A 117,019-nucleotide genomic window follows, 5' to 3' on the forward strand; every position below is an offset into this window, starting at 1 on the left:
GGACATCTTACTTTTTCCTCCCATTTTTCAGGTGTTTTCCAGTACTGAAAAACTGGTCAACTGTTTTCCATGTTTTCCAGGATGCGTGGGAACCCTGCAAACTCTGACTACCAAGGCTTAGAGCTGCCAATCAGCCAATAGCTGGGAAGCTTTGCACTTAGTCAAAAGACAAAATTGTCTTATGGAAGTAGGCACCAGTCAAATAAGAAAGCATGTCAAATAACTGTTACTGCATCTCCTCTAAAGCAGGGTAATGAGAGGAAGGCAGGGAAGGGGCAGAACAAATGCTTGCATTTCCTCCATTATATTGATGTTTGATTGATGTAGTTTTCTTTTTCATGGTTTGTGTTCTTTCTGAGCTGCATAATGCACAGTAGTTTCAAGGATAATATTCCATGTGACCCAGCAACTACCCACCTCAATAGAAATAAACCACCAGGTTAGAAAAATAAAATGGTAAATGGTAAAGAAATAATTTATTAGCATAAAATTGCACAGTTAAAAATATGACAATAAAAGAACATTAAAAAGGTAGTGTAGTGTTCATAAGCAGCTCATTGTAAAGGTTTTAACAGGCAGAATGAAAAAAACAGTTCAATTTTACAAAGTTTTACAGAGAAGGACCTCTAGCAAAGAACAATCAGACATGAAGGTAAGTGTTTCAGGATTGCACATATGAGGTGAGCCCCCCTTCGTGGACTCTGCAGTACTCCAGTCCAGGTACGGCTCTCTTCTTACAGGCCTTCCCTGTTTTTGTGATGCCATTGCACAGCTGACGCCCTGACAGAGAGCTGCAGTAGGAAAAAGTGGAGAAACAACACCATGATTAACCATCAAGTTTTATGTTTAAAGCACAGAGACGTGATCATAGTGATAAACCCTGACCTGTTGCTGACAATAGACGGTGCAGGACTTGCACATCTAGAGTCATTCCCCAGATCATGTGAGTCGTTTACTGCATCAAATACTCCTCCCAGGTTCCTCAGAGGGATATCGTCAATCAGAGCCTGGAAGTAAAACCACAAATTAATTATTAATTCTAACAACACATCCCCGTTCATCCTTCAAGCACTTTTCTCACAGCTGTTAGTGGTTGTGGGATGAGCCTCGGAGTCGAGTGATTGGGTGTGCCGTTAATTGGCACAAATCTGGATTCTGGCAACGGCTTCCTGAGAGGAGGAGACACTGCTGATATGCCGAAGTCTCCTGTGTTCAAAGACATAAGTTAAAAGCAAATGAGAGCAACTGAAGCTAGTATGGCATTCATTTTCTTTGAGGGAATCAATGTTAAAACAAGGCAGTGTGTTCATCAAACCTGAGACGAAGCTGTCCTGATTCAGCAGGTCATCATGCGCCATGAAGCCGTCCATTTCATCCCTGGAAAACAAACAAACAAGAGTGTGTACTCAAAATATCACCTCTCATGCAGTGCAAGCACAATTGTATGAAATTAGTTGGCTACAAATGAACTGTAATGACATTTCCATGCATGCTCTGTTTTAAATGCACAATCAGGAGATAAATGTTTTAGGTTTCAGGTTAATGTGTCGAGAATATAAAAACTAAAAAGGACTGCATTGGCTTCTGTTGTAAAGTTGACATCCTCAAAGTCAATAAGTCACTAACACCAAAAACTGCAATAACACTGATAATGAGTAGAAAGGCTTTTTTCACACACGTGACAAATAACTAACTGAGGATAACTGAAGGATTGATCAAAGAAAATAACCCTTGGTTGCAGCTTCTGTTGGAATTTATACTCTTTCACAATTTAAAGACATCTCATGGACACACTAAACTTAATAATACACATCTTGAAATAAATAATCAAGGCCTATTCAAGTATAAGACTCACTTGTGTGGAGTAGAGGATGGAGGATATGTGGATGAAACAGTCTGCTTTTGAGGTTTCACGATTTCACATGGAGCAAGGCGCAGAGGAGCGACAGGCTTTCCTCTGAATTGGAAACAGGCCAACAGCTGATTCACAAACCAGTGTCCTGCATGTATGAGAAGAAAAACATTGAAGCAACAAATTCAGGACCATGCTGGAGGTATTTGATTCATCATGTGGGTAGTGATAAGCTTGTACCAAGAGAGAGTGTGAGCATTAGCAGGCTGAGGCCCGTGAGATCCAGCGCCGGCTGCTGGTTGATCTCTGCCACTGCGTTGAGAGGGACGGTGAGCAGTAGCAAGGCTCGGGTGAAACCTGGACAACGCAGGAACGTCAGCAGGACCGCACACAGAACAAAGTATCCTGTGTGCGAAACGCACGTCCACATGGCTGTCAGGCTCAAACCTGTGATCACAAGAAGAAGAAGAGAAGCAGTCAGAGGAATGAAAATGTAAGGAGGAGGCTGGTGTTAGAGGAAGAATTCAAAGACTACAGATGATTTTTGGATGATTTGATTGTCCTTGTGGTTGACTGTGTGGCTTCTTGCCTCAACACTTTACACAGAATAACCAACATTTTTGAGGAACTTTTTTTGTACAGTTTAGAGATCTAACAGATGCCTTATTGCACCAGATCAGTCCACTGACCTTTATTTATATGATGTTTGTCTGCATTTAAAGAAAAAAAAACATATCTTTGTGTAGAAAATAGGGCATGTGCATCATTTTTCCAAGGTGGTTAAAGGATTGAAGATTGTAAGATCAAGTTTTTCACAATTTATAAAAATACTGGGATACCTGGTCTCACCAAAAGTTCACCAATGTGCCTCCCTCAGGTCTGATGTCTCACCTGCCGAGCCCAGGTAGCCCTGGATCATGTGAAGTCTCTCCTCGATGCTGCCCTGCATGTTATCCAGGTAGTGCAGCAGGAAGCCCAGTGTGCTGTTCATGCGCTCCAATTTGTTCATCAGGTCAGAGTAGTACTGAGACGTCTGGTCCTGGTACTGCAGGAACTCGATCATGCTGTGGTCTGCTCAGACATGGACATGGGAGGGAGGGATGAGATGTTAAAACTTATTTGAACATGTGTGACACATGAAGATTGTGATGCTCTGTTTTGTTTACCAATTTTGTGGTAGATGTCCTGAGCCTGGTGTCTGACGTCTGCGAGGTCTTTCACGATGGCGTTGTGGCTGTCTTGCACCTCCGAGCCCTGGACCTGCAGATGTTCACTCACATTCTCTAAAAAGGAGGACGAGGTAAAAAGCAGCATATGAACTATATTTCAAACTATAAGATGTGACACTAAGGGAAATGCTAATTCAATTTTAAGAGGAAATTTTCCACGAAACCTAAACTTGATTGAAGAATACTCATAGGGGCAGGGTGTGGCTTTAATGGTTAAGTTGCACGCCTGTGTAGTGGGCGGCCCAGGTTCGAATCCAGCCTCTGTGGCCTCTCTCCCAGTTTCCTACACTATCCACTGCCTTCTCCTCTATAAATAAAAAGGTGTTAAACCCCCAAAAATATAACTTAAAAAAATAATAAAGAGTACTCATAGGTGCAGACATTTTTTAGAAGAAACCTGATACTATGCAATCAAACTTAGGGTTTCATGAGATTGCCGACACCCAAAAAGAAAAATTAAGAGGGAAAAAAGGGTTGATTTTGGCCGTTTCATTATGAAGCTGAGCGCAGCATTATGTGAGAGACACCGCAGAAGACAGTGCATGTAATGTTGAAGATAGAGGACAAGTGAGATGAGGAGGTGAATTTGAAGGCGACTTTACGGTAACTGCTCGTCAATGCCAACCGAGAGAGGAAGAGTCTGCTGCAAAGTAAAACTGTCCCTGTATGATTAACAGTAGCAGGGCCTTACCTTACATCTAGTGTAGGAAATCCATAGAAATGATGACAATAGCAAATCAGATAAGCCCAACATGTCTTAATTTTAAAGAATCTCTCAAGGTGCTTCATAGATACATGTTCTCAAAGAATAGGATGGACTTACAACCTTTCCATAAGACCTCCATGCGCAACTTGTTTTGTCTTTGTAATGAAAAGATGGCTAACTGTTTAAAAATGCAGAAGTAAGAAGAATCATGATGTTTGTGTGCTTTTGTTGAATGCAGCTGCAAGCACGCAAGAATCCATGACAGGAGCAAATATTAAGAGAGATCAAATTTCACTAACAACATCAGCTTTATCACTGTGCAGATAACCCAAAGGCTCATTGTTCTTGCGCTTTGTGTCCACATGAAGCTCTTACCCATTTTCTTCGTGATGCCCTGGATGAGCTGGGCCACCAGTTCCTGTCCGGATGCGATGAGGGCTTTCTCCTCGCCCAACCGCTCCAGATTGTCCCTCAGTGAGCTCTCCATATGCTCCTGACCCTTGGACAGCATCCCCTGTTGCTCCTGCAGAGTGCTGTGACCATCCAGCAGTTTCTCCAAGGATGCTGCTGTCAGATCCTTCAGCTCCTTCTGGCCCTCCTATTACAAAACATCAGATCATCAGAGCGACACAGGACCTGGTTCTTTGCTGCACACTGAGCAGGAAAATTGAACTCTACCTTCAGGTCCTTCATTGCATCTAGTTGGCTTGTGGCTGTGGAGATAAGAGCGTTGACTGTGTGCTCCGCTCTGCGCCTGAAGAGCTGCTGGCGAGTCGCGTAGCAAACTGAGCGAGCTCTGTTGCTCACTATATGGTAGGCGTTCCACGTGTCCGAGTCCATGTCTGCTGTGCACTCTTTTATAGACTGAAACAACAACAGGCAATCTTAAAAATGTCCATATAAAAGACCTTAAAACAGAGATCTCTGTGTTATTATTATTTCTTACCATTTCCTCTGTACACGGGTAGGTTGGCCGCCCCTCACTCTCAGCCTGGCAGTTAAACAAAATGACTCCAAGCTTCGCAAGCTGCTCCTCTGAGAGGCTGTCACAGCTCGACTTCAACCGGGCAACCACCTGCAAAGAAACAAGATGCTCAACCAAAAGTTCAAGAAAAAATGATGGTAGTGAGCTAACGCTACCCTAACCCTGCAAAGAGCGCTGTTGCAATTTAAATAAAGTGTCCAATGATGGAAAGAGCTTTGCAGCATCGTTACTAGAGTTTTCTAAGACTTGATTTTCTTGTTTAGGCACAAAACATCTCCTTACAGATCTAACAAGATGTCATATTAAGTTGAGACCGCTACAGTTTTGGCAAAAGTTACAAATATGACAGTGTACTCTCATTATAAAAATCACCGTAAACCAATAGTTCAGATATTTGGACTCCCAAAACTGACACTTTGAAGGCTTTTCCTAAAACTAAAGTAAACTGTATTGAGATTATGACAATATTGTCTCACATTTTGACCATCAGGAACATACTTTTGAGAAATCAATGAGAGCCTTTCAAGTAGCTTTGGTAGATTTTCCTATTTCTGCCCATGTTAGACATAAAGAAAGATCTCATCTAAGGCTGTAAAGATTTATGTTACCCTATAATGGCAGCTGTCTAACGGGCTGATCTCCATGTCTTTTGCCTCAGACAGAAACTTTTCATCAGCTGTGGCCATTTCAAACTGAGCATCCTTTGCGAGGAGTGCTGGTGATACCGGAGGAAGAGCTGGGGCTGGTGCTGGAGCTGCGGGCGGAGCTTCTTTCTGTCTCATCCACTCAAACAGCCCGCTGACCCCCGGACACAGACAGAGCAGTACGCTGGGCAGCAGGACACACAGGTGACGGATCAGGAGATGACCCATGTCTGAGGAGAAGATACACAGGAAATAAAAATTCATCAACAACTAGTGTTTATTAATATGGAGAAATACATTCCAAATTGAGACATGGTGTTTTGAGGTTTTGCACAGAAGTACTTATATTCTTTTCTTTGTACATTTAGTTTTCTCATTTTTGTATTAGATTTAAGGTTTCTATATTAATTGTCCTTACTGTCTTATTGTCAAGTACCTCTGTTCCAATCACCAAGTCAAATTGTGTGTGAGAGCTCACTTGGCAATAAAGCTTTCTTGATCCTTGATTCTTGATAGTGTCAACATACATGCAATTGCAAAGTATATCACTAGAGGGCGACAATAACTAACAAAATGTTTGAATGATTGATTGAAAACGATGCAACATTATGCATTTGATTTATAAATATGCACTGGAGGTGTCTCGCAATCGCAGGTAGATTATGAATAACTGTGTGCATGAAACCATGATTTAGAAACTCGATTCATTAATTCATCATTATGTTTGAATGGAAATCCACACGGAGACTTGCCCAGGCATGTCTGTGCTGCAGCGCAAGCGCTTCTTCTTGGTATCTGCAGCTCTTCGCACTGTTAAGTTACACGTATGTACTTCATTCTGATCGAACAAGGACAACAATGTCTCCGGGTATCCAGACAATATAAAAAGATTGGTTTACATTTATTTTTTGGTCTGTTTTGAGAGCCCCTTCACTTAATCAACAAAAGGTAGGTCTGCTTTCATCAGCAAAGTGCGAAAGCTAAAACACAAAAGCCATATAAAAAGGTCTTAACAGACTTTATCATATCCAAAACAACCTGTTAGTTTGTGAGGTTAACAGAAGTGTATGTGACTAACATTTGAATGCACGCTGAATTAAATGCATAAAAGCGTATACCTGTAAATGTCGTACCTGTTGTTTAATTCGTAGGGGGGCTCCTGAGTTCACAGCTGGTTTGAATGAAAACTAAATTTGGTCTACCATCTCTCCGCCCCAAATCCTGAGGACGCAGCCAATCCACATACTCGCATTTTTGGTGATGACGTGACTTAGGTGTGTTGCATTTACACCACTGCTTAAACAGATGTTCGACATGCGGGGACAATCCATGTAATGTGAAGAGGAGGCTGCTGAAGGCGCCGCCCGGCTGGCACAGCAGCGAACATGCAAAACACGTACCCAGCCACAGCTCATTGGACTAGTGATGGGAAGATCGGCTCTTTTCAGAGAGCCGACTCTTTTGACCGGGCTCCCAAAGAAGAGTCGGCTCTTTCGACTCCCGAACGGCTCTTAATTTAGGATCTTTTGTAGACGAATATTTTACCTTAACTTTGAAAAAAATAATGGTTTGTGTGTTGAGAACCCTTTTACATACAGTGGTTTTATGAGAAGCCTTATAACTGCCCAATTTTGTGGATTTATTCTGTTACAAAAACATTCTTATTTTTGATTAGTAGTTATATATATTAAAACTGTTTTATTAACAAAAACTGCAAACATATCCACAGAACAGAAACAGAACCAAACTGAAGCAAACAGAACCAGAACCAAACTGAAGCAAACAGAACCAGAATTAAACTCAAGCAAACAGAACCAGAACCAAACTCAAGCAAACATAACCAGAACCAAACTCAAGCAAACAGAACCAGAACCAAACTCAAGCAAACAGAACCAGGATCAACTCAAGCAAACAGAACCAGAACCCAACTCAAGCAAACAGAACCAGAACCCAACTCAAGCAAACGGAACCAGAACCAAACCGAAGCGAACAGAACTGGAACCAAACTCAAGCAAACAAAACCAGAACCAACTCAAGCAAACATTATTAATGTCCTCAGTGCAAGTTGGCATGGTTGGCATTGAGAAAAATCAGAAGCCTCAGCTTGGATGGGCTGCAGCGAAAGGAAAAAATGGGAGCCGGCTCTCTCTTGATTCGAGCCGGCTCTTCTGATTCATTATAAAGCATCGGCTCTCAAAACCGCAGTTTATGATCATGACACATCACTACACTGGACCTCGGTTGGTTGGTTTGTGTGTGTTCTCCGGGTGTACCCAATCTAATTGACAGATTAAATTAAACTACAGTCTGGGTTTTTGGACGTCTGCAAATCTGGAGAACCACCAGGTGATTAAATATCCAGCGTTAGCCGGTGTTATTCACAGCATCGTCTGACACCGTGTTTATGTCACTCCGTGTTATTTTATGGTTGTCCAGACACACGTGCATTGTATTTCTAATCTAATCTGTGGTGGATTATTTTCTAGCTATCCCTAGCTAGATGCGGCATCAAGGCTGAAATTCTGTTGCCATAAATAGAGGATTTCGTCATTTTGTATCCTCGTTTCTTCTCTTCGGTTCAACACGTTTTCAGCCAAAGCAAACATGGTAGCTTCGAGTTAGCAGCCCAGCCTGTGGACGCTGAACCTTTTCCACAACAATGGAGGATCTCGGTATGAAGAAGCAGAACTGGGACGTGAAGGAGACAGAGCTGTTTCTGGAAATCCTCAAGGAGCTGGATATGGAGAAGTGCTTGGACGGTAGGAAAGTGAGGAATACTAAAATCTTCAAAGTCGCGCACAGGAGGATGACAGCGGCCGGTTATCATAGATCTGTGGACCAGTTAAAGTTTCGCTGGAAACTTCTCAAAAGCGCGTACTACAAGGGCAAAAGAGAACCAAACTCCAGCGCCCCGGCTAAAATACAAGGCTGGTGGAGGTATGAAAAGACAATGGTTGCTATAATGGAGTGCAGACACCCCCTGGTTGGAGCTGGAGTCCACCCTGACAGGAATGATGAAGTGACAGAAGACTCGGAGGGAGATGGAGATGCGTCAATGCTGCACTGGCCACAGACCTGCCCGCAGCCCTGTCCGGACAATACACCTCAGAACCTGAACCTGGATTTAATTGTAGGGGTGAAACCGTGGGTGCGATGTAGTCTGTCTTCAGATTATAACTGTGGTTGCTTTTCTTGTATGTGTTGTCCAGATGCATGCATTCATTACAAGGGGTGGGAATCGCAGGGTAACTCCTGATACTATACGATAAGGTACCTGATACTCATGCAATAACTGAAATATCACGATACAGCGATTCTAGGATAATTGATGTAATGTGTGCGGTGCAATCAAGTAAAAAGCTGCACCAGTTTCCCCTTCAGATTTTATAAAGAAGCTTCTAAATCAGAACTGCTCCCGTTCTGTCTGTATCTGGATGTCTTTATTTTGTTTCCTCCCTCCTGTGATTTGTTGATTGTGTTCCTATATATCTGTAAAATGACTCAACAGATAAAAAGGGCCAGTCACAAGTTATTCATTCTCAAAGTAAGTTGCACCTTAAATGTATCAACCATTAGTTTAAAGCCCAAAGATATTCTCTGTAAAATTGTACAAAATAGTTTTGAAAAATGGCATGACAGGGATTTCTTCACGTTTTTGTAAATGCATGTGAATCCGAAATCTGATCACCCCAGGCTTAAGCAGGAACCTCCCTGCTGAAACCTAATCAGGTTGCAAGCTCTGCAGATAAATCTGATTAAGTCCCTCGGCTGCAGAAACATGCTTTTTGGCCCTATAAACTCTTTCAGGATTAAGCCTGCAGTTGCTTTGGGGAAAAAAAGACCCAGGATGGGGACGCTAAACTGTGGCAGCAGCTATGTGTGTGGGGGGAGGATGGGGGAGAAATCTGATTACTAACCAACTGTCGACCAGGATTTTATATACGATCTGATTTCCTGCCTTAACCTGCTTTCTCATAGTAATCCGTTTTCTTGTCTGCATGTTTACATAGCCGGCAGTCATGATACAGCTCTTTGTAGCCAAATGCATTGGTGTTAATGCAGCAGCATAATCGATCACACAGCATAAAAGGTCTCAAAGCTTTATAATTCACTGAAGGCGATAGAGCTCAGAAGCACTAAATCAAAAGTTATTTTCAAAGGGATTTATTTTTATGTTTGCAGCAGTGTTGTAAGTGTATGGATAATTGATTGGACATAGTAAGCTCCTACACTTCATAAATTAATCTGCAGAGATGTTGAGATACAGAAAAAAAGCTATAAAATAAACCAATGTGAAGTGGTTTGAGATAGTTGTCTGAGTTTGTCTGGGAGAAATTAGAGCATCGATCTGGAGAGTATGTTGTAAATAATCCCATATGTTGGGACCACAAAACTTACTGGACCAATGGATCATCACGTTCATATTTAACTTGAGGCCTTAGACGGAGCAAGTTTGGTTTAGCGGTCTAGTTCAGCATGAATGTTTCATAAAGTGGCAAACGTCCACTAAGTGATGAAAAGATAAGTGTTTATCAGGCCTCTGTGCTGGAGAAAACTAATCAACTCTGCTCCACAGATTACAGTGATGAGTGTAACAGGGATGTTTTGAATCTAAGAGCAGAGAGATAGACTGAGTGCAGGGAGATGAAGCAGAATGCATGTAGAAAATATCACCATATTCTAAGACTAGAGATTTCTTCAACTATCCTTTTTCCTACAATTAAGCGAGAAGTTAGATCTGATTCTGAACAGGGACTCAAGTTTCTACTAAAGTTTTTTCTTTGCTCTCCGAGGCTCGGTCAGTATCGCTATCATGGATTGTGGATGCCTGTAGAGTTTAAGTTTAAGGCTGATCTATGCATTCTGGAGTGAGTCGTGTCTTCTTTGCCTTTGCTCACAGTTTGCATGTTGCTGCTTTACAGTAAAAGCTTAAAGGGTGCGCTCACAAATTTAGTCTTGATCAGTAAAACTCTGCCAAACCAGAAGAGCCTGAATTAGATAGATAGATAGAACAGCTCTCGATTTAAAGATGATTGTTGCTTCAGTTAAAACTTGATTTTGATCATCTTCTTCTGCAGGTTAATTCTTTTTTCTGTTAAGTGTCAAATAGTAAAAAGTGCTAACTAGTCCAAAAACCCAGACATCCACATCACTTCCATAAGTAATGTGATAAAGAAAAGCAACAAATCCTTACATTTGAGAAGTTACATTGTTATTTTTGTTGACCTCCTTGCTTATAAACTCAAAACTGTGCGGCTAAAACCTTCATGAAGCAGTCTTTCTGATGAAAGCAGGTGTACTAGTTTGATCTTCTGTTTATAACAGTGTTGTGGTGTATGTGTGATAACGTGATAGTTGCTGTGGGAGATGTGTTCTGAGCAGTAACGTGGTGTTGTGCTGTGTTTCTCACTCCTCGCCTTTCAGGTAAATGTTAAACTATCAGTTTGTGACCGGTTGATGTTTAACTCTCAGATCTGCTCTCTCCAGATCAAAATGGACCCTGAGATGGACACACAGCTGAAGATCGGTTTCATCGGGGCTGGGAACATGGCCTTCGGCATCGCAAAAGGCATCTTATCAGGTGAGTCAGGAGAAAGTTGATGAAGCAGCGACGATGTTTTTAGTAAAGAAGTTAGAATAATCTTCTTGTGTGTTCTGTTAAAGGAAATGTTCTTCCTGCAAACGTCAGAGTGAGTGCACCCTCATCTAGAAGCCTGGGACGCTTTCAGGTATATTGATTTCCTTGTAGACGTGTTTGTCTGTCTCAGTGTGACGGGCTTGATAGCAGGACCGTGAGCAGTTATGTAGAGGATCACAGTTACAGATTGTAAGCTCAGGTTCCTTTGAATGGATAGTTGTACTGCCATCTTATCCTTTGTAATACTCACCTTGTTCTGAATTCCCCAGTCCTGCAGGTTTTTTTCAATGCTTGGACATTTGACTGTAAGTTTAAGGCACAAACTAGTCACCTTTTCTGTGCATTCTGTAAATTGACTTGAGCGGTATAAAGGATGAAAACATGACAAGGGGAGGAAAGCTCATCAGTTCCATTTTACAGTCAAGGTGCTGAATGCAAAGTTTTGTTTAGAGAAATAGTTCAAACCCCAAATATTTCTATTTAATCATCATCACAGTCTGCCTCAGTTTCTGTAGAAGCCAAAGGGAAGTTTTAAAGGTCTTTGATTTGCCTGACCAGCCACATATAATCCCATCATGATGGCTTTGAAATGATGGCAAGCAGAAAATCCTCTTCATGGTTGAGCTAGAACTAAAGATATTTGATGAGTTATGTTATCCAAATACTGAGAGTTTTATTCTTACATTTTCAGTTTATTTTTCTGTATCTGTGGACATTGATACATTTTTTGTACACGTCTACCCTCAGGCTGGCATGTGGGTCACTAAACTTTCTTCTGTTGTCTTCCAGGAGCTCGGGATACCCGTCACTCACTCCAACATAGAGGTGGTCTGTGGGTCAGACGTGGTTTTTGTAGCAGTCAAACCTCACCTGGTTCCTCTAGTTCTCAGTGAAGTCTCACAATACATCACAGACCGACACATTGTCGTGTCTGTTGCAGCAGGAGTAACTCTGGCAACACTAGAGGAGGTGAGTTTATGTGACCTCATAAAAGCTGTAGTTTACAAACGTACAGGTGGCTCTTTGGAGATCTGAAGACGAGTCAAACTCTTCTGTTTTTCATTTCCCAGATCCTGCCAGAGAACACGGTTGCCATCAGACTGATGCCAAACCTCCCCTGTTTGGTCCAGGAGGGAGCTATTCTCTTTGCACGAGGATCCCGTGCAAAACCTGAAGACGGAGCTCTGCTTCGCTCTTTGCTGCACCGCTGCGGTTTGGTGGAGGAGGGACCGGAGGCCTGGATCGACATCCACACAGGACTGAGCGGGAGCGGCGTCGCCTTTGTGAGTGTCCCAGGAATGTTTAATTTGTTTTGCAGGGAGGCTTTAATACTGCTGGGAGGCTGTAATAAGACTTTACCAAAACAAAGGAGTTAATGCTGAGTGGTAACGAGATTCAGGTTAGTCACTTGTTGTAGGGGAATGCTATTAGCACCCTGGTGTCAGTTTTAGTCAAACACAATCTGCTGCATGAAGCATGTTGTTCATTTAAACTGACCTTTTTTAGTGACCTAATTCCAACAAACTGATCTTTCACTATATAAGTCAATGAGGGATCAGTTTCACCTAAGTTCTGATATGGAGATTAATTTCTGAACATGTCAATGATCCTCACAAACAATATCACCTTCAATCCAAAACAAAAATTGAAACGTATGAACTGAAAATGCAGACAGTGTAAAACCTCCCTGCTTCCTTTCTCCTGGCTACAGTCACCCGAAGTCTGGGCTTTGTGCTCGCTACAAGATGAGACTTCATCTGTTTTCAGTGTTTGCAGTACATATAAACACACACAGCCCTTTGTTACAGACAAAAAGCAATAACAAATAAAACGCAAATTTTGGCACCAACACATCCTTCCATGTTTGAATTGATTTTACTTCAAATCAGCAAAACAATCCGTTTTATGTGAATATTCATAAGCCACACTCTTTATTTCAGTGTTTGTGTCGAAACGGTACACACAGTTTATAAAATCACTAATTTAAAGAACACAAACTTCATGCTAGGCTGGGGAATTTGTTTTTTAAAGATTTTTGGTTATATTTGTTACAAGTCTGTTTACTTTACACAACAATCAATGAAAGGATCTGACAAAAATGTAATATTTGTTGTCACAGGTTTGTATTATTTGGTTTCTGAAAGGGTTAGATGATTTCCCTTCCTGCACACAAACACTTCTTTCTGCCCTCATGTGCATGACTAGAGTATTCTCAAGCTAGAGCTAGTAAAATGATCCCACAAGATTGCGCTCCCCTCCCAAAATTTTCCAAAATCCATCTTTACTCAACGACTCTACTGGGCCGAGGATGATAGCTTTTTTTAATCAATGGCATCTCAATACTTCTCCATTTTAAATGACACACACTGAGGATTTAATCAAGAGAAAAACAAAACGGGATTACTGATCTAATCTGGTTTCAAAATCCCTTTTAGTTTGAATAACCCATTTTTAAGATTTGCTGTAATCTGATCAGATTACTTTCAAACAACAGGGCCTCTGTGATTGTGAACCTTGTGATCTCTCTCTGCAGGTTTATCTATTTGCTGAAGCGCTGGCAGAAGGCGCTGTTAAAATGGGGATGCCGAGCGCTCTAGCTCACAGCATAGCATCTCAAACTGTTCTGGTAAGTTTGACTGTGTGTTTGTGTGCTTCTGTTTCACTGAAGCAACAGAAGACCATTTATTGAGAACACTTGGCCTCATTCACTGATATCATCATGCTTTTTTCAGTTTTGAAGAATTCTACTGAAAAGCAAAGACACATTAATGACCCTGTTTTTTTTTCTTTAAGTTAAATTATTTGGACATTTTCACTTTTTTATTGGTAGGACAGCTGACTGTAGCCTCTGTATATTTATTATGTCCCAGGCTGTAAACACATTAAAGGAGACTCCTTGGCTTTTAGGACCAGCCTCAAGTGGAAACTCGAGGAACTGTAGTCGTTGCACTTGGCCTCGTTTTTCAACAGTGGTAGTGTTCGTTGACTGTTACTGTTGTTCTTAGTAGGCATAGGTAAACACACTACCTGGCCACACATGGGTGCAGCCAGCAGGATGTGCACACGTAGAAATCAAAAGAGGAGCTGAAAGAAGTTGCAAACGTTGATTTGATTGGAATAGAAATCGACTTCCTGTCATGTTTCGATAATAGCTGGTGATTGAGGCTAAATGTTTAGTCTTTCAAATCAGTAAAACATCTGAGCCCTCTATGATTAATTTGGGATGCGTCCATCTTTTTTCAGGGTGCGGGGAGATTATTACGTGACTCTGGGAAGCATCCGGCTCAGCTCCGCTCTGAGGTCTGCACCCCGGGGGGAACAACCATCTATGGGCTTCACACTCTGGAGAAGGGTGGCCTGAGGGCGACGACCATGAGTGCCGTAGAGTCGGCCACAGAGAGAGCCAGGGAGTTTGGCAGAAAGTCGGGGTGCAAGAAATGATGCTCGCCTTTTCATCCTCCTCTCAATGAACTGAACTCGCGCCTCACAACTAACTTCTTTTTGGACTCAGTTAATTACCCTGAAACACAAGGACAAAACAGGACTTATCACTTCTTTTTAAATAATTTTTTCCCTTCAGACAGAGTAGCTTATACTTATGTTTCATGTGTTTGCCCACAGTCATTTGTTGTGAGCAGAAAAGAAATGGTGGCTTAGTCCTGACATTGACACTAATTTATTTAATGATAACTGTTATTTATCTGAATAAATGGTGACTTTTAAATGCAGGCTAACATCCCTATCACTTCATTTAAGACAGACATGCAAATAAGCTGTCACGCAACTATGGTAAACTCATAGTTGTGGCTATCTAAATTACAATACCACATGCACACTGCTTTTATTTCTATTCTGGAGTATGGAAGGAAACTAATTCAACAGAAGAATGACACCACTCATCTGTCAAATCAAAAAGCACCTACATAGATCTGGTTTGATGCCTTATTAGACAAAACTGGATTATGGTTTGCATGTAATGTGAAGAAAAGAATGAAAGGTAAAAGGTGTGGATGTTTCTAGTTACATATGCTGGAAAAGAGTATTTAATATTTGTTTGGATTAAAAGTCAAACTTTTAATTTGGATGATGTATGACTGCTCTTGTCTGCGCAACTGCTCTAACAGGTGTTTTCTACATCTGCATCACGTCGTCTGAATCTACCATGCCAAATGTGCAGAATGAGGTCACATAAAGTGTCATTTTTAAACCGACCCCCTTGGATTGTTTATTAACTTTTGTTTGAGTGAGACTGAGGTTTTTTAAATCCGACATGAGCAGGAGCAATAAGGGGATGTAGAGGATAAAAATAGATGTGTGTAACAGAATCATTAACAACCTTGAGCTTTCAACTGGAAGAATGTTCAGATATTCTGATATTATTTCACAAGCCAAACAAATGGAGGTTCTGCGTTCTTAGCTGTATCAGTAGGCTTGCTTCTCCTCTCTGAGTTTTTTTTATCATTCTTTTATGGTTTTGGTCGAGCAATGTCAAGGAACTTTGACATGTCTTTATTATTTATTGACCAAAAGTTGTATCTGTTTACATAAAATTACACGACTACTCATACTGAAGACAGCTCTCCACCAAGAGATTTGTTGCAGAAATGCCACTCTAGTAATTGTCAAGCAGCCTTTGCAGTACACGTAAGCAACAAAGCACACAGGTTTTATCATACTACCTTTGGAAAAATGAAGCAAAACTAAATTGAACATATCTAGAATTAAATTGGGAGCATACATATTTCTCCTGGTCTTGAGTTTGCCTTCTTTAATTCCTCTATAAATGAAACGTACTTTTCAAAGAGTTTTCTGTCGTCAGCAGCGTTTTCCTGCAAGGACAAACTAACAATTTTTGACAAGGCTTGTTCAAACAGGACCCTCAGAAATTATGGGTCAAAAGTCTTTATTACATCACAGGTATGAGACAATATTTACAGTTGTAAAGCAACTTAGAAAGCACTATTCTACTGATATCAATGACCCCTAGAGAGCATAGCTTACAAAACTGATTTCATAACATAACCAGGTGTCAACAGTACATGAGGTTTAACATGGGGCATCCAGGTCCAGAGGGAGGCTAGGGATGGCATGCCCCCCATCCCCTTGAAATATGATTGGAAACCCCAGGGGCCCACCCAAAATCCTAAACTACGATTGGCTATTTACCTTGTCAGATAAAGGAATTATGTTAAAATAAGCTATTTGAACTGTGTTCCAACATGATGCATACACAATAGTATATCACTATTTTCTTTAAATGCAATATTTGGACTTAATGAGGGAGTAAAGAGTTAAAGGGGTGCTGCTGGATCAGTCCACGGAATACCTTTCTCTGCATTTCACACTGGTATGTTGTTTGCACTGGTGGATAGGATGCACTTCGGACAAGCAACTTCCTCTTTAGCTAGAAGAGTTACATGTTTCTACTCTATTATGCCACTTCTTCAAGGAAAAAGTTCATGGAAATAGTATTTTTCATGGAGACAGAAATAAATAAAAAAAGTATTCATTCATTCATTTTTGCACACATAATACATGACACCCCTGCATAAATCAATGCCAAAGTAGGGGTACCCTGTTCATAACAGTCTGGACATGCCCCTGACAGGATGCTTAGAAATGATGGGCCAATAGTCTTTCTTCTATCTCAGGTGTACAAGTTCAGGAAAAATAGTTTTACAGTAACTCAGAAAGTGTCATAAACAGTGAAAGCTTACACTAGGACAAAGGTTGAACATACAGAGATAAACCATATTAAATTATTTATATGATACAATATGACCCTTAGAGGTCGTAGCCTTCAAAACAGATTTTACCACTTAACATGGAATCATCAGTACGTGAGGTTCTAAATACAGTCTATATGTTTAACATGGGGCCCCAGGAAGCATTAATGATTCATAACTTCCCCTCCCCCATCCCCTCTGAAGATCTCACCACCACCTCTACTCCTTCTTCCCCCTCCTCCTCCTCCTCTTCCTCCTTCCCGTTGTCACTCACGGCTGGAGAAGCACGTTTCATCCACCGGCCTGGTTCCTCACCGACAAGACCAATTTAAAAGCAGTAAGTAGCGTTAACGCTGGCTGACAGCCGGGGTTTCATTGATGGGGTTATGTTTGGGATTTATTTAGACGACATATGTGGAAAATAATGAAGTAATTAGTGTTGTACAGCTTGTGTTAGCTGGGGCTAGCAAACGGCTAGCTATGAATGGGGCTTGCTAGTGCTAATGCTAACGCTGCTGTCACGGAGGTGTTCTGTCGAGATAAGCTGCCGTTTCGAAAAATGCTACTTTATGGGTTACCATTTCCAGCTGTGCAATATCGTACAAATGTGTAACTCTCACTGAATTGTGAAATATTTATTTGGGCTTTTTGGTTATGAATAGGGATATGTCAAACATTGATTTTATACAATATTTAAGATTTCAGGAGAAGCTGAAAAAGTCCTCAACCAAATAATACTCTATATTTGCTCAAGTATCTGCAGGCATTCATTTTCAGCTAATTTTTCGATCTCACTGGACAAACAAACGTGTACATACAAGTATCTACATGTGTACATGTGTACAGGTCAAACGCGCTATTTTTAAAGGATTTTAAAACATGTTTTAGTAAGGTTTATCGCCACGGCTTGCGGCTTTGGGCATGCGCAGACTTGCCTAAGGCCGCTTTGGGCACTTTTTGATGAGTAGCATTATTCGATAGAACACCGGACTGGGAACCGGCTTCGGTGGTCGCTCTTACACCCAAATAGCCATCTTTACATAAAGTCAATATTAAGATTGATGCTGTAATGTCACGTTTTTAAGACAGCCAGTGTTATTGAAGTGTCCTATTTAATTCTGCCCACCCTCTGACATCACTTCATCCTTGTTTCCTCTTAGATGAAACATGGCTGTGAGGTTAGCATGGCACACCTTTTGAAGATGACAGCTATGTTGAGGCTTTGAACTTGCTTTTCTTTTTATTGTATAACATCTTGCACGACTGGATTTTCTGGATACGTATAACACATGTATGACTCTGAAGTGAAAGTGTCGTTTCAAGTGTACAAGCCCTTCAAAGCAGGACATGAAGCTTAACTGATAAATTCAGATTTGTTTTTTAAGATGGCTTAATAATGTTAAAATGCTCTGGTAATAAATAGTATTTCATCCCTAAAATGTAAGCAAATTTGATCAATGATTATCACTGTTAACTAAAATATCTCACTTGGTAATTGAGCTGCCTCTGACCCTGTCATTTACCCCTCGTGCAGCAGGCAAACTCCCCCCTTATATGTCTAAAGGTTAACACACTACATTTAATTACATCAGTTAACTGTAAGGATACTACCAACAGAAGAACAGATGATTGACACATTATAAAGGTTATTTGAGGTGAGTTCCCACAAAGGAAGCAATGAAATGAATGAGAAGAAAATGCTTCATCATATATTTCAATAACCCCTCAAATTTTGAGCTTTGGTAAAAGGTGATATGACCATTTCACAGTTGTATGGTATTTGAAGTAATAGAAGAACCTTTTTGTGGTGGATATAATATTTACATGCAGATCATGATACCAAAAAATCTCATGCAAAGATCAAGACCAACTCTAGATTTATCCTACTACTAGTGTTGTCTATATACTTAAACCTTATACATTGCTCCTCTGTGCAGAGTTAACTAGCCTTGCAGACTCACAACATCTGCGAGAATGTTCCACCAAACACACTGCTAGTGCTCAGTGCTGTCCACGCCCTAGAATGAACCCAGTCCTCAAATGCCCTCACTCAGACTTCCTGCAGCCTTCCAGACAGTCTGCTCTAAATGCAGACTGACTAAGTAGACCTGAGATTGTATTTTTAATTGCTACAGGATATCAAAAACGTCTAAGGGATTGATTGAATCATAAAAGGCAAGAAATATCAACCATACTCCAACAAAGAAACATGTGAAAGCATCAGCTTTAGTCTTTTACAGCCTCAAGTCCTTGCAGCCTCCTGAACTTGACTCTGGAACAGTTTATTCAGCCTTAATAACACACCAGTGAACCATGCCGTTGCACTGGGTTGTCCTTTCATTACTGTCAACATGGGCACAGTAGTTTATTTTTAGTCAATCCCTACTCACACAGTCCTGCTGCCAGAAATACCTGCTAGAGCACCAAACTGGTACTAATATGCAGCTTAAAATAGCACACACCGTTTCCTCCTGTTTGATCATTTGCTAACATGCCACACACAGAGGGAAGAGAGGTCGGAATAAAAGTATTCATAGATTGACGTACCGCATTGTCCAAACCAAAACTGGAAAATAAAGCCAAAGGTAAAAGATTGATGCTTCATTATTATTATCATCTGCAGATGTAGCTGAGGAGGTAACCACGGAGTGAAGGGATGAGCTCCACTAAGTAGCTTCAAAGAGATCTCTGCTGTTCTTCAATGACCCAGTTATCTTTTACTCTATGCAGACAACAAACATAATGTCTGATCTTTATTCTGTGACATATGACCAGCCCCTTGAATGTCGGATCACTCTGTTAGCTGACCGCTTTGCAAAGCTCACTGAAGGACTAGATAAAACTCACAAGGACAAAACATCTATATTTTTAATTTTTTGGGTGGGGGGCATTTTTGCCTTTATTGGATAGGACAGCTGAAGAGAGACAGGAAATGCGAGGAGTAGAGAGTGGGGGAGGACATGCAGTAAATGGTTGAGGCTAGAATCGAACCTGCAACCTCTGCAACGAGGGCTATAGCCTCTGTATATGAGGCGTGCACTTAGATCGCGAGGCCAACAGCGCCCCAAGACAAAACATCAATGCTGAATCTGAGATTTCCACCCCACATGGGAACCATAGTCTGTATGAAATATGGACGTAGTATCCATTACATCATCCATCTGTTTCTGAAGCGCTGACTTGAGGCCAATCCTCGATGAATTGCAGTTTTTATCACTTCCGCATTGGACACATATTATTAGACCAGAGGTTACCGTTTGGTGGGAACAAAGGAAAGTGGAAAACGGATAAAATAATTTTATATAAATAGTTTTATTTAAAATTATACAACAAATTTTGTTTGTATTTTTTCAATATCAGATAAAATGTTCTATTTCAAATATTAACATTTTTAAATTTTTTTTTATATTTGGCATGTCACGACCCCTCCATCAGTGTCTTGCGACCCCAACTTTGGGAACCACAGATATTTCAGATGTCCTGTAATGTTCCTGCTTAATTAAGTCTAGCTAACAGTCCACCAAAGATCAGTCAAAAAGCAGCGCTTATTACCCACACTTGGCTTCAGCATCAGATGTAATATGTTTTAGGGGCGCCCGTGGCCTAGCTGTCTAAGCGCCCCTCATATTCAGAGGCTATAGTCCTCTTCACAGAGGTCGCCGGTTCGACTCCCAGCCGCAACTTTTTGCCGCATGTCTTCCCCAACTCTCTACTCCCCCCATCTTCAGCTGTCCTATCAAGTAAAGGCGAAAAGCCCAAAATATAACTTAAAATAGAAAGTAATATGTTAGTTGCAGTGAGGGGGGGGGGGGGGGGGGGGGGGGGGGAGTAAACAGTCTCAGTGGATTTCATTTGAATGGAAGGGGTTTCATATATAAGTAGAAAAGCTCTTCCATGGATCCAGGATGTTGTTAAAAGCGCTGTGTTATTCATCACAGCCTTAAGCAAGTATTTTCCATATTAGTCACTGTCCTAGACCAAAGTGGTCGCCTTCTTTCAGAAGCTTCAGTTTCATGCTGAGAGAGAAATAATTAACACGTAGCCTCTCTCCTCTCATGTTGCATTCAGAATTTGACAAGTGAGTATTCCTTCATAACGTTCACTTTGTCTGAGTGTTGTTTCTCCTGTTGTCCACACTTGAATCCTTTTGTATCAGTGTTGTTGTTTTGCAAGATGGTGATTGTTCAATTTCTTTTCCAATGGCTCGCGATTAACTGGATGAAAAGAACGTGTTGAGCATTTGACGCTGATTCTAGTTTAAGCTCAACACCTTTACAAAGAAAGGTGAGTTAAGAGCTTGAATAAAAGTCCATTAAACATGAAGCAGGAAATGCCTTCCCAGAATCAGTGTACAAATCCTTGTTCAGCAGTGTGTTCCAACGATTCAGTATCACTAACATCCACATGTTGACCCATCTAGTGAATGCATTTCCTGTCTTGCGACAGAAAAGTGTATCGTGGTAAACGTGGCATGACTTACTTGTGTGATGATTTAAAGACAGCTGAGCTCTGACTGAACGTGCATGAGCATGTCGAAGCTTCCACAGATATTTGAGTGTCAGCATGGGATTTTGTTGTTATGATGCAGCCTGAGTCTTGTGCATCATCATTTTAAAGGGATAGTTTGATTTTTATGAAGCAGGGTCGTCCATTGTAAGTGTATTATCCACATGGGATACCGGGCAGCTCGGCCCCTTGGTCACAAAGCCAACCAATGGGCCGACACGGAAGGAACGTGTCTGTAGGTTAGTGGTGCAACGGATCATCGTTGATCCGTGATCCATACGGATGCCTCTCCACGGTTCAGCCAAGGACGTGGTCCGCGGATCGGTTGATGGAAAAAAAAAGGTTGCGCGTCAACTCACTCGTCAAGCACAGTGGTAGTCATGGCAAGTGAAGGAGCAGAGGAACATTATAACCCTCCTGCATCTTGGAAGTCACATGTATTGGAGCATTTTGGTTTCCCTGTGAAATACAGTGAATGCTGAATGTGCTTGAGCTACGTTATGAAATTCCGTCGCGCACCCACTAGACCAGAGGCCGTCAATACGCGGGCCGCGGGCCGCATCCGGCCGCCTATTTGTGGCCCCCGAACTGTTACTCCTTCACTCTGTGTTTTGGTCGGGTCACCGCGTGTTTACCGGGATTTTTTTCTCTATGTCAACGATACGCAGACAGGCTGTTACTGGGTCACTTAGAGTCCAATGCTGCGAGTGCAATTTTTAACTTTCACTTTCGTTTATGGAGCAGTTCGCATGTTGGCACTTTGCCAACTGTAGGACCCTAGAATAATACGGTGTGTTCAGTTTGCAGCTCAAAGAAAAGTGGACGGTGAAAATCAGCAAATGAAAGAAGAATGTAGTGAAACTTTTGAAGTTCCTCTGCTCCTTCACTTGCCATGCCATGAAATGCAGTGAATGAGGCAGGACTGGGGCCACAGATAGGGTGCTTTGCACATGCAGTAAATTTTGAGTTGAATGTTGTTTTTATTTAATGGGCAAAGTGTTTTACAAAATGAATAGAGGGACAAAGTTGTATTTGTCTTGTCTTCTTTCTTTTTTTTTTTTTTGTGTTGATCCGAAAAATGATCCGATCCGTGACTCAAATCCATGATACGATCCGAACCGTGAGTTTTTTGATCCGTTGCACCCCTACTGTAGGTTGTCGTGACCAAAAAGACAAACCAAATGAGTAGAACACGACGAGTAGCACTGAAGTGTTGGTAAAGTTGGATAAGTTCTCTCGTGTGATTACGAAAAGCCAGGAGCAACACCAGCAAGCATGCTATGTCGTCCGCCATCTTTGTTATTGTGAGGGAAAGTTGGCACTAGCGCTGCTGGGACAAGCGGTCACATAGAAGTGACGTCATGACGTGGCTCTTCCATGAGCTTGAGCGGGTGGAGAAAAAAAACTGGTGCCGAGTTGGTTCGCAAGTTGAACCAGGTCGGAACTAGAACCAGGTCTGTGTTGGTTGAAAAGAGGTATAAGTGCACCTCATACTTTACTTTATACAACCCCACTCCAAAAAACCTGACTATCACTTTAAGGGTTCAAAATATTATATATTTTTTTACCAAGTATTCCTAAAATACTCTAGGTTTGAAGTATTTCTGGAGTAGCCTTCATTGCACAACTTGTTAGCCCAAGTCCCCCCTTTAAGAGCGGTGTTGGTTTTGTGTACGAGTTGATTATTGTTTGATGTGCAGCGGTAAAACTTTCTACCTGTGTTTTGTATTTTTTGGTATCATTAAGACTGAAAACATGGAGGCCAGCATTATTTTACTGAACTTTAACTATCAAATTTCTATCATGTGAGCTGGTTGGATGCTTCCCTAACTTTAGTAAGGACTCAATTGGTCTGGTCTTGACTCTGTGTTTAACTGACTCTTGATCCCTCCGTGCATGAAACATTTCAGTTGACATGCATGGATGTCTCCTAATCTTGTGCATGCTTGTTCGTCCCCTCAAGTCTTGTACGTTTAAATAACAAAGAAAGATTTCTGATTTGAAATAATTTGCTGCACTGAGTCTGATAGATCAGTCAATCCCTGTATGTCTCTAAACCTCCCTCTGTCCCTCGTACTAATCCAATAGCCTGTGCCTTTTATTCTCTGTTTTATTTCCTGCTACGGATCAAAGATGATGTCCAAGAAGATCTCTCAGTGCTCTGCATTGGATCAGTCCGAGCATGACCAGCCTCCAAGTCATTGTCTGGTGGACCGCTCAGCAAATGCAGCCCTGGGATGTAGAAACAAGACTGAATCAGGTCAAAGAAACGGCGAGTCCTCGTCCCCAGAGAGCGGCAGTTTGAATGGAGATGCAAAGCGTAGCAGAAAAAGCCGCCACCGTCCCAAGAAACGTTCATCTAACTCTCAAAGTCGCCCTGAGGAGTCTGTCGAGAGTAAGACAAAAGAGGAGAAGTCAGACAGAAGGACCTGCCAGCCTTCAAAACCTCGTTCTGGACTGGTTGGCCTGCAGTCTGAGTGCGCAAACATCTGGTTTGAGCGCAGCACCTACGAGCGAGCAGAGAGCCTCTACCAGTGCTGGTTGGCGAGCTCTTCCAACGGGACCAAACAGGCAAACCACTCGCCTCCAGCTCAACAAAAACACTCAAACGCTCCGTCCACTCCAGCTCCGTCTTCCTCAGGATGTCAACATGGGGACCAGACGGCCTGCCATCACGTGCTCCAGGCTGTGTGGGTGAACAAGACAACATTTGACCAAGCAGAACGCCGCTTTGTCGAGGGATCCGTGCAGCCATGCATTCCAAACTCTCTGAACCTCCCTCCTCCACCAAACCGCACCATCGCAACCAGAACGCCTGATGAAGGATACCAATCTCTAGCCCCGACTCCTGCAACCCCTGTCGTCCAACAAGCAGCGATCATGCCAACCAATCGACAGTCAATCAACGGACTGCCCCGCATCCCTGTCGAGCTGCTGAGGGACGTCTGGCTGGAGAAACCACTGTACGACCGCGCCGAAGCGGCCTTCTATCAGAACTTGTACCGGAACAACTCCTCCAAACGCTCCAACAGTGCGTCCACAACCAGAGGTAGTGACCATCCTCAAAGCCTTGTAGAAGAGGAAGAGGAGGAGGACGAAGAGCAGAAAGGGGTTGTGGTGGAGGAAAAAAGAGTGGTCATGCAGGGGAAGGCCGAAGTCTTCCACGCTCTGCTCCCGATTCAGGAGGAGGAGGAGCCAGCAGAGGTCCCAGAGAAGGAGGAGGAGGAGGAGGAGGTGGCGGAGTCTGAGGGGGCAGGAGTGTGTTACTTTGCTCACCCAGACAACGAGCGGGTGTGGCTGGACAAGAGGCGGTATGATGCTGCAGAGAGCCGCTTCCATTCTCACAGTGGGAGTGAGGCTGTGGTGGTGAAGAAGGGTCAGAGGCCAGAAGCCGCGTCTGTTTCCTCCAGCGCCCCGAAGAGGGACAAGTATGACAAACACCAGGAGAACGGAGCAGCTCCCGATGTTTCAGTTTTACCTTTTACCATTTCTCCTTTTTATCATGCGTTGGATGCGTGAACACTTTTCGTTTTCCTTCATCATCTTGTTTTATCACCCGTCTCAGTTCTTATGTTTTCTACCTTGTGTTTTTGAGTTTCCCTGGATGACTGTTTTTGTGTGAACCATTAAGTTTACCTATCCGTCCTCCATTTTTTGGTATGGGTGTGTTGGGATGGGGTGGTACGTGGGTAGTGTGTATTAAGGAACATCTTAAAATTAGCCAATCTGAAATGAGAAATGTAAATTTTTTCTGCTAGTAGAATCATAATCTGATTTATAAATGAACATCAGGGGATTCAAAATATCATTATCACAGGTGGTGATACATATTTTCTTTTTTTTCCTCTTCCCTGACCTTCTGTGTCTTGTTCACACATCCCTCTCTTTTCCTTCCTCGCTCTCTTTTCCGTAGCACCATGACTTCAGCGGACTTTCTCGCCCAGGAAAAGATCTGGTTCGACAAACCTCGCTATGACGAGGCAGAGAGACGCTTCTATGAGGGCATGAACGGCTCCCCGCAACCCACAAAGCAGGTACTGAACTGACTATCTGGATGTGTTTGCTCGTTGGACAACTATGTTTTACGTTAAAAGCTTAAAGGATCCCTTTAATGTGATTTTCTTCTGCAAGTTTTACAGTATTCTCATAAAATATCAGATTATAACATGGAATAGCATGGATCGCTTTGGTATTATTTAGGAGTCATCTAGAGGCATCAAAATGTTCTCGCACCATATCACAATATCTGAAATGTTCAAGAAGACTTATGCGTACGAAAAGGATTATTATATTATTATGAGAAAAAAAGTCAGAATTCTGAGAAAAAAAAGGCAGAATTTGAAGATTAAAGTCAGAATTTGGAGATTAAAGTCACAATTATGACTTTTTCTCAGAATAATAATAATAAAAAAGAAAATTTGACTTAAATTTTTTTTCAGTGGCCCTAATCCTCTTCCTTAAATGCGAAATCCAACTTGCTTTTGATTGTTTTAATGTTAAAACTTAATGTACACAGTTATGATAATATAGCCACAGAGACACATTACCTATGGAGAGTGTTTATTAGAGATGTACACATTCAGTCCACTAAATAATTAAACATCAGCATCAGAATTAGTTGTTGGCTAAACAAATTACAAGCAGGCCTGGAAAGCCAGCCAGGTAAATGCTCTGATAAATGACAACTGTCATAATATTTTACTACCGGGATGTAAACAAGCACAGAGTACAGATGGAATGGCTGTGTTTGATTAAACTGGCATATAATCACTCTACTGGAGCAATGAGTAACGAGCACAGGCATGTTGACTTCAACCTCCAAGTAGGACTGTATGCTGGTGGTGCTAGCTCTACTAGTGTTAGACACACTCAGAAAATCAATTGGATGTTGTTTACCGGCAGACCCGTGTTCAGCCATGTTGAATAAACTGTGCTCAAGTTTGACTGTTTTCTGAGTTTTTTCTTACCTTCAGACTATCGGGCGAGTTTGCATTTCAATTTCCAAACATCCCTAGTGTTTATTCTGGAGAGTTCATACAAGTTTAAAAAGTAAAGGATCAATCCACATTGACTTGTGTTGATCTTCTGTCAGGATGCCGGTGCCAACAGCATTCTGCAAGACATCGCTCGAGCCCGGGAGAACATTCAGAAATCTCTAGCAGGGGTAAGTACATGCTCTGTGCTATATCTGCTCCTGATCCCACATGTTCAACTCATCCCTAATTACTGTGCATTTGACCTTTTTTTATTTATAAAACACTGGCTAACAAAGGTCTAAGATGTTGGGATAATCTTGGATATTTTAAAGCAATGTACTGTAACTAGCTTTATTCTTGTAAAACCCGCAGAAACAGAACAGCTGAAATAAAAGGGACAGCTTTTTTATCCTTAGGATTAGTTGCTATGAGGATTGTAACTGCATGAACATTTTTTGTCTGTAGAAAACATTTAGGCAGGCAAATATACTTTAATGGCTGTCTTTAGATCAAGGCCACACCCCCAAGTAAAGTCGGTGAAAACTTCTCAAGCAGTTGGTTTTTCCTTGGTTGTCCTCCTTTCCCAGCCTGTACCTCATTCAGTTGTGTTCCTCCCTCCATCCCTCACTCATGCCTGACATCCCCTCCTCCCCCCAGCTGAAGTCTACACTGTGTAGCAGAGGGTCTGGTCAACCTTCCCCGAGCCAACAGTCCCAGTTTGTAAGTGCCGCCCAAGTCGTGTGCGTCCCTGGAAGCACCTCGCTGACATCCACACTCCAGTCCCACCCTTAGTTTAGCTTCTTTTAGCTGTTAGATGACTTTTTGTGTGTTGAGTGATGCAAACACAATCCAACTAGCTGCTTTCACTTATACCCCTGTCACAGGTTTCTGTGTGAGGCTGTAGATGCGACACTGGCTGTGTTGTTTTCACTCTGCTTGACAGTCCTGAGTTTTATCAAAGGACTGTCTGTGTGGTTTGGCTTTCACATGCTGCTCCTCTTAAAACGTGTTGATTTTTTTTTCTGTGTCATTACTCAAAGCAGCAGCAGCAGCAGAGCAGCAGTGCAGCTGATCAAGGGGAACTTGTCTCTCGAATCAAGGGCCTGGAGCTGGAAAACCAGAGCTTAAATAAAGGTGCCTTTGTTTGTCCACTTTGAAAATATGAATGCATTTTGTTTCATTTGCAAGCATGAGGACTGTTTCAGAGTAATGTGAGCAGCATGTACATAGACTGAAAAAACGTTCATGTCTTCACATGCAATTTGTCGCACAGCACAGAAATACAAGCAAAAGACGGGTATCCAAAATCATCCATATCAGCTTTTTTAAATAACGTCTCAGTCCGGGCAGGCATTAAAAAGTGCACATCAATGACTGGATATCAACAACTTATATTACAGTAAATAAAATGATACATCCTTTTGTACTCGTATCTTTCACATCCCTTATCTCACAGTATTTCTCCTGACTCCATGTAGCTCCCACACTGTGTTTCATTTAGTTGTTGCAGTAAGTCTTTTGCCCGGATTATTCGCAACTTGGGGAATCTTACCTCTGACCACTGAAAGTGATGGGATGTATCCATGCAGACCTCATCTGCCTTCACAGACAGTCTGATCATGTGTAGTTGGTACAGGTCTGCTGCTCCCCTATAATCTTCACAATCTTACCTAATTTGCTCCTATGAGGGATTTTGAGTTTTTGCGTAGTAGCACACAATACATCAATTAGGACAGACATTACATGGTCATGTAAGAGATGTTGTAAGTGGAAAATATTCAGCGATTTAGTTTGACAAACAACTTTAAATTATTAATTTATTTAAAAACATTTCATTAGGTACTTAATCCAATCAAATACTTTGTTTTAATGATTTTAATGAAATTTAAAGGGGTGGTTTTAAAAATGATTGTCATCCTTGCTTTTGTTCTTTCAGTGGTTGAAAATTTGAGAGCAGCACTCTCCAAACTGGAGCGTCGAGTATCGATCCTGGAGAAATCTCCGGCGGCTGTAACCCCAGCTCCTGCTCCTTCAGTCCCCTACACAAATGTGAGTCTTTACACGCTGTTTGTGTCATTGTATTTATTATTATCATTATTACAGCAAACCATATATGAATCTATTCAACTCAACTCAGGGCACAACCGTCCAGCAGAAGACCAGCGCCCCGGTGAAAAAGGTGGAAGAGGAGGAGGATGATGACGACGATATTGACTTGTTTGGAAGTGACGACGAAGACGAAGAGGCAGAGAAACTCAAAGAGCAGAGGTTGAAAGAGTACGCAGAGAGGAAGGCCAAGAAGCCCACCATCATCGCCAAGTCTTCCATCTTATTGGACGTCAAACCTGTAAGTCCAGAATGAAGAAAGCACTAAAAACAGACCTGATTTGCTCTCACAGGTTTGATACTGAATCCTATCTCTTCCTCTCTTTACGTTTTAGTGGGATGATGAGACAGACATGGTGAAGCTGGAAGAGTGTGTGCGCTCGGTGCAGGTTGACGGCCTGTTATGGGGTATGTCCAAACTGGTGCCAGTGGGTTACGGCATCAAGAAACTCCAGATCTCATGTGTGGTGGAGGATGACAAGGTGGGAACGGACCTGTTGGAGGAGGAAATCACCAAGTTCGAAGACTATGTAAGTCCTCTGCAAAGATTGTACTTCACAGTGGTATTTTAAAAATGTCAGAAAGTGTGTTGACAGCCTTAAACACATTGAGGTTCTTTCTTTTGTCTGTTTCAGATCCAGAGTGTCGACGTTGCAGCTTTCAACAAGATTTGATTCCTGTGTCTCGTTCTGTCATTTGTCATGCCTTGTTTCTCTGCTGATTGTGTCAACGGTTAATAACAATAAAACCCAACTCTTGCACTGAAACTGTTGTCTGTTTCATGTTTGACAAACTGAACATGTGTAATACAATTATTTTCTGTATGGGCCTTTTGCTTTCTATTTTACATGGTTGGGATACATTTAAATCACATTTTAATCTGTCTTTTCTTGTTCACCAAAGTAACTAATACAGACCAGATCCTCTTGCCTTTTTTCACCTTCCCAGAAAACAATTGCAACACTTTAAATTGTAGTTTTGAGGGGGTTTTAGATTTAAATATATCATTCAAAACAAAAGGCACGTGATGAAATCAATTCCCATCAACCCCCGTGATCTAATCTGTTCATCTTGGAGTCCAAATTGACTTTTGTGCCAAGTTTGCGTCAGTTCCCTCGCTCTATGAAACTAGCAGTGTTATACAAAATGTCCAGCAGGTGGTGCTATGCAGTAAGAAAAAAAGGCCTGCACATGGTTCACAGTTCTGATGTTCAGTGAAACCAAAGTTTACATCAAAGTGTTGCAGCTACTTAAATGACCACAGGGGGGCAGGAGATGAAAATGAAAAGAAGCATTGCAAAGAGTTGGCTGAGGAAAGAGGTAAGTTTGTGAGATAGTCTGAGCTCATTGATTAGATAATCATTTATCAGTTATGGTCAATTATGTTGAATATGCACACTGAAACATACCAGACTATTCTGTTTCATACCAAGTACGATTTATCTTGTGTATTTTGAGGAGGGAAGTGTTTTAATTTTACAAAAATCCTGATTTAAATTTGAAATAGGCTTCCTCTCTACCTACTATTCCTCTTGTTTGTGATCCCACTGTGTTGTCTTGAAGTCTTGCTGTGTGCAAGGATGGACTTGTGTATCCTTTTCAGAAATCTCTGCAGGATTCATGACTCAGAGCTGGTGCATACAATCAATAAGAATGTAGATAATATGATTTGTCATTTGAAGTGTTGCAGACTCCTATATAAAGGACAAATGATGCAACTGTGCTTTGTTAAACCCATTGTCCCTACCCCTCTCTTCATGTTGCTAAGGAAAAGACAGTATCACAAAGAGTGCAACCTGCAGACCTGAGACTATTTTTGTCGACTACTTCCTTTTGATAAAGTTTGACAAACTTAATTTAGAAGCACTGAACTTATTTGATGCACAGCCACATTTTCTGTTACTACTATAAAAGCACAAACAATTTTTGTACAAGTCTGCACACACTGGGTGTTTTATAAGATGTTTAATGGTGAAAACCAAGGCACTCATTTTCAGAGAAAAGGTAAAAATATATTTAAAACTGGCAAGTTCTAAATGTAGAATATCATTTTAAAAAGTATACACTGACCTGTTTCTGCATCCAGCCTTCATTAGGGAGTAAGTTCTGAAGTTCAATGGAGATCGAAACACTTTACAGCTGGCCACCTGCAGACCTGTGAGGAACTTGTGGTTTGTGTTGATTTTGGCGACCCCTGTGGACAAAAAAGTAAGTGACATATTTGCTGATATTATCCTATGCATTTGTAAGTATGTTTTTCTTTTTTAACTAAAAAATCTTTATCTCTTCTATGTCAGCTTGCAACCTACAATGATTTCATTGGTGTGGGAAAATTAAAGGCTGTTTCTGTAGTGTGATGTCTATCTCCTTTTTCTGACTCCTACCCCATTTTATGAGTGATGAGCATATTATATTTAGCTACACAGAAATCAACGATCTTCTTTCTGACAGTCCAGTCTCATTTGCTTTTAAAGGTCATATAAAGGCATCAGTATTGATCTCATCATGTTTCATTACCAGCTAAAAACGTCTCACAGGAGCTTTAATGCTAACATAAGGCTAATCAAAATCACTTGGAGAAGAAGTCACCACATAGTCACTGAGATATAAACAGCTACATCATGTATGATTCAGGTATTTTGAAATCTCAGAGGTCTCTTTTGCTGCTGGAGGGCTTTCATGATAATTAGAATCGCCTTGACTCAAGTTGACGTTCTGCCCTTGTAGACCCGGAGCGTGAACGCAGCATCTCTCTCTCTCTCTCTCTCTCTCTCTCTCTCTCTCTCTCTCTCCCCCTCCCTCCCTCTCTCCCTCCCTCTCTCCCTCCCTCCCAGGTACTTTTGGAATTGTGAAGCCTACAGTTGAGGTGTAGACAGCAACTGGAGTTGATGCTTTTCCTGGATTTTAACTTGGCCGTAATCAGGACAACGTGCTGTAACGATACAAGGCTACTATTATCAGCGCCCCGTATCAACTCTGCATCGTATCTCAGCAAGTGCAGATTGCATGCAGCAGTAGTCCGCAGAGTGTCTGCAACTATCGCAAGGTAAGACCAATAGGTTGATCAAAATAATTGTCACCTTATGATTTGATTTTATTTTAAATGCAAGTGTCCATGGTTTCTGCAGTGAGTTTGCACTGCAAGAACGATGACAGCCAACCTATTTGACTGACTTTAGATGCCTTTTTCAGATCTTATTAGGAGGGAGAAAACTGAAGCATATTGCTTTTGTGAAGTGTTTGTGTAGTGTCCAAAATATTTGTTTTAATCTCGTAGATTTATAAAGAGATGCACCTCTGCTCCAGAGTCCTTATTGTCAGGTTTGTATTGGGATTAAATTGCATTAGACAAATATTGACTGTACAGTGAATCCACTTAAAAGATCATGGCTTTTTGCATCACAACTTAAAGGGATTAAACTGAGAACAAATGATGCATGGTATGCCTGTTTTATGAGGAGACCCCCACATGCTATGATTAACTTTCTTCAGTCTCCTCTCCAATATTAGACGCTTCTCAGCTGTGTTTTGGTCTCCAGTTTAGTGCTGAAGCCAGGCGGCTCCCTGAGGAATGCCCTTACCTCAGAGCTGAGTCATGCAAATTATATACCCCCTTTCTCCTTCTCCCATCTCTTATCTCTGAGCTGTTATCACCAGCCAGTGACCGTTTAATCAGAAATTTAAGTTACATTTCACAAAAAGTTGGCTTAAATTGCAGCTCATTCCTGAAACAGGTCACTTTTTTTGCAGAATCAGTGCTCCAAAAACTTCAACCTTTTCATTACAGGTGAAATGAATAATGAAGCATTGCAAATATGTTACAAAACTTTATTGCAATGCTAAAGCTTTTCTCCGCTCTGATAAGATTTTTCAGATTCTTAAATTTACATTTGCTCCATACAAGTGACGACAAGTTGCAGATTTTATGATGCATATCCAATAGGCTGTGTTTTGTGGTGCACAAAAAGTGATACAGAAACATGTTGGCTCACAGCTCCTGGAAATACTTCAGAAGTCAGGCAGAATGTGAGGATGAAACCTGCGAGAGCAATTTTTGGAATGGACTGAATTTTTATGCGATTGATTCCTGAAAGGTACAACATTCAGTATCAGGTTATTGATTTAATAAGACATGAGTATATTCTTTCATTAGCTCAAACAGGAACTTTATAGCTTCATTGAATTTAAGATATTTTCCTCTTAGCTTGTTAAGGTAAACACAGACACACTTGCATTTAAACTTGCTGCAAAATCTGCCCCTGTAGACACACTGAATCAGTTCTGGTCCAGGAGAAAATGCAACATCCTTAAGGCAAACATCCAAACTCAATGAAAAGTGCTGATACCAGCTCGTATGCCTGCAGCACAGACACAGTGAAAGTCATCTTACATTTCACACAAATAAGGTGTTTGCTGCTGTGTGGCTACTTATCTGCAAGCCCAGCCATGCTTGATATGCACCTGTGTGGCTGCAAGAGAGAGAGAGAGAAGGAGAAAGATAGCTTGATGAAGATGTCAAATGTTCAAACCCCTCAGGCTGTGGTTCAGTCTCTGCTCATGCGTTCATCAAACAGAGGCAGCTGTGAAGTGGCTCTGACTTTTTATTAAACTGTCTGAGAGGAAATTGTAGAGTGAAGAATGAGTTTGACTTGCAAAGGGAAGATTGCAGGAGGGACATAAAAATACTATGATGATGCAAAGATGTGAAAAAATTATGAGATGGAGTTTGTGTAGAAAAACTACAGACGAGGAGAGGAAAGGGGGTGAGTAAGTTTGTGTAAGGAGAGGAAAGAGACTGAAGGGGAAGACTATTGTAGGGATGGGACATTTGAAAAAGGAGATAAGGAGACAGGAAGAGAATCTCGAGTCCAGAGTCTAACCGGCTCTGCTTTGAAATATGTCATATTCCTGCTGCTTCTGTAGTTACTGTAACCTTCAGGTAAACACATTCAGACAGCTTCAGACACGTTCTCAAGGCAAGCTCACAACCACAGGGAGAAAATGATATGGTGCCTCTGAAATGTTCATATTCAAACCTCAGAAATAGTTGAGGAGAGGGGAGGGAGCATCTTTTAATAAGACACATCTCTACCTTTAAGCCATGTTTCTACTTATGTGTGTGACTGGTGTTTGTAGATCCTTAAATAAACAGATGACACCTCCAGTTTTGGGGCACTGACCTCAGTTGGAGTGAATTGGCTTGTATTGTCATGCACTTACATTGTCATGTTTCTGTGGCTCATGTCTCTCTGTTGGTCATGGAGGACAAATGTAATGCAACCTTACCTCACCTGGATTATCAGCGCAGCAGCTTCAGACCGTAACTCATTGTAAGTGTCTCATCTCTTCCTGCATACCGTCCTTCATCTGAAACAATCAAACATCACGCCGCCCGGCTCTGACACAGGAGCTGCAAATGGCTCTGTGGTGATGCTGATGTTATTTTTGCAGCTTAATTCAATTGGTTGGATTGTGTCAGTGTAATGTGATTGGCAACAAAGGGGGACGCCCTTGGACTGCAGAAGGCGGCCAATACAGACATTAGAGAGTGACTGAGCAAATGGAAAATTGTCCTCTGATGCTGCCTCTCCAGACTTTGAGTTTGATGTCTGCCGGAGCTGTTTGGGTATTTGATGCGTGTCTGCTTGTCAGATGGCCAGGCCTGTTCAGTAAATGGGACTATTGGATAGGTCAACTTATATTCTATAATACAAAGGACACTTTGACAGAGCTCCAGAGAAATGTGGCCATGAGAAAACGCTGAGGTCAGACCAGCAGAGACTGAGAGGAGATGAAGCTTGGATCAGACCGGACAGGAAGGAGATCCCTCTAGGGGACACTTTGGGCTCAGTTTTCTGGTTAGTGAACTTGTTTACTGGTTCTAAAGGGAATACCCTTCCTGTGTATGCTCTTCTTTTCTACTCATCAGTGCTGACCTCTTCTTGTTTCTCTTGCCTTGTCAGCACTAAGGGGAATATGTACAAGCATGTCCTCCCACTGTAAACAAAAAGATAAAGTGCTGTCCATTTAAAATCGAGATCCCAGGAGCTACATGTGATGAAACCTTTCTCTATGGTCAGTTATGCAGCATCCCTGCAGAGTTTCCCTTGTCTTATGAGGACACACTTTGTTTGTTTCTCATGCTGAAAGGAAATCTGATCTCCCAAAGAACATGCAATGAAATGTGAAGTGGTCCTTTTTCATATTGAGCAGTTTCTGACCTCTTTGAGCTGCTTTCCTTCCACCAAATTCAACTCGTTCATTTGTTCATCTGTGATCTCTCACAAGTTCTCGACCAGCCATGTGGAGTCCTTTGGAACTTTTTACAAGATAAACCGCTCACACTATGAGGGGAAAATCGTCAACACTTTAAAACAACTTCCAGCTGCTCAACGCTCAGCTTACATGGATCGTCTGGCTGAAAGATGTTGAAAAGCTCATGATATCAGAGCTGTAGACAGACAGGGTGTGGCTTAAACAGGTTTCATTAGCATCCTCTTGCAGCAAAAGCTCATCAATTAACACCAACTGTTTGACTGTAAGACTTAACGGCTCATTTTTATGACTGTCATATGGAACGCAGTTGTACTTAAACCTTTTCCCTCAGTGATATCCCTTTTAAATGAGTGAAAGTGAGACCAGACAATGTCACATAATGCTCTTAGCATCAAACAGCAGTGACTTAAATGTTCATTTATGCACTCATAGTCACATCAAGGCTGATTTCTAACTCAATAGATGGGAAATAACACACAGAAAATACATTTCTTTGGAGTATTCATCTTTGTATCGCAGGCACAACAGAGTAACTTGATGAAACAGATATTGCTTAGTTTTATTGAAGTAATGATGATTCAAGTTTTATATCGTCCTAAATATGACATAAAGTCCTGTTAGCTTTGCAAAGATGCAGACTAAAGAAATATCCTGCAAAGGACACCCTTATATTTCAATATTGAGTACATTTCAGAGCCTGAACTTTTTCAGCTTTTTTTTGGGAAAGGACAGCCTAAAGGGACAGAAATGTGGAAAAAATGGGATGGGATGCCAGCAAAAAAGGCAAAGAGTTATGATCAAACAAGCTTCACTGCTGCTCTGGTGCATGCTCTAACTGGTGAGCTACTGGGGCGCCCTCCTCCCTCCTTTATCCCCTCCCCTCCGTAAAGAAGCTGAATTGGTACTTCTACTCTTTTAAATATTTATACATGTTTCTATATATAGTTTTTTGTGGGCTTTTTGTTTTTATTGATAGGACAGCTGAAGAGAGACAGGAAATATGGGGGAGTAGAGAGTGGGGGAAGACATGTAGCGAAGAGTCATGGCCAGGAGCCTATACCAGTGACCACAGCGACAAGGACTATAACCTCTGAATATGGGGCCAACCAGCGCCCTAGTTCTTATTCTTACTTACTGAGTCTGGAAAAGACTAAGTTTGCAACCTCTGAGCAAATGAACTTCGTAGATCATCAACTTTTGAAACCTGCTATTATAAGCTGTGTTCACACAAACGTTCTTAAACTTTCAGGGTGGGCTGCATGTGTGAATGCAAACAATAGAAATTTTCCCTCCGACTTCACCTGCAATTTTTCCTAACAGATGCAGAAGATATATCCAAGAAAATTCACTGCAAACAAGCAGAGGTGATTGCATTTTAATCATGCAACCAATGCAAACCCAGACAAGTTGCACATATAAGGATGAAAAAAACATCAGAGATTGAAGAAGGAGAATCGATTCAGAGACCAGGACAGTGAATATGGCTGTGCAGCTGTCTGTTTGCATCATAGACTGTATGATGGACGTAGTATCCGTGACGTCACCCATCTGTGTCTGAAGCGCTGTTTTGAAGCCAATCGTCAGCGGGAGCCATATTGGAAATGCTGAACACAACCTAACTGCTGTTGAGCTAGTGTGAGGTAAAGAGGTGGGCTTTGAGCCTCCTAGTCAACAGCTGCAGTGTTCCCGCCTGTCAATCAATTCAGCTGTGCCTCTCATAATGGAAAACTCCTAATCTTAAAATCTTTAATATTGCTGCGTAATGCAAAAATTCACCCCCCAAACAGTGTGTGCCAATTGAGAAATGAGCTATCCAGACTACACTCATTTTTTTTCCCAGGCTGTAAACATGTTTATTTCTGCTGTTGCTAAAAATAGTCTTATTTGATATTGTGTGTTTTTGGTTTCCGGTACTTACGGAGCCAGCCTCAAGCGGACACTCGATAAACTGCAGTTTATAACACTTCCACATTGGCTTCCATTCTTGCGGGCGGAGGTTGCCGCTTGGTTTGCACACAGCATTGATATGCATGCATAAACTGTCGTCAGCGTCGGACTCTGTTGCTTCGTCATCCATCATGCTGTAAACATTACACTGCTTTTGCAGCATACTCTTGATGTAACCCCACAAATCCGACAGGGAAGACCTCATGCTGGGTTGGGGATAAAATGTTCGGGGCAAAGCTCCTGGAACTTTCTAATAAAAGTTATGATTTGTAATTTAAAAAAAGGCTTCAAAGAGACAGTGGCAGAGTGAAAATAGTGGTGGATCAATTTTTACTTCTAAAATTAGATTAAAACAGGTTATATCACAGTTTAAACAATAGCATTGTGTTCGAGTCCAGACAGATTGGCACACTCCTCCTGGTGTTTGGTACTGTCTGTGTCCTGCATTTAGGATCATTTCTAGTGGGACACAGAGGTCCTTCATCCTCCTGGACGACCTCCAGTTCTCCATTATATTAAAGTAGAAACAGTGTAGGAAACTGACAAGAGTCCATATACTGTATGAACGACTCTCCTCTCTAATCTACATGATGACACCCCTCAGAGTAGAGTGATATGATTGAAAGAAGGTGTGTGTGTGTGTGTGTGTGTGTGTGTGTGTGTGTGTGTGTGTGTGTGTGTGTGTGTGTGTGTGTGGTGGGGGTTAAACAACCTTAAGTGACAGTCAGTGACATCATGTACATCTTGGTGACATCACTTAAGTGATTGAATGAGGTGGGGGGGTTCACTGCACGTGCTCAGTCAGGCACACATGAATCACACACACGCTGACACGCACGCACACACACACACGCACGCACGCACGCACGCACGCACACACACACACACACACACACACACACACAGACAATGACAGTACAACCCCTCTACATGCATGTGTGCTCTGCCTGTCACATTACACAGGATACCAGGGAGGCAGTGGCACTGACTACACGCTAACAGTGATGCAAGCTGACAACACGGCTGCTCAAATACGACACAGAAAGGCAGCATTGTTCCTGATCAATAGAAATGTATGTCCTTTTGATCATGGGACAGGAAAAGACAAAAATATAAAAACATAACATGCAAATTCTTCCAAATTAGGTCAGTTATTTGTAAGGTTGCATCCGTTTTTTCTCTTTTTCAGTGTCACTTTATTATTATTGCATTAAAATAAGCTTAAACAGTCAGGATCTTTGTTGAGTGCATGAGTTAAGACGAGATAAAACGTATTAGTCTGAGCTTTATGGACTTGAAGAGTCACATTGACCTTCATACCACCTCTTCATACTACCTTCAAAGATGGATACAATACACCGTCATTTTTCATCCCTCCAAGGCACATATTAAAGAAACACTGCTACACAGCACTCATGAGTTTTTTAACTATTAACTATAGGTGTCACAAGCTGATGCCATGTGTCTCCACCTCCTTCTCCTCTATTAAAACAAAGCAAAAAATACCCCTAAGACACCTACTGGTGATGTTTTGGGAGCCAGAGTCTGTGCAGCTTAGATCTGTAGGTGGAGCCAAGGTACTGATACCTCGCCCCCTTCTGCAAAGCAATGCACACATATACCTTAATAATAAAATGTTAAAGACCTTGTTAGGTTTGTACAACAGATTCTTGAGTTAGTTCAAAGACTGTAGATTGAAATTGACTCTGAATGTTCACTGCCTGTGAAGCAAAACAGCTTGGAGCTGACTGGCTGCAGTATAGGTCATAAACTTGCCTCCTCCATACACGTCCAATACAGTTTTTTCAAACATAGTTTCTGTCATAGTTAGTTCTTATCATGCAGATATATGTCCATGTTCTGTTTTCTGGCAGGTTTAAAGCAGTTAATTGAGAACATCACTGTCAATCACAGCATTATACTCCTTTGAATAACATCAAATAACCCATTAAAGGTGAAAGTCTCATAGAAACTAACACTGAAATGAAATCAGAATACAAAAACTAATGTAATGACAGAGACTGTGCGAGAAAGTTGTATTTTTTGTGTATTTTCATTTTGTATTTTGACCCATTTCCCATCTGTTAACATGGCTTTAACAGCCATACTGCAGTCATGCAGTAGAAAGAGAGCTCTGAATGTTTCGACTTCACTCTTGGGGTGCTGTCACATCATCCAGAGAGGTATCAGCTAAAATGGAGCCAATCAAACTTTGATCCACCTGAGCTTTTTGTGTTTCATAACTGACTTTTCTTGATCTCAGGAAAGTGATATCCCTTAGAATTCAACGTAATGTTCTGTATTTTCTGTTCCGTCTCCTCCTCTGAATGACGATAAACTGTAGATACTTCTTCTTCTGACTAAAGACACTATCTGTCTTTTTTATTCATTAGACTTTCCACACAATTTTGTACATACTTTCCACCTGTTATCTTAGCACAGGGCTCTGTTTTTATTTATTCTTTCATCACCTTGTTGTGATCTTGTTCATGTGTATTTGTGCTTGGGTGTTTCTGTAGTGGAGTGCCAGGGCTTCTTGGTAAAAATGTTTCGTGGGGGTAATTACCCTGAGTTGTTTGGGTGATATCAGCTCCTGTTCCCTGTATCTAGCTCCACTATTTGCTGAACAGTCTGTTTAGTGTTATGCGACTCTATCTCGACTGGCGGCAGATACAGACAGTTTGATTTCTCAGTCTCAGTATCAGCCTTCTGTTGACACTTAGACATCGTCACTCTTGGGTGTTTACAGCATTAACGTGTCTGTAATGTTACAGCTAATCGTCCCTGAAGGCTGATAAAGAGTGGCTACAGAGCCGCCTTGGTGTGAGAAAAATACAGTTAAATACTCCTTAAACATGCACATAAGCAGTGGATGTAGCCTCTCATTGTCAGGGGATGCAGAAGTTCCCCAAAGCTTTGTTCTTTTATCAGCCAGCAGGGGGAGACTCCAGGAGTTGCAAAATTAACTCAGGTTGTTACAAATCACACCAAAATTACCCTACTTCTTAGCTGATTTATTGGCTCAGTGTATATTCTTCTTTAAAGAGCTAAAGGTCTTAATCTGTAACTGCAAATATTCTTCATGCCAGTGCTATCATGATTATCTAAATACTGATTTGATTTAGGGCAAAATCAAGGATATACAGTTGAAGAGTATGCTGCAGGGCGTGTTGCCTGTGACGTCACCACAGTAAGGATGAAGACTCAATCATACAAAATCTGCTCCATCATCCACATAGATTCAGTTGCTGATCCAAAAGACATACGTGAAAGTACAATGAGCAGAGAGGAGATAAGTAATGTGAGTTTTTTTTCATCTCATTGAATGGACTTTTTCTTCTCTGTGTTTCAGGCTCCTCGAAAGGAAGAAATAAAACAGTGACATAGTGTGTGTGCATCTGTGTACACGCATGTGTGTGTGTATCTGTCACCATGAAGCATCAGTCTATCTCCCGATGGCTGAGCCAGCTGGGGCTGCCGCAGTACTGCACGGCGCTGGAGCAGGAATATGATGGAGTCGAGGTAATAAAAACGTGTGAACACAAAAACAAAAGAAAGAAACACTGATTTATTGTGTCTCTTTTGTGACTTTTGCTTGACTGTTACTGGGAAACACTCTAGGGTGTAGTGGACAAAGCTTAAAAAGAATAAGGAGCAGATTTAACTCCATTGAAATGAAGTTAAAGGTATAAGAAGTAAATTGATGGAATGTGACCATTAGTACATCAGGGGGAAGTGCAGAAATTATTTTTTGTCATTTAGATGAACTGACCTTTAAAATGCTGTTTCAGAGAGGTATTTCAGTAAATGTTAATCCTGCATAAGAAAACGTTTCTATTCTGGTCGGGCTAACTGCTGTCATTAAGAGTGTTTCCCACAGCAGCCTTTATAAAGCTGTCTAATAAAACTCCATTAGACTGAATGGAAAGTGATACATGAGCTGTTTCAACATCCCACCATTAGCCAACTGCAGTCTCAACCCCGCACAGCCATTGGCTAAAGGAAGAGATTGATCGGCCAATAAGACATGAATTATTCAGTAACCTACTGCTAAGGTTTACCCGGAATGCATCTGTGTCATCAGTAAAGGCATAATGAGGAAAGCTTGTAGAAAAGAAGGTGAAATGGGTAAAGATGGAACAAGGTGAGAGAAGGACAATAACATGTTTTTTAAGTATTTTTTTAAATTAGAACTTAAATCTACGCTTTGTTTTTTAGGGACGAGTCTGTACACATTTTTTAAAGCTTTAGAATGAAGTAGATTACCAAAACTATAACACTTCTCCTTCTCTACTGTCTGCATAGAGAACTATGGGGAGGATGAAAGCTTAAAATCATACTCTAACAACCTTCCTGACCATTCTCCATGCGAACCGGCTTGTCCTCAGGCGTGCTATCTTTTCTCTGGGTATTAAAACAACAATATCCAGCTCAGTGCCTCGTAGACATCCAGGCTGCTGGGTAACACAACACACCCATCAAAAAACTCAACTGAGCCAACATCATCAGTGAAACCAACAAATACGGGAACAGAAAGAGAACAAGGGTGATCTTCTGGATCTTTTGTCTATATGGTGTACAGATTTTTTTATTAGGGCTGATGAACGGATAATTTTTTAAAATCAAGATTAAGTGCAGAATTGAAGAAAGTTAATCGCGATTAATCACACTTTTAATCATGTGTTTAAAATTCCATTATTTTTGCATTTCAAAACAGTTTTCAAGTCCACAACGTTAACACTATAAATGCAGCTTGGGCTGATAGCTGGGTGCCTGAGGCTGCTGTTTGGGTTGGTATGGGAAACTGAGGCTGCATTAAACCCATAATATTAACAATATAAAGCAATTCTTACCAGTTGCTTACCATGTAACTTAAAGATGAGCCTCCCATTTGTTGTATCAGATTCAGAAGAAGTGATTTTTTTTTTTACAGCAGCTTACCTGCAGGGCTGCTTTGAAAAAGTTTCTCAAGCTTCTTGATTTTTAAAAATTCTGCATCAGTCAAAACGGTTAGAGTGTTTCTTTGTTGATGGAGAGTAGGTGGAGCTCTGAGTGCATCTTTGTTTGTAGCCAGGTGATCGTACTCAGCGTGGAGTTTCATCTGGTGAAAAGTCTTGGATTATGACTTTTGACTTGTTATCTGAGCCACAATTTGGGTTTAATTTACTGGGAGTAAATTAAACCCTGATGAAACACTCAGAAGCCCAGCGGTGCCATTATTTCTCCTCATCGTGGGGGCAGGAAGCGAGTGCTGGTTAACGACGGGGCGCAGAAAGTGACTTCTTCTTCTTCTTGTTTTAGGGGAGACATAGAAACCAGTGCTCACTGATGAGCATTGAAACAGATTTTTTGCACAATATTTTGCAAATAAGCTAAAATTGTGCATGCAAAATAATTGACACGCAACATTTTTTTTTTCACACTTTTAATGTTTTATGCAAAAAATGCAGCATATTTCTGTTTTCATGATACAGTGATACCATGAACAATTTCTGCTGATATTTCCACATTTGAACAATTACATCGGTCTTTTGAATTTCAAAAGTTGTAAAAATGGATCATCACATCATCCTGTCATGTCTGTACGCTGCTTTTTCTTTGTTCAGTAAACAAGCCACAACTCAGAGAGTCTTCATTTAATCTCATACATGTCAGACACAAGCTGCAGAAGTTTATCATATGAAATCACAATATTAGACAATGACAGTGTGTGCTTTGTAGCATCACATATAAGTAAGCAATCTCATTTAACTTTTCATATTGGGGCTCATCCTCCGTGGCATCTGATCCAGATCGCTCCATCCTTCCCCACATGAGCATCTTCATTGCTGCAACAACATTCACGCAGACTAAACCAACACTGACCGCTGCTGTTCAAACTCTGCAGAGGACTGCTGTGAGAGTATCTGTTGATGTTCAGCTCTGAGTGATCCAGAAAAGACAACATGTCAACCTGCTGCTGAGCACGGAGGGAGACAAGAGCGACGCGGGGAGGAGTGGAGATTATGAGATAGATTAGGTTTGTGATATGCCAGCTGTGTCTAACACGTTCACACACACACACACGCACGCATGCACGCACGTACGCTTGCATGCATGCACGCACATGCACACACAGTCATCAGGTGTATGTTACATGTGTTAACATCAGCAGAGTGTCTTTTTACTTTAACTAACATGTTATTACTGAGTTGTCCAGGCATGTTGACTGTAATGACCAACTGTATGTGTGTGTGTGTGTGTGTGTGTGTGTGTGTGTGTGTGTGTCCGTAGAACTGCAGGGTTTTTAACACTTAACTTTGCAACTGCAACTTTTGTGAGCATCAGTGTGTGTATGTAGTGTGCAGATGTATGTGTATGTGCTTGGGTGCCTTTGAGTGTATGCAGTGTTTGTGCAACTTTGGCTACATTGATATGCAGGTATGTGTGTGTGTGTGTAGTTGTGAACTTTTCACTCGCCATTTGTGGCTCAGGGTGACTGTAATCTGATTGTGCACTGTTTCTATTTGACTGTGTGTGTGTGTGTGTGTGTGTGTGCGTGCGTGCGTGCGTGCGTGCGTGCGTGCGTGCGTGCGTGCGTGCGTGCGTGCGTGCGTGCGTGTGTGCGCGTGCGTGTGTGTGTGTTTATATTCATGGGTTTGCCCACTGTACATGTGTGTAGTCTAAATAGAGCAGTGTTTGTGAAGAACTCAGAGAATGGTCTTATTGTTAAGAAACGAAAACAACAAGGCCTTGGTTTGAGATAGAAGCGTCCTGTGATGGCACAGTTTGTGTGTTTGTGTGTGTGTCTGTATGTGTGTGAGTCTAAGTGTGTGTGTGTGGAGTTGCATTACTGTACAAGGTTGAGTTCTGGCTCAAAGACTTTGAGTCTGCTCCCTCTCTCGGCTATTTCAGGGGTAGTTTGTGTTAATACCATGTTGTGTGGAAGTGAGGCAGGGTGTGTTTGTTTGTGTGTTTAAGACAATGCTGTAATGACAGGAGGAAGAGGGGAGGATGAGGAGCGGACGAGGGGAGGTGACGGCACACTTTTGGAGGAAAGAAGGTCACCAGTGGGCTCAGGAAACTTCCTTTGCAGCCCGTTTTAACTCCCTCGTCCTTAGATATGAGACAGCTTGGTCAGTGACCCAACATCTAATGAAGCCTGGGTTTTGCTTTTAGTGTGGCGTTGTAGTCAGGTGCACCACACATGTAGTATTAAGAATGCGTAGGTCAGCTTGAGGTGGTGGTGATGGACGGGCTTCACAGACAGGATTTCCATTCAGGACACTGAGGTTTGAATCAAATGTGTAAAAGCTATTTTTAATTCAGGGTATGTGAGTTATCTGTTATGAATAACATGCTTTGATATTTAAAGCTCCTGTGAGGAACTTTTTGTTCCTGTATATTCTTGGCACCTCGACAAAGTGGTACATCTTTCTTCTTTGCTGATCTTGTCCTGTACATGTGGAGGAAAAGAAAATCTCACCCTGCTTTCTTGAACAGTCAGATGGATTCCATAAGTTTCTTTGTCATGGAAAATGTAAACAATGAGGCCATTTTTTCAGCATGCTGTCAATCATTTCATCTGACACCTGCAGCGGAGGTTTTAGACATTAAAAAGAACTCATCAGGAATAATTAATCTGGTCTCTGATGTTATTGTTTGCATTTCACAAGGTCACACAAGAGCATCAGTTTTAACTTCAAAGTCTGCCAGCTTTAAATCCCTTAAGAGAGGTGTAACGTGAAACTTTGTAGTGGGTCTAATACTTCAACACAAGAGATGCTGGTCTTGGCCAGTTGCTCAGATGCTCAGTCTCATTAATGGCTTGCACAAACACACAGTTAAATACATAACATAAATGCACTTCTCAGAATCCTTTAGTTCACTTATTAACGGTATTTACTTTTCAAATATCTTCATTGAGGAGCACCATCCTGCTCCTGCAGCTGTATGTGTGTGTGTGTGTGTGTGTGTGTGTGTGTGTGTGTGTGTGTGTGTGTGTGTGTGTGTGTGTGTGGTTGTGTGTTTGTGTGTGTGTGTGGTTGTGTGTGTGTGTGTGCCCTCGGGTCCAGTCTGCTCCTGCACAGAGAGAAGAGTAATCAGTCACATTGAAGACACCTGCGCCAATCAGCTCTGGCACAAGCCGCCCCCTTCTGTCTCCCCTCTGCAGCTCAGCCTGCACCAAAACCCACCACCACCACAAGGGGTGTTGAATATTATAAATACATGTTTTTTTTCGCTATTGAGAGGTAGGACAGTAGCTAGAGTAGGAAACTGAGAGAGCAGCAAAAGGACAGCTGACTGCTGAATTGTACCTGGGTCTCCATGCATGCATCACTTTAACTGAAGCAAGGAGATTTTTCCCGACCAAACTAAACAAATTACTTTTAGTGCCTAACCAATCCTAAACTGTTTTGAAATATTAACCACATTAAAGCTTGCTGCGTGTTCATAAATATCCAATATCTTTATGTTTTCCAGGACCTGCTCCACCTTTCAGAGTACGACCTGTTGGAGCTCGGAGTCCACAACCACCTCCACCGTCTGCACCTTCTCACTTCTCTACGCCTCCTCCAGGAGCGAGAGAGGAGGAGAGGTACACAAACACACACTCAGACAGTCATAAATACACACACACACACACACACACGCACACATACTGTGTTGACCAAACATTATCAGTCTTTATCTGCTGCATCAGGTTGTTGACTCTGGCTCCATGTTTGAGTCTCTGTGTTTCCCTTAGTGGCAGACACAGAGACAGATAGGTGTCGTGTAAAGACATGTTGAGGCCCGGGGGGTCTCATGGTAGGGAAGGGGTTGTCTGGTGGAAGACAATACTCTGTCACACACACAATTCCACACAAATTTACACACTTCCAAAGCTGTCAGTAAACACGGAGAAGAGTGCTGAGGTCTGCAGTCCTGCTGAGTTTAATCTATTCTACAAGTGTGTGCATGTGTATGTGTGTGTGTGTGTGTGTGTGTGTGTGTGTGTGTGTGTGTGTGTGTGTGTGTGTGTGTGTGTGTGTGTGTGTGTGTGTGTGTGTGTGTGTGTGCATGTGTCTGACTGCTTTGTTTGCCCAGTTTCCCATGCGTTATACGGCAAAATCTCACTGTTGTCTTGGTGACTGAGTTGTGCACGAGTCCAGCTTCTATCAAGTGGATCATCTAAAGCCTTTGTGTCACACTGGAGCATTTAACCCTGCTGACCCCTGTCGTTTTACTTTATTATGTAATGTTTCATTATGAATGTACAAAAGACTGAAACAAAAGTGTGATTTTGCACAGACACAATATCAAGTTGCAACAAAAACAGTGCATTACATCTGCTTTAATCTGCAGACTTTTGAAGCTGTTAAGAAACATGAACTTTAAAGCAATGTCTTCATAACTTATAGTAAATCCGATGGTCCTTCTCAAGTGTAGCATCTTAAAAAACACAAACACACCTGAAGCTGTTGTGTGTATCTGAAACATCCACAGACGCTGCTGTTTGACAGCAGTAGTGCAGATAATTTTTTCTTGCTAATCCTTTTCCCCGTAGGAGTGTAACAGTGCAGGGGGGGGGGGTGTTTCAAATGATGGATCTCCTCCAAAATGAAGATAAGAAAAGTTTGAAATGGGGAGAAAAATGTCTCCTAAAAATATGCAACACGTTTGACAGACAGTGAAATCAACACTTGCTGTACAGAGGAAAAACAGGCCCTGTGATTGCTGGAGAACCAACCGCTGTTTCAGCTCTTCTATCTTTACATTTGCTTTAACAAAAGATTTAACCACAGCAGTCATTTTCTGAATAAACAGGTATTAGTGCTTGTAATTCTGAACCCATCTGAAATGTAAACAAGTAGCCAACAGCACCAAATGTTATCAAGGAGCACAGAAGCAGGAACCTTCCTGAATATAATTCTGATTTAGGATGGAGTTTACACTCTACTAACCTTTTTGGTGTTACATCAACTGAGATAATTCCAACATAGGCATAAGTTACATCTTAAATTTCACAGTCTGATAAGCTACACCTGTATGCTTGGCTCTTAGGCGGTAGCTCAAACTCAAAGTACTCTGTTGATGTCAAAATCTGTTTGACACAAAGTGCATATTACTTTTGACTTGTCAGCTGAGCTGTCTGGAAATTTCTTAAAGTGAAATGTGCCGTTCAAAAGTGCAGTGTTGTTATTTACCATAATGGGGAGGCAGGGAGATTCTGTGGCGGCTTCACTACGGTGTGCCGGAAGGGACAAAATAACATGTGATTGAAAAAGGATGCAGCAATTTTAGAACATGATGGCATCATGTTTAAAGAGTTGCTGCTGACACCTCTATTTTGAAGTACAAAAATAGCAACATGTATAAATATATTAATTAATTAGCCCATATGAAGAGAAAGATTTGCTTAAGTCCTGTTTTGCATTACAGGCTCATAAACACTATATCAAATGCACTGACACATGATCTTCTGGGTTTTCTATATAACATGCTTGTCATTCAACACTAGAAGGCTTTGGGCTGAAACATGTCCATTAATCGTTGCTGGTGTCTGCTATTTTCCCAGATTAAAGTCGTTGAGGACATTTAGTGTGCTGACTTTTTCCCTTCAATATAAAACACTCACTTACACACCTTCCAAAGAGATGTAGGTTGTGATTTGCTGTGGGCGGCTGTGGCTCGCTGGCAGAGTCGTCGTCTCCCAATTGGGAGGTTGGTGGTTTGATCCCAGCTCCCTCGGTCACATGTGGAAGTGACTGCGCACAACACTTAACCCATAATTGCTCCTGAGTTGCAGATTCAGCAACATTAGTCAAAACTGATGGACACTTTTCAAGGCATCCTCTGCCATCATTGTGTGTATGGGATATAAAGTGGAAAAGCTCTTGAGTGGTCAGAGGAACAGAAAAGCACTAAATAAGTACAGCCCGTTTGCATGCAAAATTTATGAGAAACAAAAACATGGACAAGTGGTCAGAGTGAGCGAAGACCACAAAAAACACAAACAAAACAGTCTTCACTGATGCCCTGTTTTAAAGCATACATTTTCACATTCCTGAGCTCACTGTGTGACCGCTGCTGAGGCCCCGACCTGCAGGTTGAGCACCGTTGCTGAGGTGAAACAGCCTCTAGTTGAAATCACTCAGTCACCAACTACTGTGGTATTATCTGTCTGCCTGGCAGCCTGCCACTCCTGTCATTACCACAGGGGCCAGATCTGTTCAGCTAATGGTATCCTTCACACAGGCATGCACACTCACACACACTGCAGAAACACACACATGTATGCATCCTCCAAAAATGCCAAGTCAACATCTGACCCCGAAAAAGAGCATTCCAGAGAGAGCACCTTCAAGATGAAACACATGAACACTGACACTGCATCCAGGCGCAGATTAATTTCATCATATTACTGCTTTTGGCTACAGTGTATGATTACGTGGCTGGAATAAGAGTCTATATGTTAGTGTGTGTGTGTGTGTGTGTGTGTGTGTGTGTGTGTGTGTGTGTGTGTGTGTGTGTGTGTGTGTGTGTGTGTGTGTGTGTGTGTGTGTGTGTGTGTGCCAGGTACTTTCCTCGTTGGCAGGAAAGAAAAAGAGATGCTCTAATTAAACAATTACAGGGTAAAATAGGAGGCATCAGTAAAACACACGTGCATCCTTATCTCATATTTCACATTTTTGCGGCATATTTGTTGGAGGGTGTGTTTAGTTGAGATACTGCTGTGTCAGGGGGCACTGGGATAACCATTCAGCTCGACACACTTTTCCACCTTGTCCAAATGAACCACTCATTGTGTAGGCTAACTGTGTCCCTAACTCTACAGTAACTCATAAATGTGTCCTTAAAGGCCTACTCATCTGTATTATACTAAAGTTGAACAACAAAACATGTCCCTGTACAACAGCTTGGACTGAAACAAGTGTTATTTTACTCCACTGATACCAGTAACGCTATGATAAAGCCACTGTGATTCATTATAAGCTGTAAGCTACAGTTCGTGTTCACTTTCAAACACACTGCCTTTAATGTTACATGATCGCTCTGTTGCGCTCGTTATTGCTATGATTTAATTCCTCCACAGGGAGATGTGCTTACTGTGTAGCCTTTGGGCTGTTTGTCACAGTGTTATTAGCACAGCTACTTATTGTGTTGCATTTGCATCTACAGCAAGGGCCTTCCTCTTTCTAATTCTCATCCTCTCTGCTCCTTTTCTTCCTTTCCACAGTTATTAACTTTTCCCAAAAAAACAATAAATAGAAAGTAAAATACCTGGCATGCTGGTAACAGGTGAGCACCAAGTGGCAGCCTCTAGTGTTGAATAATGAAGCTAATGTGGAAGTGCAAACAGCTGCAGTTCCTTGGACCATCCCACAGGGGGATGGTTCCAAAAAGCCACAAAATCTCTTTGGGTCCCACACTGAGATGTTTAATTTTTACAGCAGAATTAAACGTGTTTATAGCCTGACTCAGAGAACAATTCTGGTCTGTTCAACTCATGTCTTATTCAAACAGACTGTACAGGCAGTGATTTGTTTACAGTTCATCGTTTTTGATGATATTGAGGCTAAGAATTATTCATGTATTTGCATAAGGAGCATGGTTGGTTAAATGTCAGGTGGACAGGAGGTGTAAGGCCCCTCTGCTTCATGTCTTTGCCTCTTTTAAGACTGATCAGAAGTTACTGATAGTTGGAATCAGCATTTCTAATTTGAAGACTGCTTTGAGCTACATAACGCCTCCACAGAAACCAATGGGTGATGTCACTGAAACTACACCCACATTTGTGGTGAGAGCAGCCACACAGCCAGCATGAGCATTGAATAATAACTGCAGTCCAATGACTGTCCGCCACAGGAGTTCATCATTGGTGATAAAAACACTTTATTTAGGTGACCACACACGTTTTTTATCATCATACATTCAGCACTGGCCAAACAACTTTAACTTTGAAGTACCACAAACATGTGGCATTGGACAAACACAGAGCTCCTCCTAAAAAAGCTTGAGCAGGTGTCGCAGTCACATGAACCCTGCTTCTTCTGTTCCTGCTTCTATTTTGGTTGCTTTTTGGTCTACAGATGTGAAAAATCCAGTAGTTTTTCTGTGATACCCTGCCCCGAAAAGTTGAGATGTCAGCATTATTATTTACAAACTCTGGCTACCAAGAATGTATTTAAGCCTTTAAAAAGTGGCTCCTAGCTTAGAGATATTAGTGTTTACCTATCCAGATGCTCATAACTCTTCACTACTGTCTCTGTCCTTGTTGATTATTGGAGTATTAAGGATTCATTTTTAAATGCAGAGCCTCTCATGGATTCAAACAGCAGCATATTCACATAACAATCTATAAATAAATCCATTCTTCCTCTGTTCATTCATTCACTCAGCTTGCTTCTCTGAACTCTGCCAGCTTTGTCTTCAGCTCAGATCTGGTTTGAACTAAATGAGCTGAGGAAGTGTGTAATGTGAATACCAGAACACACACAGACAACACACGGCCATGCTAAACATGGACCGGCACGAGTTTTTACATTGTTCGTGTGTGTGTGTAAAAAAGAGAGACGCAGCAGGTGTTCATGCAGACAGCTTGTTTGCGTGTTTGTTGTCTCAGTGGACAGAGGTGTTGTCATGGTGGCAGCATGTTAGTTTGTGGACCAAATATAGAAGTTAAGCACCGACAATTACACACTTTCATAGCTGTTACAACTTTTAACCGGTGAACTCGTGTAAGGGCTGCGTTTCTGCAGGAGACTTACGTTTCTCTGCAACAAAATAGTCTGTTCAAATGCCAGATTTTAATCTATGGGAGATGTTGTTTACGTTGTTTTTTATGTTTTAAAACCAAACTTAACCCCTAGTAACATCTCACTTCTAGTCAAGCCATCATAAACACAATCTAAAGCCCTTTAGAATCAACAGCATCAGCAACACAAACATATCAACCTTAGGTAATACTTAAATACCAAGGATATTATACTCCAGCCTGTATACTCCACATTGAATTATCTCTTTGGCCACTAAAACACAGCGACCCATGATGAGTATGCTGTCAGTAGATTATGTTCGGCTCTGTGCAGATTGTTACCGATAATGTCACACTGACATCATGCATACAATCGTATATCATCCCTTTGTCAGAATTTTGCAGAGATTTTTTAAGTCCACCACCCTTCTATGTTAGATAATAAATGTCACATCTTACCAAAGAGCACGCACTGAACCAGGATAATCTCTCCTGTGAAGGTGACAGACTCATCAACATGACCCAGAGTTAATACTTAGTGTACTATAAACATGTTTCTCTGTCTGTCTGTTGTATCAGTGAAACCAACTGTGGAGTCAAGGTTATGCTATTATCTCAGATCAGGGAAGATGTTGTTCCCAGATTCAGGATTCTCCAACATAAAAACATTAAAAAAAGAGAAACACTTGAGGGTTAAACTTGGGATGTTATGATGTCTGTTCTCTGCTCAACACAGTCTTTTCACACTTTTCTAAACATGTGGCTGGTACATATAATTTACTCTGTGTTTTTAGCTGTTTTCCACTTTGACTTGATGGTAGGGGTGAGTATTGCCAAGAACCTCAAGATACGATACGCATCACGATATACCTGGGTCACGATATGGTAGTATCACGATATATCACGATATCACAATATCATGATATATTGCAATATTCTACAGTGACAGTGTGGTTCCAAAAGACAGAGCTAAGTCAGCTTTAAAATGTTCAACATGTGACATTAAAACTAATGGTTAAAAATAGTTTCAGATAGTGCTTTTTGAGTACTGTATTGATCTGAATATAACAGACTGTGAATATAATGTTGTGTTCACACCAGATGTGAATACAATCATTAGCTTGCTTTCTTTGTGCATAGTTGATGACTGGGATGTTTTGTGTTTACTCTACTAATTTGCGTGAAAAGCTTGTGCCATTTGCGTGTAAGTGAGTACCCAATGACGTGAGGCCGGTTGTACTAACTGGGGAAAGGCTAACTTGCTAGTACAACCGATAGCTGGAATCAAGTAACAGACAAAGGATTTCACAACTTACCAGCTAATCTGACCTCACTGACTTTCCTACAAGCAGCAGGCTCCCTTTTATTCATGTTTCAAAATAAATAAATAAATAATGAAAAACAGGTGCTGCCTTACACTTTTATGGCCACACTTAGACAATATCAATCTTTCCTCTATTTTCCAGATGAATAAACCTGCGTCCTTCGTACTTCACATCATGCGAGTCTGGAGGATCTCCGTGTTTCAGATTTATTTGCTGAAGATCAGATTTTTTAACTCTCAGGAATAAAGCCAATGTAGCAAGATGCACGTTGAACACTCTTAACAATAAATTGCTCATTTAAATTAAATAAGACATGATCACATGTGTAAATAAGGCACCCAAATATTGGTTTTCAAACACCATATTAATTAAAATAACATGCAGTCTATTGGATAGATGATGGATACTCTCACGCACTTAAAGACTGTCATTATGGGCTAGTCATTTTTAGTCATTACACTCTGTTGCACTGTATTTTTTGGCTGTTTATCGTTCAAACCGTTTGGCAAGAAAAGCAGCACTCTTACTTTTGGTAAATCTTAAATATATAAACAAGATCATTAAACTTGATCTTATATTGTAAACGGTGTTTTACAAAGACATGAAAGTGATTAAATTACTCAAAAGGAACCACCCTACATTTTAGATTTGCTCTGTACAATCGCTCCAGGCCGCTGCATGTTGTAACCTTCACAGACGCATGTTACGTAAGAGTTGCTGCTGTCAACTCTGCAGTGATGTGGGGTGAATTTTAATAACTGACAGGAATCCTTTCCACAGAAACTATCATAGCATGAGTCAGAAAAATTACAGGATTTCATTCCACCTGAACAAATGTACTTGGACAAACAATTTGTCTTTTCAATTTGAAGACCCCGAGGCTGCAGCAGGCTGCAGGAATGAGGAGTGTACTAAACATTCGACTGTTTACGCTTCACACTTTTTAGATCAGAAACACACACAGACATGAAACAGTTCAATAAGGGCAAAGAGGGAGTGAAGGAGGAGAACGGGGGAGGAAATAGGGAGATGAGGAGTTGATGGAATGAGGGGGAGAGATGAAGGAGAAAGGACGATGAAATCTGGGAGAGTGCCTAGAAAGTTAATCTCCTTCTGAGGAATAACAGAATAACAGAAATACCTAAAATCTTTACATAGAGAGGAACCTAAATTTAAGAAAATCAAATGTTTAGATTTTTGTGATAAACTCTGATAGAAGTTCTCAGATCCAATTATACACAAGTGTCATCTCCACTAGGTGGGGCAGCCAATCCCATTTATTTAATAGTTTAGGAAACTTGGGTGCCCGGAGGTGGATTGGTGGTCAGTGATCAGAATGAGTGACTCAGCGAGGCGCCGTGCCAACGCAGTGTGCCAAGTCAGGGCTCGGCCTTTAGACTCACATTAACAGGAAGAGCTGGAAATGGCTGCCCAAGTGTGTCATTCTTCAAACTGGTTTTAAAACTGTGATAAAGTAAACATTTTGATCTGAAACTGAAGATTAAATCTTGATCCTCCTGGCTTCCTCTCCAGTAGTTCACTCTGTACACAACGTCAAACTTCTAAAAATACTGCAGGGAATTCACAATGGAGGAAAATCCAGAGACTTTACGCTCTGCTTTTACTTTCAGTTTTGAATGCATCCCCCTCCTCCATTATGTGTCATTACTTATATGTACTGCTTACCACTATTTAACCATTTGTAACATTTGTATACATCTTAAATTTGTATTACATCTTTATTTATCTATTTTTATTTTTACTTATCTTATTTTACTTATTGAAACTTCTCGATTGTACTCATATCTGGGTTGCTGCAACAACCGATCTCCCCCCCGGGGATCAATAAAGTAATATCATATCTTATCTTGATGCCATAAAGCTGGGGTTGGTACTCAGATTTAGATAGACTTTTTGTCATACTGGTTAAAATGATCTTTATGTCCCGATGGTAATCAATACATAATGTGTTCTTAAAAAAAGAGGTAAAAAAAAGCTTCTATCTACAGCCGGAGTAAACCTGGGAAAACATCAACCAATCACCGTCATTAGGGTCCAATTTATGAAACCAATCAAACCCTGTCCTGCCATTCTGTCCGACTCCTGCTCCCTCTGCTCCCCCTGCCTCTACTGACTGCCCCTCTTGCTCGACCTCGGGCCTGTCCCCTCTGACCCGATGAGGTGCTTTGCTCAGGACTGTAGCACGGATCAGAGTCTAAAAAGCACTCAACACGGGGGCTCTGACAAGCAAAATAATTAATGACATCTAGTAAGTCCTACAGAAATTTATATTGTAGCGTCCGTCCGGACGCTGTAGGGAGGACAAGCCAATTCGTGAACACGTTGAGCTTTACTAACCAGTCATTGTCGGCCGTGATCACGCCAACCAACAAAGCAACAATCAATGTTTGAATTCATGAAAAACTTCTCTTGTCTCTCTCTTCCGCTCGCTGTGAGTTGTGAGTACTAACAATAGCCATGTCTGTTTGTGTTTTAAACTTTCACGAGGACTGGTTTTGAATCAGTCACTATCATTTGGTCGTGAATCAGCTGCGCTCGTGCATATGAGCGGGGGCGTCGTTTATGAGGAGCTCTGAGCGGCCCCGAGGGGAGGGGAGAGGGGTTAGACGGAGTATTGAGGAAATGCTACATTCAAATTCATGCTAGTTTTCCGTGACTATCAACCCTAGCTTTAACTAAAGTAAAATACTTGAAAATGTTTCCCAACTAAACCTCAGTCTGATATCTGACTCTGTACAAAAGGCTTGACCAGGTCTGTGACAAAAGGGTCGATCAACTGAACGTGAGACACACGGCTGATTTGCAGAGACACTTGTCACAAAAAGCATCAAAAACATTTTTGACATTAAGACTTATGATTTGAACTGTTTAATGCTATCCAAAGTCACCATGTCACGGACAGAAAAAATATGTTTGTGGTTCCAGGTTGGAAACATGTTTATTTCTGCTGTAAGTTTGGTATTTTAAAACAGGGCCTGATGGGGATTGACTCACCATTGGAGCCAGCCTTTAGTGGCCACCTTAGGAACTGCAGTGTTTGGGCATTCTTCGTCAGCTTTATTTTTCAGCCTGAAGGTTTTTGCCGTTGATTTTTTCAGATGTGTCATGGAGCCCAACCAAGGCAGTCACCTTTTTTTAAAATGGTGACTCAAACTAACTTTCGGTCAACTTAGAAACCGGTTAAGAGGTGGAGCTGAGGCACACCTTTAGCTTCCTGGCAAACAACTACAGCGTGCCTTTCTCCCACAAATCAGACATACCCTCTTTTATTCATAATAGTACATTGGTTTAGCCTTAAAACAATAAAAGCTGCTGAATTATAAAATAAATTTAAAAAAGTCAGCCCCCCAGTGCTTCACCAAAAGAGAACTTAACTACAGAGACCAGATGTTACTGTACTTATAAAGTCTCTTTCACACACCAATGCATACAGCTTATTATAACAAAATCATATGATCAGTTATTTAAACCTGTTAAAGTCCATGTAACAGTTAAGGGACTGAAAAGGTTGATGCTCTCCTTTCCAAAAATAAGGATGGGGAATTGTCTCTGTGCCTGCTTCCTGAAAGCTTTGTACTTCCAAAAACAAGCAGATAAGATCCTCCATCACAAAAAGCAGCTCAGAAACACATCAGTCAGGGATTACAGTCATGCTGAAACGACAAACCCCTTCCTCCCAGTTTTTGGGGGGTTTAGGTGATTCAGGAGATAATGACAGATTACACTCCTGACTCACCGTACACCTTCCTGGAAATACCACCCTCACACACACAAACATGCCAAGAATTTCACATGCCTGTGTGACATATTTAGTTTAGCTAAAGGAAAATATGAAACTCACCTTCAGCTGGATATTTTTACTCCCTTAACTGTTCCACCATCTCTACATGAGACCAAGAGTAACATGAAGGCTTGGGCTTAACATTCATGCCTGTGCTCCAACAGAAACCTAACATTGAATATTTTTCACTGGAGGCATGTTCCAAAGCAACTAATTTCATAGAGAATAATTTATTCAATACGCCTAAACACAGGATCCCAGATTCTGCAGGTTAATGATGTCAAAAGCTGCGTTTCCACCAAGTAGTCATGTTTGGTAGGTTACATAATTGTTGGCGTTTCCACTATCAAAAGTTGGGATTGGTACCAAAGTAACAGATTTATATCGTCCTACTTCTTTGGCACCCCTTCGATCCGACCCTTAACATGTTGCTCGACACACTGCAATCTATTGATTGAGAGAGAGGATGATCATACTGGATAATATCTCTCCTAACCTGATGTTATTTGATCAGTATTTACCTTAATAACTTAATGACTCTGTTTTAACGGATTATGCTTTCAGGTGTTGGACAGGAGTCAGGATCAGTCTTGTTAGAAAACTATCGGCTGAGCAGAGGGAGGGGTACGGATATGGATATAAAGGGAATTGGAGATTGCACAAGACAAAATATTTCCTGTAACCTGACGTTATTAATGATTAACAGCGTATCATGATGCCAGCTGTCATCTGTGCATGTTTTCATCCAGGTAGTAGAGCATTTTAGCATCATGGCAATGCTCATTAAAACGCCAGATAGTGGAGGATGGCTTTGTTAAAGCTATACATGACACATAATCGGCATTTCAGGCCTACAACCATAAATGCATTATAGTTAGTTCAATCTACAAGTAATTCTGGTGCAAAGTAGTGAGGGTGTTTTATCATTGACTCACCTAAACTGGTACATCCCTAGTTCCATGATTTTCTTGGTTTTCCCTTTATGGATTAATTTGTATGTTTTTGTACTGAATTTGGAGTTTACATTTTTAAAGGAATAATACATAATATGAATAAGACAGATAACGAAAAACCTCCAACACCATGAGTTCAGTTTTGGCCCTCATGCACTGCAGCAGCTTTCTCAATCTTAACAAATGTGATGTCAAGATCTAAAGACCTACATCAGAGTGTGTGTGCGTGTGTCTAATGCGGGGCTGTTTAATCATCTCAACTTTCATAGCGACAGGATGGACTCCTTGTATTGCCTGAAAGGAAACATGCACACACACACACACACACACATACCTGCACACTCATGCACGTGTCTGGGTGTTATCAACTCTAGACAATACAAAGGAACAGGAGGACAAAGACAGGGGAGAGTGTCGTCTTGAGGGCCAACACACACACATAAATGCACACACACACACACACACAGTCAACATGACCTCATACCTGATGTTATGACACAAGCAAAGCTCTTTTACTTGTTTCTTCCTCCTTAATAGATGATTTTTTTTTTTTCCAACATTTCTGCCAGTATTTGAAAGCAAAAAGTAGATTTAAGCTCGGACAATGAGCTGATTTATGCTTCAGCTGACACTGTGTCAAGTGGTTAAACCTCATGAGTCTTGAGTGCACCTCAAGTTGCTCAAACATGCCCCGAGAGTGCGGTGATCAGGTTTTTTCTTTTCTCATCCCCTCTCTGCAAATAGCAACATTAGGTCACATCTAAATCTTTTCTAAGCACTGGACCAGTCGGTGGTGTTTGGCGTTAAGAGCTCCCAAACAAAAAGACTCAGAGGCATGAAATATGAGGCTGTGCAGGGAACACTGAGGAGAGGAGGAGGACGAGGAGGAGGAGGGGAGGGAGAGTTTTGTTCGGTGCTAGGTTCGAGGGGGGGTTAAGAGACAACTGGGCTTAAAAAGAAAGAAAGAAAACTCCCAAACACAGCAGCAGCAGGAGGAGGGGCCGGGCACTCGCAAATCACTCCCCAGAGAGACAGAGAGAGAGAGAGGGAGAGAGAGGGGAGGGCAGGGCTTGTGATTGTGTAGTGCTACTTGTTGTTGCCTGCCTGAAGGAGCGTGAGTGTGTCGTCTTCCAGCCGGTCATTCAGATACTCAGTCATTCAAACTTACTTTGATATGGAATAATAACTCTGATAGAAGTTTAAGAGACTAAAAGAAAAACTAAAGCAAAAGTTGCAAGAAGGAGAAGAGGTCACGCTGACAGGTAGGAGTGGAAATCTGTTTGTTAATGTGTGCATAAACATTCATGTAGGTGTGTGTAGGAATGTGTGTATGCTGGTGATGGCAGGGCAGACAGAGGTGACACGTTTTTGGTCATCTTAACCTTTTTCATCGGAGTTTTCATCATCTAAACTAAAAGTTAAAACGTTTCTGTGGCTGTTGTGATATTTCACCACACTGCCTTTTCTCCTCCTTATCTCTTTGCTAAATTGTTTACTTGTTGCAGTGACTTAGATTTGCTAAGGGATTTTTTGAGCAATATGTTGCCATCCCAAGACACTGGGTGTAACTGTGGTTGCTGGGATTGCTGTGACTGGTTTGGAAATGCCTCCAGGAAGTAATTACATGAAATGTGACGGATAAGATTGAGATCTGCCACTGAGATTTAAGCTTGTGTAAATGTGTTTTTGGGGCTGTTTTGTTATCGTAAAGAGTAGGTTTTCAGCTCTCAGTTTTTGTGTGGCTGCAGTCAACCATTTGATTTTGTTAAAGATGAATCTAAAAATTGTTTTAATGATAAATTGATTAATTGTTCGGTGTAAAACATCTATTTCCCCTTCCTCAAACCCTAATGACAAATTCTAAGAGCGCAAAGTGATTTCTACTAAATGTAGATTTTTATCAAAACCAAAGGAAGGATTTACAAAAAGCGGCATCTTCTTCCTTTTAGATGAAGAGAGGGAGCAGAAATCAAACATTCAATGCAACAGATTTGTCCTCATTTTAAATGAAGAAAACAAGAAAAAAGGAAACAAGTCAAAGAGAAAAAACAGGGTAACAACTAAAAGATACGTAGCCCTCCCCTCAAAAAAGGGGTTAGTACTGTCATACAGTTATCAGTATAGTCTTGTTAAAGTGCTCAAGATTACTTCAAAGTTAGGATCAGATTCTCTCTATATGAAAGAGTTTTTCTTCCATCCATAATTGAACAGGTTGGTGGTTCTGCTTTTTACCAAAGTGTTAAGGTTTGGCTTTTTGTTCTAATAAGAGTGTATGATATTAGTTGAATTTCGTACTACAAGTAAAAATGTGTAGAGGGAGCAGAGGAGGTACCTGCACACCAATTGGCCTGGGCCGATAAGCCACAGAAAAGGCCCTACAGGCTCTACAGGCTGGGATAAATGTAAAAATAGTCCCTTGATAAAGATGTCAGTGAGACAAAAGCTGCTCAAAGTGCAAAAAAGGTGAGAAATAACAGCAGCGAACATTTCAGTCCTCGACCATCATCAGTGCTACTCTTCAAATCTTTTTTTAGCACTAACGCAACCAAAAGTCAAGTTTGTATGCCCGGATTGTGCAGTTTCACAACACCTGGACACACCATTTGCACAACAAGAGCATTCAAGTGTTAAATGTGTTAAATACTTGATTCTGATGGGACAAAACCTCAAAACTAGGGTTGTTGATTCTCAACAGTAAAGGTGATGCCTGCAGGGACAACCTGATCACACTCGTCATATCAAATAAAATCTTTTTAATGAAGTATGGCACATTTCACTTCTGCCTGTTGACCCTGTTGTAAAAAACGTAAGTTTCCGTTAGCATGCTAAATCAGTAAGCTAAAGCTAGACACATGAAGGAGGGCTGAATGAGGACAGAGGTCAACACTTATTCCTAAATGATCTCTTACATAGATAAATCTGACAGATGCTGTAATGATAAATTCATTGCTGTTAAGGGTATAAAATCTCTTTCCCCTTCCTCAAACACTAACCACATTTTCCCAGAGCCTGAGTCATCTTCTAATGCTGCTGTATTCAGAAGTGAAATACTTTTCATTTTAGATTTACAAAAAGCAGCATAATCATTTCTTTAAGAATCAATGGATGTTTGCTTGTTGCACTTGAAAAATCCCAAAAATAATTTATTAACATTTACAGAAATGGATGTCAGATCTTTCCTCCAATGACTAATCAACTGACCTTTGCAGCTTTGATTCTCTGCAATCAATCCTCAACCCTTCATTAGCAGATCCACACTGATACCATGAATGAGTGCAAGTTCATTAGTATTTGTGGTGGCATATGATCTCAAACGTGAGACATTAACCAAAGAGGCCTTTAACACCAACCCTGACTTTGACACTTTCTTTGTCAGAAACACTCTGACAGGTTAAGTGAAGCCGCTCAGGTTGAAGTTCTGACCTCTAAGTTATGAGAACACATCTTTAAACAGCAGCCTCCACTAAGACGATGACAGAGGCTGACATGTGTGCATGTGTGTGTGTGTGTGGTGTTGAGTTTTGGTGCAGACTAACACACACATGCAGCAGGTTGTTTCAGACATTAGTCAGAGTCGTGTCTGAACCCTGCAATGACTCTAAACTGAGCAAATAAGATTCAGCTTTAAATGAATGCGTAGATGTGTGTTTAACAGAATCACAGAGCTTTTACTTTGTGTACTTTCAGTGTTAACATTCTGTGTGTGTGTGTGTGTGTGTGTGGGTGTGGGTGTGTGGTGTTGTGTTTCATGCCCCACTGAGATGAGGTGTTTGGTATTCCAGCCAGCCGTCGACACCGTTCAACCGGTGTCAAAGTCTGACTGTAAAGGTCGGAAATCAAAGTGCACATATACACATTTTACAGCATTTACTTACAAAGTTTAATCTTAGGATCAAGCAAAGTTAGACCTTTTATGCAACCATGCTTCTTCTCAGAAAATATTACACCCCTAATCTCTGTCTTTGAGATTATTATTGATACGATTTGTTAAAAGAAAGTTAATGCAGAGTTGTCAGACTCAGAGAGAAAGACACTGACTCTGATTATTGTTCATGCCAGTTAAACACTTACAACTCCATCCACTGATAAGTTATTAAGTTTTACTTCCAAGCTTTCTTGCAAATTGTGGCTGCACATCTTGAAGTCATTTTAAAGATACTTACATGTGTCCCCTGTTTTTAAATGTAAGTATGATTTTTAGATGCAGCACTTTTACTTCAGATTGTTGATTTTTACACAGCTGTGTTATTTAGTCTTCATTTAAAGAGCATTATACTGAATCACCTCTGACTGAATCAGCTGAGTGTTCCTCAAGCCCGCACATTTTCCTCCACACCGTCCAGCTCTGCGTGTGTGTGAGACAGGACAATGATTCAGAATTATTAAAGGGCAGCTTCTGCTGTGGGATTTAATAACAGCCTTATTAATATGTTGCACACACACACACATTTACACACACAATCACACACACTGGTGGGCCCACGCACTGAAGAGCGCAGTAGGACACCTCTCTCTCTCACTCTAACAAAGACTGGCTCTACACAGCGGTCATGTGACAGTTGTTCCCATTGTTCACTTCTGGCCAGGGGTGGTTTTGCTAATGCAGTGATGTGTGTGTGTGTGTGTGTGTGTGAGAGAGAGCAGGAAGACACATTAAGCCTGCTAGAGGAAACCCCTCTTTCCCAGGCATGTTGATGTTGTTGTCTCAGTTTTAAGTGTGTTTTTGTGTTAACAAGAGGACTTGTAAGATGTTGCCACTTAGATATGGATTCCCAAACATGCAGAGTGGCCCGTGTTACTCAGATATTTAATTAAATGGGACCTGTTGAATCACCCGGTCTAGAAAACCACTGCTTCAGTGGACCAACAGAACTTTCTGACTGATGTGTGTGGTTAGCTGGAGGGACTGGGGGAGAGCTTACACCACAACACTGAATTAAATCAAGTTAAACATATCAAAAGGGGAAAGGATGTCCGATTTTCTGTGAGATGTAATTATAGAAGGAAAGAGGGATTGAAAAGAGTAGGAGGAGCAAGAGAGACAGAGAGAGATGCTGGTTTTATTTGCAGTATTCCTTCATAATGAGCCTCTGTCTAAATGTTTATACTGCCATTTCCTCTTCCTGTTAATCTGCCATTCTTTCCCACCCAGAGCCTTCTGTTTGTGTGTGTGTGTGTGTGTGTGTGTGTGTGTGTGTGTTTGTGTGTGTGTGTGTGTGTGTGTGTGTGTGCGCACGCTAATGTTCCTAAACCAAGGTCTCTAGTAGCATCAGAGTCAAATCTACACTCAACGCAGACTGTTTTGTCTTTAATCAACAGTTAAGGAAAAAGCCTCTGATTGGTTGACAGCAAGTGTCCGTTAAATAGGTATTGTTGTAAATCAGGAAGATTTATCCATTGTCAAGCCCCTTTTAGCTTATTTTGAATAAAATCCTCAATAAAGCCTCCAAGAGATCTAAGAAGTGCAGCTTAGTAAATGTCCCAATGTTTGGGATGGACAATATTATCTGCAAAATATCTGTATCAATCAGCCTATCAAAGCTTTAAAAGTTAATTATTGGCATCTGCAGATATAGTGACATAATGTTCAAAACTATGTGCTTGCAATGACAGCTTACGTGCACTGACAACAAGCATAAAAATATTGGGATGTTAGTATTATGAAGTATTTTAAAGTGTCGAGGAACTGAGAGTAAGACAGCTTTTTGCCGTACTTATGAAGCTGATGTGGAGGAGCAAACCGACACACGACCAGCTTTGTCTCCCAACGTACAACAAACGTTTCTGATTGTCTCCAAAAGTCATAAAAGACTAAATAAATTCAGAGTTTTTTCCTTAGCATGATTCATTTTGAAAATCTAAACATAGAGAGTTCAAAGAACTAACACTACGTCATATTCCTTATGTTACATGGTGCTTGCGATCTATTCCAACCTTTGTCGTGTGTGTGTGTGTGTGCACGCGTGTGTCGTTTCTTTGTGCTGGTGTGAGATGTAGCTTGCGGTTGAACAGCTGTAGGAAGAAGAGGATGAGACAGGCAGAAAGAAGGAGGGGATAAAAGTCTATTATGACAAGAGGTGGAGGGACAAAGGACTAAAAGAAGATGACCAAGTGAATAGGCAATAGAAGAGCTGACATCATGTCGGACGGACAGAAGGAGGGAGGAGACGTCTGATGGAGGAGGGGAGGATGGGACTCAGGATATAAAGAGAAAGGGAAAGATGGATGAGCGGCGATAGAGTCAAAAAGACAGAGGGGGGATTTAATTAGGAGAAAAATATGAAAGAAGATGGAGGGACAGGAAGTTAAAGTGATGGAGGAAGAGTGAGTGAGATATCTCACACCTTCACTCCACGTGGAAATAAATCCACATGAATTATTTATGTCTTTATAAGATTCATCCTCAGAGTATTCATGTCTGTTTTCCCTCAGTGAGAGTCCATCCTTTCTCCTCTGCAGGGGAGTGTGTGCATGTGTGTGTGTGGCAGATGGTCAGGGCCACACACACACACAGCTGACCATCCCTGAGGCTCTTATAATAGGTCCTGCTCCTGTAGTCATTCAGCCCCTCAAAGGAATCCACACTCTGACCCAGCATGCCTCAGCAGGACTTTTACACTGTCTTTGTGTGTCAGAGTGAGTGTGTGTTTGAGTGTGTATAAACTTTACATGTTTTGAAGTGGTCAGCTGTTCCTCCCCTAAAACCTGTGTTTGCATTTTTATTGACATTCATCATCACAAGCTGGTGACCCACTTACCCTCCAGTTACCGTAAGCAGGAGATTTATATTCCACTCAGGGTTTTCTGTACTGTAATAGCAAAGGTTTCTAGTAGAGCTGCAACTAACGACTAGCTAGTCGAAAAGTAATCGATTATCTAAACATGTATTCGACTGATTGGAAAATATCAGCATTTGAATCGAACATAACTCTTTTAAACTACATTAAAAATCTTAATTCAAGACACATGATTTAGTTTTAAAGTGTAGCGTGGTTAAAGTTTGCTCCCCTGTTTTGTGGGAGGAGAGGAAGAGGAAGAAAAAAATGAAGTGTTCAAAGGTAAAGATTTTAAGGTGAGGGACTGAAAATGTAAAACTCACAGAGTGGCCCTCACTTTGGACTTTTGCAGGCAGCTCTGTTCTCTGCAGCATTGATTCAAATTTTCACAGACTTTCAACATTTTATTACATGGCGGTGATGCATCGCTTGCTGCCATGTTGCTATGTTTGCCGCCTGTTGCTTCCCGGTCACTGTTCCGCATGTGTCACTCTCAGCAAAGATAGTAACGATGCAAGATGTCTCACTCCCAATCAAGAGCTGGAAAAAGCACAGCATGAAAACATGTCGAGTACATCACCCATGACTCATCGACTTTTCAATTCATATGCAACTAATTTTATCCTCATCAACTATGTATTGTTGCACCTTTAATCTCTACTAACATCTGTAATATAACAGCTAAGATCAGTATTGTATTAACGAAGGGCGAGGCCTTTTAATTCATTAAGAAATGCTTGATTACTCCTCGAAGTTGTGCCAGAGCCATGGATTTAGGTATTTCTTTTAGACACCCTGGTAGACACATGTAGGTTGAAACTGTTCAGAAATTGTCCTGTTTCTTTTTTTTTCTTACTAGAAATACTCTGATTAAATAACAGCATTTCAACTAAATAATCAAAGTCTGAAGAGATCCCAGTGGCTCACTTCCCTCACTCTTTAGTATATTTATATTTTTTGTTCCTTTTCAAGACCTTTTGCTGTTCTTTAAGGGGCAGTGACTGAAAAGGACACCTGTGCTGCCTGCAACGACATTTAACATTTACATGAGAGGTAATGGTTGTAAGTTAGAAATAGCACTTATTCAAAAATACAAACGCTACAAAAAATATGCTTCCATTTAAAGAAACGCTGCAAAAAGCCCCCCTGCAAGAGCAATGATAGTAAATGCAACATCACATTGGTAGAGCTCCAGGCCTGAAGGGGGCACTTAGTGGAACAGGAGTTTGGTTATAAGTATTTTATGGAGAAAGTCATGTCCAGGGGAGAAGTGGGTTGCTTTGGGAGTTGAGATTATACCCAGTGAGTAAGTTCAGGATGACTTTGTTCACTTCTTTTACATATTTTATGCCTTTCATTTATTTTCCAGGCAGCCAAGTTTGTCAAGGTTAAAAACAGCACCTTCTGCTTCTGAGGTCTAAATCTGGTGAAGCTATTACAGTGCAGAGCCCCACAGTTTCCTCTCTGCACTTTCTCTGATCATTATCAGGCTGCACAAACACAGACACAATAACAAACACCAGCACGGTTACTCGGCTCAGATTCTCAGGTCCGATGAGATTAGAAATGGGACTGGTTTGAGGAATCTGGTACTGTCCGGTCTGCCAACATGTCTGTCAGCTGATGGTATCTCAGTTTGTACAGTGTGACTAACTGCTGCCTGCTGACTGATTCAGAGCAGTCCACTCATCATCACGCAGCAGGGGAATTTATCAAGAACTTGTCTGCTGTTTTGCATCACTGCCAACCTCCCTGTCATGCACATCTCTGGGTATTTATGTCTGTGTTCATCCATCATGGGGCAAGAGCTTTTTCATGAGCTGAGAAAAAATATGTTCATCTTATAAATTTGATTTGATTCCTCCTTTATTTAACCAGAGAAGTTTGTTAGGACGTCTCTCCTATCAAAAGAGTCAGGTCATGTGTGAAAACGGATTAAAAGTGCTATAATTTGAGCATCCCCTCCTGGTTTGCACTCCGTTTGTTGCATCAAAAGGCTCCTTGACTTAAGCAGAAGGTTGGACCTCTGCTCTCTCCTTGCTCTTGCCAAAAGCTGAAGTGTTGAAGATTTTTGTCTGATAAAATCCTGATTTGAAGCACAGCAGAGTTTGAAAACCAGCTGGAAAATGCTTACAACACAAGTTTCTAGAAAGCCCTGATGGGTCAGTCATGTTAAAGTGCTTTTCTTCATCTTCATAACAGTCTTTGTGATGGCATAGAAAATTGAAAGATCATCCATGTAAAGTTCAAATCTATCTGCCTCAGGCTCCTCGCCCTGGCTCTGCCTTTCATGTCTTCTTTCTAACATCTCTCTGCTGATTCCTCTCTTTGTTGTGATTTGGGGTTTGGGGGCCATTAGGGGCCATGTGATAGGGCAGGTAGTATCAGTGTTGTCATTACCCTGAGCTTACATGTACAGAGCCTGGGTCTGTTGAACGTGGTGATGTCATATAGCTTGTGTAGTGATGTAAGGAGGTTCTGTTGGTTGATAAGATAAATAATTGGAGCTGGCTTGGAGCGGGTTGGCTCTAGGACACCAGCAGCCTGTTGTACCAGCTGTGCATAAGTTGTTTCCTAAGTTAGGGTGTAAAGTCCTCACTAAACCTTACGTTGAACCTAGTTAGTTTGTAACGTAAGTTCTGTCATTGTTTGGTTTCACTACATAGACGTAAGGTTCATCTTAACTTGTAGACCGTAACGTCAAAAATAATCAAAACATTGTCGCAGTTCTGACGTTTACACTTCCAGCAGCCAATCAGAGGAAAGCACAAATTTTGATGCAGGGGTTGTTACGTTGTTAACTTTCATGCCTAATCGTTTCTGAACTGACCAACAGATTAAACAAACTTCCACCAACTGCAGCTACTATCATGGAACACAAAAACAGCTACCTAGGTCTTGATTAAGTGTCACAGTAAGGTGATAACTATAGCCTAAAGCCTTAATCTACGGTGTGTATAATAACAGTGACATCGAGTGGTAAAATTATCAACTTAATACTCAAATCTCAAATCTTGGTCATCATATTTTCAAAATAATATAATCTCTTGCGGATAACTAGTTGCCGAAGTAATATAGCTTGGAGAACCCTCTGTATCTCCTCATCCTCCAAATGGTCCCACCTTTCAAAGCAACGCGCCATGGCAGCCGGTACTGTACAGAGGACTTTACACCTCACCTACTAGGAGCTTGGTGTAAGAATTAGGTTGTAACTTAGGCTGACGTTGGCACTATCTCAGCTGGTGCAAAGCCCAAAACGTTAGTAGAGTGTAAACTCCATCCTAAATGAGAAATTATGTTCAAACTAGGTATACGTTTGAACTTACGCACAGCTGGTGCAACAGGCTGCAGAGCACCAGGTTGTGGAGGACATTAGGAAGCATGTCGTAGGCTACGTAACTTATACATGGAGGATATTGGTATGAGGGCAAATTCAAATTCTGATAAAATCAAGCCATATGAAATGTTAGTTTTTGAGTTATACTCTGCAGGAACAGTTCTTTACTAAACATTTCTATATCAGTTTAGGAAATAGAATAACAGAAACAGATAAAAACAAACTGTGAGATGATAAGATAAAGCATTATGTTCTTATTCAGAAGTGTTTCTTCACGTATTATTGGGTCAGGGACATTGTAATCCTTTAAGATAGGTGTGAATGAAGTTGTAGTTTCACAATCGTGTTTCAAGTCTCTGAGCAGCACCAGTGCTCACACCACAAATTGATGATTTTTATGAGAAAAAAGGGAAATAAGACCCCCTCAGTGTCTCAACTGAAAAAGTCAGACTTAAAAAATTGTCCCTTAGAGCCGTCAGTTTTTAAATTAATGGTCGGATTTTCTATTGTAGGTCTTATACTGAGACTGATACTAAATATAGTGTATTTCATAACCGGTTAAAAACTCCTCACACATCATGAAATCATGCCTTCGTATATTTCATGGTGAGAATTTCATCACTACGCTGATGTTTTGTAATGAACAGCTTTATTTCCCTGCAGCCTGTTTGTTAGTGTATTTGAAATTGTGTCAGCCCTGTGAGTGTGTGTGTGTGTGTGTGTGTGAGTGTTTGTGTGTGTGTGTGTGTGTGTGTGTGTGTCATGGTGGGGTCATTGGGGGCACTTTTCTTTGTGGTGTGTATCGTGTATCATAATGTTTCATCTCAGTGACTGCAGTACGTCAGCATGTGTTTGTGTGTTTGGGATCACATGTCTTGGAGGTAGTAGTGTGATATAAGGTATTACACCTCACCTGTGCTTTGTGTTACTGAGGTTACGTAACTGTGTAATCTGGTAGGATTATTATGTTCAGATTTACCTGAAGTGATAGGTCACTTCACTTACTTTTCTTTGAGGTCAACACCTTAATTTGATGCTCAGTTTTTACCCTCTTACACCTCTCTTTTCCCTTTGTTTTTAGGTTTTTACTTCCTGCTGTGTTATGAGTTATTGCTTTGCAGTGTTGGGTAACGTTACTTGTGACTACATTACTGCCATTAAATAGTAACGCGTTGGATTCCTGCTTTACTTACAACCAAAAGTTAACATGTTAGAGTATACTTGCATTACCAAAAATAATTAAATATAAATAGCAAAGAGGAGGAGCAGAGAGGAGATGAAGGAGGGGAATAAGAAGTGGGTTTCATGAAGAGGTTTTACTTATAACATCTACATGGTCAATATCTGTATTTTTCTTTTATCTCTGGATATTGACTCGATGCTCCTTCCTGTTTGTGCTGCAGAAAATACGTTTTTGTCCCATTTTTCACAGACCGTTGTATTTTTATCCAATTTTCTACAGAAGTTTTCTTCCTGCACAATCGAAATTGGAAGGCATGTTGGCTTCTTCCACACATACCTCTTAAGAGTTAAGAGAACATCAACTCTGCAGCCACTGCATAACCTGCTTTACAGCTTATTATCTTCACAGCTCTCTATAATGGTGTAAATCTGACAAGGAAATATGCAGATGCTTACAGCTGTTTGAGTGAAAACACTGCAAAACAGCATCTCCACTCATGTTTCAACATGCAACTAGTGAACCAGCTAACTAGGTCAGAGCTTCAAAACTGTTGAAGTTCAAACATGATTAAAGGTGCAAAGGCTTTTTTTTTACGACGCATGCCTAAATACAGATGCTGAGGCTGTGTTACTGTCCTCAGTAAATGCAAAACAGTCTCCTCTGGTGACTGGTGCAGGTGTCGTTCCAGCAGGGAAGGCACAACACTCAGCAGCCTTCTCCTTTACGCTGAAGTAAAAACCATTGCTGTTTGGAGCAGCATCTTTCTCCTCCTCGGTGGACCTCGCCACAAGCATTGTGGAGCTCTGTTTAGCTTGCAGATGCTTCTTCACATTTTAAACAGCGTTCTTTGCAGCTGACAAGCTCTTGTCCTCCAGCTTCACTGTTATGTTGTTCTTGCCGCATAACTCAAAAAAAGTAAACGCTGTTCTTGTCATCTCACTCAGGCACTAGTTGGATGAATTAGCTCCGCATGCGCACTGACACAACTGTAGGATTACTCTCAGCTGATACGCAGCTACCTGCCATGAAGTAGGAAGGAATCAAACAAATGCTTTGGGTATTTTATGGTGAAACATAAATCGTTTTTTTTCCGTAATGGATTACTTAAGTTGCGGAATTAATGCTTTGCTGTTACTCATACTGCAAAAAAGTAATTTGAGTACTCTGACGGACTACTGTGTAACTTGTTTCCCCCAACCCTGTTGTTTTGATGCACTGTCTTATTATAATGATATGTGTTTTAATATAAAGCTGTTTTATAGTTTACCTAAGTCAAATTCCTTGTGTGTTCAAGCATACCTGGCCAATAAAGCTGATTCTGATTCTGTTTATATAGATATCATTACATTTCAATCAAGAGAGACGTCATTGCTAATGAACACATACTGTATGTATTTTGTAACCTTAGAGTGTTTGTTGAGTAGACCACATCATGATGATGAGTGCTCCAGCTTCAGTGAATCAAAATGACTGGGGTTAACTATTAAAACCTTGTAGTGCTGGTAGAAGATAAACTTCCTCTCTGTTTGAGTTTAACGTTTTGATGTCTCATACAGAGCTGAGGATGATGGCAGAGGGTCGTTTTGCCAGCCTGCCAAGGTCCCTGCACGCGCACCACAGCTTGGGTGGAGGCTCTGCACACCCTGGCGTCCCCTCCTCCTCTTTGGGAGTCTCCGGCAGCAGCACCTGCTCCTCCAGGAGGCTCCAGGCCTCCCTCGCCTCCTCCATGGACCTCCTCAGCTCCAGGCCGGGGTGAGTTGGGTTTCTTACATCGGCTTGGAGTTGGTCTTGTTTGCTGCATTTTTTAAAGGTTATTTTGGGGCTTTTATGCTTTTACGTAGAGGACAGGACAGTGGATAGAGTAGGAAACTAGGAAGAGAGAGAGAGAGAGGGAGGGGAATGAGGAGCAGTAAAAGGCTGCCCGCTTTGAGGACTATGGGGTGCAGGATTTAACCACGAGGCCAGACCGGTGCCTCATGCATGCTGCATTTTCTCCCTACAGGGTGAACTCAGGTTTTGAGAAACTAAACAACAACAATAAAGCTAAGAATGTTTTTTAGACAACAGTTTAGTTACTAAGGAAAAAGTTTAAAATAGTTATCTGCTTCTCTGTTCTGTGTTGCTTCTATGACAGGTTGGACAAACTCTCAAACCATAAACCCCCAAAATTTCCAAAAATAACAAATATGTCGAGCTGAATTAGAGGAAAATATGAACAAGATGAAACACAAGATGAAGTTTAGTAAATATACAGCATCATGTGTTTATTAGAAGAAGCATGAAAAAGCTTCATTGATGTGTTGGAACAAGTCAACAGATTGTAAATCTGAGGCTGTGAGGGTGAGAGAATAGTTTGTCAGGAGGAAACTAAATGATAATAAACACCTTAAATTGATTTTTTTTCCAAGTGAAGAAGCCTCACAAAGGTTTGGGTTGTCTTTGTTTAATTCGGGAAACTTGAATTAAATGTGTCTTTCTTCTCTCAGTTTCCCTCCTGATCCCTGCAACAGCCTATCAGAGCTTCCTGCCACTTCGTACCAGCCAATCTCAATCCACGGAACTCTGCCGCGGCGTAAAAGAGGAGGGGCCACTATCGCCCACGGAAACTACACCTGGGACCCCAGAGCCAATCACATGCAGCCACTACTGCCTCCAGGACACGTCAAAAAACCCTTGACCTCCCCGCTGGTGCAGAACATCATCGATGACTTTCATGGTTACAGGTAAACAAACATGTGATGATCCGCTGATGTGAGCGCTCATTTCAGCTGCAGATTGAAATACCCAGTCTGTGATTTGGTCTTCCACATTCATGGTGAATGATGGTGTTTATGTCACTGAGCTGTTACCTAATCTGTGCTGCATAATCCTTAATTATAGACTACAGAGTGAAGGAAAGTTTGGCACAATTAAAAACACTCAGCCAAAATTATATCCTTTGGGGTTCAAACACTTGGCCTCAGCTGCCTTAAAAGTTTGTGCTGGAGCATTTTGTAGTTTGTGTCTTCATAGAGAACAACAAGGTAAAGTCTGTTTGGGTTTCTAACAGTAAGTGTGGACCCGATCAGAGCCAGGACTTAGACAGAGAGCTCAGAGTTGGACGTAGAAGGCGAGTCTGTAAAAGAGCCCTGAGGGGGGAGTAGCAGTTAGCTCAACTTCAGAGGGAACACACACACAAACACACACACTTCATCCCTCATCATGTCTTCCCCTCTCTCTAACAGGAGTGTAGAGTTTCAACAGACTGTATCTGATGCAGCCAGCTTTGTGTGTATGTGTGTGTGTGTGTGTGTGTTTGTGTGTGTGTGTGTGTGTGTGTGTGTGTGCGTGTGCGTGTGCGTGTGTGTGTGTGTGTGTGTGTGTGTGTAGCCCCCAGCAGTTGGGTTACCTTTGTAGGTCAGGGTGTGGCAGGACAGATCACAGATTACTGTGATCCTTTTGTCTCGTCTCTCCATCTTTCTGCCTCCATGCAGGATACATTTCATACAGCGCTGACATACTGCAGGACAATTTGTCTGGGTCAAATTCAACCTGTGCAGGTGGCTGAATAACATCACTTTTATTCCATCAAAGGTTCATGTCTCATGAAAATATCAGGGCTTTCCTGGTACATGATCTCACACTTCCCCTGTTTTAGGATATCAACATGGGAGTCGAGATGATTTTAATCCTCATTGTCTGTGTTATTTGATCTGGATATAGGTAATATGTCTGAAAACACAGACATCTCTCTGTAGCTGAGTCATTTTCAGCAGGTTGCTGTTAGTCTGTAAAATCAGCTGGCCTTACTTCAGCTCTCAAGAGTAAAAATCAGCTCATGGCTATAGTTGAAATAACCTTCTAAAAGCCTGTGGAGAGTCTTACATGTGATTAATTCAGTATTTTACTCACAAACCTTACCATAGCTTTGCTCACACATGCAGAAAACATCCTTAAATTTCATGCATAGGCTGCACATGAGAATGCAAAGAGGTTACATTTTCACTCCCACTTCACCGACAACTTTTACCCATAGACTGTATATATAATGGACAGCGTCGCTCTGCCTTTTCCCATTGTACGGTTTTGAAGCCAAAATATCCCGTTCCAGAACGCAGACATCTTTTAAATTTTCTGCAGCCAGAGTCTGCGCAGTAGGGAATTTGTGTTTCCACGGTAACAAACTCTGCCCTACAGCGTACCGTCCCGAGGTCCTACAGAGTTTCTCTCTACGGCAGCTGTCAATCAAAGCAAACCCGGAAGTAAAACCGCGTTTTTTAACCTCTAATAACTAACGAAAAATAAACTTTTCAGAAAAAACAGGACTATTCGTACGATGTGTATTTATTTTTAAAGTGTGACCGCAGCTCAAATTAATTGGGGAGACAGATTTTTTTTACCTATACTGCAGCCGGCCACTAGGGGGAGCAGTTTTTGTGGCAGCCTCACTTCGAGCCGAGGGAGATGACGTCCATTTTATATACAGTCTATGCTTTTAGCTGACAGCGGTGAGATTTCTGCTAGATTTTGGGGTGAGCTGATGTGAGAACACAGCAGGAAATCTTCAGGAAAATTCACAGCAAGTGAGTTAACAGTGGTGAAGACATTTATATCATGCAACATGTGCAAAACGTTGCATAGTGACTGATAACAGGATGAATACAATTATTTGAGGTTGGAGAAGGAGAATAATTTCAAGTCAAGAACAGAGAAGGTGTCTGCACAACTGTCTGTTGTCACAGCGTTGATACAATGCAAAAACTCTCACTGTAGTGTAGATTTCTGCTGTTTCATCCTCCATCATGCTGTAGATAATATTGCACTGTGGGATTTACAGCATGCTTTTGATGTCATGTCCTGCTTCGTGAGACTCACCCACCTTATATGACAGGGAAGACTTCAAGCTGTGAGGAGCATGTGTGAAAGAGCAACTCTGGAAAATTTCAGGGGCAAAGTTCCTGAAAATTGCTACAAATTGTTAGGAGTGCATGTGTGGAGGAGGCTTATGTCTGTTTGTATTGAACATTTTCACTAATTTCGCTTAATGAAAAATCACCTTATTGGGTTTACAGAGATTTAATGTGCATTGATGTTGTTTGTCGAGCAATTTTTGAATTATCTTCTGATTACTTGGACTTTGTAGAAACATCTGTAGCATCTCATCTTGCCTATTGTTCCAAGTGAGGATGATTTAAATATTGCCCCTACATTCCCAGAAACACCCACCGTCTCTCATTTTGATTTAGTAACTGAAGACAATCTTAAATTTTTTTATATTAAATATAAACTGAGTAGCATCATTAAATCAAACAGTAGCTTTAAAAGCGTCCAGACTTTCCTCCCAGCTCTGTGTGGTTGTTTTGAAGCTCCACACAATTCACAGTGGACTTTTCTATAAAAAGATGAAGGCGTGTACATCTCAGAGGAATGTAACCACCGGCCACTCGATCTTGACTTTCCATTCCTCATTCTGTCAGCTGACCTCTGACCCCTGACCTTATGTTGCACTGGCTCCCCATTGGTCAGTTTATCTTTCTGTTGACCTCAGTAGACCACCATGAGAGAGGGGGGGAGGAGAAGACAGACAGAGACAGACTGTTAGCACATGCAACTTTTACTTTAATCAACATACTCAAGTTTAAACCCACTTGAACTTTCCATTTATCTTAATTTATCGCTTTATTTTAAATCAAATCAGGCCAATACAGCAAACTAATGACTTAAAAACATGAATTTTACTGCTTTAAAGCCAAAATCTTCTTCTATTTATGAACTGATGATTGAACACCTTTGACAAACAGCAGACTGTGACTGACGAGTGACTCAATGCAGCTCATAAAGGGAAGGTTGCGAGATGAGGAGGTAAGAGGAAAATAAAGACCTCCCTCTCCCCCAGATATTTTTTTAAGAGGGTGGAGTGAATACTTTTCTATTTGTGCTGCAGTAAAAGAATTAAAAATGTCATGGAGATAAAGGCTTCAGCGATAAGTGTGTTTTTTTTTCTCCTTGCATTGGAATCCAATAATAGAAAACGTTTCTTATCAGCTTTAACAGATTTGTCCTGAGCTGGAATCCAAGGAAAAAAGTGTGCCTTAGTGCTGATTTTAGAATTGGAGAAAGTTTACAGCCCTTTATGGCCCGCCTTTTTCAAGGGAGAAGACCAGGGATTTCAACAGCTAATGGCATATTTGGAACAGTATCCTGAGTCTATTCAGCGGATGTATCCCTACCTGCTCTGTATGATGTGATCTCTACACACATTCACAGTCTGATCCACAACAACATCAGGGACAGAAGTCTGACCACAGACGGACGGACTTCTTACTTTAGTCCAATGAGGATGCTGACTTTGATGGCCCCGTGGCTGAATCGAGACTTAAAAATGAAGACAAAATTATTGCAATAAGTAGATGACATCTCACATGAATCTTTTCTCACTAAATCTTAACTTGTCTTATCCTTGTGTGTGCATAAACTCCACATTTTAAAATGCAAACATGTAAAATATAAATTAAACTTATAGTGTTGGCTCAAAAACGACATACTGTGCATCCCCAGTTTTAACTCAATAGCTTGTTTACAGATTCAACTGAAAAATAATGCTTATTGAAAACGCCCCCACACACACTTCATCATGCAGATCTCAAAGTTTGTTACTGTTGCTGTCCCAAAATACCAGACAATGCATCAATGTTTACTTCCCACTTACAGTATCTCTACTTATGAATGGTCAAATTAATAATGAATATAGAATAACGATTAGACTGTTGACAGTGCAGGGGGGGTTAAAGAAGACCTTTGGAAACACACCTTATTAGTAAAAACGTCTCACTATGTCTGTTGATAGTTTCCTGTGAAAACACACTGACCTCTGTAGGCCGCCTGCACACCCTGCATGGTTTTTTCCAAACTCCTCACACAGTCCGTCTGTCACTCTCTCTCTCCTTCTCTCCCACACACACACACACACACACACACACACACACACACACACACACACACACACACACACACACACACACACACACCTACACACACACACACACACACACACACACACACACACACACACACAAATATGGAGTATCCCAGTGTAAAGCCAGCTGTGGTCATACTGAGTATCATGCGGTGAAGTGAAAAGAACAACAGTAGCCAGAAAAAGACTGCGGCGAGTTCTCCCTCCTTCCTACTCTTGTTATTTTTTTCCTCTCGCTCTCTTCCACGCTCTCCTTCTTTCCTTGCTCCGTCTCTTGTCTGTGTTTCAGGTCAGGTTTGTGGTCGTAGAAGCAGAAAAATCCAGCATCTGATGCTGTTTCAGCAACATGGTCAGAAAAGGCAAAGTTAGCTGTGGTCCGGTTGTTTAGACTGGAATGCTTTACCATTTTAGCCTCAGCGTTTTTTCTTGCTTTGATTCTTGTGGTGCTATCAGACTCGATAAATGTTATCGGTAAAAACAAAGCTTTAAGAAAACCATCCATTAATAGACCTGACTTGAGAAGCAGACCAAGCAGCTGTGACATGATCCATCGGTTTCTGAGCTACCTTTGTGAAGCTTAAGTTAAAAACTGTGGTAAACTTGTCAATCATAGGTAACCACGCCCCAAAGAACAGAAGAGAAGGAGAATTAAACTAGTAAGTGTGACAACCAAATCATCAGAGATATGGTTCCTAATGTCATAAATCAAATGAGAAGTAAGCTAATTTGGCCTATCTGGTTTTTACACAGTAAGACTTCCAATGCAGCCACCCCCTGCTGGCCATAAGGAAGAACCCAGGTTAAATGCACTCCTGCGTAGACTCAAAGTGATGGTCTAGGTTATTGAAGTAGGTTTTTGTGAGATACCATAAAATCAGATATATAAGTCGCCCCTGTAAAGGACACACAGTCTGTTTTGGGGGTCTCCAAGGGGAAAAAGTTTAGACTGTTGCCCTGCATGCTGATTCATCTTGTGTTCAACAATGTGCTGTCTCTGTGCAGCTGTGTAGCTCTTTCCAGTATTGTCTGTTTTAACATGTAGGGTGTGCAATCCTGCTAGCCACTCTTTCCAATCAAACCAGCACACGTTTTTTTTCTCAGTGGTTGAAGGAAGCTGCAAAAATTAGCGTTTCCTTTTTCTTAATGTGAGCATTACATCTCATTTCATCACAGCGGCCCTGTATTCTTATTTATGCGCTCTTAATGTCCATCTGTGATCAAGAAGCGGGGCGGAGAAACTGCCCCTCACCTGAAGACCTGGGTGTAAGATTCTCCATCAGCTCCAGGGCACCTTTGACCTTTCAACTCCCTGAGTGAAAACAAAGTGGAATTTCCCTCTGCTGTAGTTAATTTAAATCCAGGAGGGGTTTATACACGGGTGTTGTCTGGTATGCATGGATTCTCCTCGCTCCCACCTCAGACCAGAGGGCCCAGGGCAAGGGTTAGGAGGGGGCAGGCGGTTGGTGTGGTTCAGGTTTGAGGTCCAGCCAACCACTTAGTCTAACAAAGCAGCACATACCTCTACAGTAAGAGGTCAGTGTACAACTGAGGGTCAGAGGAACTCTTTCATTCCTCTCTTTTTCTCCATCTTATCTTGTCTTCATCTTCACCACATGAAGCATTTCTTTTGATGTGACATCATCCTGATGAGCATTGAGAAGCAGAAGCAAAGGACAACAACAAAACCAGAAACAAGACAAGGGCTAGAAGTTATCATTTGTTTTGATTGATTGCCAATTATTTTCAAGTTTTGTCATTTCATCTGAGATATAAAAGAAATATGTAAAATGATCATCACAATTTCCAAAAGTGACATTTGGAAATTTCATCTTTTGTTAAATTAACCCTTCGTATCTCAGTTTCTAAGTAAGAAAGTCAGCAAATTATTATATGTTTGATAACAAGGAAGACTGACTTTTTAACATTTTGCTGGAAAAAAATAGATGAAAAAGTAGAAGTTATTTGCAGTTTTCAGTGGTCTTCAACTAACTCCAGAGAGTTAGAGAACATTGCTGGAAAAATATTATGAGGTACTTTAAGACTTCATACCAAGGAAAATATAGGTTAACAAGACAGATGTGTTGGAGACAATGTGGCTCAATGGAGGAAAATCATTTTCATGTATTCTGGGACTGTCCTAAACTGAGTTTACAGTGGAACGACGTCCACAAAACATGAGGCAAGACATTTGAAACTCAACTACCCATGACCTTTGAAGCCCTTTGCTTGGGTCATGTTCTGTATCTGAAAAAGAGGAGTAATACAAAGCTACTGCAAGTGCTTTTAGCAGCTAGTAAAAAATCCATCACCAGAAGGTGGCTTAAACCAGCAGCACCCACAGTAGATGACTGGTTTGGAATAATTTTGGAAATATTTAAAATGGAGAAAGCGATTTACTCTCTGATGATCCAAAAGGACAAATTTGATCAAACTGGGAATAAGTGGATTCAATGTATAACCCCAGGGCAAGCAGATTTTGTATGACTCCAACATCAAGGTATTAACCCTCCCCCTTCCTTAGAGAATAATACATTAATGTAAGCTCCCTTAGTTCTTATGTAAATAGTTATATATCTGATGGTTTGTGTAAGGGGTGTATGCAGGAAAATGAGTGTTGATTACTGACGGAAGAGGTGAAGATTAATGTATATGTACAGCATGTGCTTAAATACCAAGTGTATAAATGGATGCATTCACCTAGAAAGATGATGGACAGAAACATTTCAGCACTGAGTGGCTATCTGGACATATGACTTCTTTCTATGCATATAAAAGACTGGAAAAGGATAACTACAAATATCTAAGTGTTGCACATTTTTCGATGTTACCCTTCCCAAATGAAAAGAAAAAAGAAAAAGTAAAAGTTGAGAGGAAAAAAAAGTCAAAGTTCTGCAGTAACAGGACAATCAGGGCCTGATTCACAAAAGGATTGCTCAGCTTTTGCACCCGGTGAACATGTGCAAATGAGCCAACAAAAAGTATCATCTAATTCACAAAGCACCTCCAAAGGGTTTAACTTTACTGCAGAATAAATAACATCTCTGTGCGCTGGTTTTGTTTGCATTCATTTAGATGCATTCAGTGCTAACAGCCAAGTTGGAGTTGTATCATCTGCTGAGAGCTGGTAACTGAGGTTGAGCATCCTCTGCTCTGTAAAGTGAAGTCTGCAGAGAAAATCTGCTGAGGCAAACATAGAGGCCTGACTTCACCTTCTGAGAATAAAGACTATACATTGTTGTGAATGGAGGCTTCTGTTCAGTTACATAACTAAACCCTGCTCATTATTCCGGCCATATTAAACTGAGAGGGATTAGAGCTGAACATATTTGTTTTTGTTAAGTAAAGGGACCGTGTTAATATTCCCGTGGGAACACCAGTGTGGACTTATGGGATTTTAACTACCAACCTTGCTAATGTAGCTGAGGATTTAAGCTAATTACCTCTCTCACTGAGCTCCTGAATGTAAGCCTCCTGTGTGGAGAGACTCTGAGCTACTTTAATACACTCAAGTAGCAATATTCACGGTGCAGATGGAGAGCAGTGGAAAAAATGTCACCTGCTTTGGACATTTTCCAAGGACAATACAAACAAATCCTTCAATAAAAGTGCCTGAAACAGTTTCCTTTGTGTTCCTACCTTTAAAAAACACAGTGTGGTTTGAAAAGAAAAGAAAACTGCAGACAAAGAGAGTTCGGAGAATGAAATAAACAGTGCAATAGTAGAGAAAAAACAGAAGAGGTTAGCTTTGCTGTGTCGTGTTGTTACCTCTCTGTGAATTTGTCAGTGGACCCAGAGGAGTAGCCATGTGGCTGCGATGGGAGTTTTTAAGGAGGGGGAGGAGGGAGAGAGAGAGAGAGAGAGAGAGAGAGAGAGAGAGAGAGAGAGAGAGAGAGAGAGAGAGAGAGAGAGAGAGAGAGAGAGAGGGAGGGAGGGAGGGAGGGAGGGAGGGAGGGAGGGAGGGAGGGAGGGTGGCCAAGTCAGGCAGGCGGTGAGTGAACATGTTTACTACTGACTGAGAGAAAGAATGAAAGAGTGAAAGACAGACAGACAGACAGAAAAAAGGAGAGACTGAGATTTAAAGCAGCTCAGTGCGAGGAGTGGGATTTTCTTTTACACGCAGAGGAACTTTGGACTCCATAACTAGAACAGCAGACGTCACCCTTACAGAGCAGCTTCAACATCTTAGTTTAACATATGGTGAGAATGGGCACGTGTTTGGACCACTGACATCCATTCAGACCCTTTTAAAGAAGCACCACTCCTCCTCTGACGCTATCATCACCTTATACAGCTGAACAGTGTTTGAACCTCTAAAGAAGCAGCATCAGCACCTGTCAGGGGGCTCACCTGGACTCTACCCAACCAGCTCAGCAGTTCATCTGTAACAGGAACTGCAGAGAGGAACTGAAGATCAGCACCGAGTAGTCTGGGATTCAGTAGTGAGATGTGTTCACTGAACAGGACCTTGTCTTTGTCTGTGTTCCCCAGGGAGCCTGCTGCGAGCCTGGATGCCACGGTGGACTATGTGAAGGTAGGAAGAACTACTTTTTTCTTTGCAAAATAGACAACAAAATGAAAGGGCTGCCAGAAAGACTTGGACTGTAGCAGACTTTGTCCTTCTTCATCTTTCTTTTGGGGGTCTTTTTCACTAGAAACTCTGAAAGATTCTCAGAAACGTTCATGTGTGACTGCATGCAGAAAGTTGACTGCTGATGTCCTTCTGCCAATGCATACACGTCACACTATAATCATTTTTAGCACTTGCACACATTTAATGAGCATTTACAGTATCTCTGGGACTGGTTGTACCACACAAAGATAAAAGAAGCACAAACGTGAACGAGCAATGTGTTGCAGATGTGCAGCACAGCTGTGAGCTTCAATTTGTTGCAGTAAATTGCCCGTGAAGTTGTAGATGTAGAAGTTTGCTCTTTATGTACAAGATGTGAGTAGCTAAGTGGAAGCTGCCGTGCTGACAGCAATAGGTTAAAAGTAATGCACGTTTTTTCACACCCTTCTGAAAACACTGCAGAGTAAGATTCAAAGATTAAGTAAGATTTTCTTGATTGCATTTGTCACTATCAGCTACTGTAGCTTGATTTAAAGCAGTTGTGGGATGATATTTGGCTGCAGGCTTCAATCCCTCATAGATGACGTTAATCTGATCTCATTTTGGCTACAAGAAAAACACGCCTTTAAATCATCTGTCTGTCACTGTTCACTGTCACATTGCTCTAAATCATATTAACGTCTGCAGCACCTGAGTCCCAGCTTTCAGCAGTCACACAGAGGTGATAAATGAGAGGTGATCATTCTTTTATCACCACATCATCTGTCTGACAAATGATATTATTGACTCGTAATGTTTCTGCCTCTTGCAATAGCAATAGCAATAACAATTTTATTTATAAAGCACATTTCATTACACGTAAGTTTAATGTGCTTTACATGGAGAATTAAAACATGAAAACAAATAGAATAAATAAAAACAGAAAAACAATAGATACACCCAACATACATCAGAAACAGCAATCAAACAAACAGCAATTGTTGCTGCACATGCATCCAGTCACAACATTCATTATATCATTCATACGCTTGAGAAAATAAATATGTTTTCAGTCTTTTTTTAAAAGTGGAGACAGTAGTGATGGACCTGAGGTTAGCAGGCAATTTGTTCCAAAAAGATGTCTGTGCCTTTCTTATAACACTCACACTTCATCACTTCTGCTCAAATAGAAGAGAAATATGTGTATCATAAGGCATAAAGTACATGCACCCTGATAGATTTGGGTATGGGCACGGTATTAACAACTAAAGAAGAACAATCTCTACACATCTATATCATAGGTGCTTAAAAGAGGAGTGAGAGGATCAGAGTTAACGTCTGTCTGATGATGGTCTAGGACCAAAACTTTGCTTTTAAATATACTTTTGCACTTTGCAAAAGTGTGCAAGAGTTTGCATGTTTTGAAAGCGTTTTAAATGTAAAACTTTATGAATACTGACCAGAAGCAGCTCATATATTCTTCAGTAAGACAGAGCCTGAACTGAAACAAGGACATTTATTCAGTATTTTGTCAACAAAAAGGAAAAGTAACTCCAAAGACAGTCGCATTTGCCTTTGAATTTTGAAAATCTGAGCCTTCCTTTGGTATAAAATACCTTTATAGATGTCCTCATGATATATTAAAGCTTTCTGATGGAGACTACCTTTTGGGTTCATCATGGTTAAGACTTCACCATAATGCAGAATATATTATATTGTAATTCTCCTTTATTAAAAATATCACACGTGGTCATTGTTTTAACTGAATTTAGCTCTCTGTGCAATGCAGTGCTGACTTACTGAAATACTACTTTACTTTCTCTTTCCAGTTTGTTTTTCTCCTTTAACTCTCTCTCCTCTCCACTCTCCCTCGAAACCATCCATCACTCCTCTCCTCCGTCTATTAGCTCATATGTTTGGATGCTCACACCTCAGTCTGAAAAGCAAACTCAATCCTTCCCACGAGAGCAGGTCGCACATGTGGGACCCAGCCACACACACACATATACGGCACACAATCACACACTAAAACCAACACATGTACAAACAAATTGTGTGTTTATTTGGTCAATTTAGGGCCGTGTGTGAGTGCAAACAGACTGTGTGTGCTGACCACAGATGGAGCTACTGTAACCCGGGTATTATATAATATGTGTGAAAGTGTAGCTGTCAGCTACTCCAGGTGTGTTTGCATTTCCACCGTGGATGATAAACACACACATATGACCATCTGCACACACATGCACAGGCTGTAACACATTGTACAGGTGCTGTGTGTTATTTCCTTTTGTTAGGGTCAAAAGTGCATGAGCAGCGCAGTTAGCCATGTATTGTTGTCATCGATTTTGTACAGCAGGAGGTTGTATGATAGATGTACACGAGGAAGGAAGCGTCTGCGGAGAACAATAAGAGAAAGAAATCTGACTGTAGGTCAGTTTTTGTCTTTGTTTGATGTCTGAAATCTGTGGTTTGACTGATTTGCTGTTTTAACTCAGCGAGGAAGAAAAAGCTTGGTCAGCTGAAGTCAAATCATCAAAAACGCTCCACTTATAGATGAAAGAGTGAAGATTAAATCTCAAAGTTGCTCCATAAAAACTGAAATAGCAAAAAAGGTAGTACAAATTATATTAAGAACCATATTTAAGGCTTTTAAGACTGTCAGTGATCAACATAAGAGAGGTTTAAGATAAAGAAAGGCTTTACTAGTCTAAACTTTTTTGTTTTTAAAACAAAAAAATAGCTTAAATCAGTAAACTATGGGTTATTAGCTTTTGCATTTAGTAACCAAATGAACAAGTGAGTGAGTAGCAGTTTGTATCATACAGTTTATGCAAAAAAATTGCATGCATACTCAAAGCATCACTAATTTACACGTACATTTGTTCTCAACATTAGACTCAATGATGGTAAAACAGCAGTTATTCTTACACAACTTCATTTTTCATCTATTGTAATACAGCACAGACGTTATTAATATCTTAGGTGCATCTTTATAGATCTTTCATTGCTAAACAATAAACTTTAGGTATCTTGTCTTCATTTAAAGTACATATCTGAAACATTGTATATTTCACATTTGTTGCACAATCGCTATAATGGAATAATTATTGATGCAGGTCATAAAGTGTTGTACCTGAACTTTTCACCTCTCCTTATCAGCTGCTGTTACTCTCTTTTCTCCATCATATGCTGCTGAGTCTGTCCGTCCCTCCATCTGTCTGTATCACACAAAGACAGGCTGAAGGTATCACATGAGTGAAGCCTGCAAGCTGAACAATAGCACTAAGAATCATGCTGAAGAAAACTCAGCATCTTAAAACCCACAGTTGTTGAGAGGTGACTTCAGAGTTCCGCTTTTCCCCTGTCCTTTTCTTTTAGTGCATTCAGAATAGACTAAGTCAGGATTTTTCCAACTGGATCTGAAAACACTCTTAACTCTTCTCCTCTCTCATGGCTGTACAGAGGGTTGGGGAGCATGTGGTTGATCAAGTGAGGGAGAGGGATAGGTGGATGAGAGTCAATCAGAGAGAGATAAAGGCTATCAGGGTAGTGGTTAATTTGAAAGAGGTCAGTATCATCACATTTAGGGCAGGCCTCTACATCCAAAGCTCAACCCAGTGCCCTCTGAGGCATGGTGCTTCAGGTAACCACTTATTCCCAAGGCTGAACCTGCTATTGTGACTTCATTTATGTGTACTGTTGGGAAATTTGACTGGATGGAAAGCAGGCAGGGTCAAATCAGTTAGCGATACAATGTACCAGACGAAGAAGAAAACTATTTCTCAATCACCTTCAAACTAGAGGAATACGAGTCTACATGAATCCAAACATTTATGAACGAGTTGGAATTATTTCGCTTGCAAAGTTTTTGGTTCCTTCTTTTTTTTGAACGGGTTGAAAGAGGGAATCAGAATATATCTACATTACAGTAAGCCAAAGGTTGATTTGAAATGAGTGGCAGAATAATGTACCATTCCCCCTCTTTTTGACAGAAAACATGATTTATTATAAAAGGGAATAACACAGACAGACAGACAGACAGACAGACAGACAGACAGACAGACAGACCCAAAAGATAAAAAAGAAAGAAAAAAAGATCAAGAAGCACTTATTTTTGCTCCTGTTGATCCGCTTGAACTCTTCTCTGACTCTCGTAATGACTCCACTTCTTTTGATTTCCCCCTTTCATTCCCACTCTGTCTTTGACTTGAAAACATCAAGTTGCGCTGCTCTCATGAGAGAGCTGTAGACAACAATCACGCTCTCTGTGCATAGCCATGTGTTTGTGTGTGTGTGAGTGAGTGAGTGTGTGGCCTCTGTGAGGGTGTAGAATCAGTTAGGGGCGGTACAAATCTTCAGCACGTAATGAAATGTCCAGATGAATAACGTTTTAATATTATCTAGCCATTAGTGACAATGGTCGGATCCACTGACATACTAAGCTGTAAACGAAGAGAGTCCAGACTGCAGTGTGATTCCTACGCTTCAATGAGAACAGGAACAAAGAGCAATGCCAGGCTTCATCAATCAACCTGATTTAGCTTCTGCATTTTCCATTTGTATGTGTACCTTTTCTCTTGGTCTCTTGCTCTCTTGCTGTCTTGCTCTCCAGGATGGAGGGAATTCAGTACATTCAAATATAACTTAAGGGCCTGTGTCCACTAAACACTCTCAGCATCAGCTGTTTTGTGTTGCTGCCCTCACAGGGGCTCTAATCAACATTCCTGAAACATACTTTGGGACTCTGAAATGACAAAACCTTAGCGTGTGATTGCAAAGTCAACCTAACTTGAGACATTTAACTTAGTAAGAAATATTATAGATTAATTTGTAATGATTGTTAACGTGTATAAAACAGGATCTTTTCTGCTGCAAATACCGGTCACATAGGCAGCAAGGGAGGCAGAGTCAGGCAGGACAGAGGCTGCAAGAGCATAATGCAGCTGAAGAGAGTGAAGTGTAAACTTCTCTGTTTCCATTATTTAAAGGCACTATGATCAGTTTTTCACCAGCTGAGAAACAGACTAAAACCAACACTGATGCCTCTTTATGACCTTCAAAAGCAAACAAAACCATAAACATCAACACTGATACCTTCTCTGTTGTGAGGTTTTTGTTGAAAACACTACTTTTGCATGTACAGAACAAGAGATAAGAGGTGTCACTTTGTCCACAATGGGCCACCATAATTGATATAAATCAAAAGTTCCTCACAGCAGCTTTAATATAATATATTTAAAATAATAAAGAGGGCTGCTTAAGCCTTTTTATAATGTGAACTTAATTCATCAAATGCAAAGCAAGTGTTATTTTAAAAACATAATATGATGCTTTGTTCGGTTTGAGTTTACATATATAAGGACAACCCCCAGACATCCCTCTTTTTCCAGGGCAGCCATAACTTTATGTTCCCACCAATGTTAAAGTGAAGAATACGCCCTTGGGTCCAGGGTTGAGACAGCATTCAACTCTTAAAGTGTGTGAGTCTGAACAGCTTCAAGTACACACACATTTAAGTCAAGGAAATATGAACTCTTTGGTTTACATGGTGAGTTAATTGATTGTGTCTTGCAGAGCATGAAGAGAGCATGAGGTAAAGATACTCTCTGGCACGCTCAAGTGGTCAGATCAAGGTACTACAATATAAAACGAACTGACGGTGGAGTTGTTTGTGGATCAGGTGTCAATCAGTCAGTGAGGCATTTAAAAGTCTAAACAACCGTGTGACGTTCACCAGATCACTGAACTTCTCTGTCAGCGAGCCAGCACGAGTTCAAACCAGGCAAACGGCCAACCAGCTGGTCAACCATGCAGGCCAAATATTCAGCTCCACCAACCAGCCTGCGGGGTGTCAGTCTGCCCATCAATACGCAGGTCAATCATTCAGTTTGTCAGCCTATAAGCAGAGAGGGCGACCGGCCAAGAACACAAAAGCTTGCCAAAGTAAACGCGTGATCTGAGTGATCTGATGGTAAAACAACGGTGTGGATCTGGATGGTATGCAGGAGGACTTGATCCCTCACACAGCCTTAAAATGACATAAGTGGTCCCTGATTTCTTTGAATTATCCTTCATGATATAAGATTATTACAGAAAGATAAGAAAGAGCATGATGAAAACACCATGCTAACATGACACAGTTGTAGCTGTTTTTGCACGAGCTGTTCAACTGCAAGAATGCAAACTAAGTTCGGGGCTGCTATCAGAGTATGACAGACCTCTAAACCTTCTTCCTAAACATATTTAAAGGTGCACCAAGTAGGAAACAATCTTAAGAGAGATCTTAAGAGCATGAAATGTAAATTGTACATCTTGAAAACACAGTCCTTCAAAGATCTAGTGTGAAATCTTGAGGACATAATCTTATCTGTCTTTGACAGATATGAAGGTGTCACCTATGTGCAAAATTAGATGAAGTTATTCAATTGACATAAACAATAATAGTTGAAGTCTTCAGACATCCTTTCACACCTGCATAGGATAAGTAACATGGATGTAGCCTCGGTGACATCACCCATTGGTTTCTGGAGAGATGTTTTGAAGCCCCATATCAGCAGTCGCTTTGTTTGACCTAACATAGACACAGGCAAAGACGTGGAGTCAGCAGCTGCTCCCTAATCATACAAATTTAATTCTAACTCTCAGCCTTAAAATGATCAGATGGAGTTTTATTAAAACATGTCACCCCCTATATAGTGTGTGCAGTTAAATTAATCGTAAAAATAGGCATTTCAACGTCGGACCTAATGAAGAGGCCTTTGTTTTTTCAGCTCTGTATACGGTGCGCACGCTTTAACAGAGCTAAACCAGCGCCCCTCGGTGAAAGATGTCTTACTTTAGCTAAAATGTTTTTTTTTTTTAAATCTGGGTGATGAGCAATAATCATGTCTGTATTAACTCTTATGGAGTTGTGATGTGAGCCATGTTAATCATGTGACAACAGAGTTGTTAATTATGAATGTTAAAGCTGAAATGATGTCACTCTAATATTGATATATTTGGCATGCTGTAGTGCACGATCAGTTTGCTCTTCCAACTTAAGCATTGGGCTTTTCTTAACTAATTATAAGAGGGTGAAATCAGAACTATCCTGGCTACCAGTGAAACCATAACAAATACAAGTGCATACATGTCTTGGCTCTAGAGAAAGCTATTTTTTAATAGTTTTTATCATTATTTTTAAAGTTTCAAGGGTGGTTGTTCAAGTATTGCTCAGTTAAGCTGCAGAAAAATATCAACTTTTTGGATCCAAATGTAAACTTCTTGGTATGATTGAAATTTAAAGCCTGTTCAAACAGTGCAGATGACACATTAATCCAACTCTTACAGAATACAATATTTTCTGTATAACAGAAGATTGAAAGATGTGTTTATTTTGCTATAGTTAAAGTTAAAAAGTATTTTTGAACCGACTTCAGAAGCAGTGTATGTCATTTTTTAAAACTATTGCAACTATGAATGTATACAGTCGATTTTTGTGTCCCAGCTGACTGCAGACATTTTTATTGACATTGTGAGGGCTCACACAGTAAAGGGGTCACGTTGCACTAATCGATATGACTGCCACTAAGATCACAGTCCATTACTGATCAATGACCCATCACAAGTGCAAACACATCCAGACTCACTCGGGGTGCAAACAACAGCACGTCTGACATTTATTCTTTGGCAGTGGAGCATGATGAAAGCTCTCTTTTACTGGTGGGATCAGGAGGATACCGACCTGGGCTGATTTCAAAACAATCGATTTGCTCTGAAATCCTGTTTCTGTCAACCAAAATCTGAGCCAGGGTCAGAAAATCAGATGAGGCATTCAAAGTAGGATATTGACATGAATTTGATAGCACAGCATGGGAACTGTAGGAAAACAAGGCAGAAACAAGACCTCCATAGATTTAAGTTAACATGCAGAACTGTTTAGTGCACAGAGAGTCAGACAAAAACAGACTTTGATTTAATATTTTATTCTTTCTTTCAGCTTTTTTCTTCAGTGTATCGATTCATAGAGTAGAAAAGATAAACCTGACCACTTTACTTTTACACTGTCAGTTTGTCACGGGTTATTCCACTCAACCCAAACAGACAACGAGGCCTTACTTTCACTGTTATAGGGCCAGCAAACCATCTAAATTATTCTGAGGCTGCTATTTCTCTTTAAAAAAGTTGCATAATGTTGCTCTGGGTTCATGAATTAGTAGCTGCTTCGCTCAAACAGACGACACATTTAAGATTATTTTCGTACCTTTGAAGTTTCTAAGGCAGTTCCCTCTCTTTAAGTCTCATGTGAGAGAACAACAAACAGATAGAAATAAGAAACATAGAGCCTCAGTTCGCTGATTTCTGCCCCTCGTTGTTTTTCCAAAGCATTCCTGGAGCGACGGATGTGTGTATTTTAAGGTGGATACAAAGCCTAGCTGGTGATTTGGGGCTGCTGTGGTTGGCAGCAGTGTATATATGTGTGTGTGTGTGTATTTGTGTGTTTGTGTGTGTGTTTGTGTGTTGCTGTGTGGTGCCCCGGGGAATGTTCTACATATATTTCCTTTGTGGATCCTCTGAGAGTTCACACTGTAATTAGTGGCTCCATCTCCTGTGGCAGAATATTCCTTTAACTGGATTCTGTTCGGGTGTCACCCTCAGAGAGTGTGTGACTTAGTTTGTGTGAGTTGTTGTTGATGTGTGTACATGCTTATGTTGTCTTCTTCTCTATCTGTATGTTGTGTATCTGTGCTGTTATGTAAGCTGGATGCTGCATGTAGGTCTGCGAGTGAACTGGTGGGAAAGCTGTGGCACTGAACTTTTGTGTGGGTGTAATAGCTCAGCAGTCATTAAGCAACACAAATGGCCGGCAATTTATCAGCGCCATTCTGCAGGACAAATATACACACACACGTACACACACACCTAATTGACTCTTTTTACTGTCTAGACACAATGAAGGAATATCCACAGCATGTACTCAGCAGTGACTGAACTCACAGACACTGACCATTAAATGTTTTTACACAGTTGTTGTCAGTGTCTGGTGGCTATTTCTTGGAAAGAAATCTTGCCAGCACAGGGAGTGAATTATCTTCTATTTTTAGTTTGTTTGTAATAAGTAGAAAAAGAAGAAGAAGAAGAAGAAGTGGGTAGTATGTAGGAGCAGTGTGAGAGAGAAAATAACATCATTCAATACCTAAAAAACACAAGGACTACAGAGAGTGATGTCAGTGCTGCTACTACAGTTCACAGTTTTGTTGCAAAAACTACACAGCAAAGAATGCTCAAAGCATCAGACTGGGTTGAAGATAAAGATCAGAGAAGTTCCCAAGTGAATCATTTCCTAGATATTAAATCAGAAATGTATATTTAGACTAACAGACGAATCTAACGGCAAGAAAACACTCCGAAAAGAGTCAAAAGTAGACTCATTTTATTCAACATGGCTTAACATGGAGTCACAGATTCTGCAGCCAAATTAAGTCGAATCAGTTCATCAAGTGGAGCTAACACTAGCAGAGCTAGCACCACCAGACTTCAGTCCTTCTTGCAGTTTAACATCCACATGCCTGTGCTCCAGTCATGTGGTTTTATGCCAGTTTAACCAGAAACAGCCTGAGATGCCATCATCATTATCTGTGCTTGTTTAAATCCAATTAGTGGAGCAGAAAATTAATTGTCCATTGCTTGAGATTTGAAAAATGTTTTTTTTTTATTAAGGTATACAGGAAATATTCAATAAGAAAAGCTAAGCTCTGTGCATAGCTGCAGAAAGCTGCACCATTTCATTGTATCATTTTACCTGGAGCTGAAGTCTTCCTCTGTCTGAAAAAAAAATAGATTCAGTGATTAAAACCAGCCGAAACATGCAGAATAAATCAGTTCCAAGTTGATAATCGGTGTCTTTTAGGTGCTCTTAGGTGAGACTGCAGAGGCTTTGAGCCGAGCTGTCACGAAGCTGAGCTCATCTAATTTCTGTGATACCTTAAAATCAATTTGCATTTGGAACGTAATAAGTGTAAAAGCATCAGTGCCAACACAAAACATAAAAAGGAAAACAACATTCAAGTGCAGCTGTAGAAAAAGAACTGTTTGAAATGTCACCGGAGACAATGATTCAGGCAAAAAATGTCCATCAGTTGATAAATACTGTGGTCAAGCACAAGATCAGCTCAGGCAGTAATGACTCTGATTGGAGTTGAAAGTTAGTACAAATCTAGATGTGGCAAAATTAAAATCCTTGATCTGTTTTTAACATCTGACCAACAGAAAATGAGCATCTTTCAGATAAAACATTACAACAACAACAAAAAACAAAAGTTTTTGTAATGTTTTATCTGTGAGTGTCAGATGATATGACAATGACATAATTATAATGACAATGATGGTTCTTATTACTCTCTGCTAAAGGGGAATAGAATAAATAGAGATTCGTTTTTTTAATATAGGTTTCATCATGGTACTTGTATGTGTTCATTTAAAATATTCATCCTTATCTTCTGTATGTGCTGTAAGATACAGTCCTCCATCCACCATCCATGTGTTTTGAAGGAGAGCAAAAGAGACTGTGGGGCCACTCCCAGTTCCTCCACACATCATTGGCTCTTATTGGATCACATGGGTTTCTCTCCCACCCATATATGGAGCAAGGGGCGGGGCAAAAGAAGGAAAAAATGTGTGAGAATGGATCTCTAGAGTGAAGTGAGTGGTGAGGGTTCACTCTGCAGGGGACTGTGGAGGAGAGAGAGGGAGACAGAGGTGACAGAGTGAAGTCATCCTGATGCTGCAGACTGACTTATTTTAGTCCACTGACATCACGTCTGCTGATTCTTTACTCAGCCTTTTATAGCTTTAGTTACTCTGTGATGGAAGTATTTTTGGAAGCTGCAAACGGGAATTGTTAACAGACTTTTCAGTCGTTTGAGTCTTTAAAGTCACGCTGAAGAGCTGGTATCCACAGCTGAAGCGGTGGTGATTTCAGGTGCAAAATAATAAACATGTCTGAGAGATGCAACCTGAAGACGCTGACAGCAGCTCTGTGCTGCTTCTACCACAAGAACTCTGTCATCTCTGCAAAGGTGAGAGAGAGGAGTGTGTGCGTGCGTGTACAGGTAGTGACAGTACTTTTTGTGTGACAGTGTATGTGCTTGTGTGACATCCTATTTGGATGATGTGTTTGGTGCAGGTGTGCAGTTTTTGTTATGCAGGATTTTGTTGCTGCAGTTTTTAATCTGTTATGTTGTCATCAAGCTTTTCTTTCCGCCTTATCCTATTTTAGTGTGTGTGAGAGAATTAATGACATTTGGGAGATTTTCTTGCATGCAAGTGCACTTTTCATGGCTTCCCGAATCTTTTGTTGTGCTTTAAAGGAGGTCACAGAAAACTGGATAGTCCAGGGAGAAATTTGAAAAAGGTTGTTATTAAAAAAAAGATTTTGCATGCTAGAAAACAATCTAAGAAGTACTTTCTACACTTCCAGCCTGAGCAGCTTCTCATCACTGTGAATAGTCCCCCTCACTCTCACTGTGAGCTGAACACTGGGCTTTTATTACTCGGACCAGATGCTCTCATAAATGACCGACTGTGTGACTGTCTGTGAGTGTGTGAGAGATATACAGCTGGATTCATCCATAACTGGAGCTGGCAGACAGACAGGGCAGTGTGTGATGGTGAGAGTGAGACACAGATAGTTATGGACACAGAGGTAACAGGACAGGGCGAGGGTGCTCATAACGATGATAAATTACTAACTTGTGATGGTTTGTCTTTTTTATGACGTCAGTGAAATGAATGCCATTAAGTTGATTGGATGGAGCGAGCGGCCATGCAGCAGGCGGAGGTGACGGGGTTTGTCCCTCTGCGGGTCAGCCTGGTGGTGAGCTCTGTGACTATACAAGACCACATATATCTGCCGTTACATGTTGTGTGCAGTGGGATAGAGGGAGACACGTGCCAAGGTGATAATGCGAGGTTCAAGTGATAGTCTGTGATACAGAAACCTGCAGGTGATCGGATTATCTGTGAAGAGTTAGGTGGAGTAGATGGATTGAAAGAATAAGACCAAAACACATGACAACGAAATTTTTAATAACACCATCTGATTAATTTTTCATTACAATCGTTTATAACAAACACAAAAATAATAACATGATTAGAGTAGATATCAGTGTGCACAGAAACATATGTTTCAATTCAAGAGGTCCACTCTTGAATTACCGACCAAATAACACATCAGAAATACTTGATTCTCTGTATTCTACAGGAAAAAATAACCCCCCCCCCCCCCTCCAAGGTCTGGAAAGATGCTGTTCTGAAGTTTCTCTTATTACTTATAATTAAGGATGCATAATATATTGGTCCATTAAGTTGTTGGCTGTTAATTGGAAATGAAGGTATTTTTTATTAGTTTGATTATACAGTTTTATCCAGTAAAAATAACAGATAAAAGCTGCTTTAATGTATGTTTTAACAAGCCATTCAGACCAAAGTTGTTTTTGAACCAGGCTGTAAACATACAATCATATTTTTTCTGTAAAGATCCGCTATTCACAATGGGTGTGTGTGTGGAATCTGAGGCTTTTAGAGCCAGCCTCAAGTGGACACTCATGAAACTGCAGTTTTTATCATTTCCACATTGCTTTAGCTTCTCTAAACTGGAGGTCACTGCATTGTCAGGATCTAAAAGTAGGAGGAGGTGTTGGAGTTTTTAGTGGGTTGAAGATGTGTGATGAGAAAAAATATTGTGGTGCAAAAAGTCTGGGCTTATTGGCACCAGCCATTAAATGTCAGATTTCAGACATTTGGGTCCCAGTTGTCTTTAAGGAGGTAGTGGTGGGTCTTGAGGCTAGACCAGTTAAGAACCACTTATCTAAACTTTGATGATAAACTCATACGGCCATTGAAGTCATCAACATGTAACTCTAACCCTCACCAGAGCAGGGGCAAGATCTACTTTAAATCTTACTTTTTGGATCTGAGAAACTACATCTATAAGTGTTTCCTATTACACAACCTATATAACATGATGTCAGAGTTAAAGTTTAACTCTGTGAGAGTTAAAGCATATCATGGTTGCATTTGTTGGAGCTTGAACTTGTCATCTATTTGTGTTTCAGTGAACTCTACAAGATTATCACCCACGCTGTCTTCCTGTCATCCTCTCTCGTTCAATAGTTGCTCTCATTTTTTTTTCTCCCAGCACTGCCAACCCTCCATCCATAATCTCAAGTTTACTTTGCATGTTTCCCCCTACACACTTGTTTTCTCTCTTTATCTCTCTATCTGTGTCCTCCCTATGTCTGGCCCTGGGTTTGTTTCTGTTCTCTCCTCTGTTACTCTTCCTTCTTTCCTCCATCTGTTTCTTTGGGAGGTCGCCATTTAACCAAAGAGAGCCAGCTTCTTGTTTGAGTTTGTTCCTTGTATTCATGAACAACCCTCCTGACCTGTTTTGAGCACTGGTAGGATAAGACTGTTCTTGTTAACAGGGTACAAAGGATTCAGTAGATTATGCTTTAAGTTGTGTATCATTTTTATCCCAAGCTTAGCAGCATGGCTGCTCAATGTATGCAGATTATATATTCCCAGTGGAAAAAAAGCTTCACACAAAATTCAGCAGCTTGTCAACCATCAGTCTTCTCTGCGGTGTTTCATATTTCTGACGCTTAGGTGACAATATTTCAGCTCCCAGGCAGGAAAACGAGGTCTTACATTAAAACAACTTCATCCAGAGAGTCCAGTTCTTCAGGCTGGCTTTATGAGAAAATGCTTTTTGGTATTTTGCATTTAATCTCGTCTCTCTCAATTGAAATCTCAAACACGTTTCTGAAACTGAAGCCAGTGCCTCCTACAGCAAAACCTCATCAGGTCTGTTCTTAGGATATGAGTCTGGAAACAACCAGATTCAGGTCAGCCTTGGTATGAACCAGAGCATGACCAAAAATGCATGAAACCATTAATATCTTACTCGTGCTTGTTGAATCTGTTATTCGATGATGATTGACACTTTCATACAGAAACATAAGCATCCTCTCACCTGTGAAGGTTTTTCACCTCATTTAGGAGCCTTGCTGCACGGCTTGTTCTCAATAAACGGACAGCTAGCATCACCGATACACTAACAGCGCAAAGAAGATGCAGGGTGTGGTGGTTGAATGGATGTGTGTTTGTGTGTGTGGGGGGCAGAGAGTCTGCAATGATGAATGTTTTTGCATTTGTATCAACAATACGGAAAAATGTGCAGACATCTTCAGTCTCCTCGTCTTGAAAATGATCTCCTTCTTCATCTCTGATGTTTTTATTCATCCTGCTGGCTGTAGCTCTTCTGGCTTTGCACTGGTCTCATGATATCAACCCACGCTTGCAGTGAATATTTCTTTCTGCATTCTCATATCAGCTCAACACAACTTCTTGCAGAAGTTTTGCTAGAGAGCTGCGTAAGACCGAGTGAAAATTTTGGCTGGTTGTGTTAACACATGCAGCCCACCGGGTCCCTGTCTCAAATAACTACAAACAAAACATCAACATTTACTGGAGAGACCATCAAACACTCTTAACAGCACTATGCAGCAGCATCAAAGATGGCACTGACGATTATGATGATATCTCTGTAGCTGTCCCACGCTGACCAGTCGATGCTTCAAGGCCTGAACACAGGAAGAAGCATCTGTTTATGTGTGTGTAAACAGGAAAGGTGGAGAAGTCATGGAGCAGAGATGTAGAGATCCAGAAATCAAAACAGTCCATGTTATTAGCCCTCATCACCCCCTCAGTTTTCAGTGTCCTGATTTAATCTAACAGATGGAAACTCCAGGACTTGACCTTAGCTGTTATCAGATTCAAGTGAACTATAAGAGCTGAATAGAAGAAATAAAACTGAATATAATCCCCACAGTATTGCAGAAAATGTCATACGCTCTCTGGAGGTGCAGAGAGAAGTTTGTGCCGAATAATAAAACATCATCCAGAAGTTTCTCTACTTTTCTCCTTGGAGGTATTTTCCAAAGTAGCTGCACCCCTGACACTTAGCATTCTTGTTGTGACTTTTCCAAACTTCACCTGGAGTTAATGTGACAGCAGGATGGACGCATACAGAATAATAACTAGAGACAGGGAGAAATATTCAGGACAACAAGGCGGGGGAGAGACAGAAAGCAGAAAACAGAGAGACAGATAAAGAGAGGAGGAAATGCCAGATCAACAACAGACCATCTGTTGGCATTTCAGTGATGATGATGAGGATAATGATGATGGCCCTTGTAAAAATTACTTGATCCCTCCATGGCAAGAGGAGAAAAAATAAATCTTGTGTCATTAAAACTTGGCCACTTGGGTCAGCAGAAAGAAGTTATGTAAAAAACAGTGATGTGTGAGTTTGAAGCTTGAAATTAATCATCTTAAAGCAGCCTCCGCAGTTTTCATCTCTTTAAAATCGATCTTCAACAAAAACTGTAATAACTGGTGACGTCAGGTGTTTTTGCAGGCTGAAGCTAAAACATCTGTCTAATGCCATCACATTTTAATAACATGCTCATAAAGTAGACGAGATAAATCTCTCCACAGAGTCAACTTTTAATGACACTGCAGGGGACTTGTATCTGCACACTCACCTGATGAATACAGCTGGATTCAGGAAATGCAACAGTCTCAAACAAACAAATAAAACACTACAGAATTACACAAATGACATGTAACTGATCCTCTGGCTGCTAACATGAACACCACAAACAATAAGAGATATTTGCATGAATAAAAACTTTAACAACAATCTTCACAAAACAGCCAATCAGTCGAAACAAAGCATGATGGGAAACAAGATCTGATGTATGTGCACTTTAGGTGCACAGGTGGCTTTTACATTGTGGTTCTGACATTTTTGCTTGTGTAATCAAAGTGGTAACCTCTGATGTTGAAAACTGAAGCCAATGTGGAAGTGCAGAAACTGCAGTTCCTTGAGTGTCCACTGTAAGATCTCTTATATACCTACTTTTAATTATGCCATGTGTGCATGATGGAGGACCCCTGCATCTGATTGGCACATCAGCTCTACATGTCCTCAACAAATGCAGACTATGTACATGTTCTATACAGTCTGTGATGTAATCCTATATGAATGAATCCAAATTGAAAACCATACAAACTACAGCATTAATCACACAAAATCACCAATGCATTTAATGTATTTCCATTGCAGAAGAAACTTATCTACGCAGTCTGCTCATGAAAATGATCAACTTTAGGTTTTTCTGTGCAAGCGACCCCATTTCTTTCTCTTGCAAGTTGCTATCTGAAAACCTTTTTTGGGATGACTTCTGACAGTTAAGTGCATTTAGTCCCCTAAAAAGGGATGCATGAAACATCACCTCTGAAATATTACTGCCTGTAAACTGTGTTTCGTCCCTGCAATGACTTCCCACGTGGAGATGAGTCAGAATTGAATCAGATTGTAGAGTGCATGCATAGAAAATGACGTGACAATGCAGAAACAAGTCAGAAAAGGAGATTTGTTCTTCTCTGGATAAGTATTTCTAGTTTTAAGGCTCTTTTGTGGCATGTTCTCAGATTATATGGAGGATGTTGGACATCAGCTGTAGGTCATTTGTGTCATCTATAAATCTCAGGTCCAGCTCTCACATTATAATACAGCACACAGGATTTGGGCAAGACGAGGATTACATTGTCCAGAAGTATGTGAGTGTGTATATGTGTTTGACATGATGAGGAATCAGACTGATAACACTAAAAGGTTATTAGTTTGAACTGAAAAGACAAGCAGCTTACAGAGCTGCCCACTGCTAACCCTCACCCAGCCAACACCGCACATTAACAGCATCGCCGTGTCCTGGTGTTGAACTCATCTCTACTGCACACACAGAAACCTTTTAGGAGTTAATGAAAATACTTTCTCTGTTTTGTGAAATCCAGGTAATCCAAAGAAAATCAAATCCCTGCTGAAATCCTTTTTGAACAGTGCACTTTTGTTTGTGTTTGGTCTGAAGGCTGCAGCACTTTAATGCTGAGTGAGAGATTGTTTTGACGGCATGTCAGCAGAGAAACAGGGAAGGTGAGAGTGAACATGCACAGAAATATAATACCTGACCTGCACTGTGTTCAGTTTCTATTCAATCTTTATACTTTAGGAGAACACAACACATTGCTGTCCAATGCTGATAATATAAAATACACTTTATACTACAGCTGGGTCTAGTAGTTGATCCTGATTGGTCATTTACATAGCATGGCTACAGTCTGTTATTAATTGATATCACTCATTGATAAAAATCTGTCCTTATAGTAAGGTATTAAAGGAACTGATGTCGTAAGAGTGATGGAGGTCATGTAGGAATTTCCAGGTGATACATTTTTTAAAAATAGGTCGCCTCTGAAAATAGTTAATGGATGTAATAACTTTCAAAACAGAGGGTCACTTCGACTGAGAGTTGTCCATCATAAATATGATTACAAAAAAGTGGTACTCTAGCTAAACTTAACCTGCTGAGTTTCAATCAGTCAGAGAGAGAGAGAGAGAGAGAGAGAGAGAGAGAGAGAGAGAGAGAGAGAGAGAGAGAGAGAGAGAGAGAGTGAGAGAGAGGCCATCCTCAGTGACTTTGGAGACATTTCACCATCTTCTGGCGATGTCTGACTTTATGCCTCATGACGGTTTAACTTGAAGGAATTGAAAATAAAAGGAGAAGTAGTTATACATTGAAGCACAAAAGGATGTAGGAAGACCAGGCATGTCAGTACAGTCCTGTGTAGCGTTGCTGCCTCATATGGTCCACACACACGGGCTGGTACAGTATGAACACAGCTGCTCGGAGGATGACATCATATTGCAGGGTCTTATTAAAGGACAGCCATAAAAATACACTCTCCTCCACCATATCCATCCCTCTTTATTTCTCCTTCCATCTCTCCCCCCCTTTCCTCTATGTCACTCCCTCTCTCTTCATGATTCTTTATGTACATTATCCAGCCCCCCCCCCCCCCCCCCCCCCCCCTCTCTCTCTCTCCTCACATCCCTTTCATTTTCCTGTGCTCTCCATTCCTCTCCAGCTCTCCTCTATTCATTAGTGATGCTGGCACTATGGCTGCAGATGTAAAAGCATTTTATTATGACTGTTGTAATGAAATATAATCGCAGATGTGACTGTAATCAATAACAGAACTAAAGAAATACTGCCTCTGTTGATTACTCTGTTGATCTGATACAGCTGAATTAATGCCAGCTCTGTTGTTGAGCTTTATCCAGCTTGGCTTGTCTCGTGCAGGTAAGACAGGAAAAACAGGCAACACACACAGAGAGTTGTGAAGCATTGCTTTTAACTGATGTGAGAACTAAAAGTGAAACAACCACCTAATCTTCCCCTTTTAAAACTTTTAGGTACATCTCCCTCATCCATTATTTCTCCCTCAGACTAGAATTTTAAATAATTTATAGCAAAGTTTGCAAAGCCCAAATTACTGCTGCTGGTCAGGCCAGTGCCCCAGTGACATTTGGGGATATAAAGTGTACACTGATGCAGTATGTAGACAGGGATGTGGTATAGATAATGGTCATTGAATCCACATTTTAAACAATAGAAGTGAATCTGTTAAACAATAATGACTGATGTGAAATTCAAAGGTGAGGTATCAACTCTCAGACTTTCACATACATTGCAAGATTCCCATGCAATTTCGATTAAATGCTCATCTCTTTTTTATCGCTCTCTCTTCTCTCATGAAAAGGTAGACCAAACCTACCTGAGCTGTAGCCAAAACAGATTTTTGCCATCTTTCCTCTCTTTCACCTCTTACCTCGTGAAATTAGGGGAGTAGGGGGAGGTAGAGCGTACAGCCTAAACTTGATAGGGTGAGCTCAAGCCCAAACTAGTTTCTAGCCCCGACTGCCTTCCCTGTCCTTTTTCTAACATCTCTCTACTGCCTCATCATGCTGTTTTCTCTCTGTTCTCTCCTCCTCTCTTATAAATATATGGATGTAGGGGGAGATAGAGCATACAACCTGATCCTGCTGGGTGAGCTCAAGCCCAAACAGACTTCCAATCCTGGCTTTGCCTTACCTGTCCTCTATCTTACATGCCTCTATACCCTCTTTTCTCTGTTTTCTGTCTGTTCTCTCTTCTCATCCCTCGTGGAAATGGGGGTGTAGGGGAAGGTAGAGTGTACAGCCTTACCCAGTTAGTATAAACTGTGGCCCAAACAGGCTTTTTGTTATGTCTCTGCCTTTTCTGTCCTCTTTCTTATATCTCTCTACAATCTTTCCTCTGTTTTCTTACTTCTATCTTCATCCCTAGTGAAAATGGGGGAGTAAAGGAGTAAAGTAGAGTGTATAGTCTAACCTTTTGGGGCTGAGCTCAAGCTCTACAGACTCCTCTCCATGTCTCCAACTTAGGAGCCTCATTGAGGTGTTGTGGGCCCAACTTGATGTAACACCAGTGAAGTGAGGCTTTCACTGTGACACCCTCTGTCAAGTGTTGGCTCTCGCTGCTCATCTATCTACATGTTTATGTTGTGGAGGCGATCAGGGGCAGAGTGTTACTAAAGGTAGTGTTGGCATAGTCACTACCTGGCTTGCATAGCTTCTCGTCTGTTGAAGTTGGCAATGCTGTTCAGGCTGCTTTGGCTTTAAGGGCTGTGTGACAGGTTATAGGACTGATCAGTATAGGGCAAAGGGATATAAGTGGGAGGAGGTTTTTTCTCACTGAGTGCTTACCCTTTCCATGAGTGTGCACATATCCTGTGTTTATTTCAAATGCATTTGTCTTACGCTACGGATATCAGAATTTCTAAAGGTTTTTCTCTGATCTATTTACTTACTGAATGTTTGTTTGAATAAAAGAAGGGAATAGATTTTCTGAGGCAAAAGCACTCAGGAATGAAATGTACAGCGATTCCATAGCGTGAAATCGATGATATAATCATTGCATGTGCATCATGACGAGATGTTCTCTGTGCAGAAGCTGTAATATGATACGCAGATTTCCTGACATGTATGGCGACGTGAAGTCGGGGGCAGAGGGGTCTATTCTAATGACATTACAGAGACACTGAAAATATGAAAAACAGACAAAGAGAAGAAACACTTTAAAGATGAGAGGAAATAGGATGCATATAGACAATATTTACATGTACAAGGCCTTATACATGTAAATATATATATATATGTATATATGTGTCTCCGTTGGGACTTAGCTCAGTCTGCCTTCACGGCGCACGTTCTGATCAAAGTCGTAACATTCCCCTGTGTTGCCCGAGCAGATGTTTTGAAGGGAGTCTTTTTTTTTAAGCAGCTGATTTTTAGTAGCACCAACATGTAGACATGCTCACAGTGATTTCAAGCTGAAAATTACAACTCAGCTGCAACTTCCCAGCATAGTATTACAATAATATCATAGAACCATGCACCCTGCACCTGCAGGGGAGCCACTTTTCAGTATTAATTGTGCTGTGTTTAGCATTTAATAATTGTGTGTTTACAAAATTGACTTTGCTTTTCAAAGTGCCAATGAAGTTTACCCAAAACTTAAAGTGAGGGATGAAGAAAACTAAAGATGGACTATAATAATGGGGCTACAAAAGACTGAATTTAAGATTTCTTCAGACTGATGTTGAGAACTTATGGTCAAAATGTGATGTTTAAGAGTGGGACAGTGGTTCAGTGATTAGCAGAGTTGCCTCACAGTGTGAGGGCTCCTGGTTTGATCCTAGCTGAGCAGAGGCCTTTCTTTGTGAGTTAGCATGTTCTCCATATGCATGTTTGGGTTCCCCTTTAGGTACACAGACTCCCTCCCATAGTCCAAAGACATACTCGTTAGGACACTTGGTGACCATGAATTTCTTGGATGTTTGAGTGTCAGATCTGTGATTGCCTGGTACCCTGTCCAGGTGTACTTAGACCGAATTAAAGATGGACATAGTCTTAGTGATGTCACCTTGGGTCCTCTTCTTTTTTTCTACACAACAGATGTTTTGAAGCCTAACAATGTTGGACGAAGGGGTGCCAGTTTAGGTATAAATAAATCTTACCGTTTTTATTATCTTGAAGGATGCATAATAAAAAATTCTGCCCCTTAGAATAAACTACATATGGAGAACCATTTTTTACATGTTAATTTCTGACAAACAATGTGAAAACATGGGACCTAATGGGGGTTCCTCAGCTTTTGGAGCCAGTCCGAAGTGGACACTCAAGGAACTGCAGCACCAGAGGTTGCCACTCAGGTGCACACCACCCCTCAGCCAATGACTCTGGGATTGGCTCCTATCCCCCCTGCAGCCCCGAGAATAGATTGTGCATTGTCCCCGCTTCATAAGCAGTTAAATTAAAAAGAGCTAATTTAATTAAAGGTAATTCATCTTTAACTGATATCAGTAACATAGATTTATGTAACTGCTGTGCATTTGGCTAACAATACCAAGATCTAACCGACCACAGAGGGTGTGAAAATACAAATTAAGTTCTACATTAGACTCATGTAACTGAAAGTTTCATCATCATAGTCAGGGAAAGTTCAGGGAAGTGTGTGTCACCTCAGTGTGTGTGAGTGTATGTGAGTGTGTGTTTATGTACGTCAGGTGAAGGTGTGTTTGGAGGCAGGTCCGGGCAGTTGGGTGGGGTCAGGTTGATGACATTTCAACAGAAAGCACTGGGTGGAAAGAGCAGAAAGGAAAATCACAGAGGACAGAGACACAGAGGGAGACAGCGTGTGTGTGTGAACATGTTCCTGTGCAGCCTGGTTTATACCAGAGATCAAACCTGACAGTGTTCATGTTTGGTATGAAGTGTGTGTTTGAAGGAGAGAGAAAAAAGGAGCGATGCAGAGACCGAGCAGCTGTCATGTAAGTGTGTGTATGTTTGAGTTACGTGTGTGTGTTTTGGTGCAGGTGGTTGTGCTGATTCTGCATCCTGTCAAGTCTTGAAGATCTATCTGTCCTTCACCTTTCTTTCTTTTTTCTTTCATTTTTCTTCTTTGGGTGTTGAGGTCAGACTGACAGTTGGTCGTTTTATCTTCTGTCAGGTGTTAAAATAAGATTCAGCCCTAAGTGTTGGTGAAGCAGCCCTGTAGTTTTACGTTTCAGTGACCTTCAATTACTCCGATTTGTATTATGGGCTCCAGGGATATGATTTGATGTTGTTGGTTTCACAGATTGTAGAGTCATCTGAGTCAAATTAGTAAAGTTTCTTTTACTGTGAGACTCACTGCTTCTTGTTTAGGAAGGCTTTTATTCCTGTTGTTGGCTTTTGAAAATATTCAACCAAGCTGAAGAAACCTGGTGTAAAATTTGTGAAGCAGCATCACATGTTTTTGAATCATGCAGCTGGTGGTGCACACCTGATGAATTGATTGAAATCTGCAGCACTTTTTAATGAGTGGATGTTACACACGGAACAAGTTGCACTTTAGTAAGCTTCATTATCAATCCTGACATATTCACAGGACATATTGAAAATAAAAATGCTCTTTCTTTGATCACAGTTTTGGCTTTTAAGAACTACAAAACTAGTCAATACATGTAAGTTATTTATCTGATTACCTATCATATAAAATGAAATATGGGACGAACTGTTGTGCATGCTGAAGGTTAACTTTAGCTTTGTTTATCTTTGTGGCCGAGGTCTAAATCAGTTATGACGTCTAACCTGAGAGTTGGGACTCTTTGAACAATCCGAGGGGACACAACATAAAAGTGATATATATTATATATATTTAATTTGCATCACAATTTAATACAGCTACATGTGCTGCTTTTTGTTTATGTTCTTTGTATCCTAGACTTCTGTGTTATACATTAGAAAAAAATATTTTTTACAGCCTGTCAGAACCAGAACTAAGAAATAAACAGCTGTAAGAGCACAGTTACTTCTTGAGACTTTTGAGGAGGAGTCTCGAGTATATTAATATGGATGAAGCCACTGTACATTTAATCTGCTGTGGTCACTCTGGTGTTATATGTGTAATATTTATCACCACCCTGAGCTTTGACCTCAGCGCTGTTTGTTTTGTTTGATAAGGGACTGCTTTAACGTTTATGATTATATGCTTTGGAGCATCAAATAAACTCCTTTATATCTGAAAACTCAGGGTCTGTCTAGGAAATGTCCAACATTAGCTGTCAGTAACCCAATGGACCAATGAATAAAGACTCTGAGCTCTGTTTTGTATATTTTCTCATCCCAGTTCTCCAGAGATCAGTTCATCCTGGACTGTCCCTCAGAGAAACTCCGCAGAGAGCTGGAGGAAGAGCTGAAGATGAACTGTGAGGAGCCGAGGAGCCACGCATGGTACCACGGAGCCATTCCCAGACAGGTAACACACACACACTCTCTCACACACACACACAAATCTGAGTCATGAGTCCCTCCCTATTAAAGCCTGGTTAAAAACTTGTTGAACCAGATCACCTATTATTAGATGTACTGCACACACATGCTTACAGTCAGATTACAGCTTAAATATTGGCCTCAGCAGCAGAGTGGGGTTATAACGTGAGGTCAGGGTATAAAAAGCTCTTTCTGTGTGTTGGTGTGTGTGTGTGTGTGTGAGAGAGAGAGAGCAAGAGAGAGAGAGATTGTGTGTTCCCTCTGAAAGCCCGCTCTCTGAGATGTAATCATTTTTAATAAGCTGCTTCCTTTGGCTAAACTAAACTACCATTATGTCCTACACAAACACTCACTTAATTAAAGTCTGTAACTGTGTGTCAAGGGCGCGTGTGTGTGTGTGTGTGTGTGTGTGTGTGTGTGTGTGTGTGTGTGTGTGTGTGTGTGTGTGTGTGTGTGTGTGTGCATTTGTGTTAGAGTAAATGAGAGCAGAGAGAGACCTTATTCAACAAGGCTGTGATAGATAGAAGAATAAAGAAACACTTTCAGATGACTCGTCCTCTCTGAACCAAACCTTGCTCAGACTTTTGTGAATGTTGCGCCGCAGGCCGCCTCACAGCTCTGCTTTAATTGTGTTTTGATTTAGTGAAGTGGATGATGTTTCCAGTCGGGTATTGATTATCTATTCCTGTTATTTAACAACTGGGTGTGGATGCCCTCAGAGTTTTTATTCAGTGTCTTGTTTACAGTTTGATGTTTACAGAGGGGGATAAAGATTTTTATGTTGACATATTTTCTATATATCTTGAGTTGAACTTTTTGTCATATTATATTAACCTGTTGGGTTGTGTATTTCTCATATAAAAGTTTAAAACAAATTAAAGTTAATATCATCTATCAGACAATTTTGTAAATAGATAATCATTGTTATATGCAGAGGCTTTAAATATCCTTGTGTCTTACGTATCCGCTGCAAACTGGCGTACTGAGCTCATAAAGACGCTAAGAGTCTAACAGCCTACCATTATTACTTTTAATGAAATGTTTGGACTGTAAACAAACACTGTGTGCATGCGTGTGTTCCTGTGTGTGTTCAGTTTTGTGTGTGCACACATATGTAACTCTGTGTTTCTTTCCAGGTTGCAGAAAACTTGGTGCAGCGTGACGGGGATTTCCTGATCCGTGATTCGCTGTCAAGTCCAGGAAGTTATGTACTGACCTCCCAGTGGAGGAACGTCGCCCAGCACTTTAAAATCAACAAGAAGGTAAAATATCAAATAAAGTCACAGAAGTCTGACTGGAGGGTGAATAATGTATTAAGTACAAAAGAGAAGGAGTGCAGTAGGTCTCTGTAGTGATGCGGTTTGGATACTTTTTGCCGCCATGTTTCAACAGTAGAACAGATCGGACGACGGCTTTGCAAAATGGTCTGCGGTAAGAAAACAAAGAAGAAGAGAGTGGTTGTTGTTGTGGGCAAACAGATATAAATGTATTTACTTTTTTGATGGTAAAAACTTGACAAATGGAGGATCATAGTTATCAAGCATCACAGCAGCGTTTTGTCCTCAAAAGCCACCATTGCTTTACTATCAAGGGGGATGAGCAAGAGAGCGTTGACTGCTAGATCTTGCTAAATATTCACATTTCTACTCACTGAACCTTTAAACTGGTCATAATTGTAGACTGTATCTGATGCATGGGTCACATTGGACTTCATTTTAAGGGGTCAGAGGTAAAAAATGAAAACGGTGTTTACTATCAAATCATCAGAATAAAACCATGACATGATTTTTTAACATCTCTTCTTCAGGTGGTGATGTTGAACGAAGCGTACTCCAGAGTGGAGTATCGACTGGACAGAGAGGGGTTCGACAGTGTCCCTGCACTTATCAGATACTATGTCGGCAACAGGAAACCTGTCTCTCAGGTAGGTTTGGTCAGTGTTTTTACATGTGGAATATTATTATAAAAATGATGAGTACAGTTGATTTAATGTTGGTAAATTAAATATGAAAGTTGGCGTCAAATTGGAACACAGAGAGTCTGTTTAGTTGATATTGTTCAAATGAACTGCCTGCCGTCTGAGATCAGACATATAAAAGCGAAACATGTTGTTTCTCCTCTTCTTCCAGGTGGTTGGAGCCATCATCTTCCAGCCAATCAACAGAGCGCTGCCTCTACGCTGCTTGGAGGAAAAGTATGGGCTGTCCAGCAATCACAGGGAGGCGGGGCTTACAGCGCAGGAGAGGCGGAGCCAGAAGCGCCTCAGCCTCAACATTACCAATGGACACACACACGATAACGCACACAACGTGCAAGATAACACACACTGCCGGGAGAACGGCATGAGCAGAGGAAGCCAGCTCAGGTTGGTAAAGTCTAAACATAACCACAAAAAAAAAAAAAACAGTGATAGATATTGAAGCTTGAGGGCTCCTCTGTGGATGGAAGTATGTGTGTTTTGTGTATTTGACATGTAGTTTCATAGATATCATGAAATAAAGACTTTCTCTGTTTCCTAAAATATGAAGTGTGCAGCAGTCCAAACAAACAGTAGTCTGATATATTTGAATAATGAACTCGCGCTTCTTCTCAGTCATCCCCTCTGCTTTTGTTCTTTTACTGGAATAATTGAATCAATGCTACAAACTTCTTTCCCTGTAAAGCTTTTAACGTGTAGCCGCAAGCTATTTCTATTCATCATCCGTACAGACCGCCATAAATACAACACACTCCACCAAATGTATCCTGTATAAATAAAGAAAGGGTGTTATTTCACGCTGCATTAAAGTTCTTTGAGCGTGATGCACGGAGTCCGTATCCGTCTGAGGAAAGAGTGGGAGCCTGAAAACAATAAACACCAGAGGGGGTTTACAGAAGAGAGGAAGAAGGGGGTTTTTAAGAGAAACAAACGATAAAAGGTCAATCATAGAAACTTTAAAAAAGCATTTATTTCTATTCTAAGACTAAGTTTTCCCTCCATGCCAGTATTTCTATAACCTGCGTCCTCTTTCTTTCAGGCTGAAGGATCGCTGTGGCAGCCAACCAGCAAGTCTCAATCAGGTCCAGGAGAGGAGGCGCCCCCTCAAAGCACATCAGTCAGAGAGCTACCTGCCTCTGGGTGAGTGATACTTTGATGTCTTAGTTTTATCTGCTTTCACCAAAAGCTGCATGCAACCTCTTTCTTAAGAGGACATATATTAACTTTCCAGTCTGACTTTCACATCTTGTTTTGGAAATGGTTGAAATGGTGTAGTTACTTTACATCCTGCACATCTAAAAGGCCTTGTAATGGGAGATTTGGGTGCCAAAGACTAAGAAGGAGAGACCTTGTTAGGGTCTACTCTTCTGAGGTTCTTAGATGAGGAATGCTTTCCACCAACAAGGTGCGTTATTCTTCAAAACCCTTCCCATTGAGTGCCATATTCAAATCAAAAATCACATTCAACAGCCTGAGGTTTTGAGCAGACAGTGTGTCAGTGAATCCTATGATATGACTTCTGTTACAAGTAGATGTTTTGATTGGATTGATTTTTATGATTTCAATCACAGTCTAAACTCAACCTGTAATGTATGTTTTAACAAAATGTATAGACATTAAGACCAGGTATCACCCTCTTTCTAACCACAAAATTGAAGGCTGGTTGGTGCGCTGTGAAATAATTCTCATGAAGATTTGTGAACCTCTGTACGGTGCTTTTTTGTTTTATATTTGACTGTGTTCATGTGCACATGCTCTTTTACTGACGTATATATTACGTTGACTTCAAATGATGCTCCTAGAGTTTGTTTTAATATCAGGGTTAGTGTTGGTAGAGGGTTCGTGGTTTAGTAGGAGGCAGACTCAGGGTACTTCAATTTAAGTCCTATCAGTGGACATGTATTAACAAGTGCAACCAGGAAGCATACAAGATAACAAAATATGGAAAAAAGAGAACTGTCAACATAAGGACATAAATAAATCCTGGTGTCCCCTCATTACAACTCATTACATAGAGGCATACATCACCAGCACCTCACTGTGGCCATGCTCCCTACTGGGTTTAGCACCCATATTATTATAAACATAAAGAAACAAATACACATAGAGAACCAATTGCAGTAGATAGTCAAATTTCCTACAGCACTTGAATGCATCATAACATGTGCTATTTCTGCCCTATGGACCGGATATACAGGAAATGCACTTTAATATTACCAGAAATGGTAGTCACTTTAACCTCCTGGGTGACATCATAGAAAGCTTTAAAGGTGGAACTGTGGGGCAGGCTTCCTTTGAGTCAGATTTCCTGCAGCAGGTAAGTTTGTAGACAAAATAATTTACTCATGACTTTAAAACTTTGAAGCAACACTACCAGTGGAATTTAACTGACAGTACAACCATGTTTGTCTGTCTGTGCCATTTCAACTTGTGTTTAGATATGGTTTACTATCAACTTCAGAACACAAACAGACGTGGGAAGTGTCGTGGATGATGTTAACTGGAGAATTAATGGTGGACAGATCATTTAAACTAAACAAACAAAAGTTGTATTAATGAGATTAATGCTAAATTACTCACTCGTGTGACGGGCCAGGTGTGCAGAGTTTTATAAGTAGGGCAGGATTACTACTTTTGTTTTCTGTTTACAGCACAGTGTCTGTTCTTAATGCTCTGATGAATGTTCAAAGGTTTGCTTTGACTCATTGTGTTTCACTCCTGCAGGAAGGCTGCAGGCTATCTTTCCACCTTTTAAGCTTCATTATTTGTTTCTGGTATTTATGGAAGCGTCTTTGTTCAAAGCACAGTGAAGCTTTCATTCTCTTTGTGTTATGCTTTGCACAATTTTTGAAACTGCTCATTTACAGGACTCTTTTAATTCCTGTCCTTCCTCTGCTCTCATCTTCTTCTTTTTGTTTCATTAAATATGTATTTTTTGTTTTCACTCTCATCTTTACTTTCACTTTGACCTTTTTTATTCTCTCTATAACCACCGTTACTTGTCTTGTCTAGTTTTTTTTATGTTGCATGTCATCTGCTCTTCTCTTCCAGGATCCAAACCTCAGCCCCCACAGCATCCTGACCCTCTGCTCACGAGTCCCAGCCCCAAGTCTCCAGTCTTTAGGACAGGCAGTGAGCCAGTACTGAGCCCTTCTGTCGCTCGGAGATCTGCAGAACCTCTGGCAGGTTTGTACACTGGGACACTAAAATCTGATGGTGCACAAATCCCCACATTCAAAAAAAAAGATCTAGTCAGGTGGATTGTAAGGCTACAGATGTTAGATCACATCAAGTCTCAATAACAAACCCTTTAAATATGTCTGAGATGTATTATATTTTATTTACCTTGCAGCTGATTTCATCCCGTAGTCAAAGATAAACTGTGACTGATCACGGTCAAATAAATTCAGATTATAAATGTCTGATTGAATATTTGATTATAATAAACAACATGTGTTTGATAGCCCAGTGTTTCATAAAATAATGACAGTAGTTTATGTGACTCCAGGTCAAGCAATCCGCGGCTCTGACAGCCAGCTGTGTCCCAAACCGCCTCCTAAACCCAGCAAGGTGCCCCTGGCTCGCCTGACTCGCTCTCCCTGCCTGCAGCCACTGCTGCCACCCTCCAGCTCCTCCAACCTCTCAGACTCCTCCTCCTCCTCGTCAAGGATGGCTACATCTCCCCTGGACTCTTCATGTATGGACCCTTGGAAGAGTGCAGGTGGCTTTATTTTTCATTCAATGCAACTGCTTAAACTCTTAATTACAGTTGATGCATTTACACTCGAGCTGTACTGGAAGCAAACAAAAAACATTGCCCTGGTGGTTTCACCGGGGCTGTGATGGGTAATATTGAACCAGTCTGCTCACATTTGTAAGCTAACTAATGTTTATGAATGGTTGCAAAGTTTTGTCATTGTTACATTACAGTTAATAATTTGACGTATCTACAAATCAGTTCATTACTTCATCACTCTGCATCCTGGTAAAAGTTGTCTTGAACTAAGTTGTGTCAAAACAAAGATCTTTATTTATTTATTGCCTTCCACGACAAATGAACACTTTGAAAAGAGACACATCTTTACCACAGTTGGTGATTGTGCTCATGGGAAATGCAGTCTTCATCCCAGAAACTGAAAGTTCCTCTCAGTGCCTATTAGACAAGAATATCCATCGTCAAGTGGTCACTTGAGGAACTGCAGTTTTCTGTTGGCCTTACTGCTTGATCACAGAGTTGAAGTTTGAGCATACAGCTGTTCTTCTGTGCCAGCATGAGAGAGAAACAATCTAACCTCTCTATTGTCTTAATGTATTTCATGTAAATGGCTTTCACGCTGAAGTCACAATCTAATGAATGCATAAATGAATGTGATTGTTATTTCCAGCCCCCACAGGTCCTCCTGTGCCTCCAGTTAAACCTATGAAGTTCCAGCATCAGCTCCTCTCTGCAGACTCCTTCAGCTCCTCAGGCTCTGTCTCCCCCCCTGAGCTCCTCCAGAATCAAGATCCAGGATGGGCCGACCGCCTTCAACCAAGTCCTGCAGACCCGAGGTCCTGCAGCCCGCTGGAGTGGAGAGAATCAAACTCATCAAACATGGTTACAGATAACGCTTCGCACCTCCAGCCTCCGCTCTGCAGCTACGTGGAGCGACTGAAGAGAGAGGGTGAGGGAGGAAGAGAAGAGGAGGAGGAGGGGGACGAGGAGAAGGAGGCAGGAGGGAGGAGAGGGCTGGACAGAAGCTCCTACCATCATGCAATCGCTGCTTTAGAGAACACCAGTGAAGAAGAGGAGGACGCAGGGAGGGAAGAGGGGGAGGAACGAAAGAAGAAGGAGGGTAAGAGGAGCAGCTTCCAGCGGCCGGTCATCGAGACGGAGTCCACGTTCCAGCCGGCAGAGTTCGGATCTCGACTTCTGCCTCCAGAGAACAAACCTCTGGAGATGGTGGTGCTGAAGAGAGCGAAGGAGCTGCTGCTGAAACACAACCACCACAGTATAGCACGACACCTGCTGCTGGCCGACTGCCAGGTACACACACACACACACACACACACACACACACACACACACACACACACACACACACACACACACACACACACACACACAAACACACAGCATATTTCTCTGATGGTTTCTTCATTTGAATCTCTAATCTCTGATTTGTCTTCCTGCTACTAAAATATAACTGAAAACTAGACTCACAAATCTGTAGCATGATAAACAAAGACTCAAAAGCCCTCTATTTAAATAATTCAAATACCTCAGTTGCCAGTTCAGGCTGTGTGTTCCTGAGGCTCGGCTGAAAACTTGGGCTGGTAGAGCATTTACAGTCCAAGCCCTGAAGCTCTGGAACGAGCTGCCCGAGGAAAAGAGGTCAGCAGACTCTGTGAGCACTTTTAAAGCTCCTCTTAAGACTTACCAGAGAGCACTTACCAGGTTTCATTGTCAATGCTTAGAATATCAAAGTCTACAAACTTACCTCTGTTAACCATTTTATCACTCTGATATCAGCCTGAAATTTCATACTGTGACAATAAAGGCTTTTAAACTGTTTAAGAGAAAGCCTTTGTGGAAACATGCACCCCATTAACATAATCCTGGTCCCAGCGGTGGCTAGTCTGACTCCATTCCTTGATCCTATGCTGCATGTCACCCTCCTCTCACCACTCTGCACATCTTTCTTCAGCTGTCCTGTCTAATAAAGTTGAAAAAAGCCAGAAAAAATAACTCAACAAAAAGAGAGTGCCTTGAAGCTTTCTTCTGATTTAAAGTCTTGCTTCTCCTTCTCAAGAAAGGACCACTGAGTCCAAGAAGATGCTGTCTTTACACTTTTGACAGAAAAACTCTTAATATTCCATTTTTAATGATAGCACAAGAAGAGCAGAGTTCAACCTGAATAATATTCCTGGTGTGTGTAAACATATACCCGCTCAAAAGGATGATTTACGATGCTGTTTTCAACATGAACGGCAACAGCTGTATATTTAAACAGCAAAATAATCAGTTCAGATTCTTACATCAGAAAACACTATAGGTGTTTTTCGACCCCGGAACTAGGGACTTTACCCCTGAACTACATGCGTTTCGACCGGATGAACCAGGGTCTAAATTTAGTTCAGGGGTAGATAATCTCCCCCCTGAAAAGACCCTGCTTGGGGGGGTAGTACTTTCAAAGGTCCTGGGACTTTCAGTTGAACGTAACAGTGTTTGAGGAGTTTACACAGTTGTTGAAACACAGAGGGAGTTCCTGGGAATGCATACTAGTTTAGTTCTTTATCAAGATTTCAAATTATTATTCAATATAATTTTTTCCCCATACGTCACTGGCCTGATTTGAACAATCTACATGGGACTTCAGCCCGCGGTTGAAACGCAGACAACAATGGGGGCACAGGAACCTTTTAGTTCCGGGGAAAGTAGTTCTGGGGGCTAAAAGACCCCGGAACTCTTGGTCGAAATGCACCTCATAATATGTTTTTGATTTCTTGTTAAGTGATTGCATATTTTGAAGAAATAATAACTGCTAAAACTTATATAAAGAGGAATAAGCTGACACTACTGATTTCATAAAAGAACGAGGACAAAGTGATTTTCAGATTCTTATTTCCTTGGTTTATTCCTCTTGATTCTGCTCATTCAGCCTGAACAATACTTCATAATGAGGTCAAAACAGACTTGTCAAATGAAACAACTGTGACCTAAAAAAAGTGTTGAGTGAGAATATTTTGGAGGTAAACATGTTTTCTGCAGCTGTCGCACATAAAGCCTCTGTGACTGAGTCACTCAATTAGATTTCTATCCTGCAGCCGGTGTTAGTGTTACTGACGCAATGAATACATCCTCATGACGCAGGAGAATAACAACCCCAAACCAGTTTTACACCTTATCAACACACACACACACGCACACACACACACACACACACACACACACACACACACACACACACACACACACACACACACACACAGAAACACACACTAGATGAGAGAAAGGTTTCAACATGGAAGTGTAACAGAGGTGTTTTTGTAACCAGGTGGCGAGGATCCTCGGCGTGACTCCGGAGCTCAAAGGTCAGATGGGCGTGGCCTCTGGTTTGGAGCTGGTGACTCTGCCGCATGGCCGGCAACTGAGGCTGGACCTCATGGAAAGGTAAACATCTCACACCCGTCACACACACATCAAACACTCACATTATCCCCGCACACAAACACATAAGGGCACACATGTTGAATCAAAGACGCAGAGAGAAGAACAGCTGAGTCTCTGTTTGAGCTCATGCATAAAAGAATAACTTTCATATGGAATATCATGTCTTTATGGTGAATATGACCATAGCCATCATATGGTTAGCTACACTTAACTCTAATCTTACAGAGTGTTTGTCTCATTTCTAGTCGAAATAAAGTTGCTTGAAACAAGATGACGATGGAGAGTTAGCAGGATATTGTTGATGATCCTCCTGTCCTCCTTCTCTCAGACACCACACCATGGCGATAGGCGTTGCTGTGGATATTCTGGGATGTACTGGCAGCGTGGATGAGCGAGCTTCCACCTTGAACCGAATCATTCTGGTTGCGATGGAGCTGAAGGACACGGTGGGCGACTTGTTTGCTTTCACAGCCCTGATGAAGGCTCTGGACCTGCCTCAGGTAAGAAACAGATACACAAACACTCACATTCATGCATGCAAACACAAAGAAAACTGCTAAACATCTATAAAACTGTGTGATGGTGGTGAGACTTACAGGTGAATCTCTTTGCAGATCAGCCGTTTGGAGGAAACCTGGACCACTTTACGAAGGAATTACACACAGACCGCCATCAGCTACGAGAAAATACTGAAACCTTTTTACAAGACTCTGTATGAGGGCACAGGTACTGAACACACACACAGAAACACACTATGAGTGAGCACAATTGTCTCATGCCCAGTCCATTTACTTGGTACACTAACATTTAGATGTTACAGTTATGAGTCCCTAACAAGCTGACCTCCCCCTCCTCTTCCTTCAGCCTCACCTCCTTCAGTGGTCTGCGTCCCCCTCCTTCTGCCCCTCCTCACTTTGATGGAACGTCCATCAATCACACCAGAGGGGGCAGAGCTCTGGGAGACCAGCGACCAGGGCTGTGACATCATGCTGCGCCACCTGGAGGCTGCTCGCGACGTAGCACACAGTGCACAAAGTTACACAAGAAACGCACAGAAGATCTTACACGGTAAAGTGAAAAACTTGTTGTTTAAAAGTATAATTTTACTTCCAGACAATAAATCTTCAGCAGGATCATAAATCTTGTTTTTTGGGTTTTATGTTCGCAGAGTTTCAGAGCGATGAAGACTTGTTGGAGGTGTTTAAAACAGACTTTCAGCTGCGGCTGCTGTGGGGGAGCCGAGGAGCCACAGTCAACCAATCAGATCGCTATAACAAATTCAACCTCATCCTTACTGCGTTGTCACGAAAGCTGGAGCCTCCACCCACAACCCAGACCTTAATCTGACTCCAGCAGAGCAACAGATCCACACTGAAGACTTCAGAAACAAACTGCAACGAAGGGAAGACGAGAAATAAACTGTTGTGAAAATAATCAGAAAACAAGCTGCTGTCTGAGGAACAGGACGTTTTGTTCAGACTTTACTCTCCTGCAGCCGACTTTAACCCTTTGTTTCACGTCAAGAGTTGAAGGTGAAGGTTGAAGGTTCTTTGCCTGTCCAGGATTTAAAGGACAACCATTCAAGTTAAACACTGTTAACTAAAATAGCTAAAAAGTAGCACAATGAACAGTTTCAAACCAACATTTGAGACACATTTAAAGTTCCTTGTTTTACCTCTCCAGGGAATAAAGAACAGAAAAGGAGAACAATAAAACCTACATGTTGCAAAAAGAACATTAATTTAAAAATGTTTTATCAAGAAGGACATTTATCCACTAAATCATCCTAGATAAAAAATTAAATATATTCAGCAAATGATACAAACCCACCGTTGCTGCTTGTTTAATAAGCAATACAAAGTTAAAAAGAGACATTTAAAATTGAAGCTACATAGAGTCAATTTTTAACATTAGTGCATCTTCTGTTGATGAACTCACGTTGGAGCAGAGTCAGACTTGTACTTTCTGTACATGAGTAAATGTAGCTTCAAATGTCTGTTTTTTTCTTTAACAGATGAAAATGTTTTTTTTTTCTGTTTAAAAAATGTAGAAAGTATATTAACATGTGAGAGATTTTAGTTGTACATATTTGAAATATTAGCATGTTAATAAAACCTGTACATATTTTCTGTAGAGGAGCGGCTGTAAAAAAAACAAGATGTTGATGATTTATTATGTTTATATTATTATGAACTACTGCGGTTTAAGATTTAATAAATATGCTGTAAGACCTCTGGACTGAATGTGTGGTACGTTTTTTTAAATACAACTATTAATTCTACGTAGACTCAAGTCTTCCTGCTGTATTGACCTCATTCAAACATTATCACGTTTTTGATTTTGAGTTCATGGTTAGGGTCAGAGACAATGTTGTTAGTCAGCCTTAGCATGATTGTATTGCATTGATTCATATAGTCTCTGAGGTGGCTGACCTACAGTCTTTGAACATATTTTCATCTGCTGGATAAGATCGTATACTGAAATATATATAATGAAGACATGCTGGACTAGCTGGGGATATTCTACAGGTTTTTAGGAGCATTTTAAGTGCAGTTTGCAGCAAACAGCCTTTTGTCTTTTCATGAGTCAGTAACTAAATTTGAAGAATGCTACTAAGCATTTATAAGAGATTATGAGTGTTCATTTACAGAATAGGTGGAATATGTATCTCTCATACCCGTATGTCTAATTGTTACAGGGCTGTGTTATACTTATACTTCTATACTTCCAAATACTACTACTTCATTCTAATTGGACAACACCAGGGGTGTGTCCAGAAGGGTGATCAGGGGTGGCATGGACCCCCCCCCCCTTGAAACCTGATTGGCCACCTTAAATGCCACTCCAAAATCCTTTACTATGATTGGCACATTTTCTTTTTTATGGCACATTACAAATAAAAGATTAGCAATGTTTTGGTACCAAAATGTTGTCAATAAATGAACTTGTTACAGTTTAAAGCACTTTTAACTGTGGCTTTGGACAAACAGATATTATCTGGGTAGATACAAAGAGTAAATTAATGATATTCATATTAGTGTGAACACCTGCAGGGGTTGGTGCCCCAGTTAGGCCACCCTACTCAAAAAGTCTGGATACACCCCTGCACAAAACTCTGTAGTAATGGTAACTAATTCTCTACAGCAAAAGCGATGCCAGGAACAACCTGATCACACACATCAAACCAAATCACTCACAGAAAGGAGTTTGACACATTTCACATCTGCCTGTTGACACTGTGGCAAAAACATCAGTTTCCTTTAGCTGAGCTCACAACTGATTCAGTTCAGGGCACCCTGATGAGCTACTGGATCCTAAATATATCTGATAGGGAATTGTGAATTTTGCTTCATGATTAATATTCCTGCACAAGTCCTGTTCTTTAAATATTCTTTAATGGGAAAGATCGTAAGTAAGGAGGCTCATTTTTTTAACTTGCTGTGAATGGAAATGTTAGGCTATATTTTTAGCTGTGAAAATAACCAACACAATTTTTGCTGATGTCTTTTTTTTAATGTCATGTTTTGGTGGCTGGGTAATGTATAGCCTAGTGAAGGCAAGGTTAAATCCTGATGAGGGGAGACAAGATCCATCCTTACCACGTTGGCATTCTCATTTGCACAACCACCCACTCACTATACATTCTCCTTTACACATAGTCATTGTTTCAACTTAAATCATACATTCATATCAATGAACTCTGCTTTTGCGCCAATAAGTGTAGCCAAAGAACAACCTCACATTTCATTGCTGCTTATTTTATTAGAACAATATCTCAGAGGAAAGACAAAAAAAGTTCACAAAGTGTCTGACAACATTCAAAGTAAAAAGATGTGCACAACATTATGGAAAGGGAAGTACTGCCATTGGTTATTATTACAACATATACAACATGGTAAAAACACGCGACTTTACATGATCGTAGGGTTAGAATCACTCCGTACCTGCTGCTGTTTTTATTTACTGTGATGGGAGTTTGGGTTGGAGAGGATCTGTTTGTACGAAGTTTCCACAGGACACACACGATGGTCTGAGTTTTTAAAAGATGAGGAATGTAGAAGACGACGTCTGGTTTTTGCTGGCTGGTGAAACAGCAACACACTCAGAACAGTTTTTAAGAGATCTCACCATCATATCTAACGTCTCAAAGGTGATTAGTTAACGTTCATTGTTTGCATAATGTTCAGAGCACACAGTGGCTTTTATACACTCAGCTCACAGTCTCAATGTGGTATTAGTGGTGAAAATGTAACCATTGTGGTGAGTTTTGCTCATTTTTAAGCTGCTGTGTTACTACTGACATCTTTTTATTTCATTAAAGGGACATTACACTCAGAACAGGCTGACCTAAACAGAGACAGAGAATGGAAAACTGGGAGTGCACTGTCTGTTTAGGAGTTAGTAGGAATTGCTCTACAAGCATACTGACGAATAAACACTTCTGTACATGACTGTGGTCATCTTAAGGTAACATGTGAGTGCACATTTACAATTACAAGGATGTTTTGGTGCTAACACCAGCTCGTTTTCTTCTTTTTGAACCAAAGTTCTTCCAGGCTCTAGCTCCTCGAATGTGACGTTTGCACTTAGCATGATAGTTCTTTCAAAATCTTTGGGCTTGTTGAACGAAATGTACATTGGAAGACGTGAAACCTGATAGGCATCATTTGCTGTTTTTCAAATTATAATATGGAGTACAATTTAAACAATAAATCACTATTGACATAAGGTTTACTCTAATGTATAATACTTGATCCCACACATCTCATTTTACAGTTTCAGCTTAATTTTAGCATCTGGTTGGAAAACCATGATGTCAGATTCATTCACAAAGCATTAATTCATTGATCTGGCTACAGTCATAAAAAAACCAACATGACTGCAGATTTTTTTCTTTCTGGGATATTTTGCTTTCCTGAGCAAAATAAATCAGACTGAATCGAGAGGATAAATAGCAGGCTGAATATCTTACATAATATTCTTCTTGCAGAAGTTTAGTTGAGAAGATAGATTCAAATCTAATGTGTGTTCGAAGGTAAGTTTGTCCATGATCTTCTCTTACATGCCTGTCTTACAGGTTTGCAAAAGATTAGCTTTTTTTCTTAATGGTAACAATGCCGAAGTCAGGGGAAAACGACTGGCCTCACTACAGAAGAGGATTAGGATCACTGAACATTTTCTTTTGGAGGTAAGACCAGCAAATACATTTTTATCTGACATACTCAGACTTGTGATTTTAAGCTCAGAATTGTGACTTCGAAGTCAGAATTAAAAAAAGAAGCATATTTAAAAAATTATCTTGACCGGCCTAGCCTCCAAAGATGTATTTTTTGAGCTGACAGAAGAGAAAAGGTGGAGTAGTTCAAGTAACAACACCTACAGCATTATTCTGTACATT

The 117,019-nt window shown here is 41.0% G+C and overlaps 4 protein-coding genes across 10 annotated transcripts; 3 read left to right on the forward strand and 1 right to left on the reverse strand.

Moving 5' to 3' along the window:
* Positions 1 to 459: 459 nt before the first annotated feature.
* Positions 460 to 6,677, reverse strand: bmb (brambleberry). Of its 2 annotated transcripts, none has more exons than XM_034677345.1 (13): positions 6,550 to 6,677; positions 5,381 to 5,646; positions 4,734 to 4,862; positions 4,466 to 4,651; positions 4,163 to 4,385; positions 3,019 to 3,135; positions 2,744 to 2,923; positions 2,093 to 2,299; positions 1,856 to 2,000; positions 1,316 to 1,377; positions 1,082 to 1,206; positions 886 to 1,007; positions 460 to 791 (listed from the first exon to the last, which is right to left on the reverse strand). In XM_034677345.1, exons 2-13 carry the CDS (start codon positions 5,642 to 5,644, stop codon positions 662 to 664), a joined length of 1,890 nt encoding a protein of 629 aa, XP_034533236.1. In that variant the 5' UTR covers positions 5,645 to 5,646; positions 6,550 to 6,677; the 3' UTR covers positions 460 to 661. The 2 variants fall into 2 exon arrangements, with proteins under 2 accessions (XP_034533236.1, XP_034533246.1); XM_034677355.1 differs by having other exon boundaries at positions 6,535 to 6,652.
* A 939-nt stretch (positions 6,678 to 7,616) lies between these two features.
* pycr3 (pyrroline-5-carboxylate reductase 3) lies at positions 7,617 to 15,265 on the forward strand. 2 transcript variants are annotated; one of them, XM_034677369.1, is made up of 8 exons: positions 7,617 to 7,762; positions 7,903 to 8,564; positions 10,904 to 10,997; positions 11,081 to 11,145; positions 11,844 to 12,023; positions 12,125 to 12,337; positions 13,588 to 13,680; positions 14,298 to 15,265. In XM_034677369.1, the coding sequence occupies exons 2-8, from the start codon at positions 8,076 to 8,078 to the stop codon at positions 14,493 to 14,495; spliced, it is 1,332 nt and encodes a 443-aa protein (XP_034533260.1). In that variant the 5' UTR covers positions 7,617 to 7,762; positions 7,903 to 8,075; the 3' UTR covers positions 14,496 to 15,265. The 2 variants fall into 2 exon arrangements, with proteins under 2 accessions (XP_034533260.1, XP_034533269.1); XM_034677378.1 differs by lacking the exon at positions 7,617 to 7,762 and having other exon boundaries at positions 7,769 to 8,546.
* A 1,719-nt stretch (positions 15,266 to 16,984) lies between these two features.
* eef1db (eukaryotic translation elongation factor 1 delta b (guanine nucleotide exchange protein)) lies at positions 16,985 to 29,135 on the forward strand. 4 transcript variants are annotated; one of them, XM_034711441.1, is made up of 9 exons: positions 16,985 to 17,117; positions 25,200 to 25,320; positions 26,379 to 26,450; positions 26,920 to 26,982; positions 27,303 to 27,396; positions 28,199 to 28,311; positions 28,400 to 28,609; positions 28,704 to 28,898; positions 29,004 to 29,135. In XM_034711441.1, the coding sequence occupies exons 2-9, from the start codon at positions 25,204 to 25,206 to the stop codon at positions 29,040 to 29,042; spliced, it is 903 nt and encodes a 300-aa protein (XP_034567332.1). In that variant the 5' UTR covers positions 16,985 to 17,117; positions 25,200 to 25,203; the 3' UTR covers positions 29,043 to 29,135. The 4 variants fall into 4 exon arrangements, with proteins under 4 accessions (XP_034567332.1, XP_034567337.1, XP_034567343.1 ...); XM_034711446.1 differs by having other exon boundaries at positions 27,306 to 27,396; XM_034711452.1 differs by lacking the exon at positions 26,920 to 26,982.
* Positions 29,136 to 29,616: 481 nt separating this feature from the next.
* bcar3 (BCAR3 adaptor protein, NSP family member) lies at positions 29,617 to 113,853 on the forward strand. 2 transcript variants are annotated; one of them, XM_034700150.1, is made up of 21 exons: positions 29,617 to 29,688; positions 30,455 to 30,576; positions 31,203 to 31,414; positions 39,944 to 40,113; positions 45,055 to 45,169; positions 69,244 to 69,439; positions 70,174 to 70,410; positions 79,131 to 79,173; positions 102,348 to 102,476; positions 103,627 to 103,752; positions 104,298 to 104,414; positions 104,620 to 104,855; positions 105,508 to 105,608; positions 107,520 to 107,654; positions 107,977 to 108,189; positions 108,854 to 109,494; positions 111,506 to 111,621; positions 111,950 to 112,121; positions 112,236 to 112,347; positions 112,486 to 112,689; positions 112,790 to 113,853. In XM_034700150.1, exons 4-21 carry the CDS (start codon positions 40,024 to 40,026, stop codon positions 112,966 to 112,968), a joined length of 3,162 nt encoding a protein of 1,053 aa, XP_034556041.1. In that variant the 5' UTR covers positions 29,617 to 29,688; positions 30,455 to 30,576; positions 31,203 to 31,414; positions 39,944 to 40,023; the 3' UTR covers positions 112,969 to 113,853. The 2 variants fall into 2 exon arrangements, with proteins under 2 accessions (XP_034556041.1, XP_034556047.1); XM_034700156.1 differs by lacking the exons at positions 29,617 to 29,688; positions 30,455 to 30,576; positions 31,203 to 31,414; positions 39,944 to 40,113; positions 45,055 to 45,169 and adding an exon at positions 57,500 to 57,653.
* Positions 113,854 to 117,019: the final 3,166 nt, after the last annotated feature.

The sequence above is a fragment of the Notolabrus celidotus genome, chromosome 2 (genome assembly GCF_009762535.1).
Source record: "Notolabrus celidotus isolate fNotCel1 chromosome 2, fNotCel1.pri, whole genome shotgun sequence".
Lineage (NCBI taxonomy): Eukaryota > Metazoa > Chordata > Actinopteri > Labriformes > Labridae > Notolabrus > Notolabrus celidotus.

Bases quoted from the DNA above. Each gene is read 5' to 3' on its own strand.
- bmb (XM_034677345.1), bottom strand. From the start codon at position 5,644: ATGGGTCATCTCCTGATCCGTCACCTGTGTGTCCTGCTGCCCAGCGTA. The intron at 4,386-4,465 runs GTAGAGTTCAAT...GTTTTGTAATAG, and splicing joins ATGCAATGAAGGACCTGAAG to GAGGGCCAGAAGGAGCTGAA. The intron at 792-885 runs GTCAGGGTTTAT...TTCCTACTGCAG, and splicing joins CCGTCTATTGTCAGCAACAG to CTCTCTGTCAGGGCGTCAGC.
- pycr3 (XM_034677369.1), top strand. From the start codon at position 8,076: ATGGAGGATCTCGGTATGAAGAAGCAGAACTGGGACGTGAAGGAGACA. The intron at 10,998-11,080 runs GTGAGTCAGGAG...GTTCTGTTAAAG, and splicing joins CGCAAAAGGCATCTTATCAG to GAAATGTTCTTCCTGCAAAC. The intron at 13,681-14,297 runs GTAAGTTTGACT...ATCTTTTTTCAG, and splicing joins TAGCATCTCAAACTGTTCTG to GGTGCGGGGAGATTATTACG.
- eef1db (XM_034711441.1), top strand. From the start codon at position 25,204: ATGACTTCAGCGGACTTTCTCGCCCAGGAAAAGATCTGGTTCGACAAA. The intron at 28,312-28,399 runs GTGAGTCTTTAC...AACTCAACTCAG, and splicing joins CTTCAGTCCCCTACACAAAT to GGCACAACCGTCCAGCAGAA. The intron at 28,899-29,003 runs GTAAGTCCTCTG...TGTCTGTTTCAG, and splicing joins TCACCAAGTTCGAAGACTAT to ATCCAGAGTGTCGACGTTGC.
- bcar3 (XM_034700150.1), top strand. From the start codon at position 40,024: ATGAAGCATCAGTCTATCTCCCGATGGCTGAGCCAGCTGGGGCTGCCG. The intron at 108,190-108,853 runs GTGGCTTTATTT...TGTTATTTCCAG, and splicing joins GGACCCTTGGAAGAGTGCAG to CCCCCACAGGTCCTCCTGTG. The intron at 112,690-112,789 runs GTAAAGTGAAAA...TTATGTTCGCAG, and splicing joins CGCACAGAAGATCTTACACG to AGTTTCAGAGCGATGAAGAC.